General features: G+C 38.3%; 1 protein-coding gene across 1 annotated transcript; it reads right to left on the reverse strand.

Annotated features, from left to right (window-relative positions):
• Positions 1–3,896: 3,896 nt before the first annotated feature.
• Positions 3,897–106,618, reverse strand: LOC136866810 (uncharacterized). Its single transcript, XM_067143916.1, has 5 exons — positions 106,583–106,618; positions 86,531–86,604; positions 86,307–86,425; positions 53,134–53,301; positions 3,897–4,095 (listed from the first exon to the last, which is right to left on the reverse strand). The coding sequence occupies exons 3-5, from the start codon at positions 86,399–86,401 to the stop codon at positions 3,897–3,899; spliced, it is 462 nt and encodes a 153-aa protein (XP_067000017.1). The 5' UTR covers positions 86,402–86,425; positions 86,531–86,604; positions 106,583–106,618.
• Between the last annotated feature and the right edge of the window lie 37,561 nt (positions 106,619–144,179).

Below are 144,179 nucleotides of genomic sequence, written 5' to 3' on the forward strand. Positions count from 1 at the left end.
TTGTGATGATGATGATGCTTGCTGTTTAAAGGGCCTAATATCTAGGTCATCGGCCCACAGATCTCTTCATATGGTTATGAGGGTATTTAGGGGTTGTAGTAACGATGTAAAGGATAAGGCATGTAATTCTCTGGTAAAACCCCAGCTAAAGTATGGTTCCAGTGTATGGGGCCCAAACCAGGATTACTTCATAAGAGAAATCAAAAAGATAAAAAGGAAAACAGCATGATTTGATCTGGGTGATTTCAAACAAAACAGTAGTGTTACAAAAACTTTGCAAACTTTGGGATGGGAAGACTTGAGACAACTAAGGTTGAAAGAAGAATCCCACCTTTCCAATATTTAATGTTTTTATAGCTAGTTCATGAAAATACAAACATAATTCACCTTAAAGTCTAAATACTTAACTAAAAGGTTAGTACATGTTTTGTTCCTAAAGTATGGAACATCTTCAGCTAAAAATGCAAACATGAAAATTATCACTTATAAGTAAAAACATTGATGGTAAGAATGAGGTCGGAAATGTTTATACGTTATGCTAAAACACATACAATATGTTGATGTTCATGTCCATGAGAAAATCTATGTCCAAAAGTAAGACATGTTTGTACGAAGTGATCTTCTTTCTTCAAAACGTAAGCTGGAACTACACTGACTGACAGAGCAAATGCAACACCAAGAAGGAGTGGTCAGAACTTTATGCCAATTGCAGGGTAGACTAACGTCACTGAGGTATGCTCATGATGTGAAATGCGCCGCTGTGCTGCGCACGTAGCAAACGATAAATGGGACATGGCGTTGGCGAATGACCCAATTCGTACCGTGATTTCTCAGCCGACAGTCATTGTAGAATGTGTTGTCATGTGCCACAGGACACGTGTATAGCTAAGAATGCCAGGCCGCCGTCAACGGAGGCATTTCCAGCAGACAGACGACTTTACGAGGGGTATGGTGATCGGGCTGAGAAGGGCAGGTTGGTCGCTTCGTCAAATTGCAGCCGATACCCATAGGGATGTGTCCACGGTGCAGCGCCTGTGGCGAAGATGGTTGGCACAGGGACATGTGGCACGTGCGAGGGGTCCAGGCGCAGGCCGAGTGACGTCAGCACGCGAGGATCGGCGCATCCGCCGCCAAGCGGTGGCAGCCCCGCACGCCACGTCAACCACCATTCTTCAGCATGTGCAAGACACCCTGGCTGTTCCAATATCGACCAGAACAATTTCCCGTCGATTGGTTGAAGGAGGCCTGCGCTCCCGGCGTCCGCTCAGAAGACTACCATTGACTCCACAGCATAGACGTGCACGCCTGGCATGGTGCCGGGCTAGAGCGACTTGGATGAGGGAATGGCGGAACGTCGTGTTCTCCGATGAGTCACGCTTCTGTTCTGTCAGTGATAGTCACCGCAGACGAGTGTGGCGTCGGCGTGGAGAAAGGTCAAATCCGGCAGTAACTGTGGAGCGCCCTATCGCTAGACAACGCGGCATCATGGTTTGCGGCGCTATTGCGTATGATTCCACGTCACCTCTAGTGCGTATTCAAGGCACGTTAAATGCCCACCGCTACGTGCAGCACGTGCTGCGGCCGGTGGCACTCCCGTACCTTCAGGGGCTGCCCAATGCTCTGTTTCAGCAGGATAATGCCCGCCCACACACTGCTCGCATCTCCCAACAGGCTCTACGAGGTGTACAGATGCTTCCGTGGCCAGCGTACTCTCCGGATCTCTCACCAATCGAACACGTGTGGGATCTCATTGGACGCCGTTTGCAAACTCTGACCCAGCCTCGTACGGACGACCAACTGTGGCAAATGGTTGACAGAGAATGGAGAACCATCCCTCAGGACACCATCCGCACTCTTATTGATTCTGTACCTTGACGTGTTTCTGCGTGCATCGCCGCTCGTGGTGGTCCTACATCCTACTGAGTCGATGCCGTGCGCATTGTGTAACCTGCATATCGGTTTGAAATAAACATCAATTATTCGTCCGTGCCGTCTCTGTTTTTTCCCCAACTTTCATCCCTTTCGAACCACTCCTTCCTGGTGTTGCATTTGCGTTGTCAGTCAGTGTATTACTGTTTACACTTTATATAAACTTTACATAACTTGAAAGTAACATTGGTGAACTTAAAATATGAAGAAATGTTTTTTTACGAAGACCGGGGAAACTCCTTGAGAAACCAAAGTTGAAGTTAGGTCCTATATAAACTTGTTGGAAAGGCGTGGTGAAGGAGTCCTCCCGGATGTCCCTCTATGCTTACTTTCACTTTCTTTGTGATGTCTGCTGACTGATATTTATAAGTTGTAAGACTTGAGAGTAAGGAGATAAGTTGCTTGACCAAGTGGTGTATTCTGAGCCGTCAGTGTCCAGATGGCGTGGAATGATATTAGTAGGCGAATAAGCTTGGTGGAGCCTTTAAAAGTAGGAAAGATCATAATATGAAGATAAAACTGGAATTTAAGAGGATAAATTTGGGCAAATATTCACTTATATGAAGAGGAATTAGGAACTAGAATAATTTATCAAGGGGAATGTTCAATACATTTTCAAGTTCTTTACAGACCAGCTAAACAATTGATAGCGAAACTGACACCTGGACAACAGCCCTAAATTCAGAACAATGATGGTGATGATGATGACACTTGTTGGCTCTCCATCTCCAATAATAAATGCACATGACAAAAATGATCTTGTATCTGAAAATGACGCAAGTGCGACAACAGGTATAACTTGAAAACAGTATTCTCTCACCCATGGGTAACTAATGCAAATATCGAGCTTGAATAATAATAGTTATTATTATTTTAAAATTATTATTATTATTATTACATCAGGTGTACATACGATATGATTGCGTTGTTTTTGAGGTTATGTCATGAAACCGTCACTGTATGTTAACATTTATATCAGTTCAGTTAATGTAAATACCTGTTAATTAATATTATAATTTATTCTTACCTGTATATATAAATGGTAATCCATAATTGTGAAACACACTGTAACTTCCAGAATGGTAATAGGTGACGAGAACAATTGAGAATATTCTATCTATTGTAAACTGTGTATTACGCACTCTAGAATTTTCACGAAGATATATTTAGTAATGTAACTTTCTAGAAGCCTGGCCAGGCACATATACTGTATAAGGGGACGATCTTGGCGGTAAAAGTTAGTTAGTTGTTGTTTAGTAGAATTATGGTGTAGCAAGTATATATCCCGGGCTGACATGCAATATTTGCAGTCTCCATATTGAAATATGCAGTCATTTGTTTTCAACTGTGTTTCAAAGTTGTAATCTCCATGCGCAGTGATTGGTAGTTGTTTTTAATAATGGAGACTTTGTTGATATTCTCGAAGTGAAGTGTTTTATTGTGATACTGTGATTAAGGTTATGCGTGTGTTAATTTGTGAATATATGTGAAAAAAATTAATTGTACCAACTAACAGCATCTCGTGTGGAAACGTTAAAAAGGAATAAGAAAAAAATGGATGTAATTCTTAAACTCTCAAGTGGAAAAGACACTTTGAAATATATTGCAGTTAACAGTGAAATACTTCCCAGACTTACGCATGAATGATGTTTAACCTAGAATAAGCCTAGTAAAATATAATCCAACATTATTCTTTCTCTCATCCTTAGATATGCTTGTTAAGTGATGAATTCTCTCCTTTGTACAGTGGGTGAAAACTTATGTGAATGACTTCATTTACATAAAATTAAGCAACTTCTTTGATAATAAAAAATGCAAATGTTAGTTTGAAATCCTTATTCTTTTTTTTTTTATGGAGGATGAACTATATCTTTGTATAGAACCAAAAGTGTACTCATTTTAATACAGTCATTTACTTCTGAGATGAAATATTTCCTGGCTACAGAAGATAGCAGGATCAACATTGATTAACTTCGAAGTAGAGGAAAGAAACGTGCCTTCACTCGTGCCATTATATTCTTTGTTTCGTACTGAAGCTGTAACTTCATTATACTGTGTGTGATATCATGTAATTTGCTTTGTGAACACGAATACTGTTCCATATTCTCTTTATCTTCTTCCATCAAGTTTCTGAATGTCTCTTCTTTTTGCCGAAGTTGAAGTAACCTGAAAAAGACAAACCTGTTTTAGCAATGATAATTCAGGAAGAAAGAAATACCATCATTTACTGTATATGGATTTGTTGTCTGCTTGGTTAACATGATCATTAAAGCATCAAGTCTATATGGTCTGAAACCGTGGTTAGCTGGTTTGAGCCCCATTAGTGGAAAAAAAATCACCATCAGAATGTTGGTTAGCAGGGTAGGAGAAGTGGTGGTATATAATTTCTAATCATTAGATTGCCAGCCAAAAGCCTGGATTCAGTTCCAAACCTCTCCACAGTGCTCATATGGAGTGAGGATATACGATGCTGTTGATGGTAATTCGTCTGTCACGTGAGAATATAAAGCCTTCAACAGACCTCTTGGTGCTATTCAACAGCAGTAGGCTATGTGCCAGCACCGGGTTTCACCCTCCCCTTCCTACTATCAAAATCATGTCATTTCACTTCATCTCATTAACTCCTCTGATGAAGCATCCGGTCATAAAATCTTGCTACGAAGATTCATCTCATTTCATACCCGACCCCGTAGAGAAACAGGGCAAGAGTTGGACATACATACTGTGTATGGGTTTGTCAGATGTCCTGTATTATACAAATTTCTGTTATTCAAGAAGGAGAAAATTTGTTTCTTGGAAAGTAGAATTAATAGATAACAAGTAGTTGAAATATCCCATGACCATTCTAGTACATTTGAGTTTAAGCAAGAAGTAGAAAGGAAAAGCTAGTTTAACTTCATCAGATGTGAATTTCAGATCTCTTTAAATACAACAGGATGTACAAGTTGTCATGGTCTCATATCCAGTACATAAAAATTTCATATTGTATGCAGAACCTCTGACAGTGGTTAAACATCCACAATGTGGCAAATCTGATACAGGAAACACAAAATAGAAAAACTTTCTCCCTAACAGACCCCAACCTTCTATGAAGAACCGATACCAGAAGAATTGCATTCACGATATGAAAATTAATTCATTTCTTGAGAAGTATTTTCTCACTATAGAGGTTCTCCAGGCCCTAGTCTAGTGGAGAGGTTCGATGATAATGTCTTTCTCCTATGGCACCGTGAAGCAAACCTCCCTGACTGTCCACTTCACTTGGCACTACACAATATTTAGCAGTTAAATGTACGCTAAGAAATATAGTGTAAGAGTGACCGAGCCAATCACCATTTGTTTGAAGTATCCACAACTTTCTCCATTGTTTCTGTTCATGACATCATCTGACAAAAAGAAAAAAAAGAGAAAATTGCTTATGATTACAGGCACCTGTTTTTTTCAAGGTGCAAAATCACAAAATTTTACAAATTTGGCTCAAAACCCAAAACTATTCACCTTCAAGCAAACTCATGAAATTATTGACAAAATTATGGAATCACTCTTTAATCCAAGAAGCATAATGAAAGGTAATTTAGAAAATGATTAAGTCTCTCATCTAATAAAGCAAATTCCCATTCTACAAGAACTTTCAACATCAGAATATCTTGAACCATACATAGTGTTTAGGAATCTAGCTTGTAGTTCATGTAAGAGCAGGTGAAGATATTGATGTGACTGCTATTCTCCTCCTTTGAAATCAGAATATGGACACTTTGTGGGAGCTGCAGTGAAGGCTTTATGAATCCCAGTCAGTAATGTTGGTGGTGAGAGTTCATTTTCAACATAGTACAATATAAAATCTGATAGGAGAATAGCTCTGACTCCCAACAATGAGGAACTCATGGTATCCCTGTCCTTTACAGACTGATGTGTAATTACATATGTAGGCTATGCCCAACTTGTAGAAATGGCAGGATGAAATTTTTCCAAACATCCATACTTTGATATATGTAATATGCATTTTCAACAGAACTACTACTAAATTATTTTTATTCCTCCTCTGAAGGGGGAGGCCAGACTCTTAGATGGTGCCACGATCTCTCAGGCCAGAGAAGCAGAACTCTCATTTTTCTTACAATGAAAATCCTCGGTCTGTTTCCAGTCATTCAACTGAGTCAGGAATGGAATGAATACTAAGAATACTGATGGCACCCCAGGTACCCCACATCCAAACTGTAATTCACTTGAGTAATCATAGATTTTTGTTTTCAACCTTTTCTTGATAATGTACACATACACATGGGGATGGAAGCACTTCCGTGTATGTGGGGCTTGCGCTTTCTCCATCTACCATCCCCTAAATTGTACATGTACAAGATGTACAATTTAAGGATATTATTCATTCATATCATTTTTGCCATTATGGACAGTGTTTCAACTTGAATATCTCATGATGTCACAATTTTCACTTCTTTCTCTTCTTCTTCTTCTCTTCCCAAAATCTCTTCATCCTTTGGCTGTGCTCCTGTTTCCTTTGTTCTGTCCACAATGTTCCTTCTTCTTCTTCTCATTTACTATAAATTTTGTATTCCTAATTTTGTTTCTGAATTCTTTTCTGTCTCCTATCATTTGCCTGTTGATCCCCACCTGCCTTAAGTCTTCCTCTATTTCATGATACCAATTTGTTTTCTTGCTTGAACTGTTTACTACATCAAAGATTTTCTTTGTAAGTCTGTTGCTGTCCATTCTCTGTATGTGCCCATAAAAAGTTAGTCTGCGTTTCCTGATCATGTCTGTGAGTCTGTCAGTGTGCTGGTACAGCTCTTCAGTAGGTCGTTTCATCCATATGCCATCTCTGTGTATTGCTCCAAATATTTTTCTGAAAATTTTACATTCTATTTTTTTCTGTCTCTATAATGCCTGATGCTCCAATTGTGGTCGTTTCTGACGCATACAATGCTTCTGGTAATACGACCGTTTTGTAGTGTCTAAGTTTGGCCTGTCTTGATATGCTTTTCATATTATAATATGACCATGTGAGTATGTATGCTTTCTGGAGTTTTTCCGTTTGTTCTATGTTAGACGCCTTGTTTGATCCTCCTATTTGCATGTATTCCCCTAAATATTTAAATTTTTCTACTCTTTTTATGGATCCATATACAGTATGCATGGTGTGCACATTGTTGTTCTGTCGTTCCATGTATTGGGTCTTCTCGTAAGATATCTGTAGACCTGTTTTGGCAGCTATTTCATGCAAGCATTCCAGTGCTTCCTTTGCCTCCTGTGTATTATTGCTAAGTATGGCTATGTCATCTGCAAATGCCAGACATTTTATGATTGTTTTTGTTTCACGTGTTCTTCCCAGCTGTATTTCTTTAACTTGTTCCTCCCACTGCTTGATAATTTTGTCCAACACCATGTTAAAAAAGATTGGTGAGAGCCCGTCTCCTTGTCGGACACCTGTGTGTATCTGGAAGGGTTCCGAAATTTCTCCCATGAACTTGATCTTGGAGGTGGCGTCTGTAAGTGTCTGTCTGTCTATGGAGTCGTACGCTTTTTTAAAGTCCACAAAGGTAACTACAGTGTTTCTTGTTTGTCTGACTTTCAAAAGTGTTCTCAAGTTCCAGATCTGTTTGATGCATTATCTCCCTTTTCTGAAGCCTGCCTGGTATTCACCTATTTGTGGATCTGCTTGTGGTTCTAGCCTGTTTAATAGCACCTTAGAGAAAATTTTGTACGCAACTGGTACTAGCGAAATACCTCTGTAATTATTTGGATCTGACTTATCACCCTTTTTATGTAATGGATGGATTAATGCACATTTCCATTCCTCTGGCACTTTCTCTGTGACCCAAATATCTGTGATAATCTTATGGATATTTTTGGTGATGTTTTCATCTTGGAGCTTCCAGATCTTGGCGATAATACCATCCTCTCCTGCTGCTCTGTTATTTTTCATTTGTTTTATGATTTCCCCTATCTCTTCTATTGTGGGTGGATTAGAATCGGGGTTGGATGTAGTTTTTTGGAATGTTAGTTTTTCTGTGGGTTTCTTGCAATTACGAAGTTGATCAAAGTAATGCTTGAGAATTTTACAGTTTTCTTTCGTGTTTGTTTCCAGGGATCCTGTTCTACGGAAGCAGAGGCTAGGAGGTTGATAGCCTTTAATATTTTCTTTGAAAGTTCTGTAAAAATTTCTTGTGTTATTTCTCTTGAAATATTCTTCAATTTCTTTTAGCCTGTTATTGTCGTATGCTCGTTTTTCTCTTCTGATTTCCTTCGATGATTGTTTCTGAACTAAGTGAAATGCCTTCCATGTTTCTGATGTTCTGTTACTGCTGAACTTCTCCCATGCTAGTTTTCTTCTCTCAATGGCTTGATCACAACTTACATTCCACCATCTATGTTTTCGTTTTCTAGGAGGTTGTCCCCAGCGCATTGCCTTCTGAACTGTCTTCGCAAGATCTGTCCAAGTGTCTGTTGAATGCCTATGAATTTCTTCAACGATTTTTTCCCTGTTTATCTTCAAGTAATCCGGATCAGGTTTGACTATTTTGTTTTGCGCTGTCTTTTTCTGTCTTGGGAGTGGCCTAATCTTAACTTGTAGCAAATAATGATCAGACCCGAAGAATCCTTTACGCGTTCTGACATTTAAAATTTCCCGCATATTTTTCTTGGAAATCGCCACATGATCAATTTGGAATTCTCCCCACACTGTGTTAGGTGCTTTCCATGTTGTAAGTTTTCGTCTTGGCTTTTGAAATTGCGTTGACATAATTTTGAGGTTAAAATTTTGACAATATTTTATGAGGTGTTCCCCATTTTTGTTTGTGTGAATGTGTGCCGAGTACGGGCCTGTTATTTGTCTGTATTTTCTCTCCTTACCTAATTGCGCATTGAAGTCGCCCATTAAAATTTTCACATGTCTTTCTGGTACGTTGTTGGTTACTTCTTCCATGTCTTCCCAGAAGTCTTCAATTTCTTGTGGGTTCTTTCTGTTATGGTCATTTGTAGGTGCATGTGCATTGATAATTGTGTTTGCTTTATTACCTGATTTGAAGGAGAGTGTGGAGATACATTCTGATATGGAATTGAAGTCTATGATGCTATCCACGACTGATCTGTGTACTGCAAATCCCGTACCAAACAATAATGGTATGCCTCTTCTGACAGCAGGTTTGCCTTTGTAAATCCTGTAATTTTCTGTGTCGAAATGGTTTTCATCTATAAAGCGCGTCTCTTGAATGGCAAGAATTTTGATGTGAAATTTTTCTAGCATGTCTGTAAGTTGTTTTAGTTTTCCAAGTTTGAAGAGAGTGTTTGCATTGAGAGTGCCAAGAGATTTTGAGAAGCTCTGACTCTTCTCCTCATGATGTTCCTGGTCCCCCAGAATCCGATGACCAGGAAAGTCCAGTTCGTTGACTGGGGCCTGGGGTAGCGGATTTCTTTCCTTTTGTTCCATCGTGATTACTTCAAGTTGAAGTTGGTTGTGGTGATCTTTAATAAAGATCACGGTAATTACAGACTTCATTGTTGAGATCAAGCCATATTTCACTGCCGCACCAACTAGGTGAACAGATGCAGACCACTAGTCGCTGGATACCAGAACAGACACCAGTGGATTTCTTGATGTCGTGTGTTTGGTCTGTGAGAGCTATTTTATTTCGCTCAAGTCCGCCGGCAAAGCGGTGAGGATCCCCTATCCGCCACCTGGGATGTGCCACGTCGGAGTATCACCTCTCCGCCTGCTACGACACCATAGTAGGTTCGTGGTTATGGATATTATTATTATTATTATTATTATTATTATTATTATTATTATTATGTCCGACTCGTTGGCTGAATGGTCAGCATACTGGCCTTCGGTTCAGAGGGTACCGGGTTCGATTCCCGGCCGGGTCGGGGATTTTAACCTTCATTGGTTAATTCCAATGGCTTGGGGGCTGGGGGTTTGTGCTGTCCCCAACATCTCTGCAACTCATACACCACACATAACACTATCCTCCACTACAGTAACACGCAGTTACCTACAAATGGCAGATGCCGCCCACCCTCATCGGAGGGTCTGCCTTACAAGGGCTGCACCCGGCTAGAAATAGCCACACGGAATTTAAAATATTCTTCTTATTCTTCTTGTTTCGTATAGGCCAGCTAAGGACCACGACATTCAACTATTGCATTTTGGAATGGGCTTTGATGTTTGCCCAGTAGTTGTGCATCCTCAGGCTGTGTTGCTCCTTCCTCTCCTTTGTCCAGAGGGCGCCAGTCTTCTTTGTTGGTAATCTGTCCTGGAACTTCTTATGTTTAAGCATCTTCCTGAGTGCTGTACGATCCTTTAAGATTCCTTCTGTTATTCCCAGTTCCTGTAGATCTTTATTCACTTCCATCAACCATGGTGACTTGGTCTTCCTATTTTGCCAGTAGCTGAGAATCCGGTTGGTCAACCTGGTAGGATGCATCCTGTAGACGTGCCCATAGAATACTAGGCGTCTCTTCCTTGCTACATTCGTTATTCTTTCACAGTACTTGTAGAGCTCTTGGTTAGGCCGTCTTTTATAACTGTCCCCTTCCTTGACTGGCCCCAGTATCTTCCTCATTATTATTATTATTATTATTATTATTATTATTATTATTATTATTATTATTTGCATATGGACCCTGTTGGATCACGCATTACATTTATGATTCGCGTTTCTAACAGACCATATTGCTTTCATTCTTTCACTGTGTGCCTGTTTTCTTTCCTCTGACCACTTAGTCCCCGATCTTTTAGGGACTTCATTCTCTGGCTTTACTACCCATTTATTTATCTTGTGACGGTAAATGTTTCTGTCCAGTATTTCTGATGTTTCTATCTGGGCCTTTTCCAGATCATTTTTAACATTTTGTATCCATGGTACATTCTTCAGTTTTTCAGTATATGTCAAAATCTTGTGGGTTAGCCTGTGTCTGTGAACGTGTCCATAGAATTTCAGTCTTCGTTTCCTGATGTCTGTGGCGAGGTTGGACAGTCTTTCCATAGCTTGTGTGATTTGAGCCTATACCCTTCTTCTTTTTTTCTCTGGGCACAGAATTTTCCTCAAGATCTTCCTTTCCTCCTTCAAGATGTTTCCCAGATCATCTTTATTATTAAGTACCAAGATTTCACTTGCATACAGCATTTCAGGTTTAATCACCGTATTATAATGTTTGATTTTTGTATGTATGGACATGTATTTCTTGTTGTAGATTTCACGGGTTCTCCAATATGCTCTTTTGAGTTTTTGTAATCAAACTTTCTGTGTTTCCTTTTCCAACCCTGTTGGTTCTAGGATCTCACCGAGATTTTTAAAGTATGGAACTCGTTTGATCTGCCCATATTTTGTTTGTAATTCCTGAATGTGCAAATAAACCTGGTCTTCTCGAATGAGATTTGTAGTCCAGTTTTCTCAGCGCAGTCCTTGAGGACTTCAATCTGTTTGACCGCTGAAATATCACTGTCTTTAAGTATCGCTAGGTCGTCTGCGAAAGCAAACAACTGACCTTTATGTTATCGTTCTTTCGACCAAGTTGAATGGGTTTCCAGTGCTTCTGAACTTTCGATTCCTTCTCCCATTCTCGAATGACTTTGTCTAGAACAAGGTTGAAAAGCAGTGGTGACAATCCATCACCCTGTCACATGCCGATCTTAATGGCAAAGGGCTCTGATACTTCACCCATGAATTCCACTTTTGACTTCATGTCCATGAGTGTTTCCTTGATGAGTCTTAGCCCTTGTTCTTCTAAGATATTAAAGAGAGACTGTCAACTGACCGAATCGTACGCTTTCTTGAAGTCGACGAAACTACAAATAATCGGAGAGCTTTGGGTTGCTCTATATCTCAATATCATCTTCAAGTTAAAAATTTGTTCAACACAGGACCGCGCAGGTTGGAAACCGGCTTGATATTCTCCAATTTTGTGTTCAAGCTGTTCTTGTACTCTTTGAAGAAGACACGCGGAGAGAATCTTGTAGGTGACTTGAACAAGAGAAATCCCTCTGCAGTTATTTACATTAGTTTTGTCACCTTTCTGGTGTACCGGATGGATAAGTGCACATTTCCATTCTTCAGGTAGCTTTTCTTTTTTTTTTTTCCAGATGTCCATGATTATTAGTGTGAGCTTCTCAAGTGTACTTGGGCCTATGTTCTTTAAGAGTTCTGCAACTATGCCATCTTCTCCAGACGCCCTGTTATTTTTGAGTCTGAATATGTGTCTCTGGATTTCTTCTTTGGTAGGTGGTGGAGATTCAGGGTTTACATGTTCAGGAGTTTCTTTGGGCCATCGTAATGTTGGCTCCTGGCAATTAATAAATTCAGAGAAATATCGAGCCAACTCCTTACATTTATCCTGGTTAGGCAGCGCGAGTTTTCCATCTTGTTTTTAGAAGCATAAATTCTGTGGGCTGTATCCTTGGATTCTTCCTGCGAAAGTCCTGTAGAAGTCTCACACATTGTGATCTCGGAAATCTTATTCTATAGATTCCAGTTGGTCCTTCATGTATCTCCATTTTGTTTGTCTGATTACTTTTGACACTTCCTTTCTTGTCTGAAGATAGTGTTGTTGAGTCTCGAGTGACTTCTTGCAGTTATATTTCTGAAAATCTCTTTTCTGCTTTACCAGTGCTACTACACATGCAGAGTCCCACCAAGGGTGTTTCGTATACTTCTTCAATGGAAATGTCTCTTTAGCTCTTGATAATAATAATAATAATAATAATAATAATAATAATAATAATAATAATAATAATAATAATAATAATAATAATGACCGAGCTCGATAGCTGCAGTCGCTTAAGTGCGGCCAGTATCCAGTATTCGGGAGATAGTAGGTTCGAACCCCACTGTCGGCAGCCCTGAAAATGGTTTTCCGTGGTTTCCCATTTTCACACCAGGCAAATGCTGGGGCTGTACCTTAATTAAGGCCATGGCCGCTTCCTTCCCATTCCTAACCCTTCCTTGTCCCATCATTGCCATAAGACATATCTGTGTCGGTGCGACGTAAAGCAACTAGCAAAAAAAAAAAAAAAAAAAAAAGATAATAATAATAATAATAATAATAAATGAGAGCCAGAAAACATCTTGAGGCAACCTCTAAGGCTCAATACCTTACGGTAGTTTTAACATTGAGGTTGGTCACAATCAATCTCCCCAATACCTTCAACCTATTAGCATGATGTCATTTATCAACGATGCACCTACCCCAGGCACTAGCAGACATACTAGTTTTTCTCGGTCATCGGACTCTGGGGGACTGACATCATGTGGAAATGTATCGGAGCTTCTCAAATCTCTTCGCCCAAAATGTAAGACTTTCATTGGTAGTCTAAACATCAACACACTTCAGAAAACTGGGAAGTTAACGCAATTAACAGACATGTTAGATAACTTAAACATCCAAATTTTAGCACTTCAGGAAACCAGATACACGGATGAAAATCATTTTGACTTAGGAAATTATAGAATTTACAAAGGCAAGCCAGCAATCTCCCATTATAAGAAGCACTGGATTAGCTGTAAGAAGAAACATTATTAACTCAATACTTAACTTTTCTTCACCTTCTGAAAGAATTTCAACATTATCCATTAAATCAGGAAACAAAGCTTATACATTGATTATGCACATGCTTCCACCAATAACTACAATCGAAAAGATCCACAAATGATGGAAGACTTCTGGGAATTGCTAGAAGAAAATACAGCCACAATTTCAAAACATCACATAAAAATTATATTGGGAGATTTTAATCCCCAAATTGGTAGAGAAAAGAAATTCAGGACCATTGTAGGACTATACCCAGTGCACAATAGGACTAGTAAAAATGGAGAAAGATTAATTGATATTTGCAAACATTTTCATCTCAGATTAATGTCAACACATTTCCGGGTGCTTCCACACAAGGAAAAAAAATTGGAGATCCCCAAATTTTCACTTGGGAGAATTTCAAATAGATAATGTGGCTATTTCCAAGAACAATCAAAAAGAAATTATGAATTTTAAAGTTAAAAAAGGAATCATTGATTCTGACCACTATCTATCCTTAATCAAGATAAAATTTCAACCAAACAGGTCCAGACCAAGAATAACAAAAACCCTACGCATCGATCCAGAATTTCTTAAACAGAACATCAGTACTTTCATTGAAAGTATCCCTATTCACAATTCTTTGAACTGGGTAGAACTCAAAGACATACTTTTGAAGGCTTCTCAAAATGTTGGCGCACCACCCAGGAAACACAAACATAAGTGGTGGAATGAAACCTGCGACAAGGCTATAAACTTTAGACCCTGGCAGAAATGGAATTCTCATGAAACTGAACTAACCTGGCGGGAATTCACCAAAATACAGAAACAAACAGAAAAAATCATCAGGTCTGAGAAAAGCAAATATGATCACTACAGATTAGCAGAAATTGAACAAGGTTTCACAAAAAACAATACACGTAACTTCTACAAAACTTTCCGAGAAGAATGATCAAATTATCAGGCACCTGGTCTTTGCTTCAAATGCCCGGATGGAACATTAGAAACAAATAATCAAGAAAATTGCAAACTTTTAGCAGTGTATTTCAAGGAACTTTTAAACTGTGAATCCCCTAAAGAACAACTCACCTTTGAAACAGCCTCATCTAATCAAGATTGCAAACTTCTAGCAGTGTATTTCAAGTATCTTTTAAACTGTGAATCCCCTAAATAACAACTCACCTTTGAAACACCCTCATCTATTCAAGATTCAGAACCCCCAACATTGAAAGAATTCAAAGAAATAATCCATGGTCTCAAAAATAACAAAGCCCCAAGGGAAGATGGCATAATTGCCAAAATGCTGAAGATAGGAGATGAGAGTGTAGCCTGGAAAATCCACTTGATTCGTGAAAACATCTGGATCACTGAAGAAATCCCTGAAGATTGGAAATGTGCACTAATCCATCCACTACACAAGAAAGGGGATAAAACTAACATCAGTAATTATAGAAGAATTAGCTTGATACCAGTTGCTTACAAAATTGTTTCCAAAGCCCTGCTCACTAGACTTGAGAAACAAACAGACCATCTAATTGGTGAATACCAGGCAGGTTTCCAAAAAGGAAGATCTTGTACAGAATAAATACTTAATCTTAAAACTATGCTACAAATACGCAAAACCAGACAAACTGCCATTACTTCTCTAGATTTCAAAAAAGCATATGACTCTATAGACCGTCGAACACTTTTCAGTACTCTAGAAGAATTTCAAGTGGATAAAAAAACAAGGGCATTAATCAGACAAATATTAACTGGCACTACTTCAAAAGTTAAATTCCTAGGCAAAATATCTGAGCCTTTTACTATTAACACCAGGGTCTGTCAAGGAGATGGATTATCTCCGTTACTGTTCAATCTCGTACTTGAGAAAGTAATCACGACCTGGAAAAAGGAAATTAAAGGAATAACCCTTAGCAAACTACTAAAGATAGAATTCACTTGCACTGTCTGGCCTTTGTGGATGACATAGCAATCCTTTCCAATAACAGGCAAGAAGCAATTCATTCCATTGAAAAATTACAGGAAATTGCCATCAAAACGGGACTTCAAATCTTGTATGAGAAAACTCAATACATGGGAGGAGCTTCACGATATTTAGATGGACAAACTATGATACCTAAATTCTGCAAAATCTTTCAGGTGAACCAATTCAGATATTTAGGAAAAATTATTCAAGAATAAATAAAGAATTGCCAAGTTACAGAAAGCTTACAGGATCACTTGGAACAGGTACAACAAAAAAATCAATATCTCAGAAAGCAAAACTTAGACATTATAATACAGTAATCAAATCTGAAGCGTTATATGCTCCACAATCTAAAAGAAATTATGAATGTTAAAGTTAAAAAGGAATCATTGATTCTGACCACTATCTATCCTTAATCAAGATAAAATTTGGACTAAACAGGTCCAAACCAAGAATAACAAAAACCCTGCGCGTTGATCCGGAATTTCTTAAACAGAACACCAGTACTTTCATTGAAAGTATCCCATGGTGGCGGATCTCTAACCAAAGACATAGAGAAACAGGAAACGAAAATATTAAGAAAAATGTTTGGGCCAGTTTGTATAGAGCGAATATGGAGTAAAAAATCATCGAAGGAAATATACTGTGATTCTGAAAAAATATATCACACTTTTCGGACAAGACGACTAAAATTTTGTGAACACATTATCAGAATGAACAGTAACAGACTAACTAAAAGAATTCTTAACCTGGCCTTTTCATCTAAAATGAAGAACAGCAGGTTTTGTGAAATTGAAACAGATCTCCATGAAACCAACACCTCGGAAGACATTATACAAGACAGATGTAAATTCAGAACCAAAATCGACAATCACCAGTTTGAAGACAAACCCAACACCAGAGCCACTATAACTTGGACAGAAGAACGAAGGAAGAAGCTCAGTGAGAGGATGACAGGATTTTGGGAGGAGAAGAAGGCCAACACATCAGCTAAGGTGGTTCAATCAAGCTCCTAATTAGGGCATAACGATGTAACGATGTAAAAAGAATTATAATAATAATAATAATATGAAGAAGAATTTTAGATGCATAGGGGACTAGACTTATTGTTCTATTACCTCACTCCTCATCTTGCCTAGTAGGCCTCATTTTGACACCACCATTGGTTTTTACGGTTTTCCTATAACCGCATAACCTTTGGTGATGCTATTTGGGGATTCATCCAGATTCATTCAGATTCAGGTGACCAAATTGCTTCCTGGAAAATTGTCTGCGTGAGTTCCTACAATTTATTTATGAGATCCTGACTTGCTGAATGGAATAGTTCAACAGGCATATTATCAGTTCCAGGGGATTCATGGCGAGACAGAGATTGCAATGCAAATTCATATTCCTGTCTAGTCACTATGAGTAGATCCTCTTGTCTCTGGTGGTGGTACTGAATTTTGTAATATGAGGAAGTACAACTAGATAATCACTCCCCTCATGACAAAGTAAGTGGAAAAAAACATGAAAATAAAATAAAACTATTCATTCAATGGAAGAATTTGAAAATTAATAAAAAAATAAAACAAAAATTATTTTAGTAAGCCGAAAAGGATACAAATGCATCAAAAGGGAATGTACACTAAGTTCCCTAAGTAACAGAAATTTACACCGCCTCACAAAAATTTAATAATAATAATAATAACAATAATAATAACAATAATAATAATGCTATTTGCTTTACGTCCCACTAACTACTTTTTCGGTCTTCAAGGACGCCGAGGTGCCGGAATTTAGTCCCGCAGGAGTTCTTTTACGTGCCTGTAAATCTACCGACACGAGGTTGACGTATTTGAGCACCTTCAAATACCACCAGACTGAGCCAGGATCGAACCTGCCAAGTTGGGGTCAGAAGGCCAGCGCCTCAACCATCTGAGCCACTCAGCCCAGCCACAAAAATTTGAAGCACCCAGAAGAAATGGTTGGATGGCATCGTAACTGCGTACACATACAAACCTTCGTGGGTAGAGTTGCAATTCTCTGTGACAAGTAGAATGGCCACCAGAGTGCATTAATGTTCATGTTTAGAGTTGTTACCAGGTGTTGTTTTCCTAGCCTTTTCTTAAATGATCGCAAAGAAATTGAAAAATTATTGAACATTTCCCTACCGAGCTCGATAGCTGCAGTCGCTTAAGTGCGGCCAGTATCCAGTATTCGGGAGATAGTAGGTTCGAATCCCACTGTCGGCAGCCCTGAATATTGTTTTCCGTGGTTTCCCATTTTCACACCAGGCAAATGCTGGGGCTGTACTGTACCGGTTACGACCTGCACATGCTGTATTTTTTGATAATTAATTGTATTCAATCATCATGCAAGATATTCAGAGCGAACTTGGTTTGTTTACGTTTGGAGGAACGAGCAGGCGAGCCGGGGACAGCTGTGTGTGTGACGTAGCTGCAGGGGCAGGATAGACTACCCGCCTGACGTGCCACGCGTAGCCTGCCTGACCTGGTATATTCTGGATATGAACGTCACACCTTCGCGAACATTCGACTGAAAAAAATTCAAAACTTCTCTAATAGTAATCGCAGCGACTTGAGCGTTACGTCATTTTGAAGAGGATAACATAAACGTCTCAATTTGTGAATCTCAAGTAAATCCGTCAAGGGATTCACGAGATAATCAGCCTCAAGAGATTACGTTATATGATGACGTAGGAGCCCCAAACTGAATATAAGGAGAGCTCACTTTACCCAGATCAGACAATCATAGCTGAGTGTTCAGCCTGACTCTCCACGTTGCCGTGTTTGTCGAAGTGTTCAGAGGCTATCTTCGAATATTTAAAGTCTTCATGTGGGACTTAAACTCTGACAGTCGTGTTGAACTTATCAATTGTGCGCGTGTGAACTCTAATGTATAACAAAGTCTTTATAATGGACATTGAGTCTATCAGTCAAGTTGAACTTGTAATTTTTGCGAGTGATGAAGAACAAATTATTCAAAGTCTTTATTTGAACTTATGAATTTTGTGTGTGTTGGAACTCTGATTATGACAAGTCATGTATTGGACTTAAGTGACAACAGTTCAGTTGAACTTATGTTCTGTGCGCTTGTAGAAACTTCTCGATATAACTTACTTTCGTTCCTGTAGAACTGAGTTTATTACCATGTTGCCTGTGTGAAACTTAATCTCCGAACCAATATTAATTTAAATGTGACACTACTGCAATATTCTAGGAACTATGATATTTCTCTTTAAATCTCAGTCAGCAGAGCTCAATCTCTGAACACATCATTAATTTCAGTGTGACACTATTACGTTATACTATTAACTGTGGCATTTTTTCTTTACATCTCGGTCAGCATAATTTCCTTAATAGACACGAGTATTTATGAAAGTGTTCGAACTTTCCCATGAATGTTACCGCAAATGATTACCATGATGAAAGTATAATCGGGTGCTGCGACACAAGTGTTTCACTGTGAATTCAAACGGTGTTTTTTTATCCAGTTCATAGAGAACTGTGTATTATTCTTCTGAACAGTGTGGAAATTATCTGTGTGTGACTGACAGCAGTATCTTTGATAAACTCTTGAACAGTCACCTATTTTATTCAATGTCAAGTGCGCCTAACAAAGAACTGTGCTTTTCATTTCAACCTTATTTCTTCATCAAAGTGTTTAGTATTATTGCATGACTGACAGCAGTGTCTTTGATAAACTCTAGAGCAGTCATACAATTCTTTCAATGTCAAGTGCTAATTTATTTAGTGGAAAATCACCACGAACTGTGCCAAGTGCATGAACAATTTTCAGTTTCATTATTTCTATTCATGAACTGTGCTTTATTTTCTTCCAATTTCGATGCTACTCGCATCTACATCTTTAGTGAACTTTTAAATTCTATCTACAAGATTAAGAGTGAATTCGACGGCATATCCCAACCATATTAAATGAAACAGTGCTGTTAAACCAAAGTGTCGGGGGACTGTGTAATTCTGGACACTCGTATAAGTTATGTGATTACCCCACAACATCGTCGGAGATCATCGGAGAACGTCGTAGAACGTCGGAGATCATCCAGAACGTCGAAAGTTCGAGACTCAAACCCATATCAAACCGACTTGGGTGTTCCGGCCTTATCTCAACGAAGTAGTGGCAACTTCCAGAACGTGTTCTAGCCCCGTTCAGCCTGGTGAACTGGGAGCACGGATCATCAAAAGGCGATGTTGAAGACGGCAACTATCAACAGTAAGGTGATGTGCACTTTGAAATGCATTTCCTGAATAAAAAACTATTATTCAATCTAATTAAAATTTTTCTTGTAGATAGGACCCTGCCTCCTGTACCAAGCCCTAGCTAGTAACCACCCAGTATTGCCCTGAGGACTACTTCATGCTAATTTTAAAGTTAAATCATAAAGTCAGGCTCTTTTACTGGTACAGTACCTTAATTAAGGCCACGGCTGCTTCCTTCCCTCTCCTAGCCCTTCCCTGTCCCATCGTCGCCATAAGACCTATCTGTGTCGATGCAACGTAAAGCAAGTAGAAAAAAAAAAAAACATTTCCCTTGGTAAGTTATTCCAATCCCTAACTCCCCTTCCTATAAACGAATATTTGCCTCAATTTGTCCTCTTGAATTCCAACTTTATCTTCATATTGTGATCTTTCCTACTTTTAAAGACACCACTCGAACTTATTCGTCTACTGATGTCCTTCCACGCCATCTCTCCACTGACAGCTCGGAACATACCACTTAATCGACCAGCTCGTCTCCTTTCTCCCAAGTCTTCCCGGCCCAAATTTTGAAACATTTTTGCAACCCTACTCTTTTGTCGGAAATCACTCTAATACCATACGCTTATATCTAATACATCTGTTGTAATAATTGCACTACGAACATCAAATACCAATTATCATTACACCAATTAACCACTTTTCTTATCAATTCATTGTTCATGATGAAACGGGAATGCCCTGCGAGCATTCGTGTTCATGTATTTCTTGAGGAGAACTTGCTAACACCCGGCTGTATGGATTCAAAACGAGCACCGAGCGCGCAGGCATTGTAAGGGACAGCATGCAAGCAAGCGCTGCTACGGCGTGCCAGCCACGGCCAAGTGACATCGCACCGAAAGTTCTTTTCGATTCTATGGCATTTCATCATGAACAAAAGGTTAAACCATAATTTCAAAAATGTCGTCTTGTAGGCCTGGACAATAAATGCTACTACCCAAAATTTCATTAAAATCGGTGGAAGGATGGCCGAGATAGGAATTTTTTAAGATGCTCACATTTACAGTCTTGCCGTCCGACCTTGGGCAATAAAAGGAGTTCGCCAGCCTTGAGTGTGTCAGTGTGTCACTGGATGTGTCAGTGTGTGTGCGAGCGAGCGCATCGTCATGAACCAGTCGCCTCGCTATGTAATACGGTTTGTTACTCTGTCCGGCTTAGAACCGGGGTTCGAAAGTACATAATACTAGTGTTGAAGCCTTCTCTGTGGACTCTAACTTCGCGTGTAAGCGAAAGCTTATTCTTATTAATTTCAGTCTGTCGAGCTGTGTAATATCATTTCGTTTTGTGAACTGTGTAATTGAAGAGACTGTACATTTTGAAACTGTGCTTAAAGGACTTAGGGCATAAAGACTGTGCTTTAGTTGTTCCCTCTACAAGAGACTGTGTTAGGCTATTTCGTAAAAACTGTGCCCTAGTGACAGAACAATTCTTTTATGGACAGTGTCACTTTGTTTCGTAAAAGACAGTGCCTACTTTTCTTTCAAAGACTGTGTCAATCACTCCCTTAGAAAAACAGTGTCGACATTTTCTTTTCATAAAACTGTGCCATTCTTCATTTTTAAAAGACTGTGTCGATCCATTTCACAGAACTGTGCTAATATTTACTTTCATAAAACTGTGCCGATATTTCCTTTCAAGGACAGTGCTGATTCATGGAATACGATACCTTTATTTCTTTTCGAGAGACTATGTCAATTCCCCTCATAAAGACTATGTCTAAATTTGCATGTAATATTGTGCCTCAGTGAAAATTTTTTACCTCTGGGAAGTCACGTGAGTTTTGTTAAGACTGATTCGTAACAGAACTTGGTTCCCTTTCACAAGACTGTCATAAATTGTTTCTTTCTGTCTTCACAGAGACTTTAATTTATTTCTACGAGTGTGTGTGCTAGGACATTGCATGTACTCATTGCAAACAGTGCAGAGACTGTGTCCGAAGGACTCAATTTATTTTCTTTCGAGATTGAGTGAAGTGGTAAACCATCGTATCTCTGAAAGTTCCAGATTATTTTCATTGCTTATCACTTCAAGTTCGATAGTGACTATTGCATTATTCTCACAGAACTGTGACTTTGAACTCATCTCTTTTTTTCTCAAATGTGCGTCCAACACCATTTACAGTGGAACCTATTCGACCAGCCTTAATTTGCAGTGCAGTGCGGTGCGGTAGAGAAGTGTCGTATCAGATTCCATTGACATTCTATGCGAAAGTTCTACATTTCTCTGCTCCTTTGATAGGACTTTGTGGAATACAAAACTCAACAACTATTCCACGCTGCACCATCATCAGACGACCGCCCCAGGTTCGAGTGTCCGTCAACACCAAGGGCTGACAACAGCCGTGGGTCAACATCAACAACGTGGGACGTGGGACAACTTGGACGACGCCGGCACCGACGACGGGAGACGCCGCCGACGATGCAGAACGATGCCCCCTCCACATCTTCAAGGGCATTCAAACTATTCGTCTGTGAAAGGTGATATAACTTCTATGCATTTCTTTTGAATAAACTTCAAGTTCCACTTTAAATATTAACTTATTTCACTACCCTTCTCTCGTACTCTCTAAAGCATGAACCATACACACCTTGGCGTTATCCATGCTCTCCGCAAAACTGAAGTACGGGCGTTCCTATTTCAATACTAAATACAGTTCGTATACAAATAACATAAGATTGCCATACTTCACTCCTAAACCCAATAAACAACACACTAATTACTTTTCCACCGAGCTGGATATCTGCAGGCGCTTAAGTGCGGCCAGTATACAGTAATCGGGAGATAGTGGGTTCGTATCCCACTGTCGGCAGCCCTGAAGATGGTTTTCCATGGTTTCCCATTTTCACATCAGGCAAATGCCGGGGCTGTACCTTAATTAAGGCCACAGCCGTTTCTTCCAATTCCTAGGCCTTTACTATCCCATTGTCACCATAAGACATATCTGTGTCGGTGCGATGTAAAGCAAATAGCAAACTTTTCCAGATCTCCTTCACACTTTCAAACTCTCTAATATCATACCTCACCTTTCGCCTGTTATTCATACATCATACCAAACACAGATTCACATACAATTAACATCAACTATCATTACACCAATTCACCATTTTTCCAGCCTTATCCCACCGTAAACAAACCTCGAAACGTATAACACTAACAAATAACCCACTAATTGCTTTTCCAAATTACACACAAAATACTCACTTCTCTCAACCTTATACCGCCACATTCATCAATTCACTATTCATACCAAACACAGTTCACATACAAATACCATAAAATTACCATACTTCACTCCTAAATCCAATAAACAACTCACAAATAACATAAAATTGCCATGCTTCACTCCTAAATCCAATAAACAACTCACTAATTACTTTTCCAAATCTCCTTCCACTTTCCAACTCTCTGATCTCATACCTCCCATTCACCTCTTATTCGTACCTCATACCAAACACAGATTCACTTACAATTAACATCAACTATCATTACACCAATTAATCACTTTTTCCGGCCTTATACCACCATAAACAAACCTCCAAACAAATAGCTTTGTCAAATAACCCATTAATTACTTCATCCATTCACTGTTCTTACCAAATGCAGTTCACATACAAATAGCATAAAATTACCATACTTCACTCCTAAATCCAATTAACAACTCACTAATTACTTTTCCAAATTTCCTGTAACAATTTTCTTACTTTTTGCTAGCTTTGTTAGTGTTTTTACTTCTTGTAACAATACCCTTCTCATTTCCACCTATTCCCCACATGTCTCTTAAGCTTCTATACCTTCCTTCATCTATTCTTCCTTCGTCCCTTGAACTTCTGCTCCACTCTATTCTCTTCCGGGTTGCCTCCGAACGTTCCCTTTTTCTCTGTGCCGCCATATCTTCATTGTTTCCGCTCTGCTGACTTCGTTTGCCTCTAGCTGTGACTGTGTCTGTGTCCCTAGGCCTACCTACTCTCGTCTCATTATCCACTTCTCCTTCCTTATTGGTGTTTATGATCGCACTTTCACTTGGCACCTCTCCCTGTTTCTCTTCACACAGCACACTGATACTTTCAGTATTTACATTACTACCAACCCTATCTTCTCCAATATCACTATCTTTCACTTGCCTATCTTCCCCACTAATCGCTCCACTTCTCTCTATTTCTTTGTCTTGTTTTATCTTCATTGCTAGGCCCTTCAATCTATTCACAGACCAGATTCTATTCCAGCTGCTGCTTGACACCACTAGCTCCTGTCCTCTGATGATTGCCCTCAGCCCCTGATGTCTAGCTCATATAATACGTTTTCTAAGAATTTTTTCGTTCCTAATCACTTCAATTCCCACATCCCTCTTGATCCATATTTTTTTCCCTCTGCATGTTACCCGCATTGCCAACCACAATATCAGCCATCAACGTAGAAAACAGCTGTACTTTGATAGGCCTGTTGCCTCTAATTCTTCCCACTCTCTGCACATCGTCTATGTCCGCTTCACTAATAATTGATTTTCATTTCGCCCTGAATTAGGTCCACAACTTTATAAAGTGTAAGCACTTTGTCCTCTCTCTTCTCCTCAGGCACGCCATATAAAATAGGCATTTCTTCCTACGATTTAGAGTGTTGGCTTCCACTTCTGCTTTCAGTTTCAGCGTCTCCTCTTCTAATCATCCTATTTTCTCCCTCAATACTGCAACTTCTTCAGCATTTTTCCTCACTTGCGATGTTGTGTCTTCTGCCCTTTCTCGGAACCATCCCTTCATTTTTTCAAGCTCCCTCGTTTGCTCTTGAATCATATTTTTGAGTTACTTAAAGGGGCAGACTTCTACAACCACCTCTTTTACAACTCTTCTCATTGCTTCCATGTCTTCCCAGCTCATATTTCCACTGGAAGTTGGACCTGGGTTCAGCTCTACCCCCCCCCCCCCCCCCATCCCCAATCCATAGCATTATCATAATCACTGCCGCTGATATCATTAATTCTCCTTTCGTTTCCATTTCTATTTTACACCCTCCTGTCTTCACTTCTTCTTTCTTCTTTCTTCCCTGCCATCCTCTGCTAACACCATTAAACAAAATTCAATACATCCTGAAGTTCATAGAAAAGCTGCCTACAATAGCATGTTAGGAAGAGCTTTAAAAATCCTGCTCTCAAAGAAAAATTTGAAAAAAGAAATCAGGACCATCCACAAAATAGCTCTGAACAACGGATTTAGCACAAAATTTATAAATAAGCTAGTCAATAAATATACTAACAAGCCCACAACTACCGGTACTTTAACGAAAGAATCAAAAACTAAAGAAAAATATGCCACATTCATATTTAGCAACAATAATATACATATAATCACCAATGTCCTAAGAAAACAGAACCTAAAAATTGCTTTCACAACTGCAAACTGCAAAGTTCTTTGTAAATTTGACTTGATCACTGAAATAACATCACATGCCCTCTCTACACATGAAAGTTTCATGTAATTTCCTCCTCCCCTTCTAGGTGCTTCAATATTCAGGCAGTGTATATGCTCTTGAATAATCAACTCTCACACATAAAGTGAATGAGAAAATCAGCAGTATTATCGTCATCAAGTATCAAGTTCAAGTATCTCCTGCAGGCCAAGGTTCTGTCTTAGGGCAGAGAGATCCATGCACTCTGTGAGGACCTGGACCACGGTGAATTTGGCACCACAAGAACACACTGGGGGTTCTTCCCTCTTTATGAGGTATGAGTGCATAGATCTTCCATGACTTAATTTTCAACCTACACAAAACTATGGCCTCTTTCTGTGAAGGCCGGAAAGGGGACCGCCAAACAGCAGTTGTCTTCCTTCGTAATTGCTCTCAGCTTGTTGGGCATTCGAATATCTAGCCACTCCAACTTCCAGGACACCAAGAGTGTGTGATGTAGCTGAGAACAAGTATCCCTAGGAAGTACATTCATAGGTCTAGGTGGTAAAAGTACCTCACCCCCCAGCTTGATCCGCAAGTTAATTTCCTTCTCTAGATTGGTGACTGCATGAGAATTCTTTTCGATGTAAGGTTTTGATGTACTTTGCCCAGAATTCCTTGATCATTTAATCTTCAAGAATCATGACATCGTCATTGATGTATAAAGCTGTTGTTTGATCACATTGAAGAGTGTAACATGTTCTTTTAGCTCTATTAAGTGGAAAGCCATCCTTATACTTTGATTGAAGTTCTTCAACATCATTACATTGTTTAGAGAGCCAAAGTTCTTTTGCAGCTTTACATTAACTGTCTATTTCGTTCTGTAAACACTTATATGTTTTTAAAGCTTTCTCATTTTTAATAAAATTCTAGCACCTACTTCCTCCAATTTTCAACAGTATAGCATCCATGGTAATTTTGCACAGGTTGTTCTTCACAATATTTCATTTGCAGCATTGATAATGGTATTCTTCATATACAATCATTGTTTGTTTACATTTGGAAGAGAAGTGCTTCCTTCTTTACGGTCTTCCATTTTATTGGCTATTGTTTCCTTTAACTCATTTCATTTGACTCCATCATCTAAAGCACAAATGTTCCAAGATGATCTCCTGTTAGTTCTTCAACATCATTACATTGTTTAGAGAGCCACAGTTCTTGATCACATTGAGGAATGTAACATGTTCTTTTAGCTCTATTTAGTGGAAAGCCATCCTTATACTTCCATCTTAACCACATTGCCATTTTTTCCATGATGTGGTCAGCGTTCACATCTGGGCCATAGACTTATTTGTTTGATTTCTTTATCATTATTTTACCACAGTCAAGTCTATCTGGTTGCAGTAACAATCACCAGGACTTATCCATGTACAGGAGTGATGTTTAGGAGCTTCAAATAAGGTGTTAGTAAAAACGTAATCATTTTGTTCGCAATACTCTATTAAACTTTGCTCTCTGTCATTTTGTTGAACTAGGCCAAAATGAACAACACAGGAGTTTAGCATTCTCTCCTACAATCACGTTCCAGTCACCCATGATAATCACATTGTCCCTAAGTCACGTGTTAAGTGGGAGAAGGTGGGAGAAGGTGGGAGAAGGGGGTGAACACTATTTAACAGATACTGAGAAAGCAAACCTATTTAGTAGGGAATTTAGAGATTCAGTAGATGATTGTCAAGAGTTGGAAACCGAAACAGAAGATAGAGAGGGAGAGAGACAGAGGGAAACAAGAAGCTTCTCATTCACAAACGAAGATATTTTCAGAGAAATCCAACTGCTTCAGCAAGGAAAAGCAGCAGGAAGTGATCAAACTACTGGGGAGGTATTAAAGACAATGGGGTGGTACATAGTGCCTTATTTAAAATTTCTCTTTGACTATGTCATAAATAATAGTGTAATACCAAAGGAATGGAAGGAATCTATAATAATACCAATTTATAAAGGAAAGGGTGATAAAAGGAAACCAGAGAACTACAGACCAATCAGCCTGACCAGTATAGTTTGTAAAATTCTGGAGAGTTTAATATCAAAGTACATCAGAGGGATATGTGATGATAAAAATTGGTTCATGAGGAGCCAGTATGGATTTAGAAAGAAATTTTCTTGTGAGGCACAACTGGTGGGATTTCAGCAGGACATAGCAGATCAGTTGGATTCAGGAGGTCAGTTAGATTGCATAGCCATAGATCTTTCCAAAGCCTTTGATAGAGTGGAACATGGAATATTATTAAAGAAATTGGAGGGAATAGGATTGGACGTAAGGGTTACACGTTGGATAAAAGCATTTCTAAATTCAAGGGTTCAGAAAGTCAAAGTAGGAAATAATGTATCTCAGGAAGAGAAAGTTTGGAAGGGAATTGCACAGGGTAGTATAATCGGTCCGTTACTTTTCTTAATATACGCAAATGATTTAGGGAACAATATAACATCAAAAATAAGATTGTATGCAGATGACATAATTGTTTATAGAGAAATAAACAACATTGAGGATTGTTCAGAATTACAAAGGGACCTTGAAAGTATCCAAGAATGGGTTGAAGAAAATAATATGAAGGTTAATGGAGGCAAATCAACTGTTACAACTTTTACAAACAGGAGCTTTAAAACTGAATTTGAATATACTTTGGATGAGGTAGTTATCCCAAAAGATGGCAAGTGCAAATACTTAGGTGTGAGATTTGAAAGTAATTTGCACTGGAAGGGTCATATTGATGACATTGTTGGGAAAGCATACAGATCATTACATGTCATAATGAGGCTACTTAAAGGATGCAACAAAGAATTAAAAGAAAAAAGTTACTTGAGTATGGTTCGTCCATTATTGGAATATGCAAACAGTGTTTGGGATCCTCACCAAGAATACCTAATAAAAGAAATAGATAGTGTGCAGAGGAAAGCAGCAAGATTTGTAACAGGGGATTTCAGGAGAAAGAGTAGTGTATCAGAAATGTTAAAGGAACTTGGGTGGGAAACTTTAAGTAAGAGAAGGGAGAAAACTAGACTTACAGGATTATATAGAGCCTATACAGGAGAAGAAGCATGGGGAGATATCCGTGAGAGGCTTCAGTTGGAAAATAATTATATCGGCAGGACTGACCACAAATATAAAATTAGAAGGAATTTTAGCAGAAGCGATTGGGGTAAATTTTCATTCATTGGGAAGGGTGTGAAGGAGTGGAACAGTTTACCAGGGGTAGTGTTTGATCCTTTTCCAAAATCTGTACAGATATTCAAGAAGAGAATAAACAGCAACAGAGAAAATAAATGAAGTGTTAGAGGGCATTCGACCAGTGCAGGTTATTGTAAATAAAAAAATGTGTGTGAATAAATTAATTCCATCCCCTGGTCTAAGGAGTTTGGACAGCCAAAGTAGGGGACTGCCTGTAGGGGTGAAGTACAGTGGGGACTTCGAGGGCCCTGGGACCGCTACGGTAGCTGTGAAGGCCCTTCAGGAACTCTGAAAAGTGGTGGCAAAAGGGGCTCTGGTTAAGACGCAGCAGGTCGTTATGCTACTTAGGATCCAGAACGGGTAAAAAAAAAAAAAAAAAAAAAAAAAAGTAAATAAATAAATGCAATGTAAATATTAATGTTATACCAGTTGCATAGTATCATTTGAAGTAATTCCACATACTGTATATCAGTTGATTATATTTGTAAGTAGTACAGGAGATATTATAAGTAAACAATATAAATTTATTAAGGATGAGCTGTGTGTTTAATAGAAAACATTGTTAGCGTAAATTGTATAATATTGTATTATAGGAAAAATTTTCTTCTCTTGTTAATTTAATATTTAGTGCTTGACAATAATGTATTTTAGTGTACCATTTGCCACCGAGGTAGACACCTCATTTGCAAATAAAGAGAATTTGAATTTGAAGTTCAAGAAAGGATTCCAATTCTTTGTATATTTCTTTCACTCAGTGGCGGCACACAAGTTTATGATATACTAACAATTTGTTGGTTATTTTGATCCACCTTTTCAATACAAATTACAGTTTGTGTTGCTAAGTTGTAATGTTACAACACTAATTTACCGGGACATGTTTCGCTTTTATTCATAAGCATAATCAGCCTATACTATTGCCTCAAGGTTTGTCATTTTTGGGTTGTTGTTACAAATTTCATTACATTGAATGTAAATCTGATTTCAGTGATAACAATATTTAAAACAAGAATAATATACACATTAAAAATTATGACAATATGATTTGAAATGTTGAAATGGATTAACTCTTAATTCTAAAACACATTGACGTCCAAAACACAGTTTTTAATTTGGCTAAAAATTGTTTGCAATGTTAAAATAAAAATGATTCAACTATAATTTGGCATTAAAATTTGAGTCATAAATATAAATATAAATATAAATATTGGATGTTAATATATAGGAGCCATAGTTTCTGAAGTGCGTTGGTTTCTAGATTACAGTAACATTTCAGTATTGAGAATTATAGTTAAGAATTGTGCTCTCTAAATAATGTTATTTAAAAAGACTGTAATTTTGCATTATGCGTGATTAGTCATGATGATAATCTAGAATTGAAGTCTTGAGTTCGTTGGAAAATGGCTTCTAGATTTGATGAGGCTTGCTGCTGCAGTTTGGCTATTTGATCAGAGGAAGTATTGACAATTTAATTCTTGTTTGTAGTGACCAGACTCTCCGCTGGAAGTTGATTGTTTTGATGTAAGTTATGGTTAAAAGGGGCTTCAATCCAAATTTTGAGTACTGGTATCTGATTATGTTTCTTTCGATTTATGGAATGGAAGAAGCTTCCCTTTGTCTGCTGCTACAGAATCTTGTGGGCCTTATTGTGTTACTGTGACTATTGCCTGTTGTGGCTCTACTCCTTGTGTTGTATGTATGAAAGAGCAGTCATATTGTCATAATTTTTTTTTTGCTAGGGGCTTTACGTCGCACCGACACAGATAGGTCTTATGGCGACGATGGGATAGGAAAGGCCTAGGAGTTGGAAGGAAGCGGCCGTGGCCTTAATTAAGGTACAGCCCCAGCATTTGCCTGGTGGGAAAATGGGAAACCACGGAAAACCATCTTCAGGGCTGCCGATAGTGGGATTCGAACCTACTATCTCCCGGATGCAAGCTCACAGCCGCGCGCCTCTACGCGCACGGCCAACTCGCCCGGTGTCATAATTTTTAATGTGTATATTATTCTTGTTTTAAATATTGTTATCACTGAAATCAGATTTACATTCAATGTAATGAAATTTGTAACAACAACCCAAAAATGACAAACCTTGAGGCAATAGTATAGGCTGATGATGCTTATGAATAAAAGCGAAACATGTCCCGGTAAATTAGTGTTGTAACATTACAACTTAGCAACACAAACTGTAATGTGTATTGAAAAGGTGGATCAAAATAACCAACAAATTGTTAGTATATCATAGCATAGTTCAATACGGGTCTAATGAGATTAGTTACATGTAACACAAGTTTATGGAAACATGGATAAAAACAACTGATGGGTATTAAAGCTTAAATAGAAACGTGCATTTTTAAACTTACACAAATCAATCCTCTCTGTACATCTGCATATATTACGTCTCGTAACACAGCTCTAGCCGGCGATTTTTGGCAGGGAAATGTCTATAACAGAATCATGGAAACCCGGATTGTTCGTACAGCTTTTCAGCAGGTTCTTCTCAAGTGAAATTAATGACAATTTTGATAATTTTTCTTATGTTTGCGTACTTCTTAAATGATTTTTATCTGTTTCGTTGCCGAGAAAGATCGTTTGACAGAGGCACTAGAGCAGGAATAGTCAAAATTAAAGAACAGAGTATGGTTTCTTCAGGTAATTCACATTTAATCCTGAACATTTTATATATTTATAAAGTTCTAGTATGAAGGACTTCTTAAATACTATTGATGCATAGATGGCCGACAACTCGATTTTGAGTACCAGTACGTTGAAGTATGATTTTAGCTGAGACTCGTATGGCTGAGCAGGGAAAGAGTCAATGTATGTTTCACACAAGTCAAAATTCAAAAGAAAAAGAACATACATACATACATTATCATTATACACTGTTATGCCTTTCAGCGTTCAGTCTGCAAGCCTCTGTGAATTTACTAAATGTCGCCACTATCCTTGATTTGCAACTATTGTTGTGGCCTCATTTAGTTCTATACCTCTTATCTTTAAATCGTTAGAAACCGAGTCTAACCATCGTCGTTTTGGTCTATCTCTACTTCTCTTACCCTCCATAGCAGAGTCCATTATTCTCCTAGGTAACCTATCCTCCTCCATTCACCTCACATGACCCCACCACTGAAGCTGGTTTATGCGTACAGCTTCATCCATCGAGTTCATTCCTAACTTAGTCTTTATCTCCTCGTTCCGAGTACCATCCTGCCATTGTTCCCACCTGTTTGTACCAGCAATCATTCTTGCTACTTTCATGTCTGTTACTTCTAACTTATGAATAAGATATCCTGAGTCCACCCAGCTTTCGCTCCCGTAAAGCAAAGTTGGTCTGAAAACAGACCGATGTAAAGATAGTTTCATCTGGGAGCTGACTTCCCTCTTACAGAATAATGTTGATCACAACTGCGAGCTCACTGCATTAGCTTTACGACACCTTGATTCAATTTCACTTACTATATTACCATCCTGGGAGAACACACAACCTAAATACTTGAAATTATCGACCTGTTCTAGTTTTGTATCACCAATCTGACATTCAATTCTGTTCAATTTCTTACCTACTGACATCAATGTAGTCTTCGAGAGACTAATTTTCATACCATTTTCATTGCACCTATTTTCAAGTTCCAAGATATTACACTGCAGGCTTTTGGCACAATCTGCCATTAAGACCAAGTCGTCAGCATAGGCCAGACTGCTTATTATATTTCCACCTAACTGAATCCCTCCCTGCCATTTTATACCTTTCAGCAGATGATCCATGTAAACTACGAACAGCAAAGGTGAAATATTACAGCCTTGTCTAACCCCTGTACGTACCCTGAACCAAGAACTCATTCTACCATCAATTCTCACTGAAGCCCAATTGTCAACATAAATACCTTTGATTGATTTTAATAATCTACCTTTAATTCCATAGTCCCCCAGTATGGCGAACATCTTTTCCTTCGGTACCCTGTCATATGCTTTCTCTAGATCTATGAAACATAAACACAACTGCTTATTCCTCTCGTAGCATTTTTCAATTACCTGGCGCATACTGAATATCTGATCCTGACAGCCTCTCTGTTGTCTGAAACCACACTGGGTATCATCCAACTTCCTCTCAACGACTGATCGCACCCTCCCTTCCAAGATGCCAGTGAATACTTTGCCTGGTATACTAATCAATGAGATACCTCGATAGTTGTTGCAATCCTTCCTGTTCCCCTGCTTATAGATAGGTGCAATTACCGCTTCCGTCCAATCTGAAGGTACGTTACCAACACTTCCTGCTAATTTTACTACTCTATGAAGCCATTTCATCCCTGCCTTCCCACTATACTTCACCATTTCAGGTCTAATTTCATCTATTCCTGCTGCTTTATGACAATGGAGTTTATTTACCATCCTTTCCACTTTCTCAAGCATAATTTCACCAACATCATTTTCCTCCTCCCCATGAACTTGGCTGTTCGCAACACCACCAGGATGATTTCTACATTGAGAAGATGTTCAAAATATTCCCTCCACCTCTCCAGTGATTCCCTGGGATCTATTATGAGTTCACCTGAATTACTCAAAACACTGTTCATTTCCTTTTTCCCTCCCTTCCTAAGATTGTTTATTACTGTCCAGAAAGGTTTCCCTGCTGCTTGACCTAGCCTTTCCAGGTTGTTACCAAAATCTTCCCATGACTTCTTTTTGGATTCAACAACTATTTGTTTCACTCTGTTTCTTTCATCTATCTACAAATCCCTGTCTGCCCTGGCCCTTGTTTAGAGCCATTTCTGATAAGCCTTCTTTTTACGTTTACAAGCTGCTCTCACTTCATCATTTCACCATGATGTTCGCCTTTTCCTATCTTTACACACAGTTGTTCCTAGGCATTCCCTTGCTGTTTCTACTACAGCATCCCTGTATGCCACCCATTCACTTTCTATATCCTGAACCTGCTTACTGTCTACTGTTTGAAACTTCTCACTAATCATATCCATGTACTTCTGTCTAATTTCCTCGTCCTGGAGATTTTCTACCCTTATTCGTTTGCAGACAGATTTCACTTTCTCTACCCTAGGCCTAGAGATACTTAGTTCACTACGGATCAGATAGTGGTCTGTATCATCGAAAAATCCGTGGAAAACTCATACATTCCTTACAGATTTCCTGAATTTGAAGTCTGTTAAGATATAGTCTATTATGGATCTGGTACCCCTAGCCTCCCATGTGTAGCTTATGCTTATGCTTGAAGAATGTATTCGTAACGGCTAAACCCAAACTGGCACAGAAGTCCAGCAAATGCTTCCCATTCCCATTAGCTTCCATATCTTCCCCACATTTACCAATCACCCTTTCGTATCCTTCAGTTCTATTCCCAACTCTCGCATTGAAATCGCCCATTAACACTATTCTATCCTTGCTGTTGACCCTGACCACGATATCACTCAATGCTTCATAAAACTTGTCAACTTCATCCTCATTTTCACCCTCACATGGTGAATACACGGACACAATTCTAGTCCTAATTCCTCCAACTGACAAATCTACCCACATCATTCGCTCATTTACGTGCCTAACAGAAACTATGTTGCGTGCAATAGTATTCCTGATAAAGAGCCCTACCCCAGACTCTGCCCTTCCCTTTCTAACACCCGTCAAGTACACTTTATAATCTCCCATCTCTTCCTCGTTTTCTCCCCTTATCCGAATATCACTTACTCCTAGTACATCCAAATGCATCCTCTTTGCTGACTCAGCCAGTTCTACTTTCTTTCTTCCATAAGCCCCATTAATATTGATAGCTCCCCATCGAATTCCATTTCGTTCGCCAAGTTGTTTCCGAGGAGTCCCTCGCCTGTCAAATGGGAGTGGGACTCCGTTACTCCCATAGGTCCGAGGGTTGCTTAAAATGTTCTGAGCTCGGTAAATTCATGAAGCAGGATGCTACCCTACTTGCATATAGTCCAAGTGAGGATCTCTCCTCTAACGGGTTATGGACCACCAGTGAATTGTATAGTCCTAGCCGCCTGAGCACAAGGAGGGCCATGACTCAGAATATGTCCGAGATGCCCACTCCCATTCCATAGCAACTGGTATCCCGACTCTCAGGACCACTTACTAGGCCACTCAGCCGTTGCCCATGGTTCACAAACTAGGACGTGATTACAGTAACCCACAAACATGAACATGAACAAACATGTAGTAGAAAAAGAAATTCCAGCTTATTCAGTTCAGAAAACACGGGAGGTTATATGTCGAACCATTGTATCAAGTACTTCACAATACAGTCTGCAGTCTATTTGTTTGTCAACTTCCACACCACCAGCTCACTGCATTTAAACTTTAACTTAATTTTCATTAGATGAAACTTGCGATGGTTGTAAAAATATTTATCTGACTTTGGAAAATTGGACTGTGAGAAGAAAAGTACAGTACAGTATGTTATCTTTATATTTTCATATGTTTATTTGTTGGACTTCAAAAATTGACTGTGTGTAATATTTTAAAAAGAAATTGTTTTTTCATGTGTGTTTTAAATGAAAAATGTTTTTTGTATGTACATTTTAAGGGAATAATTTTAATAATTTTAGGGTACTGGTTTTTGGCGATTTTATTATGTGTAAATCATGTTTTCCATAAAAATAGGGTCTTTATATAACTTTTTAGACACGGTGTAGTTCCACGTGCCAGGTCTGGTAGGATGCTTCGAGGATTTCGGTTGCATCAGAATGGAAATTTCTCGAAGCTACGCTTGGTATTTTGTCAGCAGTTTTATCCGGGCCCTTATTGGCCAGAATAAGGACATTTCTTATTGGCGAATGTGGGAAAAGCGGGTGCGCTCATTGGTTGTTTCGCGATTTCACCACTTCTGGCTCTGGCCACTTGACCATAACCAAGCTAGTTCTCTCTGTCTTGTAGTTTTGACCAGCAATGGGAGAAGTTTGTCTTCCTCACCTGATGGGTCTCAGACTCTCCAAGGTAAACACTATCTCCTTCTTATTTCAAATCTTTAACTTTCAAATGTAGTTTATAATTAACTAGCAAGATACCCGTGCTTCGCTACGGTTTTATACTGAAATTTATAATTGAATGCTTATTGTTTTAGATATATAATCCGCCGAAATTCGCGGTCTGACTCGTTTTCTGCGAGAACCCACCAAAATTCCCGATCTGACTCGTTTTCTATTAGATTACGGCACGTTTCCTCCCATTTTTCAATCTTCTTTTCCAGCAATCGATTTCGTACTTCCCGGGCTAGGCTCAGGTATTCCTCCCGGTCAGTTGGGTCCGTAAATCTTTGCCATCTTTTCCTATAATCATTTTTAATATGGATAAAATCCTTCCGGAGATCCGGCGTGGTGTCATATTGGGTGCCTAGAAGGCACTGAACCCGCGGCCAGGCTGCATTCTTAGTCATTACCCGTCCAGGAGCCGTTTCCAGCGCGGTCCGCACATTTGACGACGGTCCGGAACATTATTATTATTATTATTATTATTATTATGTGTTGCTGGAATGGATGATGACAGGAAAAGCGGAGTATCCGGAGAAAAACCTGTCCCGCCTCCGTTTTGTCCAGCACGAATGTCACATGGAGTGAACGGGATTTGAACCACGGAACCCAGCTGTGAGAGGCCGGCGCGCTGCCGAGGATCCTTATAAGTACATTAAGAACAGTAAAATCAATTGGTCTCACCTCCTTCTTCACCCCACCGCCGTTCAGTTTCTTTACCGGCACCCCCCCCCCCCAAAAAAAAAATTTAAAGAAGGCTTGTTTCTTATGTTTAAAGAAGATTTCAAACACCAATGTTCACGTCTATTACCTTCAGTTTTGAGATATAAGTAACCCCATAAAAATAATTTACTTTTCTCACTTCATTTCACACTACTCCCCCCCCCCCCCCTAGGTGAATTTTCCCGCAAAAAATACTTGTTTCTTTAATAGTAAAGGATCTTCTAAATACCAATTATCACGACTCTAACTTCTTCAGTTTTTGATTTATGTTTCCTCATTAAAGGAATTCAACTCCTTTACACTCCCGCCCTCCAAGATGGTTTCCCCCCAAAACGCCTTTTTCTTTGTTTTTAAAGGAGATCCAAATACGAATTTTCACATCTGTAACAACTTTAGTTTTTATTAGATGTATGTATTCTCATTCAATTTATTCAATTAATTTTTCAATTCTTTCACCCCCCCCCCCTTCATTGGATTTTCCGAGAATATGTGTTTCTTTATTTTTAAAGCAGATTGCAAATATCAAATTTCACGTCTGAAACATCTTCATTTTTGAGATATCAGTAGCCTAATTAAAAGAATTCAACGCCATTTTCAGTCACTTTTACCCCCCCCCTCCACCCAAGTGGTATTTCCGAAAGCTAAACATACACGTTTCTTTATGTTTAATAGAGATAAAAAATACCATTTTTCACTTTTTTGAGATAAACTGTAAAAATTCTCATTTTAAAATTTCACCCCTTTTGAGTTCCCCTTAAGTGGAGTTTCCAAACACAAATCACCTATGTTCCTTTAGATTTACAGGAGATTACAAACACCCACTTTTTACGTCTGTAACATTTTACGTTTCCAAGATATTCTGTAGATATAGTCTTTCAAAAATTCACCCAATTTGTCACTCCTGTTTAACCGCCATTAATTGGATTTTCCAAAACTAAAAAATACGTGTTTCTTTATTTTTAAAGGAGATCCCATATACAAATTTTCAGTTCTGTACTATCTTTCGTTTCTGAGATATATGTACCCTCATTTAAGGCATTCAAACCATTTTTCACCCTTTTACACCCCTCCTATTGGGATTTACAGGAAACAAAAAATACGTTTTCCTTTATTTTTAGAGGAGATTCTAACTAACAATTTTTACATCTGTAAATTTTAAAGTTTTAAGATGTATACACACTAATTTTTAAAAAATTACCCTCCCCCTTTTTTACCCCCAATATTTGGATTTTCCAAAAACGAAAAAACACGTGTGTTTATTTGTTTTTAAAGGAGATTCTAAATACCAATTTTCACATATATAACCTTTAAAAATTTTGAGATAGATACACTCATTTTAAAATATTACCCCTTTTCACCCCCCCCTAAATTGGATTTTCCAGAAACAAAAAAATACGTGTTTATTTTTAACGGAGATCCCAAACACCAATTTTCAGGTCTGTAATATCTTCAGTTTCTGATATATAAGTAGCCTCATTAAAGGCATTCAACCACTTTTTAGCCCCTTTTCACTCCTCCTATTGCGATTTTCCGAAAACAAAAAAATACGTGTTCCTTTATTTTTAATGAAGGCTCTAAATACCAATTTTTACATCTGCAAACTTTAAAAGTTTGGAGATATAGATTCACTCATTTTTAAAATTCACCCCCTTTTCACCCTCCCATTAATTGGATTTTCCAAAAACAAAAAAATACGTGTTTCTTCATTTTTAAAAGAGATCAAAAGTACCAATTTTCAGGTCTGTAATATCTTCAGTTTCTGAGATATAGGTACCGGTATCCTGATTAAAGGCATTCAACCCATTTTTCCCCATTTTCACCCTTTTTCACCCCTGCTATTGGGATTTTCTGAAAACAAAAAAATACGTGTTTCCTTATTTTTAAAGAAGATTCTAAATACCAATTTTTACATCTGTAAACTTTTAAAGTTTTGAGATATAGAGCAACTCATTTTAAAATTTCACCCCCGTTTTCACCCCCTTAGCGAAGGAATTTCCAAAACTCCTCTCTTAGCAAGCACCTACGTCTTAATATGAATATATCCCCAAAATTTCATCTCTTTATGTCCAGTAGTTTTGGCTCGGCGATGATGAATCAGTCAGTCAGTCAGTCAGTCAGTCAGTCAGTCAGTCAGGACAAGTTATTTTATATATATAGATTTTCTTTACCTCCGGAGTTTACCCGGGATTTCTCCCATTCGCCAAAATTTAATTTTGCATGACTTAGCCCGCGCGGCTAGTCATATTCATTTTGTTTTAGAGGCACTTCCCTTTTCTTTTGGTCTCGTAAATGGAGTTTTATATGTAAAATTTAATTTCCCTTTTCTTTGATTGTAATTGTATGTGTGCATAAATTTTTAACTTCTCCCAGGGATCTGCCTCTCGTAGTTTTGTTTCCTCTTAACATATTCTTGTTCAGGACGAGCTCCTTGTTCTGAAGCGTTTTAGGAAAGGCTGCTCCTGAACGGGTTCTGTGTTAAGATGTTAATTATCTTCACCTTTTCCTTCTTTCGTCATGTCTTAACATGTAGGCGTCATTTGTGAAAATGTGTTACTTTTCTTAATTATATTAAACTATTCCTAATTTTGGTATGTTTCTTAAACTCTCAGCCATGGAAGCGTGCTGGGCCCATAAACCAGAAGTCCGTGGAGACATAATAGACCCCCATAACTCAGATGTCCGTGGAGATGGACCTCTGGGTTATGGGCCCAGCACATTTCCATTTCCTCAACGTTGCAGTATACAACACATCACGTCTATGTAATAATGTTGATGTCCCTTTAAACCAATCTTAATAACAAACTGACCAGTAAATACAGGCTGACTCAAATCATTTGAAGATTGTGATGATTACAAGTATTATGCATACAACAGAGTATAAACCCCCAATGATCCATCCCTTAATAATGGCGTAGATCTCAATTAACGAAAACACAATGGAAAAATACCGCAAGTTTAACCTTTTAACTTTTACTATTTTCGTATGAATATTGAAACTTCAATAAATATACTAACAGTGTTTGGAAAAATCAAGAATCAAACGAGAATTAGCCAAAACTTCCAATTTAATTGGCATATTTACTATGACTTGGACTATTACGATCGCCGAATCTACTCTACATATTCCTACCTTGTTTACTGCTGCTCGCTTCTACTTCCTTCTCGCCGCACCATGCACCTCACTCACCTGTCGTCTCCTTGACTCAATACGTCATCTTCGCTGCACTTCGCTGTGCCTGTGCGCTGTGTAACCACGTGACATTATGTTTCTAGAACTCACTGGCTTGTAGCCTGCGTTCTTTTTCTGGAATCTTCTTTTCTACTATATATTGCTCTCTCCGCCTTTCCACCGTTGAGTCGGGCTTCGTGGCAGAGTGGTGGACCACACACTAATACTGTGCTTATTGTAATCATGTCAATTTCATCTGGACTCTATCTACAGCGACTCGGTGAGCAAGACTTATAACATTTATCTGCATTTTGGACTCAAAACTTTCATTCGGGCTATTGCCTGCTGTAATACTTTCTTCTGTCGAGTGGTTATGCTTCCCTTTAAAAACTCGTAACTTAGACTGCTTTTATTCACGCACTGCGCTACGGACGATTGTAAATAATTTTCAGATGTCATCCTAGATCTATGCTATTACTAAACTTCAGCAATACCCGGTGAAGAAAATCCTTTCCCCGTCCTAATACTCATCCTACTTCCCTTCCCCCTCCCTTTCATGCTTTTTCTCTTTCAGAGTTCTGTTTCGATGTATATTGTACACTTCCAATTTATTCAACAGGCTTTCCTTTTATGTACCATTGGATAATTATTTGTAAATGTGGCACACCTTTTGGATTTTTCTTCTACTTGCAATTATTTATCTTGTTGTTAAATTATGGTTGTTAAATATATATTCTATTTCGCATTGTTATTGGCCTAGCTTCTTCCTTACTGTGCGATTTTCCTTGATTTATACTACTCCTCATCATCATTTATTATTATTATTATTATTATTATTATTATTATTATTATTATTATTATTATTATTACTCTACTACGCTGAGCTCTCTACTGTATCGCCATATATCTTTGCATATTCCTCTGCGTTCTTCTGATTATTTATCGTTACTTGTACTTTTGTCTAAACACGCTACCACCCCGACTGTTATGGTAGCGCTATATTATAGTATGATAGCTGAGGTCTCTCCCACACTACATATTATGGTAGCAGACTAACTCAGGTTCGATTCCCGTCTCTTCTTTTCTACACTCTTTGGCCTTTTGCTTGTTTTCTTATTATGGCTTACTTTTCCGACAATTTTTCTCCTTATCAACCCGACACTTCTTCTACTTCTTCTTCCACTCCCCTTAATGTTTCCGCTCCAAACCCTTTTCTTACTTATAATTTACTTTCTGCTAGTTCCTCTTCTTCTTCTACAGATTCTACGCCGTCTTCTGACTTATCTTTTGAACATTCTGCACCACCGAAAGCACCCTCTCTTGACTATACGGCTTTTTTTCTGCCTGCTAAACTTTCGTTATGTCAATCGCCCCCTCTCCCTCCCCCTCCCCAACCTTTCTCTCATGCTTCCCCACCTCAGCCTACACCACCGCCTACTCCGTCTCCACAATTTTTGTATGAATCTCCTACTCCTTTTTCTACCTCCTCTCATTCAGACTCTATTAATTTCCATCTTATTAAGAAATCTTTAGATTTAGTCCCCCAACTCACTTCCACGCATCCACGAGTACTCACACTCTGGTTGTTTGCTGCTCGGAAATTTTTAAAATTGAACTTGGCCCCATTTTCTAAACTACTTTCACTTCTGTATTCTACAACTACTGGTCATTTTAGCAATTTTTTGTTACAACATATGTCTGATTGCCATGATTGGATTCAATTTCATTCTATTGTGCACAATTATTTTCTTCCCTATGAAATTCGCCAACAGTTAAGTTTTGTTTTCTTACGTCGTCATCAACACCCTGACGAAACCACTTATGACTTTTTGGATTCTCTCATCAATTTTGCTGATGTTCTTGCTATCTCTGAACATCCTCAAGAAATCATTTCACTCGTTCGTTTTTATGTTGCCCCTCCATTTCGGCTATTAATTAACCCCTTTTCTCCACCCACTTCTATTTCTCATCTTTATCATCTTGCTCAAATGGATACCATCAATTCTTACAGTAATGCTTCAGATTATGCTTCTGTTCCCCCTCCTCCCCCTACCTTTCCTACTCCACCTCCCTCTTCTTCTCCTCCCCCTCCACCCGCTTCTACTCTCTCTTGTTTTCGCTGTCATGGCCGAGGTCACATCGCTCGCAATTGTTCGACTCCACTTTTGGGAAACGCTCCCTCCCGCCGTATGTAGGCAGCATTCGGTCTTTTGGGCAAAATCTGCCACCTGCTGTTGCGTGCTCAACTCCATCTGCTTACATTCTTGCCCTACTTCAGAATGTTCCTTCTCTCGCCTTGTTAGATTCTGGGGCTTCTATTTCACTTGTCAGTTCTTCTTTTTTCCAACAGCTACTGCAATTACATCCCCATCTTCAATTACGTTTTTCGGATTTATTATGTACTTCTATCTCACGTCACCCCTTAAATATTCTTGGTCAGCTTATTCTTACAGTAAAGATTTCTAAATTTTCTTGGTCTTTTCCCTTTTATGTCGCTCAGGATCTCCCTCCTCCCCTTATACTTAGTTATGATTTTTTTTCACATACTGGTCTCATTCTCCACACTCACACTTCTTCCATTTCTTTTCATTTTGATTCTGTGACTACTATTCCTTTGATCAATCCTTCTGATTACCCTACTTCATTTCGTCTCTCTAACTCGCATATTTACGTTACCCAGTCTCAGCAGGACATCTTAACCACACTTCTTGATACATTTTCTGACGTCGTTACGGAACAGCTTGGTACTGTCCGCAATTATGAGGCTCATATCGATCTTTTGGACCACTCTCCCGTCAGATCATCCCCTTATCATCTTAGTCCACCTCGTATGCAACTTTTGGAGCAGCACATATCTCAAATGCTAGCTGATGGCACCATTATCCCTTCTACTTCAAATTATGCTTCCCCTGCCTTTCTGGTCAATAAGCCTGATAATTCTACGCGTTTTGTCATTGATTACCGTCATCTCAACAGTAAGATTCAATATGATGCTTATCCTCTCCCTAAGTTGCAAAACACCTTTCAGTTTTTTGCTAATGCCAAATATTTTTCTATCTTTGATTGTAACTCTGCCTTTCACCAAATTCCCTTAGATGCAGCTAGTTCCAAACTTACTGCCTTTATTACACCTAATGGCCTCTATCAATTTACTAAGCTGCCTTTCGGTCTTAGTGTTGGATCCCAAGTCATGCAACGCCTTGTTGACTCTCTTTTTTCGGACATTAAATATAAATATCTTTATCCGTATGTCGACGATTTGTTGATCTTTTCTCCTGATTTTGATTCCCATATCCTTCATCTTACTGAAGTACTCTCTCGTCTTCGTACCGCTGGTCTCACTATTAACCCTTCCAAGCTCTCTCTCGTCCAAACTTCTGTAAAATTTTTAGGTCATATCATTTCCTCTCGAGGCGTTTCTGTTGATCCTGATCGTATTGCTGCTATTACTCGACTTTCTCCTCCTAAAAACATCAAACAACTACGTACTTTTCTTGGCATGGTTTCTTTTTATAATCGTTTTATTCCCAACTTCTCTCATATTGCCGAACCATTGCACTATCTCAAACGTAAGGCTGTTAAATTTCTTTGGACTCCTACTCAACAACATGCTTTTTCTACCCTTAAATCTCTTCTTGTTAAAGCTCCCATTCTGCAGTTCCCCGATTTTTTTTTATTTTTTTTTTTACCCTTCGAGGTTCACACTGATGCCTCTGATCATGCTATTTCTGGTGTTCTTAATCAAATTGTTCAGGGTACCCCTCTGCCTATTGCTTATTTTAGTAAATTGCTTTCGCCTACCGAACGCAATTACTCTATATATGAGCGAGAAGCATTGGCTTTAGTCACTACACTTGAACATCTTTCCGACTACCTTGATCATAAGGAATTTCTTGTCAAAACCAATAACCAAGCCCTTTCATGGCTTCTCTCTAATGCCCCTAAAATCGGCAAAACTGGCCATTGGTTGCTTCGTCTTTCCTGTTTTAAATTTTTTCTCTTAAATTTGTCTCTAGTACCCAGAATTGCGTTGCAGATGCTCTATCTCGTCTTTTCGATCCTTCCCCCTCTGACGCTTCTCTTTCTTTTCCTACTTCTCAGTCTCTTCCCACCTCTGACTCACCGCCTTTGGATACTTTAATTTGTTCATTGGTTGATTTTCCATTATCCTTTTCCTCATGTTAATCTCATCAACTTCAGGATGACTTTTGTGTTAGAACGAAGGCTTTGCTTTCTGACCCTTCCTATCGTGGTCCCTTTGTTTTCTCCCAAGGTTTACTTCTTTTCAAACCAACCCCTAAATCTTCTCACAGAATTGTTGTCCCTTCTACTCTACAGCCCATGATACTTTCCTATTATCATTCTTCCCCTGTAGGCGGGCATTTTGGATTTGCTAAAACTTACGCTCGCACTGCCTCTCTTTATTTCTGGCCTAATTTGCGTAAAAGTGTTCGTCACTATGTTTCCACTTGCCAACCTTGTCAGTTAGCTAAACCTCTTAATTCTAGATCTGCTGGTCTTCATTCTGCTCTTCCCCCCACCTACCCAGCTCAAACTTTTTTCATTGACCTGGTCGGACCTCTTGTTCGTTCATCACACGGTAACACCTATATTTTTACTTTACTGGACGGTTTTTCTAAGTATTTGGTACTCCACCCTTTACGCAAAATTTCCTCTTCCATTGTTATCAATCTTCTTTCCAATGTTATATTTCCTCTTATTGGTTTGCCTTCAAATTTAGTTTCTGGCAATGCCTCCATCTTTACTTCCAAAGCTTTTTTTCAAATGTGTTTCCAACTGGGAATTAAGAAGATCAATACCTCTCCTTATTATCCTCAGGCTAACAACGTTGTGCCATTTCACCGTTCTATAGTTGCAGTATTTGGAACAAAAATGGCGTTCCGGCTATTAACGGATCAGTATAAAGCAATTAGCAGCGGTACGAGCCGAAAGGACAATAAATTCAACCGGCAATCACGGAAAGAACCACTTTTAGAAGGCGGTGCGAAAGAATGACGAGAGCGGATTATTTAAACCGATTATTGAAAAAAAAGTCTTCCATTAGAACAAATCTCAATCCAGCACTGCATCGAAGAAAAGACGGAATCGAGTAAAGAAACCAGTATTTATCAGATTCTTTAATCAATTGTTGGAGAAAAGATCAAATCTGCGATAACCCGCTTAACATCAGCTGTGGTTGACACATATACGTGAGATTATAGACCAGCTGTTAGGAAACGTCAAGTTGGATCTGTACTACGTCACGGTTGGGCTCGGAACATTGTATTTGCCCGATACTGCACAACGTCAAGAGAGCTGGATTAAACGGAAAATAGAGTGCAATTCTAAAAGCACGTAAAATTCACACCATTTCGGCAAGCAAGGCAGTTGAAATAAGGACGATATTTAGAGCTCTTATAAGCAAATTAGACGGACCAAATTACATATATATTTTTCGCATTAGCACTACTAAGCAGATTACAGCATGTATAAATCAACTAATGCCTTGTGTTATTCTGTCCTTGACGCAATGAAGACCACTATGATGTTCTAAGAAGCTGAGGCAGAGACTACTCCGACTATGGTGACGCTTCACGAGATTGATGACCCAGGAGGGCGGTAATCAGCTGTGAGGACGAGATGGACCCGATTACCTAAGCCGAACCATGGAGCGAGGCCTACCATCCCATGACGATTAACAGCGAGATGGAAGTCAATACCCAATAAGCAAAGTTAAGTCCCCATTTGAGTCGTGTCGTAAGTAGAAACCTTTATCCTTTTGGTTAATATATAATGTGCATTATGACATTGTGTGTGCGTACTTAATATACGAGTGTACTTACAAGGAAATAGGTATTCATCTGAAGTTACCGTAAATCCCAGACATAGGTGTAAAATACCAGTGAATGCCGTTCGTAAGTTTGTCAATATGGTAGTGGAGAAGTGATTGATATTTTTCTTAATTCGTTGTCAGTGAAGTGTTAGAGTATTAAGAGGAAGCTAATATTTATATGCGTGATGGCTTTAACAAAATAACATGCGTAAAGATCGTATTTAGGGAATGTTACAATAAAATATAGTGGCACAGTTTTAAGGTTACGATGTGCTGTTCTTTGATACTATGACAGTAATGATAATGATTTATATATGTGTAGGTTATGGCACATATGTTGCGCATTTTGATGAAACGAGTGCTTTGATTATGAATGCTACGCGATAATTGAAATGTTAAATGGTGAATGTAATAAGCATATGAGTTGATAGTATATTTTGATGGTGATAGTTATTGTTATTTAGGAAGTTGGTCATAGTGTTCTTCGAGAGATGGTAGTATGTGTAGGTTGCACATGCTAAGGTATAGGTATTGAAACATACTGTTTTCAATTGCTATTTTATTCCCTAATATATATATAATACAGATTAGGATACGATCTCAATGCCATCAGTATAGAATTAATTGAGTGAGTAGGATCATCAGAAGAGCCGAGAGGCCACCTACGTCAATATTTAGGCCTTCGCTGACATACCTATGATTGTTTTCATGTATTCTCACATACGGCAATTTAACTTATGATTTTATGAGAGCAGTTTAACACATCACTGGTAACTTAGTCTTTCATATGTGGATTTTAGATGAAGATAGAGTCTTCATATGTGTCAATTTTTCCACCTATGGTATTATTCGTTGGAAGGTTAATTAGATACACTTGGTAATGCTATATTAAGTCATATACGCACTTCAATTGAATTTCAACCATGAATTAAAATAATAATTGAATGATTTAGTCACATAAACCTTACAATGAAATTAATTTGAGATTGCTTACGACTTAAAGTGGACTTAGATTTGCTTATATGGAGGTCAGTTGAAATGAAATATGAGACATATAAAAATTTGAAACCTCAACTAGAGAAAATCCCTAATGGACAGACATTAATTTTCTCACACGATTTGTCTACTGTGCATGGACATTGATGTGAAGTGTTCAGCCGAGAGATATGTATTTCTTTTATTGCATGCGAATTTAGGTTCAGACGATTGAATTTTGGTAATTTTCAGGAGTAATCCAGTTTAATATGGAAAGATTCCAGATCTTAATTAATTAATTAATTGATTGATTAATTATTGGCCACCTTCTTTGCGTTTTCACATTTTCAATTGAAACCCAACTTGAACATTGTATATAGTAGGGAGTATAGCTTGTTTACTTAACTCATTTGGATGCATCCAATTTTTACAATTATGTTGAATAATTTTACTTGATTACATAATTTTTTTTTTCTTTTCATTTAATTTTCTTGGATACTACTTAATTATGATACAATTCTTCGACAGGCCAGGATTAGGACATAGATAAATGAGGCCTGATTTCATTTCTTTTTTATGTTAGAGGTTTTTCTAAACCTGTTTTCTCCAATGCAATATAATTACGGCACTTAGAGATGCTGATTGCGTAGGAAACCAGCCACAGTGTATAAAGAATTTTTCAAGATATTCTACCTTTATCTCAAATCATACTTAGACCAATTTATTAATAAAGGCTGAGTAGTGAAAACATTAAAATTCTTTCAATGTCTATTTAGAATAAGTATTAGATATAAGCTTATAATGACTAATTCTGATTGCGATTATGATGATGACATGTATGGAATTCTTGACAAGCCATGATAATCTGATTTTTACGATAAATTTCGGCATCATACAAGTACGGTAACCGACTGATAGCGTGTTGAAGACGTTCATCTACGTAGGTTGGGATTTACCGTAGGCCATCGGTGTACTTTCTCACGCGGAACTCACAACCCAGCAATATTTGGCAGATGGAATTGTTATTAGGAGCTAGTCTGGAACTCGTGTATCCCCACCTGGACGCGGGAGTGGTGCAACGTTGAACACTATCACCGAAACCTTAAAATTACTCTTTCTATTTTTCATGGCTCCTATCATAAGGAATGGGATCGCAATCTTTCTGCTTTAGTTCTTGCTTTCAATTCCAGTATAAATTCTTCTACCCGATTCACTCCTGCTAAATTGTTTTTGGGCCGCGATCTTCACACCCCCTTGTCACTTACTTGGGATCTTCACCCCCTTTTAGATTCAGATGATTCTCAATCTCTTCCATCTCTTTGGACCGAAGTTCTTTCTCATCTTCGAGCTGCTCAACTCCTCTCCAAGAAAACTCATGATTCCCGTCATCGACCCTCCACCTTTAAACTTGGTGACTTGGTTCTTTTACGCAATCACCCCCAAAGTTCTGCTAGTGATCAGTTTTCTGCTAAATTAGCTTCCCGGTGGATAGGGCCATTTCGCATTATTTCTCTGCCTACCCCTGCTAATGCACTTTTACAGTCTACTTCTGATCCTGTTGATGTCAAACGTGTCCATATTTCTCAGCTCAAAAGATTCTATGCTTCCACTTCTGATAAATAATATATTTTTTTCCTTTTTTTCTTTTGCCCTCCTTTCCCCTTTCCTTTTTTTGGGAAACGATTTTCTTCCCAGACTGGTTGTTTCCTTTCTATTACCCCTCTGTTGGAGCTTCTTTCATCCTAGCGCTGTTCGGTTATTTAATGTTTTAATTGCCTTTTCTTTTTGGGTCCTTCGATTTTTGACCTTTTTTTTAGTGTTCTTATTCTTGCTCATCAGATGCTGGGGTCCATCACTCCGTTTCGTCCCGAACTCCCCATGCGAGGCTAAATAAACTTTTTTTTCTTTCACTTTGCCCTCATGGAATTCTTTTGTCTACTCATGTATTTTCAATTATATTTTATATTCCTTTCTTTTGTGCCACATACATATTTTTCTCTATCTTTTATATTGTACTACTTCTGTAACATGTGTATTTATATCTATTTTTGCTTTAACTTCTGAACCCCTTTTCTTACTTTTATTCCCTCATTTTCTTCTTGGACCGGTCCATCTTCCTCGCCATCCTCACGTCCATCTTCCTCCCCATCCTCATGTCCATCCTCCTTCCATCCTCACGTCCACCTTCCTTGCCATCTTCATCTACATCCTCATCTCTATCCTCATTTTCGCTCTCATCTCCTTTGTCATTCCCAGCTCTTTCCTTTGCCCCTTTTCTTCATTTGGGTACACTGTCTTTCGCCGTCCGCTTTCTACTTCTAGCGTACGAACTTCGCTCTTCCGAGTTGGTGCCACTCGAGAAGACCGCCACGCTATCGCTGCTACATCACCTGGATGCTCCGCTATCCTCGCTACTTCCCCTGCACGCTACTACATCATCTGGACGCTTCGCTTTCGCCGGCACGTGGGGAATATATTACGATCGCCGAATCTACTCTACATATTCCTACCTTCTTTACTGCTGCTCGCTTCTACTTCCTTCTCACCGCACCATGCACCTCACTCACCTGTCGTCTACTTGACTGATTACGTCATCTTCGCTGCACTTCGCTGTGCCTGTGCGCTGTGTAACCACGTGACATTATGTTTCTAGAACTCACTGGCTTATAGCCTGCGTTCTTTTTCTGGAATCTTCTTTTCTACTATATATTGCTCTCTCCGCCTTTCCACCGTTGAGTCGGGCTTCGTGGCAGAGTGGTGGACCACACACTAATACTGTGCTTATTGTAATCATGTCAATTTCATCTGGACTCTATCTATCTACAGCGACTCGGTGAGCAAGACTTATAATATTTATCTGCATTTTGGACTCAAAACTTTCAATCGGGCTATTGCCGGCTGTAATACTTTCTTCTGTCGAGTGGTTATGCTTCCCTTTAAAAACTCATAACTTAGACTGCTTTTATTCAAGCACTGCGCTACGGACGATTGTAAATTATTTTCAGATGTCATCCTAGATCTATGCTATTGCTAAACTTCAGCAATACCCGGTGAAAAAAATCCTTTCCCCGTCCTAATACTCATCCTACTTCCCTTCCCCCTCCCGTTCATGCTTTTTCTCTTTCAGGGTTCTGTTTTGATGTATATTGCACACTTCCAATTTATTCAACAGGCTTTCCTTTTATGTACCATTGGATAATTATTTGTAAATGTGGCACACCTTTTGGATTTTTCTTCTACTTGCAATTATTTATCTTGTTGTTAAATTATGGTTGTTAAATATATATTCTATTTCACATTGTTATTGGCCTAGCTTCTTCCTTACTGCGCGATTTTCCTTGATTTATACTACTCCTCATCATCATTTATTATTATTATTATTATTATTATTATTATTATTATTATTATTATTATTATTATTATTATTATTATTATTACTCTACTACACTGAGCTCTCTACTGTATCGCCATATATCTTTGCATATTCCTCTGCGTACTTTTGATTATTTATCTTTACTTGTAATTTTGTCTAAACACGCTACCACCCCGACTGTTATGGTAGTGCTATATTATAGTATGATAGCTGAGGTCCTCCCTCATTACAGGACATCAATACTATATTGTTAACGTCTAGTCCATTAATGATACATTTTAATTGTCAAATTCTCTTGTTTACTTTTTAAGTAGTGATGCCATTTTATCAATATTATGTAATTAACATCTAGTCCATTAATGATACATTTTAATTGTCAATTTTTCTTCTTTACTTTTTAAGTATGATGACATTTTATTGTGTAAAACATTTTTAATGTGCAAATTTATTGTAAATAAGACTTAATGAATGACTTAACCTTGAGACAATTGCATAAAAGATGGCTGAAGATGCTCAATATAGCGAGCGAAACATGTCCCAATTAACGTTTGTATTGTAATGTCCCTTTAGAACAATAACCATTTAATGTATTGAATTGTGTGGATAATACATACAAGAATTGTAAATACTAGTAGTAAGTTCATTACTGGTAAAGACATGAAATTGGTTTTATGCCACACATAGACCCACCGCGCCTGCTTCCATTACTGCAGTCTTTATGTCAAAAAGTAAGGCAACCCCTCCTTGGCCGCTCAGACAGCTAGAATGTACAACACAAAATTCATCACTCTGAAATTCACCTTGATTCAACCATCTTGTTTCGCAAAGTACAAGTACACTGATATGGAACATTCTTACTTCAGTTTTCACATTTTCTATTTTACCAGGTCTTAACAAAGTGCAAAAATTCCATGTAGTTATATTTGTGCAAGGTTTTCATTTGATAATGACCTGGGAAGCCTCACTGCCTGGCTTGACCTTCTGTTCTTACAGATCATCACAGTTTCCAGCTATTTCAACTTACAATAGTGCATTTTATAGAATTTTCAAGGAAAAATAGTGAGGTAGTTTCCCCCTTTCTTTCCTCACCAACAATACCATCTAATAGGGCTTTTTAGCACTGACCGTTGTCTTATTTTCATCTAAGATCTTCTGCCCACTGCAGCTGAAACTATCAGCCTTGACTAATGTTCTTCTGTCTGGCAATTCTTAAAATAGATATTGCTGCCCCATCTGCTGGATGATTTACATTGGTATTTTCCCCACTGAGGGACTGCTACCCTCCTACGGCAACTCATCTGCCCACAGACGTTGGGTCCCTTTAGGGAGTAAAGTTATTTCGCTGCCTGACACTCAGCATTGAGCTGCTGGCTGTATGATCTACTCCATTACCATAATAAAATAAATCTTGCCAGATGTTACTTTAGGAATGCAAAACCTGGATCCTATACCACCGTGACATGAAGAAACTAGAGCATTTTCCTCAACAGAAACTTCATTCCATCTTAAATATCAAATAGGAGAACCGTGTCTCCAATCTTCCAATTCTTGAGAAACTGTGCATGAACAGTGTAGCAGCCTCTGTCATTGGCCATTGGCTACAGTGGATTGGGCATGTCTGCCATATGAGTGACAACAGGCTTCTCTGTTAATTTCTATAAGGTGAATTTTCCTCAGGCACAAGACCCCATAGTACACCTTTGAAGCATTATATAGACCTAAAAACCATCTTAAACAAACCACGAACATTACAAACATCAGCCCTTAAACGTGGGATACACTTGCAAAGGGTTGCTTGCTTTGGTGCCATACCACCTCAACTGTTTTTGAACTGTTTGAGCAAGAAGGCTGCAAGCATGAAGAGTCTAAATGACAGATATGCATACTCCGTCAGATGCAGCCTCGTCCTTCCCCATCCATCGACTGCAATCTGTGTGGACGCATGTTTCTTGCTAGAATTGGCTTCTACAGTAATCAGAAGTACAAACAGCATTGACTGCGAGTGGATCGTAAGCAGGAGATATTGTATACTCAGAAACAAGTAACAGCCGACGACAAGTCAGTGAAAGTAAGTTTCATTAGAAGATGTTAGGCACACGGAACATCACTACTATAACAGATGTTAGCACTCATCACCACCACCACCACCACCATCATCATCATCATCATCATCATCATCATATTATTATTATTATTATTATTATTATTATTATTATTATTATTATTATTATTATTATTATTATTATTATTATTATTATTATTATTATTATTATTATTATTATTCCTTTCTGGCCTTTTTATCAATATCTATGGTCAACACTAAAGAACACAATATGAAGATAAAGTTGGAATTCAAAAGGACAAATTGGGGCAAATATTCCTTTATAGGAAGGGGAGTTAGGGATTGGAATAACTTACCAAGGGAGATGTTCAGTAAATTTCTGATTTCTTTGAAATCATTTAAGAAAAAGCTAGGAAAACAACAGATGGGAATCTGCCACCTGGGCGACTGCCCTAAATGCAGATCAGTATTGATTGATTGATTGATTGATTGATTGATTGATTGATTGATTGACTGAAAACGTGGATTACACCCAGTTTTACAGCCAGATGTCTACTTAACACCAACCCTCTGTGGAGGAACGTAACCACTACTGTGTGTTTCTGTGGTAGTTGAAAGTATGATGTGTTGTATGTAAATGAAGATGTGTATTACAACAATTACAACAATCACAAACTCCCAGACCCCAAGCTAAAGGAATTAACTAACTGTGGCTAAAATCCCAGACCCAGCTGACATATCTGTACCGAAGGCAACTACACTGAACATTCAGCCAAGGAGGTGGATACATGTTAATACACATCTATATAAATAAAATGACAATGTTATTAGTACACTTCATATCTTTGACCCATACTTCATTTTTATCATGGAATAGATTCCGATCAATTTTGGTCCGTCCGTCTGTTTGTTACAATATCATGAGAAAACAGCTTAGCAGAATTTACCAAAACTTGGTATTTAAGCTGAGGGATAGCCAGATTGTACACTAGGCTAAACATTATTTGATTAGTATAGAGTGGCATGGCAATATTATGGCAGCCAAACAGGAAATACTGTATCAAATGTTACTGTTAATATTAGCTGTATTGAAAAACTGTAGGCCTACACAATAAAATTTCCAAAGTTCTAATTCCTTGCATTTGCATCATACAAGGAATAATAAGGGAGATAATCCAAATTTATTACATTTTTCACAAATGTCCAGTTATCTCCACAAATATCAGTTATCTGTAAATAACAAAAGTTGTAGAAAATGCTATTCAAAATATTCTTGGTACAAATTTTTACAATATACTGTAAGCTATGATAACATAAATATTACGGAACTTAGATTATTACTGTTAAGTCCATCAGAGGAGACCATTGTTGACATTCAGATATTCAGTAGCCCATAAGCAATGGATAGTACGGTTAGTTATGAAGTAAAAATAATAATGTGTGCATGTTATTATTGATCAAAGTTATGTGAGTGTAAATGTAAGGGGAACTTCTTCATAAATTAAGTCAGTACTGGCATGGTCATGACCAAGCAGAGGCAGCACTCAGCTACAAATGAGGATCAAAACTAACTCCCTGTAGTAAGAGGATATTCGGTGGGCCTATATATAATTTGTTACTAGAGTTTCTTTAGTCTTTCAGAGACTTAAAATTCTTGTTTTGATTAGAATCGAAAGTCAAGGACATAATGTACCTACCCTTCCTCAATGTTCTTGATCCATTTCTCATTATGTGCAGCAATACCTTTTGCATACTGATACATTTTACACATTTTCTCGTCCAATTCTTCAGATTTCTTCACACTTGTCTGAATGGCATTGATCATTTTAGCAATGTCCTGTAGATTTCCATTAATTTTGTGTTTTCTGAAAATAAAACATATTTTCAAATTAAAATTTACAAATAAACGATAAGTACAAATATATTTAAACTCAATAAAGTGGTGCTAAATTGAATTATTATTTGACGTGATTTTGAACATTAAACCATATCATACGGCGGTCCTAGAATGATTTCATAGCACATATATGTGTGAAGGATACTCGCCGGGTTTTTAACCGCAAGGAAAAAGCAAGGCCTCAATTATGTAAACGGAGCACACAAAGGAAAGTTAGAAGGACGCCATGTGTAAGAGAGAAAGTGCCAGTCAGAGAAGGAAACAGGGAGAATGGATCTTATTTCGGGAACTCCCATCTAGCAATAGAGACCAAGAAAATATGAGCAAGTGCAGGGCGGAATCATCTGCGAAAAGGCACTGATTTCCATTTCCTGGACCAATTATCATGAATCCAAAACAGGGATAAATTAAGATGGAATTTATCCTGTACATAGGACCCATAATCTGTAATAGTTATGCAGATATTCAAGTAACGACGCATTTTTGAATGTCCACTGGAAAGAAGTAGGTCACCGCACAAAGGGATCCCAATGTTTGTGGGGGGGGGGCACTAAGCCCAATGGAAGGGGAGAACCTTTAAATAAGAGAGTGCTGAAGCATCAGTATCTGATTTTTGAATGTTACAAGTTTTGGTGTACATGTCACTGCGAGCAGAGTAGAGTTGACAAAGGAACAGCTAGGCAATGTATCTGAGTAAGATAGACAGTTTAATAATTTAATTTCGTGTGGCTATTTCTAGCCGAGTGCAGCCCTTGTAAGGCACACCCTCCGATGAGGGTGGGCGACATCTGCCATGTGTAGGTAACTGCGTGTTATTGTGGTGGAGGATAGTGTTATGTGTGGTGTGTGAGTTGCAGGGATGTTGGGGACAGCACAAACACCCAGCCCCCGGGCCATTGGAATTAACCAATGAAGGTTAAAATCCCCGACCCGGCCGGGAATCGAACCTGGGACCCTCTGAACCGAAGGCCAGTACGCTGACCATTCAGCCAACGAGTCGGACAGTAAGATAGACAGTGAAGCGAAGTGATTTCAGCAGTAATCACAGTTACCTGTGTAATTCTAGGGAAAGGAACTAATCTTCCTGAGTCAATTAAAATAATTGTGATAACAGCGGGAGTGACTGCATTAGTTCTAAACCATAACGGTCTGTACAGAAATGCCACATTGCTGACCTCAAAAAGGCAGCATCACGAGATGGCCAGCACTACCCACATGGAACCCAGGACTTGTTCTGTCATCGTCGCTAGCCTCATGGTAGTCTAAATCCTTATGGGCAGTCCAGAGGGGCTGAATTGCCGCACGGGGTGTAAGGCAGATGAATGAAAATCTACAGCCTGTTTTCCAGTCATTTGACCGGGTCAGGGATGGAATGAATGAAGCCCCCATCTTGCAGCGAGGATAGGAATCTTGCCGGCTGCCGAGGCCTGTCGCACTTCTCTGGGCCAATGATTAATGAATGACAGAAGAAATGAAATGATATTGGAGAGTGTTGCTGGAATGAATGATGGCACGAAAAAACGGAGTACCCGGAGAAAAACCTGTCCTGCCTCCACTTTGTCCAGCACAAATCTCACATGGAGTGACCGGGATTTGAACCACGGAGCCCAGCAGTGAGAGGCCGACGCGCTGCCGCCTGAGCCATGGAGGCTCCGGTGTAAGACAGATAAGTGGATCAATGATAATATGATTAAATAGCAGTTGTTGTAAATGGTGTGAAGATAAAATGTAGTAACGCCACATCGGGCGAGCCATTTAGAGTGTATTTAATTAAATATGGTTGGGACCAGGGTGGATGTTGCTTGTGTATAGCTTTTTATTTTATTTGTTGAATGCCTTGCAGGGAAATAATTAGTTAGGATTGTATTTTCTGCGACAGATTACTTGGTTTACTTGTCTCAGTTTTAGAAACAGTTATTTGAAAGGATAGAAGGGGGCAGAAACACCTTTGTAGAGCTTTGAACCGGGGAGTTAGGTTTCAGAAGGCATCTATTTAAAGTTAAATCAGGAGTGTGGATGAAAGTGTTACCTTACATAGTCCATGATATTTCAGCTGGAGCAAGGTGAGGATGAGAGGTATATTCTCCAGGATTGCATAGTAAGGTTTCTGAGAAAAGTGGCAGCTGATTGGTTCACTGGTATACTCAAGAATTGAACTTGGGCCTATAGAATAAAAGTGCTGAGAATTGCATAGGATATGTAAATGGCCTGACTGAAAGAATGATGAACGTCCCATTACAGAAATAATAACATCTGAGTGAATGAATCACGGATTTAAATACTGAGTAATGATTTATGATTGCAAGTGAAAGCAGAAGATATTTCCAGCCCAAGCAGTCTTGGGCTAGTTAAATGAAAACATTTCCAAGGGTAGACTCAAGGAACAAATGAGAAAGAAAGGAAATCTCAGCTGTATAGCAGATAAAGCAAGCCTGTAAGGAAACAGTCCCGTTGCCCATTCATAATGAGAGAATTTAACTTGTGAGCCAGTCAGATGTATTGCGTGATTAAGAATTGTAATAAGCCAGCTGGAATGACCTTCCTGCCAAGAGGAATGCCAATATTTACCCAGGCATTCCCAGGTCAGCCTGATGATGCTGCCTACTGCCCAAGGACCCAAGGACTTATGAGTTTGAGTCCCATGCTTGATACATGAGGGCAAGTGTTTTTCTATGGGTGTGTTGTTTTCCTTTTGGGAACATGCCTTCTTACTTTGTTGTGTGTTGATATTTGGTGGTCTATTGTAATTTCTGCTTGATGTTTGTGTTTAGTGGGACTGTGTCTGTTGCTTAAGGAGAACTAGTGCTGAGCGCTAATTAAAGGTTGTGAGGTTCTACCTGCATCTGTGCTGCCCAAGTTGTGACCTAGGGTTTAGAGCCAGCGTTATTTTGGGGGTTGTAAGGCATGATCTCATACCAAGTGATATATCTTTATATGAATTTGCGTGCCGTATATTTGTTGGGATTTATTTAATTGATAATAATGAAGGCAAAATGTTATGCAATTTTCTACCATATTGACAGATACCTAGTTACAGGAACATGGTCCAAAAAAGCTCTTGAATAGTTCTCATTCATTAATGTAAAGAAATAAATGCCACTATATATATTTATTTAATGAAGCCAAGCTTTCAGCCAAATTGCATTGGCATTCATCAGGGCATGTTAAGTTCTGCCTCCGACAGTGAGCAAAGAAATTCGAAGGAATGTGGAAGTCATGACCGTACTATCCACGGCCTACCCCACTAATTGGACTCAAGGATTGTCGTGCTGTGATTCAGCGCCCTCTGTCGACAGTTTCGTGAGTGCGTCCCGCTGTTCCATGGTGGCGTTATGCATGTATTTCTGTAGTACATGTCTCCATGTATTTGATAACTTGAAGCCGTCTTCCCTGTTGATGTTATTTGGGCACAGCTCTATCTCTATGGCTTCCGTTACCAGTCGAGCATAGAAGTCTTTTACAGGCATGATGACCTTCGCCTTGTCAAAGAGGATTTTATGGTCTGTACTGTAGAAATGTTCTGCTATGGCAGACTGGCTTATGGCATTCTCCATGGAGGATGAAATAATGACATTCTTTACTGACCTGATGTGTTTTTCACCCTGGTGCTGACAAGCCTTTTCATCATGCAAATATATGAGCAATCACAACCACATGGAACGTCAAACATGCCCAGTGTTTCAAGATGTGGTTTTTCTTTGAATGGTCGAAACAGGGATTTGAGCTTCCGGTCTGTAGTGAAAACTGGAATTATATTGTAGTTCCTAAGAATGCACCCTATTCTGTCAGTTATACCTGCCACGTAAGGAAGGAATACTTTCTTCTTTTTACTGTACTATCCCTGTTAGGCTCCTTGATCTTCACAGCTCTTGCTATGTCTCCTGACGTATAATGTCGTCAGTTCTCTTAATGCACTTGAGCGGTTATCACTGTCTGCAACATTATTCACCCTAGTAAATTACGTTCGAAGGAGAGCTGCTTTTTGGCAGGGGTGGTGATGTGAGGACTTATGAAGGTATCATTCAGAATGTGTAGGTTTCTTGTATATTGCATGGCCTAATGTACCATCATTCTTCTTGTATACAACCACATCAAAAAAAGGTAATTTACCTTCATTTTCTACTTCCATTGTGAACTTGATCTTACTGTTAATGGAATTTAGGTGCTCAAAAAATTCCTTTAATGTTTCCCTTCCATGTAGTCAGACCGAAAATGTGTCATCCACGTAACGACAGAAGCCCTTAGGTTTCAATGGCGCTGTAGTTAACGCAGCAGACCAGTGGCTAGAGATGGCAAACGAATATCGATATATCAGAAATATCGATATTTTGAGAGGTTCAATATATTGCCGATATCAATATTTTGTGCCTAATATATTGATATTTCTGTCTAATGTAATACTTTTGGCTACGATTTGATTCTTTTTCAGGCCCTTTCAATAATTGCATGCTAGAGTTATAAAATTTGAATTTTTATTTCTCAATTCACTTCGGTAAATACAGTGATAATATCACAACTCGTTCATCGTGCATACTTTGTAAGTCAATAAAGCCGCCAGCCAACACAAGCTACCCACAGCACGCCCAGTCATTAACTACACTGTCATTGTTGTCAGTGAGGTATGGGAAAATTGTGGAATATTGTTGGCGGCTAGTGCTGTTCATACTTCATAGTGTTGCTTTAAGTGATTCATACTTTTACATATTTTAGTGATATACGAGGAGCTAATTTTCAAAACTCAAATCTCCAAAAATTTCAAAATCCTGTTTTATGTCGGTTTATGCTTGGTTTCTAGAGCTGCACAGAACCTTACTACTATTTTGTACCGGAACTCAATATTTTCCATCATTATGTCTGGAATATGATATTTTTAATCAAAACTTGATATTTCCATGCGCACGTTTGTTGCCATCAACACTTCATAAATCCGTTATTTTTCAGACGGCTCGAAACATTTTTATTTCAAACATTAATGTATTTTACCAGTCTTGCAAGGCTTCCCCAAAATTGTTTGGAGCTTATTGTTACAATCCCAACCAAAATACTGTTACCAAAATCTGCTTCAGGAACATCATGGGAATGGCTAGGGAAAAGACTCCAATTGGTTTTGGTACCGCCAGCTAATCAAGGTTTCTGTTGGGAAAGAGGACTTTAATGTTGAGGATGAACAGTCAGAACTGTGCATCTGGCTTGAATTTGAGAAAGCTGTACACATTTAACCAGCGAGTTCCTTTGTGCTTTGTGTTTCGCTAACAAATCAGTCAATGCAAATTCAGCAAAACACTATGAAAATATAATAAAGTCAGAAATCCAAAACAGTGTTTCATAAATTGTGAAAGTGGTTTTTGAGACAAAAATAATTTGTTTTATATAGGATGTATTATTTTCTTAAGAAATTATATTGTCTTCTCCTTGAATACATAATATTTTGTGACAAAACTTCACATCTCCCTACCCTCGTATTTCAAAACTTAATATATCCACATTTTAGTTTCAAAGTTAATAAATCCAGATGATTTCTGTAAATACCATTGGAATAAAAGCTAACAATTTCCTGGTATTTACATATATGAATATACCGATCAGATACTATAATTTGGGTTTTTGATCAAAGTCTAAGTTATCAAGGTAGAAGTTCAAATGCTGCACGTTTTTTCATTCTCCTGTAAAAAATATAAAAGTCGAGATATTAAGTTTTGAAAGTTAGCTCCACATATAGTTTTCAACAAGTAGTTTCATAAATGGCTCCAAATAAAAGTGATGTGTGGAGATATTTCACAGAAATCAATAAAACTGAAGTTAAGTGTAATACGTATGCCAAAATTTCTAAAAGTTCTGGCAATACCACAAATATGAAGGCTCATTTGAAGATACATACATTAAAACATGAAATACTATATGCGTTGCCTGTTAAAGGAACTTCAAGCACGAAAGGAATGCTTAATTCAGTGGCAGGGAGCAGTATATCGCTCTTTAAATCTGGTGAGGCTGAAGCCCCTCCTACAACATCCTTAGCAGCGTCTGCATCTGTATCATCACCGGGAAATGTTAGTGGGAAGTTTACTCGTAGTGACCAACGCTGAGTTGTCATCACCGAGTACGTCTACAGCTGTCCAGCCATCTATCCGGCAATCATTACGAGATATTAAGAAATTTTCAGGTCAGTTTTATTAAACATTTCGGCCCTTTATTGTAGCTATGCAGCCAGAATTTCATTTTTAACCATTTATGAGATTACCGTGTTTTATAAATAGTTAATGGATTTTTAGACCTATTAGGCAGAAAGCAGGCCTGTTTTTTAAAGAGCTGTTACTTGCCTATTTTAAGTTCACCCTTCTGTTCTCTGTAGCAATACTTTTCTGGTTTTGTTATAGAGGGTGGTTCACAGCACTGCAACATCACTGAAGGACTTTTATACTTTATTTGAAAAGATGGCATGTCTTTGAAGGAGAAGGATTCCAGCACTCCTCTCTATAAAGTGCCCACCAGAAACACTGAGAAAAGCCTGATTAACAAAAAATAAGATTTGCTAAGCTCTAAATTTTTTTTTTGCTAGTTGTTTTACGTCGCACCGACACAGATAGGTCTTACGGCGACGATGGGACAGGAAAGGGCTAGGAGTGGGAAGGAAGCAGCCGTGGCCTTAATTAAGGTACAGTCCCAGCATTTGCCTGGTGTGAAAATGGGAAACCACGGAAAACCATTTTCAGGGCTGCCGACAGTGGGGTTCGAACCTACTATCTCCCAAATACTGGATACTGGCCGCACTTAAGCGACTGCAGCTATCCAGCTCAGTAAGCTCTAATTTTAAGAAGATGACCAAACATGTGGAACACTTTACAATTATGATGGTTGTTTGGTCTGGGATAATGACAACCACCAGCTTTTTTGAATTAACCGTTCATTTCATTGAAGAGTCTTCAGTCGAATCAATTGCACCAGGTGTGTTTCAGTTACAGCAAACCCATACTGCAATTTACTTGAGCAGCCAAATTTTGTCTGCATTAAATGAGTGGGATATCCCCACAGATAAGGTGTTGTGTTGTTACAGACAATGAATCAGCAATGGCAAAGACAGTGGGTGATCTATTTGGGAAAAATAAGGACATGAGATGTTTGGCTCATTCCATAAATCAATCAATCAATCAATCAATCAATCAATCAATCAATCAATCAATCAATCAATCACTCACTACTGATCTGCATTTAGGGCAGTCGCCCAGGTGGCAGATTCCCTATCTGTTGTTTTCATAGCCTTTTCTTAAATGATTGCAAAGAAATTGGAAATTTATTGAACATCTCCCTTGGTAAGTTATTCCAATCCCTAACTCCCCTTCCTATAAATGAATATTTGCCCCAATTTGTCCTCTTGAATTCCAACTTTATCTTCATATTGTGATCTTTCCTACTTTTAAAGACACCATCGAAACTTATTCATCTACTGATGTCCTCCCATGCCATCTCTCCACTGACAGCTCGGAACATACCACTTAGTCGAGCAGCTCGTCTCCTTTCTACCAAGTCTTCCCAGCCCAAACTTTGCAACGTTTTTGTAACGCTACTCTTTTGTCGGAAATCGCCCAGAACAAATCGAGCTGCTTTTCTTTGGATTTTTTCCAGTTCCTGAATCAAGTAATCCTGGTAAGGGTCCCATACACTGGAACTATACTCTAGTTGGGGTCTCACCAGAGACAAATATGCTCTCTCCTTTACATCCTCACTACAACCTCTAAATACTCTCATAACCATGTGCAGAGATCTGTACCCTTTATTTACAATCATATTTATGTGATTACCCCAATGAAGATCTTTCCTTATATTTATACCTAGGTATTTACAATGATCCCCAAAGGGAACTTTCACCCCATCAACGCAGTAATTAAAACTAAGAGGACTTTTCCTATTTGTGAAACTCACAACCTGACTTTTATCCCCATTTATCATCATACCATTGCCTACTGTCCATCTCCCAACATTATCGAGGTCATTTTGCAGTTGCTCACAATCTTGTAACTTATTTATTACTCTGTACAGAATAACATCATCTGCGAAAAGCCTTATCTCTGATTCCACTTCTTTACACATATCATTGATATATATAAGAAAACATAAAGGTCCAATAATACTGCCTTGAGGAATTCCCCTCTTAATTTTTAGAGGGACAGATAAAGCTTCACCTACTCTAATTCTCTGAGTTCTATTTTCTAGAAACAGAGCCACCCATTCAGTCACTCTTTTGTCAAGTCCAATTGCACTCATTTTTGCCAGTAGTTTCCCATGATCTACCCTATCAAATGCCTTAGATAAGTCAATTGCAATACAGTCCAATTGACCTCCTGAGACCTCCTGAATCCAAGATATCTGCTATATCTTGCTGAAATCCTACAAGTTGGGCTTCAGTGGAATAACCTTTCCTAAACCCAAACTGCCTTCTGTCAAACCAATTATTAATTTTGCAAACATGTCTTATATAATCAGAAAGAATGTTTTCCCAAAGCTTACATACAATGCATGTCAAACTGACTGGCCTGTCATTTTCAGCTTTATGCCTATCACCCTTTCCTTTATATACAGGGGCTACTATAGCAACTCTCCATTCATTTGGTAAAGTTCCTTCATGCAAACAAAAATCAAACAAGTACTTCATATATGGTACTATATCCCAACCCATTGTCTTTAGTATATCTCCCGAAACCTTATCAATTCCAGCAGCTTTTCTAGTTTTCAACTTTTGTATCTTACTGTAAATGTCATTGCTGTCATAGGTAAATTTTAATACTTCTTTAGTATTAGTCACCTCCTCTATCTGGACATTATCCTTGTAACCAACAATCTTTACATACTGCTGACTGAATACTTCTGCCTTTTGAAGATCCTCGCATACACACTCCCCTTGTTCATTAATTATTCCTGGAATGTCCTTCTTGGAACCTGTTTCTGCCTTAAAGTACCTATACATACTCTTACATTTTTCACTAAAATTAGTGTGGCCACCAATTATGCTTGCCATCATGTTATCCTTAGCTGACTTCTTTGCTAGATTCAATTTCCTAGTAAGTTCCTTCAATTTCTCCTTACTTCCACAGTCATTTCTAACTCTATTTCTTTCCAACCTGCACCTCCTTCTTAGTGTCTTTACTTCCCTGTTATAACATAGTGGATCTTTACCATTCCTTACCACCTCAGCAGAATCTGCTATCCAGAACACTGAGAGGCTATATGATATAATACAAGAGATAAGAGAAATCATTAAATACATCAAGCGGTCAGTAAATGTTAGCAATCAATTCCGAGAAGAGCAAAAAGTGAGAGGAATTTCTGAAGGAGAAGTGCTTAAATTAGTTCTTGACATTAGGACATGCTGGAATTCTACGTACTACATGATTGAACAATTTCTACTTCTGTCCAACATTGTAAGCAGCGTTCTAGTAAGTCGACCAAATTCTCCACCAATGCTGTCTGCATTAGAATTAGAAAATGCCAGAGAAGTAAAATTCATGTTGTCTTACTTGGAACATTTAACAATGGAAATTTCAGGAGAGACCTACCCAGTATGGCTATTCCACTGTTAAATTGCTCGTTCCAGTCAATCTCCTCTTCGTCATCGAAACAACTCATTGGAAACAGCTTAAAAACTAGCATTCTCAAAGTATATGATACCTACGTTTTTGGACCCTGGATTTAAAAATATCCACTTCTTGGAGCCAACGGCAACCTCAAGAGCCCTAAATCATTAAGAAAATTTTTGTTATTTTGTCAGAAGAAGCACCGCGACCATCTTCTTCAGAATCCGAGGCTGAGATGGAATCAGATGTAGATGTGATAAATATATGGGCCCACCATAAATCTTTAGCGCTTAAATCAACAAGAAAAATGGCAACACCAGAATCCTCACTGGAGTTACAGTCAGAGATAAGTAAATCGCAGGGCGAATCTGTTCGAGTTGTGGGAAGACCTGAAACCAGTTTTTCCTTTTTTTTTTTGCTAGGGGCTTTACGTCGCACCGACACAGATAGGTCTTATGGCGACGATGGGATAGGAAAGGCCTAGGAGTTGGAAGGAAGCGGCCATGGCCTTAATTAAGGTACAGCCCAGCATTTGCCTGGTGTGAAAATGGGAAACCTCAGAAAACCATCCTCAGGGCTGCCGATAGTGGGATTCGAACCTACTATCTCCCGGATGCAAGCTCACAGCCACGCGCCTCTACGCGCACGGCCAACTCGCCCGGTCCAGTTTGTCCTAAGCTTTACACGTTAGCTAGGCAATACTAGAGCATTGTAGCGACCTCTGTCCCAACAGAGAGACTGTTTTCAAAGGCCAGTAACACCATCATGGAAAAGAGAAACCGATTGAGTGGCAAACTGTTATCCAAGATGCTTTTTCTAAATGGCTTACCTAAGAGGTACTGGAAATAGACTTAAGATCATCATCATGGGTTTTTTAATGAACAAATGGAATTGCAGTGCTGAGAAAGAAGTTGGGAAGAAAATGTTTTACTATTTTATAGAGCTCTGATTATTAGATGTACTTCGTATACAAATTATACATTTGTAGATTTTTCATATGATTTTACAATGTAAGGTATTAGCTCATTTCTAGAAACCTTGCATATACTGTTTTTCTATGTATCATAACATCTGTTGGTTGTAAATGTTTTTATAATGTGTCATTGTAGTGAATAAGTCATGTTACTTGGTCATTGTTTTCTGATGTGTGTGTCAAGATTTATTAAACCTAATGAATCCTTTAATCATTGTGTTAAATGTAAAACTAGACTTACAATAATAGATATATCGGTGATATAATCCTTTAATCATTGTGTTAAATGTAAAACTAGACTTACAATAATGGATATATCAGCGATATATCGCTATTTTGAAGACCAATATATCAATGACATCAATATTTTAAAACCGATATATCGAAACACCGATGTATCTATATTCTGAAAAGTTTTGCCATCACTACCAGTGGCTGCTAATATTTTTATGGAACACTTTGAGTCCGCTGCATTAACTACTGTGCCATTGAAACCTAAGTGCTTCTATCGCTACGTTGTGCTGTTTTCACATGAAGCCTATCAGTAATAACCACGATTTGAGCGGCGAGAGTGCTTGTGCATGGAATCGAGCCCGACAGGATACGTCCAACATGGCGCCGGAATAACTTGATACGGCAATGTATATATTACCTACATTACAAATGGAAAATCTTGAGAACGAGAAATGGACTTTTATAGTATTTTAAGAAGTTAGTTATGTGTAGAGCCCGGATTTCCATGCACTATCAAATCTCAAAATATGCATGCGTTCATGCACTATCATATGGCAAAACATGCACAATAAACTGGAAAATATGCACTATCAAAATTCAGTTCCTTTTGAAACATGAACAAAAACTACCCTAATTTCTCCAAATTGTCTTGATTTAAGCTCATCCGTTTATCATTCAGCACATACTTAAGCACAGAAAATTATCTTTTTACATCACAAGAAGTGATAGCTGCATAATTCAATGAAGACATTTGGACAAAGTGAGGTATTTTGCGTTTTCACCACAATACATCTTTTATAAGCTTGACGAATTCAAAATCAGGATTTGAACGAATTAGTTTGTTCAACTTATCTCTATCTGCGGCAGCTGCTTCTCCATGCGAAGATTGCAGACACATTTGCATGTCCTCAATAAGTGGTAACGATTGCTTGCTGCGATAACACAGACGTGTGACGATTGAGAGTTCCGGGTAGGACATTCCAGGATAACAACGGTAGAGGGTTCAATGAAAAAGCAGAATTTATAAGCTGCTATCCCAGTAACATGGCACAACAGAAGTGCGATACAAGGTTTCGTTTGTTTGTCTAACAGACGAAAAATGAGCCGTGATGATTAATGCACAATTTACGGTTCAATTTATAGCAATGTACAACTCTAAAACAGGGACACCTTATTCCTAAGAATTAGATTTCGACGTGCGGCCTTCCGACTTATGTCACTGTTTACTCAAGCAACAGATAAGAAAGTGTTTGGTTAATTGCTTTATACTGTAGGACCTGTACCGTATGTAGGCTACTAACTATGGTTGTCACATAGGATGCCAGGAATACATTCTCTCCGTCTCTCAGTAATAGACATACTGTAGCCTACAACGTGAAAAATTGTCCCAAATTCTGCAAACTAACATTCAGAAAATGCACTATGATGCAAGTTAACAATATATATGCGTCAAAGTCAGAATAAAAGTCATATTATGCAATATAAAACGTCCAAATATGCGCTATTAAATCCAAAATCTTCCAAATATGCATTATGCATGAATTTTCTCCAAAAAATGCCAAAACATGCAAACATGCACGGAAGAAGAATGGTTATTTGGAATTGTTAAGCCGTAAAACGAATATTTGCAAAGTTTGAGAAGTGTAGCTAGCTTATTTAAAAACATGCATTTGCATGGAAATACGGGCTCTAGTTATGTGTAATGTTAGTTATTTAGCATTAATTCATAAGTTATATGGGTTGTAATTAGGTAATTTAATTAGTCGAAGCCAAAGAAGATATGTAAATGAACAATACATAACGGTAAAGTATAGAAGTTACAAAAATATGATGGTGGCGGAGTTAATACCGTGATTATCAAAGCTGTACTCTTTGAACATGTAGCAGTAAACACACTGAATCGAAGATTCCTTTCTACTTTTCCACGTACATCAAACTATTAAAAGATATCACATGCCGTTCGTGGGAAGCAGACCCTACTACAGCAAAGTTCGTTTATCGTGCTACAATATGTAAGTTGCATTCAATACAGCAATTTGTTCCATGCAGTGCAAGGTTCACTGGGGTTCCGATTGAACTGAGACTACTTCTGTTTAACACAGCAAGCTTTTCATTCCACCATAGAACATGTCCAACTTTGTCAACTTTTAATCTTATGCTGGTCTCATCAGACAACTCTTCCCTCTACGCTAAAGTGGAACTCACATCTAGAACTTTCTAGAAGCATATAATTAGTTATATATTTTAATTGTGCAACACAGGAGTAACTGTCAACCAAAGACTATCTCATTAAGAGTTTTTACGTGACTTCACAAAGATTTTACTTGTCAATGTGAACACTTCTGTTACTCTTATCATAATTCGCATATACGGTTTTACACTTTTGTCTGTCATTCCAGCACCATCCCATCCTTCTAGATCCTCTCTCATTTCTCCACATTATTTTACTTTATTTTATCACTATGTCTTTTACTGTTGTAATTTGGCTAGGCTGATGATGGTCCACAGTGGACCGAAACTAGTACCTATTAATATCATTGTAATGTTTTTGTAAAACATCAAATGATTTTTTAGTATTGAGAAGGTGGAATATTAAAATTTTGTATTTACTTTAAGCATAGTCTTAACTCAATACGGAACCTAACAATGAAGTTTATTACTTTGGACTACAATATGTGCTTGTTTAGATTATTTTGCCCACATCATTGACATTGCTACCCCCTTTGCACTTAACTCCCTAAATACAATCTAACATCAAGCGTTCCGTATTTGTTTTGGTGCCTTGCCAACTACCCAGATGAATGCTCTACAAGTTGAAACGGGAGAACCTCCCCTGCAGATATGCAGACAATATCTTACTTCGAAGTACCTTCTTAAACGACTTCTAACAGTATCCAATAATCTTGTCCCCATACTTCAGCTTCTAACTGCCTGGTTCCACTCCCCTTCCATGCAAAATAAATGAATCCCAGCCTTAATTTGGGCATATGAGCATGTCTCGCCATTTAAATCTAATATCATAAGGAGCCAAGTCCTACCACATTATTCTGTGTCATATGATGTCATACAATATTCCCCCAATACTATCATATCTAAACCTTCTTATTTTGATACACTCCCTTATTGAGTTACCAATTTTCCATCATATTCTAAAAAATGTCGCATCTTATACTCCAATGTTAGTCATAGTTTTTATACGGATGGTTCTAAGAATGCTTGTGGTGTCGATGCTGCTTTCTATTATGAACAAACACAGCACGTTGAGTTATATCATCTAGTTTAACACTTTTCCATCTTCTCCACTGAATTGCTTGCAATCCGACAAACACTACTGTTTATTAAAAATTCATCTCTACCTTCTGCCAATATCTTTACAGATTCATTATCCATCCTACAATCCTTAAAATCCATAAACTTTACTCTAAATTGGTACGTTTATAATGTTAAACACCTCTTATATGACTTAAATCAATCAGGTGTGTATATAATGCTAATACGGATCCCAGCTCACAAGAACATTCCTGGAAATGAGAAAGCAGATAGATTAGCCAAAGAGGCTTTCCTCTCCTCTACCCCACCCTTAACTTTTGTGGCCCCAGCATCTGACTTTTTCCCTGAATTAAGAAGACAACAAACAAACTCGTGGCAACACTTCTGGACTGAATCTGCCCTCCCGAAAGGAAATTTCTACCATACAATTCAGCCCTTATTACCTACTACACATTGGTAAGCTAAAACATCATACACCTGTCGAAACATAATGTTAGTGGAGGCTGAATAAATATCCCCTGCGGCTAACAACCATAGTTGTAAATCGGAGCTTGCTTCACTTAAGGTTGATAACCTTTGATAGTCAGATATGGAAAAGTTTTTATTAAAAGAATTTCACTGTCCAACCCCTTAAGGAAGAAGAAGACTACATCGGATTCAGTGGGTAGTCGCCTAAAAGACAAGAATGAATATGAACACTCAAAAATACATACATATAACCAAACATACAAACACAGAATCAAATATAAGCATATTAACTACACTGCGACACACAATATAAACTCCTTACTGAAAACCAGAAAACCGGGCGAGTTGGCCGTGCGCGTAGAGGCGCGCGGCTGTGAGCTTGCATCCGGGAGATAGTAGGTTCGAATCCCACTATCGGCAGCCCTGAAAATGGTTTTCCGTGGTTTCCCATTTTCACACCAGGCAAATGCTGGGGCTGTACCTTAATTAAGGCCACGGCCGCTTCCTTCCAACTCCTAGGCCTTTCCTATCCCATCGTCGCCATAAGACCTATCTGTGTCGGTGCGACGTAAAGCCCCTAGCAAAAAAAAAGAAAACCAGAAAGCTCAAGAACTTCACAGATGAATTAGATAGGCAAAATATTCTTGTGGTAGGGCTCCAAGAAATGAGAAATTTAACAGAAGATCCGTTTGAATCTCAAGGTTATAGAGTGTACAATGTGAAGCTAAGTCAAAGGGTTATGAAACATTGCCCCCAATTTGGTACAGGATTTATAGTAAATTTGAAAATAATAGATTCCATAATTGATTTTAAAGCCATCTCACTGAGAATTGCAATTCTAACTTTACAAACCACAAACAAACTTTACACCACCATAAATGCTCACGCCCCTACCAATGAAAAAAAAATCCTAACAAAAACTCTGCAAGAAGTCGATAATTTCTGGGACCTCCTTGATCAGACAATGAATAAAATAAATAAGAATAACTTCAAGATCCTTATAGGGGACTTTAACGCTCAACTGGATAAGGAAAAGAAGTATCGAGACATAGTAGAAAAGTGGGTTCCTCATAAATATACTAACAGAAATGGCCAAAGACTCATAGAAATTTGCAGAACCCATGGAATAATCTCCAAATCTATGTATTTTAAAAGAAAACCACACAAACTTAAAACTTGTAAACATCCTGATTGGACAAAAGGAGAATGGCAGCTAGACCCTGTGTGTATGGACAAATTCTTTCATAAGGAAATCCACAATGTCAAAGTTCTAAGGGGAATGGATACTGGTTCAGATCATTACTTAATTAAAATTAAGATTAAATTTACTCCATTAAGAAGAAAAAGACAAAACAGAGTTGGACCCTCATCACTTAATCCAGAATGCCCAGTATCAGCAATGAACAGGAATTACAAGACTAACAGACAATTTAGATGACCTAATACAAATTCTTAAACAGAATGCAGAAGATCTAGCTCCATTAAATCCAAGGAAAAGACATGCCTGGTGGACCTCTGATTGTGATAGAATGTATGAAAAAAGACATCAAGCTTGGTTGAAATTTCAAGCACACAAAACAGAAGAAAATGCCATGAACCTCAAGAATGTCAGAAAGAATTCACCCTAACTATTAGAATTAAGAGAAAATATCAAAAAGATTTCATATACTCTATTGAGGAAAATTATTACAAAACCAATTCTAGAGATTATTACAAAGCCTTTGGTAAACAATTGCAAAAGTACAACCCCCTACACTATTGTTGAAAAATAAAGATGGAAAAATGGCGCATAACAATAAGGAAAATGCTAAAATCATGGCGGAAGCATTTAACAAGTTCTTGAACAGCGATGAACCTGAAAAGCTCTTATTAACTGTTACACATACCATGATAAAATCAAAACCAGAAAATATAAACCCATTTACAGCAAAAGAAGTTGAAACAGTGCTTAAAGAAATGAAGAACTATAAAGCGTGTGGAGAAGAGCAGGTTTTTGCAGAGATGTGGAAATATGCCGGCAGTGCAACTCAGACATCCCTCCATATGATATTACACGAGATTTGGATATCAGAAAAATTCCAGGAACAATAGACAACAGCTATAATTAATCCAATTCATAAGAAAGGTGAAAGAAGTAATCCAGACAACTATAGAGGTATTTCCATCCTTGACTGCAGGTATAAGTTTTTCTCTAAGATACTATATAATCGGATTAAAGAACAACTTGATCAAGGGTTAGGTGAATACCAGAGAGGCTTCAGACCTTGGAGAAGCTGCTCTGAACAAATAATAACTTTGAAGCTAGTCATGGCATATTAGAGAAAACAAAACAAGCCCATTTCAATAACATTTATAGATTTCAAGAAAGCTTATGACTCCATCCACAGACCATCATTATTCAAAATTTTAAGACATTTCAGACTTCACCCAAAGCTAATCAAATTGATTGAACTTACTCTAATACAATTTCTAAAATTAAGTTCAGAGGAGAACTTTCTGAACCATTCTTGGTAACAACTGGTTTAAGACAGGGTGATGGATTGTCACCTCTTCTTTTTTAACTGTGCACTAGAGTACGTTATGAGGGAACGGTACAAGAACAACTCAAAAAATATAAAAATTGGAACCCAGAAGGATAACATACATTTGAACTGTCTAGGATTTGCTGATGATCTAGCTCTTCTGGCCAATAATATTCAGGAAACAAAACAACAAATAAAATCTTTACAAGAAATAGCTCAAAATTTTGGTTTGAAAAGTTCATTTGAAAAAAATAGAAATTACGCTAACTCAACTTCCGCTTGCAAACGAAATTAAGCTGGGTGACCAAGAAATAAAAATTGTAGAAAAATTAAAATATTTAGGTGAAATAATCACATATTACCTGAACGAGTAACCAGCATGGCAAAATAGAATAGATAAACAGGTTACAGCACAGCATGTTATCAAGAATACATATAATAAAAAGTGTCTCTCAATAGCAACCAAATTGAAACACTACAAAACAGTCACCCAGCCACAAATTACATATGCAAGTGAAACATTATTCAAAACAACAAACACAGTTGCAATAGATAGAGTACTCAAGTTAGAAAGGAGAATAGTGAGGACCTATTTAAATAAAAATGATCAAGTAAACGGAGTCTGGAAACTAGCTTCCAATGAGACAGTTTATAAAGAAATAGAACCTGTGGCTAGCACATTGAAAAAGAAATGAATATCATTCTTAAGCCCTCTAACACGGTCACCAGAAAATAGAATCAGCAGAAAAATAACAGAAAATTTATGGAAGAGTAAGAGTAAGAATAATATTAGGTGGATCACAGAACTTAAAGAAGACATGAGAGAGTTGCATATTACAATAGAAGATTTAAAATACAAAACCAATACACTCAAAATATTTAAAGATAAACACACTAGACTACAGACAAAAATCAACAAGCAGAGAATAGGAAGAGTGATTCCAGAAGCAGAAAGAAAATTACATTCAGAAAGGATGAAACAGTATTGGGCTGACAAAAAGAAGAAAAACCTCCATAAATCTAAGTAGTCCTATGTTGGCTAAAAATATTAAAATACACTGACTGACAGAGCAAATGCAACACCAAGAAGGAGTGGTTCGAAAGGGATGAAAGTTGGGGTAAAAACAGAGACGGCACGGACGAATAATTGATGTTTATTTCAAACCGATATGCAGGTTACATAATGCGCATGGCATCGACTCAGTAGGATGTAGGACCACCGCGAGCGGCGATGCACGCAGAAACACGTCGAGGTACAGAGTCAATAAGAGTGCGGATGGTGTCCTGAGGGATGGTTCTCCATTCTCTGTCAACCATTTGCCACAGTTGGTCGTCCGTACGAGGCTGGGTCAGAGTTTGCAAACGGCGTCCAATGAGATCCCACACGTGTTCGATTGGTGAGAGATCCGGAGAGTACGCTGGCCACGGAAGCATCTGTACACCTCGTAGAGCCTGTTGGGAGATGCGAGCAGTGTGTGGGCGGGCATTATCCTGCTGAAACAGAGCATTGGGCAGCCCCTGAAGGTACGGGAGTGCCACCGGCCGCAGCACATGCTGCACGTAGCGGTGGGCATTTAACGTGCCTTGAATACGCACTAGAGGTGACGTGGAATCATACGCAATAGCGCCCCAAACCATGGTGCCGCGTTGTCTAGCGGTAGGGCGCTCCACAGTTACTGCCGGATTTGACCCTTCTCCACGCCGACGCCACACTCGTCTGCGGTGACTATCACTGACAGAACAGAAGCGTAACTCATCGGAGAACACGACGTTCCGCCATTCCCTCATCCAAGTCGCTCTAGCCCGGCACCATGCCAGGCGTGCACGTCTATGCTGTGGAGTCAATGGTAGTCTTCTGAGCGGACGCCGGGAGTGCAGGCCTCCTTCAACCAATTGACGGGAAATTGTTCTGGTCGATATTGGAACACCCAGGGTGTCTTGCACATGCTGAAGAATGGCGGTTGACGTGGCGTGCGGGGCTGCCACCGCTTGGCGGCGGATGCGCCGATCCTCGCGTGCTGACGTCACTCGGGCTGCGCCTGGACCCCTCGCACGTGCCACATGTCCCTGCACCAACCATCTTCGCCACAGGTGCTGCACCGTGGACACATCCCTATGGGTATCAGCTGCGATTTGACGAAGCGACCAACCTGCCCTTCTCAGCCCGATCACCATACCCCTCGTAAAGTTGTCTGTCTGCTGGAAATGCCTCCGTTGATGGCGGCCTGGCATTCTTAACTATACACGTGTCCTGTGGCACACGACAACATGTTCTACAATGACTGTCGGCTGAGAAATCACGGTACGAAGTGGGCCATTCGCCAACGCCGTGTCCCATTTATCGTTCGCTGCGTGCGCAGCACAGCAGCGCATTTCACATCATGAGCATACCTCAGTGACGTCAGTCTACCCTGCAATTGGCATAAAGTTCTGACCACTCCTTCTTGGTGTTGCATTTGCTCTGTCAGTCAGTGTAAATAAATAAATAAATAAATAAATAAATAATACGACTACGATTCAATCATGCCCTAACACCTCTATAAATTTTGGTTTCAGTTCATCGACCATTCACTCTGTGAATGTGGTTCCACTGATGCTGACACTAATCATCTCATTTTCCAATGTCCTCTGTACAACTCCTTCCGATGCCACTTCTATTCAAGTTTACTTATTTTCAAACTCCTCTTCCAACATGCGTTGCGTGTATTGTTTATAACCCCTATCCAGAGTTACTGGACATATTAAACCGGTTTCTCGATTATGCTAATATACATCTATAAGCTCTTTTTCGATACAATTCTCACATAATATAATTGTCTTCTACATTCTCGACTACACAGTAGGTATACCTCATGTTTCACGCATTGTTTCTGACTTGTTTTTCTTAACTACTGATTCAACTTCCCCTTTTTAGCATTGCTACTGTCTTTTGTCATTTTATCCCAAAACGTTTTGGTGCGTACTTCTACTGTTTTACATTCCATTCATTTCAGTGTTTTTGGGTTAGGTTTTCATCCACACGATCTTACCAAACTATTTAGGTACCTACAGCCATTACCTCAGTCAGACCTTCCTGTTTTTCCATATCTATATTATTCTCCCATCCCTTCATGTATCCCTCACACATCGTTATATGTCAATTAATCCTCTACACCAGGGCCTCTCAGGGTGCATGCGCCCATGCACTGCACGGTGCAAGGTGCAGGAGACGACTTCACTAGGTTGACCAGAGTGCAAAACCCCACTCAAATTTTCCTACACCTGTCTCACCCATTCGGCCTGTCTTCACCTTCTCCACCTTACCCGCTGATTCTCCCCTCACTGCGAAATGTTTATGTGCGGTGAGCGATGATACTGTTGTATGGGACAATGTTACCGATGTCTGATCGGGGATGGGAGGGAGAGGAAGAGAGGTCAGTAGGGGAGAAGGATAGGGCATTGTGGTAGTAGTAATAGGAGCGATGAGAGGGAGATGTGCAGAAGTAGTTGTGGTAATTGTGGTGGTAGGGACAGGTACGGTAAGTGAAACATTGGGAGAGGTGGGAGCAGAGATAGTGGTGGTGGTGGTGATGGTATTAGTTGTGAAACAGGAAGATGAAGGATTGGGAGGTGAGGCGTTCTGATGGCAGGCAAAGCAGGCTCTTGAGCTCTGATGTATGGTGGGGTAGATGACACTCGATGAAGTCTGCAATGAATAACCACTCCGGTAGCTTGGACGGAGGTGCAGGCACTGGCAGAGTGGAAATGAAGAAGTACCTCTGGTGCTGGATCAGAGCCGCAATAAAGACGGGTGACACTAAAGACACTGAGTGGGCGAATTTCAGTAGAAATGTCCTTGATCGAGAGAGCTGGGTCAACATCACTGACGAGACAAGAATACATGGCTAGGGAAGGTCGGCCTCCAACTTGGTGCCAGCCAATATGCTTTATTAGGTTCAGCGAGGGACGGAATTATAGGTGTGGCGTCATCCCAGCCGATCAAAAATAAAGGATAAGTTGAAATAGAGATGTGCGTGTTGTGTGACTGCAAGGACGTCGTCGTCGAAACGTTTTCATTCGCCACCCTGAAGGGGTGGGGCGGGCCACCTAGAGGGTAATTCCCTCTCTCTGGCCAGGAGAGGTGACGGGGATAAGGAGAAGCAAAGGAAGATGGTTAAAGAGATGTGGAGACAGGAGATGCGAAGAAGAAAAGAATCAACCTCTTGGCTAAGTAAAGCGAATGGCGGAATGCTTCATTCAGAGTGACAGTACATCAGTACATATAACGGTGATGTTAAGATGAGAGGGTCTAAACCAAGTGAGAGGGGAATAGGTGAACGGCTGGGATATGATAAAAAGAGGAGAAGCTTACCAAGGAAGTGAGGAGAAGGCGAAGGAGGTCAAAGGAAGGTGGGGGTGTGAAGTAACTAGGGAAGGGACGATAAGGACAAAAAGAGGGGCGAAGTGGTGAGGGAGGTGGGGCAGGCCGGGGACGGCTACGAGGTGTCGAAGGACGTGGTGAAGTGCGAGAAGGTGAGCGAGAGGGTTCTATCCTATGGTGGCGGCCATTGAGGTGGATTCCAGTGGCAATGAGGTGTTCGGTGTCTTCAACAGTTGGGAGGTGAAGCCTGACAAGATAGGTGGGACCATCCACATTGAAGATACGGAAGGCTCGGCGCACAGGGAGCCCTGCCCGGCGGAGTTCCTGGATGAGGAAAGCTGATGAGATGCTGGGCTCCACACCGCAGACGACACAGCTATAGGTGGTAGTGCTGGTAGAAAGTGGTGTGTCCAATGATGAAGGCACCATGTTGCCAAGAGGAACAGAAGATGATTGTCCCTCAGGAGGCGGCTGAAGTGATGCATTCAGCGGGGGGGTGTGAGATGAGAGAAGGGAGGGAAAGGGAGAGTAGATGTCATGAGAGAGGAAGGATGAGACATAATAGTAGTAGAGTGAGGCATGGAGGAGGAGGTGGGAGTGGAAGCAGTAATGGTAGTGGTAGTATTGGTGGTTGTAGTGACAGAAGTAATGGGAGTGCAGGACACAGGGTGTGGGGGGTAGGGGTAGGGAAGGGATGCGCTCGCTGCGGGGGGGGGGCAGTGGTTGCAGGCAGAGGTGGGTCATTGTCCATGAGCTGGGCTAAAATATACTCCGGTGTTGGTTCAACGACATAAATGTGATGACGAATGCAGGCGCTAGTCTTGAGAATAGCAGAAACATCTTCGGAATTGTGGAGTAGAGCAGGACCTCATCAGCCGGTTGGGCCCTGTTGTAGAGCCGACTAGCACAATGGGCGCCGGTCGGATGGAGGTCAGTGAGGATGGTATCTTCTGAGAGATCGAGAGGGACGAAACGTACGACACAGAGCATTGTGGAAAGGCTGACCTCCAACTTGGTGCCAGCCAATATGCTTTGATATCTCAGCAAGGTGATGAATTAAAGGTGAGCAGTCATCCGGCCGAAGAAAAAAGGATGCGTCGCATTGAAACACAAGAGTGCAAAGACGGAGATGGCGAAAAAAGCCGCTGCGAGGATATTTGATCTTTTATTTGATTATAACCTAATCGTAGTTATTACTGAAGTATGTTATAGTTTGTTTCGTGAATTAGATGTTATGAGATTCATTTATTTTATTTCTTGAGTATGTTTTTGTTTTCTTGTTATTATTTCATGTCATTCATTTGTCATATCATTCATTAATTCGTCGATAAGGTAGATCCTCGGAGTTATGTGTGCACTTTAGGCCTATTATGTGTTTGATCTTTCATGCGTGCGAATGTCTTCAGGGCAGTTTTCATTTAATGTAGGCTAGTTTAGGTTCATTTTATTTGATTTTCATATTGCAGAAGAACGTTATTAAATAGGACCATGTACTGAAAGCAAATTTGAATAGCAAACTTTCATGTAATTTAATGAGTGCGATATAATACAACACAATACTCAATGAGTATTAAGAAGTTTATGTTGTGTAATACAATAATCACATCCGGATTTATGAACATTAATTAAGATGGTACATCGCATTAATGGTAATTAAAAGACAAGAATAATATATTTATCAATTGTGAACCAGTGTTCATATAAATAGAACAATTGAAATTCAATGCCATGAAAACCGATAGTCACTGCATTACATTGGGATAGGTTCAAATTAATAATTGAGTTCAATTTTATAATTTCATGTTCGGATATTTTAACTTAATTTCAACTCTTTGGTTTTGTCTAGGCATAGTTAGGAATTTTATTTGAATAAATACGTTACTATCCAAAATAACTCAGCTGTTGTTCAATGTAATTTAAATATGCTGAACCATCCATGATAGCGTGTAATGATATTGTGTCAATCAACATATATAAGATGACGTTAATATTTTGAGCCTAAATAATCTGGAAACGATGACTATAATTACATGTGATCATGTGGTATATCAAATTCAAAATCTGGTAAGCTGATCGCCCAATAGGATTCCTGAATCAATTTGATTTTATCATCATTTACAGATGTCAACTGATACGATGATATATGTAACAGCATTTAACTGGCATTCAGACACCCCAGCTAGCTGAGGCATACAATTATCCCAATAAATTCTTGTAGTAAGAAGAACCTGTGCAAGACCCTCCAGAGCTCTATGACACCGACTGTATGGGTGCAACGAGGGTGACATATTTTCGGTTTGGCCACATGGAAACATTAAATGAATTTTTTGAGCACCTCATTTCCATTAACAGAAAGATCAAGTTCATAATGGAAATAGAAAATGAAGGTAATGTAATGGTTATGGCGTCCGCCATGCCAATTCGCTACGCGCCGGGGGCGTCATCGTGTCGTCCCCATCCCCTTACGCTCCAGCGCGCCAATCACGAGCAACACTTGGTGCTAGGCCGGCCCTCTCGCCTCCGTCCGCGGTCTCACAGCAGAGGACGACGGAAATTACTCGACTATTAATCTGGAGTCTTCTATCTCGTGAGGTTCCTAGATACATCTAGCATCCAGACTGTTCTGGAAGGCCCAGAGCAGGTATATAAGGAGAGGAGTAAATTGGAGTCAGTCAGTCAGTGAGAGTCAGTTAGTAAGTGAGTGAGAGCGAGATTGAGTTCGCTGGAGCGCAGTCAGTGATAGCCTGGGTTGAGATGTCAGCCTGATAGAGTATCTGCCTGTTGGAGCCGAGGACTCGTTCCTGTTTCCGTGATGTCGTGTGTGTGTGTATGTCCCTTGAGGCGGGCTGCTGGAGGAGAACCTGGAGTTTTCTGGAGCAGTGCAAAGGGAACACTGGGAGCCGACATGTGCGGACTGCGAACGCTTTTCGACGGATTGAGTGAACAGCGGATACTATCCCGATCTGCGAGACTGACGCATAGGCTGTGGACCGTGACAGCGCTAACGAGTGTGACTGAGTGGCTGAGTGAGTGTAGTGTACATAATCGATGACTTTGTGTGTGTGTGTGTGTGTGTGTGTGTCATTGTAGATGGAACATAAGAGAAACTAAGAGAGAGAGAGCGCGCGAACAGTGTAAGTGTGTGACCGCGTACGTGTGTAAGTTGTAATCTTGGCTATCATCTGTGTGAGTGTAAATCTGTAATTGTAGTGCTAAGTTAATACATCTTATAAATAGGTTGCTACCAGGTTCTGTACTCATTTGATTATTTATTTACCCCGCCAACACATTACAGTAAATTACCTTTTCTTGATGTGTTAGTATACACAGTGGCTACCAAGGCTATCGGTGAAGCCCAAACCTCAATTAAGAATGATAGAAGTCTAAAGCACATTATAATGGAAGCATCTGACACATTGTTCTAATTACAAAACTTGAAAAGAGTGAGAAAAAACATCGGACGTATATCTGAGGGCAAGGCATTGGAGACTGATATCGCAGCCCAGACTCTTGTCCTTCTCCCTTCTACTCGCCCCGCGCGGCTTGCTGTTGTATATCGGATAGGAGCGGGCACCAGAGAGGATAGGTGTGCTAGGCTTCATTCTGTAAGATTGCCACTGCTGACTACTATCAACCATGCGTTACTCATCGTATATACTTCCTCACCTCATACTTCTGACTTAATCATATAGATAACAGAGTGCTGGTATTTCACTTCTGTTAACTTCTACATCCTTGGAGGAAGATGCTACAGGGCTGCTGTTATAGGAGTATTATAGGTTTCTTTTATATGTAGATCTGTTGTAATGAAATGCAGTCTTTCAGGTTCTCTTTTGTTGGTTGGAATCGAACCTGTGGTCATGGGTCGGTCACCACCACTGATCTCCTGAGGAAGCTTATTAACCAGTGAACCATGGGTATGACCGCTGTAAAATTCAAAATTTGTACTTAATAATAATAATAATCTATACTAATATTATAAAGAGGAAAAATTTGTGTATTTGTTTGTAACGGATAGACTCAAAAACTACTGAACCAATTTTAAAAATTACTTCACCTATATAAAGCTGCATAGAAAGCTACATTGCCAGTGAGGAACATGTGCTGTATTTTATTTTCAAAACAATTCGAGGGGAGGGGGGGCCGACAGGGAGAGATAAAAATAATAGGCTAATATAGGAAAAATCAAATTTGTCGTACAAGGACGTGACAAAGCTCATTTTAAGCCCCTTGATGCAAAGAACAAAACTCGGTAAGCCCTATGGCCCCAAAAACCATGTTTTAAGGCCCTAAAACCAACCGTTACGGAGATATTGGCACCACACTACCCCTGCTCTAGGAATTGGATAAACAAAGGAACTGCCATAACCATGGCAACATCAGTTCCAAGATTCTACAGCAGCGAGATTATCTACAATATATCATAAAAACTTAACATGATACAGACATGAAAACTGGTATCTAGAATCTCCTTTAAAAATAAAAGAACACAAATTTTTGTTTTCAGAAAATCCACTAACGGGTTGTTGGTGGGTGGGGGGAGGGGAAGGCGAAAAGAAGTGAGGAAAGATTTGAATTTTTTATTTTTTATATGAGGATATATATATATATCTCAGAAACTGAAGATGTTACAAACGTTAAAATTGGTACTTGGAATCTCCTTTAAAAATATATGAACACACTTTTTTGGAAAATCCACTTAAGGGGTGAAATAAAAAAAAAAGCGGGTGAATTTTTGAAATGGGTATCTTCTTCTAACGCTTTTCCCACAGATGTGGGATCAGGGGTGCGAACTGTGTCGCAAATGTGATTTGACCCTGTTTTACGGCTGGATGACCTTTCTGGCGCCAACCCTATGTCGAGGGATGTAATTACTATTGCGTGTTCTTGTTGTGGTTGGCAAAGCAGTGTTTTGAGTAAATATGAATGTGAGAGTATTGGGACAAACACAAACAACCTGTCCCCCAGCGAGAAGAATTAATCACATGCAATTTAATTCCCCGACTCAGCCCGAAATCAAACGTGGAACCCTGTGAACCGAAGGCCTCAATGCTGACCACTCAGCCAAGGAGTGGGGCAGTTTTTTAAAATGAGTATATCTACAGTATATCTCATAAACTTAACATGTTACAGACGTGAAAATTGGTATTTGTAACTTCCTTTAAAAATAAAGAAACACATACGTACTTTTTGTTTTCGGAAAATCAACTTAAGCTAGAGATCGAAAATAAGTGAAGAAGGGGTTGATTTCTCTTTATGAGGACACTTTTATCTCAAAAACTAAAATGTTACAGACGTGAAAATGGGTATTTGGAATCTGCTTTAGAAATAAAGAAACCCTTTCTTTTTTTCGACTTAAAAGAGGAATGTTTTTCATATGTAGAGTTCCATGTCACATGTTCAAGATTTAGCTCTGCCAGTAGCTTGGTTATCTTAGCCCCGAAAGGCAATGCCACAAACAAGGTTTAAAAAGAGGTTCTGGGGTAAATAAAATGCAATTTTTTGGCGAGTTTTTATATTTTAGGGATTTTCAGATAATGTCTTAGTGCAGTACCGAGGAAAAATTAATTTTTATCAACTTACAACATCATCACGAGCGAAGCCGTGGCTAACAGCTAATAATATATAGAGAGGTAAACTTTGTTTGTATGTAATGGCTAATCTCAGGAATTACTGGACCGATTATAAAAATTATTTTAATAACGTAAATAAGCATTATCCCTGAGGGACATGGGCTGTATTTTATTTTAAAAACAATTCTAGGGGGGAGTGGGGGCAATTGGCGGGAGATTTAAAAATAATAGGAAAGAGGTAAACTTTGTTTGTATGTAATGGCTAATCTCAGGAACTGCTGGACTGATTATAAAAAATATTTTACTAAGTAAATATACATTATCCCTGAGGGATGTGGGCTGTATTTTATTTTCGAAACAATTCTTGGGGGTTAAGGCGACGGGGGAGAGATTTAAAATAATAGGCTAATATATTTAAAGTTAAAAACTTCATCACTTATTTATAATAATAAATAAATAAATAAATAAATAAATAAATCACTGATCCGTATTGAACTGATAATTACAATGCCAAAAAGATAGAGATGTTCCACCTATTCAATACAATAATAAATTGTTGCACAAATTAATGTTGCAACATGTTTAATATGGTTTGGGACCGGTTTCGACACATATCCATGTTATCATCAGCCGATACAGAAAATGGCAAGAAGTCAACACACAAAAACCATTAAAGGGTAATTGTAACACTTATGACACTTTCTTGAAGAATTAATAATTGAAGTTCGTGTAGCACTTTTCAGTGAAGATAATTTTTGTAGATATCTTAGGTTCTTGATCACTCTTGCTGTAGATCTTGAGGTTAAAAAAGGATGCAGCATAATTCACAATTGTTGTTAGGCAAGGAATAAACTTGTTGCTAGGTAACAAATAATATGATTTTGTTTTTGGTACTTCTAAAGGTGGGTAGTGGTATATATAAAAACTCCTAGAATATATTGTAGGATATGACCCTATCAGTACTGATATGGATTTTATGAGATTTAAAGAAAACGAAAATAAATTAAAAATAAGAAATAAAAAACAGTGAAAAAATGGTAAGATAAGTAATACTAGGAGGCTCAAATTTATTTAGCCTTGCCATGAAGTATAAGAGGAAATAAGAACAGAAACTGAACATAGGTAGGGGATAGGAGGGGGTTAGGGAGTAAGGGGAGTAGTTTAAGGTGGATCAGGGGGATGTTGTGGTAAGGGCAAGTAGCGCGAGAAGGTGTTGTGTATAACATGGAAGATCGATCGCAGCTTACTCTACCTTCACTTTCAATGAAAACATCTACTGCACTGCCAATATCTTCAAAAAACATAATTCCAAAATTTCCTTTCGAACTAACAATAGAAACATGGAAGTGATTTATAACTTCAAATCTTTAAACAGACTAATATATTTTCAAGATCTGGCGTATACAGTTTTAAATGCAATACCTGTGATTCTTCTTACATTGGACAAACAGGACACAGCTTCAAAATGAGATATTCAGAACACGTTAACGCAATAAAATACAATAAATTTTCAGCAATAGGGCAACACATGCAAGACGTAAAACATCATTTCACTACGTTAGACCAAGACATTGAAATTATCAGTACCCTAAACAAAGGCCCTCTTCTTGATATCACTGAAAATTGTTTAATACACCTTGATCAATATTTTAATCTTAACCAAAACCTTAATGATTTGTCTGAAAAAACCGAACATCCTTTTTGACTTCTTTATCTTAGTATTCAAAAGCTTCAAGTTGACAAGTAGGCAATCGATCTTCCATGTTATACACAACACCTTCTTGCGCTACTTGCCTTTACCACAACACCCCCCTGATCCACCTTAAACTACTCCCCTTACTCCCTAACCCCCTCCTATCCCCTACCTATGTTCAGTTTCTGTTCTTATTTCCTCTTGTACTTCATGGCAAGGCTAAATAAATGTGAGCCTCCTAGTATTACTTATCTTACCATTTTTTCACTGTTTTTTATTTCTTATTTTTAATTTATTTTTCAAGAAAGTGTCATAAGTGTTACAATTACCCTTTAATATTTTGTGTGTGTTGACTTCTTGCCATTTTTTGTATTGGCTGATGATGACATGGATATGTGTCAAAACCAGTCCCAAACCATATTAAACAGGTTCATATCCTACAATATATTCTAGGAGTTTTTATATATACCACTACCCACCTTTAGAAGTACCAAAAACAAAATCATATTATTTGTTACCTAGCAACAAGTTTATTCCTTGCCTAACAACAATTGTAAATTATGCTGTATCCTTTTGTAAGCTCAAGAACCTAAGATATCTACAAAAATTATCTTCACTGAAAAGTGCTACATGAACTTCAATTATTAATTCTTCAAGAAAGTGTCATAAGTGTTACAATTACCCTTTAATATTTTGTGTGTGTTAACTTCTTGCCATTTTTTGTATTGGCTGATGATGACATGGATATGTGTCAAAACCAGTCCCAAACCATATTAAACATGTTCCGACATTAATTTGTGCAACAATTTATTATTGTATTGAATAGGTGGAACATCTCTCCCTTTTTGGCATGTAGGCTAATATCGGTGAAATATCAAATTTGTCGTACAAGGAGGAGACAAAGATCATTTTCACCCCCTTGATGCAAAGAACAAAATGCAGTAAGCCCTATGGGCCCAAAAAACCATGTTTTAAGGCCCTTAAACCAACCGTTATGGAGATATTGGCACCACACTAACCCTACTCTAGGAATCGGATAAAGAAATTATCTGCCGTAACCATGGCAACGTCAGCTCCAGGATTCTGCAGCAGCGAGATTATGCATGTACGTTTGGGCATAGCTGTCAACCAAAATTGGTACACATATGACTTACTATCTGGAAAAACTATAGGTACTGTTATGTAAGACACTTGCAGGACTCCTTTGGGTAGGGATGGAAACGGGGTGAAGTATAAACATAATCTTATATTAAATAACATGTACTGACTGACTGGCTGACTGACTGACTGACTGACTGACTGACTGACTGACTGATTTTCACTGCCGAGCCAAAACTACTGGACATACAGAAATGAAATTTTGGGGATACACTTATATTAAAGTGTAGGTGATCATTAAGGAAGGATTTATGGATATTCCATCATTAATATACTCCAATTTTAATATGAGTACATCTGTATCTCAACAGTTTAAAGATGTAAAAATTGGTATTTGAGATCTCCGTTACAAATAAGCACATATTTTTTATCTTCGGAAAATCCACTTATGCGGGTAAAAATAAGTGAAAAGGGGGTTGAATCCTTTTTATGATGATATCTTAATCTCAAAAACTGAAGAAGTTACAGACGTGAAAATAGGTATTTGGAATCACTTTTAAAAACAAAGAAGCACATATTTTTTAAAACAATCCATGCCGGGCTGAGTGGCTCAGACGGTTAAGGCGCTGGCCTTCTAACCCCAACTTGGCAGGTTCGATCCTGGCTCAGTCCGGCGGTATTTGAAGGTGCTCAAATACGACAGCCCCGTGTCGGTAGATTTACTGGCACGTAAAAGAACTCCTGCGGGACTAAATTCCGGCACCTCGGCGTCTCCGAAGACCATAAAAGAAGTTAGTGGGACGTAAAGCAAATAACATTATTATTATTATTAAAACAATCCATTGATATGGCGTATGTCTTTTAGTGCCGGGAGTGTCCGAGGACAGGAAAATCTATTTAAAGAGGGTGAAAAGAAGTGAAAAATTGGTTGAATTTTTAAAATGAGTATATATCTACAGCATATATAAAAAAAATGTAACATGTTCCACATATGGAAATTAGTATTTGGAATCTACTTTAAAAATAAAGAAAGACTAAATTTGTAGCAAAATATCTGTACTCCAATAAATAAATCTGAGATATATTAGTTCAATAACATATTTTTCATATTGAAAGTGACTTAGCTATAAAGTTTTATGTCTTTACAGACTAGTATGTCAGTCTTGCACTGCAATATGATAAACAGAAGTATGCATTTAAGGTTGGATGTTCAACAGAGGCAAATTTATTTGCCTGACTGGGAGATGATAAAAGTTTACCCAGAGTTGTAAAGTCGACAGCTAAGAGATAACAGTTCTGTACGCTTTCTAAATATGAAAACCTTTACAATTATTAAAGCAATGTAAGCATTATGATGGTGATTGTTTTCACAGGGCAAAATAACATGGCTACCAGCTCCACAGTGTTAAAATTTCTATATTTGAAGTGGTTTCCACAATATTTTTAGATGAACTGAATTAAATAGCAATTCTTCTTCAAAAAAAAAAAAAAAAAAAAAAAAAAGGAATTTTTCATTTGTGATATGAAAACTAACCTTTCCAACACTTTTTTTTTTTTTTTTTTTTGCTAGTTGCTTTACGTTGCACCGACACAGATAGGTCTTATGGCGACGATGGGACGGGAAAGGGCTAGGAGTGGTTAGGAAGCGGCCGTGGCCTTAATTAAGGTACAGCCCCAGCATTTGCCTGGTATGAAAATGGGAAACCACGGAAAACCATTTTCAGGGCTGCCGACAGTGGGGTTCGAACCTACTATCTCCCGAATACTGGATACTGGCCGCACTTAAGCGACTGCAGCTATCGAGCTCGGTCTTTCCAAAAGCGATGTCAGTAGGTAAGAAACCTGTGAGAATTGAATGTCAGGATGGGAACAGAAAACTGGAACAGGTAGATCATTTCAAGTATTTAGGATGTGTATGTTTTTTATTTTTATAATTTGCTTTATGTTGCACTGACATAAATAGGACTTATGGCAATGATGGAATAGGAAAGGGCTAGGAGTAGGAAGGAAGCAGCTGTGGCCTTAATTAAGGTACAGCCCCAGCATTTTCTTGATGTGAAAACAGGAAACCACAGAAGTCAATTTTCAGGCTTGCTGAAAGTGGGGCTTGAACCCACTATCTCCCGAATGCAAGGTCACAGCTGCATGACCCTAACCGCAAGGTCAACTCTCTTGGATAGGATGTGTATTCTTCCAGGTTGGTAGTAGCGTAAGGGAGATTGAATCGAGGTGCAGCGAAGCAATCTACAGTATTCTGTAAAAAGAAAGTCAGATCCCATATAAAACTAACTTTAAATCGGTCTGTTTTCAGACCAATTTTGCTTGATGGGAGTGAAAGCTGAAAGACACGAAAGTAGTAAGAATGATCGCTAGTACAAATAGGTGGAAACAATGGCAGAAGGGTACTCGGAATGGGGAACATAAAGGCTACATTAGGAATGAACTCGATTGATGAAGCTGTACGCATAAACTGGATTAGGTGGTGGGGTCTTGTGAGGAGGATACATTACCAAGGAGAATAATTGATTCGATCATGGAGGGTAAGAGTAGTAGAGGAAGACCAAGATGATGATGGTTAGACTCAGTTTCTAATGATTAAAAGATAAGAGATGTAGACCAAAATGAGGCCACGGAACTAGTTACAAATGGAGGATTATGGCAGCATTTAGTAAATTCACAGAGGCTTGCAGACTGAATATTGAAAGGCATAACAATATATAATGAAGAGAGTAGTAGTAGTAGTAGTAGTAGTAGTAGTAGTAGTAGTAGTAGTAGTAGTAGTAGTAGTCCAAAGGAACAGGCTAAAGTGTAGCTTTTACTGATGTCCAAGTCTCATGTGTGGTTGTGACTATATAGAAGTTTCTGTGGTATAAGAGTTGCTGAGCAATGGAATTTGTAACACAGCCAGTGCCCCTCAATGTTGTGAAAGATGTTACACATTCAGTGGATAAGCAACAGCATATTCTGTATCAGAGGGAAAACAATAATGAACTATTTCACTCCTCACTTTCCCAATTATGTTTCATTTCAAACTGCAGGATTTTGAGGTTTTTCAACAACTACGCAATCCTAAGGTAGTGTTTTATTTGGGACTGAATCTGTCTTGATGCCACTGACTCAACGAACAACAATTGGTAAATTTCTCTTGTTGTTGCATGTCTAATACTACAGTCATGCTTGAAAATTTCGTTTAGTGTTAGCGAAAATCTAGAGTACCTCATATTCTGGTCTTCTATGCAGCAATTTTTGAAGTCCAAAACCGTTGCTTCCAGAGCTTTTTGTGAGAATGTCTGTAGACAATTCAATTTCATCTTCAATCCCTCACTAAGTATTGCCTGAAAAGTCATATGAAATTGGGGCACATTCATTATAATCATACTATTTTAAAGAAGAGACCAAAATTATCGTATTTAACATAATGTTAGCCAGTGAAATCATACCTGCAGAGGAAGTAAACTGGACCTGGGCTGACTACCTTCAGCGAAGTGAGGAGGTTTTTCGCTAGACACAGCTGCTACAATAATAATAACAATAATATAGTTCCAAAGCCATTTGAACATATAAAATTAAGATAAATATTCACAACTTGAAAAGGTAATTGCGGCAATTCAAATGCAAACTGTTAACCTATTATGAAATGGAATCTCAGTGTACCAAGGTTATGACTATTACCAAAACATGGGATGACTTTGCTTCTAGGGTGGATACTTTGCACTATGTCCCATAATGTTTTAGAGCCAACTGGAGGCAAGAATATCGTAAGTTCATTAATCTGTCTTAGGGTTAGTAGTTTTCAAATTATGGCTCAACTTGAAACTCATGGACATTAATACAGTAGACTCTTTATAATTTGAACTTGGGGGAAATCAGAAAAATGTTGAACTGTCCAAAATTTGAATTAACTAAGAATGACTATTTTAATGAAAAAATAGTACAGTACTGTATAAATACATACCCCCCATGGCGCAACTGCCCCGAAGGGCCATGACCTACCAAGTAACCACCGCTCAGCCTAAAGGCCTGCAGATTGCTGGTGTCGTGTGGTAAGCATCACGAATCCTCTCAGCCATTATTCTTGGCTTTTTAAACTGGGGTATAAATACATAACATTTAAAAAAATTCATTGTAATGAATAATTATTACAGTACTGTGCATTCTATTGTACCTTAACAGTTGCCATGTTGTCCTGTACTATAGAAGAAAGTTTACACATGAAAATATACTGTATGAACACAAGAAAAACAACAGCATTTACAATATTAACACACAATTCAGCACATGTAACAATACACTAATTTTTCCATGTTTTGGTTTGTTTAGATTTAGATTTAGATTTAGATGATAGACAAAATCTTCAATTTTGTTTAAAGCTTGAAACATGTCATCATAAACATTTGACTGAGCTTCAACAAATCTTCTTGCACTTCCTACTATTTTGAAAGTTTCAGACATGGTCGGTGTAGGTTCTTCTATGACATCATGACTGCTCTCCTCTTCATCATTGGATGGATTGGAATTTTGTAGCACTTCTTAGAGAATCTTGTCTCCTGTCAGATCTCCTCATACTGCAACTTCAGTATCAACAGCTGAATACACGTCATAACTGACATCGGTCACTACTTCTTGCCACCGCTCAGGTTCCACGTGAATTTCTAGTTCTTCTGGAACAATTTCTGCACTGGTTTCTTTATTTTTGAAACCTGCTTTACGGAAACAGTTTGCAATTGTTTGCTGATATTCCAAGGGTGATGACTTTGGGATGATGGGGGAAGGTGGTGGTGGTGGTGATTTTTGTTTAAAGAAGAAGTACAACTAGGTAATCATCCTCTCTGAACAAATTAGTGGAAAATAAATTTAAAATAAAACAAAATTATTTATTCAATGAAAGAATTTGGAAACGCAGTACGAAATAAAACAAAACCATTGAATTAGGCCGAAAAATTACTAAATTACTAACGAACCAAAAGGGAACATGCGTTCCCTGAGTAACAGTATACTTGTAATTTAAATATCCTTGATTAATCCACTGTCGCACATAAAGCAGATGATATCAGCAGTAGTCGCGTCATCAGCTAGTATGCGTTCCAGTGTTTCCTGCACGCCGAGGCTCCATATTAGGCCAGAGAGATCGGCGCACTCTGTGAGGACGTGGGCCATGGTGAAGACGGCACCAAAAGAACACACTGTGGGGGGGTCTTACCTCCAGGAGATAAGAGTGTGTAGTTCGTCCATGACCTGTCCTCAACCTACACAATTTAAAAAAAAATTATATTTGTTCAGGGCGTCAACCCATGTGGATCTTTTGCCCTTACTGGCACCATATTGTACGAACCTGTGTGTAATTGGAATGGTGGTAGTGTGGAATGTTGTGTGTGAGGATAGAAAGATTAAGGACATCATAAACACCCAGACCCCAGGCCAGGAATATTAATCATTACAATTAAAACACCCTGACCCATCCGGGAATCGAACCCGGGTCTGCCGGGTGACAGGCGGACGCATTGCCTCATACACTACGGGGCCGGACAGCCTATACAATACTATGGCCTCTCTCCATGAAGGCCAGAAAGACGACCGCCACACGGTAGTTGTCTTCTTAATTGGTCTCAACTTGATGGGAGTTTGGATAGCTAGCCACTCCGATTCCCAAGATGCAAAGATGGTTTGATGTAGCTGAGAACAAAAATCTTTAGCAGGTACATTAATAGGTCTTGGAGGTTAAAGTACCGCTTCCTTTGTAGCTTTATCTGCAAATTCGTTTCCCGCACTCTCAACAAGGCTTGGAAGCCACTGACGCAAGTGTAATAGACTAAGATAACTTGAAAACAATATTCTTTAACCCATGGGTAAATAATACCAATATCGAGCTCAAATGATGATGATGATTATTATTATTATTACTTGTGAGATATGGCTATGAAGTGTTTACATCCATTTAGTATTAGTATTATTTACATAGTTATGTCATATGTACAGACAATCATATTATTTGTGAGGTTATGTCATGAAACATGTGCTATTTTTTATTTCCTGTATATATGATGTATAATCCAAAGTAACATTGTGCAACACAACATAATATCCAGAAAAACGCTATGTACGACAAGAACTATGTAGAACCTTCCTTGCATTGTAATTATGCTATTAGGCACTCTAGAATTTATGAGAAGACATGTTGTGACATATCCTTCCAGAAGCCTAGCCAGGCAACTTATATAAAGAGACAGTCTCGATGGCGGAGTTGAGTTATTGTTTAACAGGAGTTGTTTTGATGTGACTTGTGTAGAAGTTGTGCTAGCGAGTGTTTGAAGTATGTGAATTTGTTATGTTGAATTGGTAGCTGACATGCCTCTAGTGCAGTCTTCTTCTTATGCTTCACAATAGGCAGTTGTACAAAATGGTGGTTTATTGATGTCTGTTTAATGTGAAAATAAATTGTAAATAAAGTAGTGTATGCAAGTGACAGCGCTTTGTGTGTGTCTTTGTGGAACACCACTGGCGATCATGATGAGGACATAAGAATAATTTTTGAGTGAATACGAGTGTAAGTGCAAAATAGAACAAAATGCAAGCGATACTAGAAAATATGTCTGTACAACAACTCAAAGACGAACTTGCCAAGAGAAATCTTCCGACAAACAGCAAGAAGAAATCACTGCAGACACAGTTACAAGAAGATCTCTTCAAAAAAGGTGAAGATCCCGAAAAGTTTTTCATCAAGGTCGATGAAAATCCGAAGTCATCATCAGAAGAAGAGTTAAATATAACAAAAATATGTTCTAACTTAATGACCATGATGCAGGCACTCCAGGACGAAATTTCAGACATTGATTCACGAGTTAATTCCACCTTAACAAAAGTAAATGACAAAATTTTGGACGTCAATTGTGGCCTAACAGAACAGATTGTAGACCAAATTTCGAAAGTAAATGACAAAATTTCAGATGAAATTTCTCAAGCTAATACAGTTTTAACCGGACAAATATCACAAGTGCACATGCAGGTTTACAAAGTAGAACAGGGCCTAGAATCAAAAATTTCAATCATTGATGACAAAATTTCATCTCAAATTTGCGACGTCCCAATTGATTAATGCAGCAGACATCGGACATCAGGTCAAAACTGGGACAGGTTGAACAGATCGATAGTAGGGTAAGCCAGCTGGAAGAGGATATATCGAACCTCAAGGAGGAGGTGCAAATCCAGGTTTCTGGCATAAAGCAACACGTTGACGGGAGAATTTCTACCGCTGATGGAAATTTTGAAAGCCGTATTTCTGCCATTGAGGGAAATTTTGGGAGCCGTATTTCTGCTGTTGAAGGAAGGTTAGAAAACCGGTTTTCGATCATCAAGGGAGATGTGCAGAATATAAGAGAAAGCATCCTTCATGCGGTAGAAGATAGATTAAATCGAACAGGCTCTAGCACCACACCTTCAATCTCCTCAAACCTAACCCCCAACACAGGGCACCTAGACCCGAAGGTAATCATAGAGAGCCTTCCGGAATTCCACGGACGATTGGAAGAGAACCCGACTAGCTTCACTGAGGGATCGGTCAGTCTACTAGGAAGGACTAATCTACCGGAGGATATCTTCGTTCAACCTATCACACTGCGGATTAAGGGGTGAGCCACTACTTGGTGGAATAACTTGAAGGGCTTAAATTTAAACTGGATGGACTTCAAGAGGGAATTCCTTGCTAGGTTTAATTCCGAAGGGGTGAAGAGCTCCGTGAAAAGGAAGCTACTGACTGAGGCACAATCCACTGATATGAGAGCTAGCGCCTTCATCCTACAGAAGTACCAACTCTTCAAATGTTTGCACCCGGAAGGAAGCGAGAATGAGATCTTACCAGACATCACAGAGCTACTCCACGATAAGATTCGACCCCTAGTGAAAGTATCACAACTGTGATCGTTTGATGATCTACATAGAATCATTTTCCAGTTGGAAGAAGATCACAAGAGCAAAGACACGGAAGAGATCAGCCCAGTTACGAAATGCTACCAGTGCGGAAGAACAGGACACCTAAAGAGCAAGTGCCCAACCTTGGCATCAGAGAAACTAGGTCCGGCCCATTGTCGATTAAGGGGAGATGGGACTGGGAAAAGGAAGGTGCCTCAAGACTCGACAGACAAGCAGCCCTGGACAAGCAGGAGAGGGATTGGTCAGATTGCAAGGAGAACAGACCAATCTCTCCCAGTGATCATCTTGAGGATAGGCAACGAGAACTTTTCAGCCATACTCGACAGCCAAGCAAGTCACTCGTTCGTAAATGGGACTGTTGCCAGATTACTACCACCCATGAAGTCTCACCATCTCGGAAGGGTAGTGGGAGCAGCGGACGGGGTAACCTTTCCATTCAAGGACAGACTAATCTAACCGCTAAAGGCATGGACCTGCCGATTGTAGCTAACGGCTTAGTGATTCACAATCTAATACCTGACATATTACGTCGTGACTTTCTGGTAGAATACAAGGTGATCCTAGACTATGCAGCTTATGAAGTCTTTATGGCATGATAGACATCTCTGTACTCGCAAGGATGCGGAAGTTGACATAGACCCGAGCGATATCCAGTTAATGCAGGTTCAAGGCAAGGCATCTTCTAGGCACCCGGCAATGGAGCCTGAAGCTAAGAGCACCATTGTCAAGAGGGAGCTCCCACGAAAACACCAGAGTGAGCCCAAGGAAGCTGTCCTTATGACCATCAAGAAGGAACTTAATCTGGAACTAATTAAACAATGGCAAGAACAAGGCGAGCCCTGTAGGACCATGATGCTGTGGATTAGTAGACAGAACACCGATAGTTGACTTGTCCCGAGGGAATTCAAGATGTGCTACAAGAACGTCCGGGTTGACAGAGGACTCTTAATGTACAAATCACACCTCTCCGACATGCCTGCAGTAGTGGTGATCCCTAGACAGCACACGACGGACATCCTCGAGAAGTTCCATGACAGCACAGAAGCTGGACATCCAGGAAGTGAGAAGACATATCAGTCTATCCGACGAAGATTTTTCTGGGTCAACATGCGGAAAAACATCCTGGACTATGTAAAGGGGTACTAGATTTGCTCCTGCACCAAGGCGAGCAACAGGAAAGCAAATTCCAGTCAGCGAGGAAGATGGCCGCAACGCCCATGAGAGGTCATAGCTCTGGACTTGATGGGTCTTTACCCTAAAACACCACGGCGTAAAACAGGATTCCTAGTTATCATCAACCTCTTCACAAGATGGATTGAGGCCTTCCCAATACCAGAAGCCACGACAGGACGCATGACCAGTCTTCTACAAGATGAGATATTCAGCCGCTACGGTTATCCACAGTGCATTCTGTCAGACAACGGGAGTCAGTTCACGTCAAGGAAGTGGCAGCAAATGATGACAGAATGGGGTGTGGAGCACTGGACCACCCCTATTTACAACCCAAGGGCCAATCCAACAGAACGACGGAACCAGGAGCTAAAAAGGATGCTACGGGTCCACCTAAAAGACAAAGAACATCAACTGTGGGACCGTCAGATTCGTCCTCCACCCACTTCTGGTCAAAATGAGGCAGCTGTTTCCCTAGCAGAGTGGCAGCATAAGCAGCAGCAGGACATCAAGGGGAAGCAAGTTTTGGCCAAGAAAAGATCCCTTACCCAGGCCAAGGCTCAAGATGTCGGAGAGACACAGATCTTCCTACCAGACCAACAAGTACTGCGACGTAACCACCCAGTCAGTAATAAGATTGGAGGGTTCCACGCAGGTATCGCACCTAAGTGGGTTGGTCCCGTCAAGGTGGATAAGCAGCTGGGCCATGGAGTCTACTTACTGAAGACCAGCCCTCCTGTCACGGTCCACGCATCGGAGTTGCAGCGAGTCACCCAATCGCTGTGCATACAAACTAAATCTGGTACTGCCATGGGTCCACCTGGAGGAGAGGCTACTAATGACAGAGCACAACCTGGTCACCATGAGGAGAACACAACGACTATCATTGAGGAAGAGGCTGGCAGCAAGGCAACACCGACCCCGACACGGCACAATCCGGTCAAGAGGAGGAGAGCACATTCAGCGACGTCAAGGAAGAGAGAAGATACAATCTGCGACCAAGGCAAAGTTGGCGAGTGTGACAGGCTGTTGAAATTGTGTCAAGTTATAGGGGGGATATTGACACAAGTGTAATAGACTAAGATAACTTGAAAACAACATTCTTTAACCTGTGGGTAAATAATGCCAATATCGAGCTCAAATGATTATTATTATTATTATTATTATTATTGCCGGCCCTGTGGTGTAGGGGTAGCGTGCCTGCCTCTTACCCGGAGGCTCCGGGTTCGATTCCCGGCCAGGTCAGGGATTTTTACCTGGACCTGAGGGCTGGTTCGAGGTCCACTCAGCCTACGTGATTAGAATTGAGGAGCTATCTGACGGTGAGATAGCGGCCCCGGTCCCAAAAGCCAAGAATAACGGGCGAGAGGATTCGTCGTGCTGACCACACGGCACCTCGTAATCTGCAGGCCTTCGGGCTGAGCAGAGGTCGCTTGGTAGGCCAAGGCCCTTCAAGGGCTGTAGTGCCATGGGGTTTGGTTTTATTATTATTATTATTATGACTTGTGAGGTATGGCTATGACGTGTTTATATCCATTTAGTATTAGTATTATTATTATTTACGTAGTTATGTCATATGTATGGACAATCATATAATTTGTGAGGTTATGTCATGAAACATGTGCTGTATATATATTAATATGAGTTTAGTTAATGTAAAAACCCATAATTAATAGTATATAATTTATTATCACCTGTATATATGATGTATAATCCAAAGTAACATTGTGCAACACACCATAATATCCAGAAAAACGCTATGTATGACGAAAACTATGTAGGACCTTCCGTGCATTGTAACTATGTTATTAGGCACTCTAGAATTTACAAGAGGACATGTCGAGACATATCCTTCTAGAAACCTGGCCAGACAACCTATATAAAGAGACAGTCTCGATGGTGGAGTTGAGTTATTGTTTAACAGGAGTTGTTTTGATGTGATTTGTATAGAAGTCATGCTAGCGAGTGTTTGAAGTTTGTGAATTGGTTTTGTTGAGTTGGTAGTTGACATGCCTCTGGTGCAGTCTTCTTTTTATGCTTCGCGATAGGCAGTTGTTCAAAATGGTGGTTTATTGATGTATGTTTAATGTAAAAATAAATTGTAAATAAATTAGTGTTCGCAAGTGACAGCATTTTGTGTGCAACTTTTGGAACATCACCACATGATAGTGATTCTGGTGCCAGCATCACTTAACCTGGCTAGGAGGTCATGAATCTGCTGCACAAGTGGGTGTTGCGAGAAACAGGTTTCAATAGACTGCAGAGAACTTAACAAGTCGGTACACATAAGAAAATTGTTTATTTCGTCATCCAGTGCAAAGTGCAGAGCTTCTAAGATGGAGTAAAGCTTTGAAGTATGCTACATACACTAGGAAAAGAGATCTTCATGCTCATATCATCGGTGGTTGAAGAGCAACCAACATTTTCTCTGATTTTAGAACCATCCATGAAGATATGCCTCGCGGCTGGATACTGGTGAACAAAGTCCTAGAAATACCTCCGATAACAGAGGAATCCGTGTTCACTTTGGGTCCATGGAGTAGATCTAGATGTATTTCCGGTCGCAGAACTAACCATGGATGTACCTCGCTAAAAGTCTGTTCAAGACAAATACCGATATCTATATTTAATTCACGACATTGGGTGGGGAAGATTTCCGGGGGTCAAGTGTGAATGCCCGTGGACAAGCGATGGTCAAGGCCATACCGATCGTACACTCATTGACAATCAGGTCAAGTCTATTAACAATAGCAACTACCTATCCACACCTAGGAAGCTACGAGAAAATTAGAGAATTCTTAGGATTTATTTGAAGGCTTTAATTCGTGGAACCATTACAAAAGTAACTTGCAATAAAATCCTGACATCTAATTATCCAAATTTAAACTCTGAAAATTCAAATTATTCATGATTCCTTTTTTGCATTGATTAGAATAGGACTTTCAAGGGGAATAAATTTTTATTCAAATTATCCCATGTCGAATTAACCAGAGTCCACTGCATATAGTTTCCTCGACTTCTCATGTTTTTGTGTTTTAATGTTTGAGTTCTCCAGGCTGAAGAAAATCTTGTTCTGCACAGACACATGCAACCTACCAGAGGTATGTTAATTCAATTTTAAACATGACTTATCACCTTAAAAAGTGAAAAGAGCTCTAAAACAATGCTTATTTTAGACTTAGTCATTGATTTTCTCCCACAAAACTCTTTCTTTTATAGAACGGGGATACTTTACACCACAACAAAAGTGTAGCAAAGTATCCTAATTTAATAAAGAATTGTATATTATTATGAAATTGTAGTTTCTAACTATAAAAAATTATATCAAGATGTTTGAAAACACATCAGGTAGATTAATTAAAATTACCATTCCATCAATTTGCATGCGTTCTTTCTATGCAGATGCCAAGAAAATGTCAAAGGAATGGTTAACTTTCTCACACAAGTGCATCAACCATATTTTCATATTCCAAAAAGAACAATTATAAATAAGATTAAAGACTAAATATTTGACCAATATCCCATGTGAAAATATGTGGAATTTTGACTAGTCAAATCCTGGATTAGTAAGGTCATAGTCAAGTGTGATAAAAAAAATTTAAAAAAAGATCTGGAATTCTTCCAAACTTAACAGTGAATGTCATTTTGTCAGGAATCGTTCTTAATCTTCTGTAGGAAAATGGCTTAAAACATATGAAGGCAGATAAAATATAAATGAGAATTTTAATGTACTGCTGCTGTTAGTAATAATTATGAGGCAGGGCTTTGCCAGGATGTTGTTGGGAGTGTCTGGAGAAGAGTTTGTGTGTGTGTGAACGACGGTGGACAGCTGGGCTGCTTTAGTATGTCATGAGTGAGCAAGAGGTGCATAGTCTGTTGCACAACACACCATTATCAAACTTCTTGCAAAAGAGGACACCAAACCTTCCAAAATTTTGGGTAGGCTCCATGCAGAGTTTGGGGAAGAAACACTTTCGCAGACTCAAGTGTATGAGTGGGCTAAAAAATTTGTGGCAGGAAGAGAAGCTGTGGAAAATGAACCTCATGAAAGGAGGCTGCAGACAAGCATCACTGCAGATAATATTGTTGCAATTCATGACATTATTGGTGATGATCGGCGAATAAAAATTTTCCAAATTGTTTTAGCTGCAGGAATAAGTTACGGAAGTGTTCAAACCATCATCTGAGATAAACTCCATTTTAGAAAATTTTCTGCCAGGTGGGTTTCTCATCTCCTCAACCAGGAACAAAAATCTTTATGCCAGGAAGTTTGTCAGTGACTCCTGTGTCACTACAAGGAGGAAGGAGAGGATTTCTCGCGTTGTATTGTGACTTGTGATGAAATTTGTGTGCATCATTACACCCCAGAGTCAAAGCATGGAGTGGCGGCGAAGAGACGAAGCAGGTCCGCTCAAGGCCAAAACACGCCCATCTGCTGGAAAGGTGCTTGCAACCATTTTCTAGGACTCTGTGGGCATTTTGCTGGTGAATTTTCTTCACAAACAAAGGACAATTAATGCAGCCTATTACTGTCACCTTTTGGATGAAGGAAAAGCTGTGTATCACAACAAGCGATGCCGACAACCAATCCTGTAACCTCGCTAAAGGTTACACAACATAATGAAAATATTATAATAATGAATCTTAAAAATTGTAGGAAGTTTTAAGCATATACTCGAGGAGGCATGAAACACAACCAACAGGTAGACCAACGTGTGACATCTACGAAAGGAAGTAGGAAACGGCGAGGAAACTCTACGAGGCCAGTGGGAATGTATCCGTTGTGGGGGGAAGAAGAGGTTCATGATAATCACCCTCAAACTCCTAATTTAATTTAACAACTAACCAAAGAAGATAAAGGTACAAAACAAAATCTACATACAAAACAAACAAGACATGTTCTAAATGAAAATAAAATACTGACTGCGCCTGTAAATAAAATATGCTACAGGTAGCACGTAACTTACACATTTTCTAAAATATAAGAAGATTGGTATATGCTACATACCATTTGCAATTAGACTTAAAAACAAAGGAAAATAGAAAGCACAAAATGAAATACAATAAATATAAGATGAAAGTTAATGGGGCTTGCAGATCTGCGTACTACATTACCAAACTAAGAAGAAAAAAGAATAAGAAACACTTGACACAGAGGCATAAATAACTTGCTCCCATACTAAAAACACTTCTGGTATGGGGCATAGGATTAATTTGCTTAAGCCGAGGGAAGCAGATTTATGGGAGGCAATCCCGGGGGAAAATGAAATTACATGAGCATTACAGAGTATCAACAAAAGAAAAGGGAATTGCCTCCAAATACGAAATGTTAAGTCGAATGTGAATATTAAGGGTAAACTCCTACACGAAAGAAAAAAAATTATATTTAACTAAAGTCCAAAAAACAAAAGGGTAGGTATCCCATGATGGGACGGAGGCCAAAGCGTGTCTGCCCTCTTGGCTGGTTAGAAATTAAAGACGCGGAAACAAACATCGCTCTCATGAAGGAGCGAGAAACCGGAAAATGGTGCAACTACCAGGTAGCCAATCAGGCAATCAAATTTACTCCTGACATTCACATTCACTAATTAAAATTCTTGTTATTGTAACCAATGAGGTCTCTTCATTCTTGATGATAACAGGAAGCAACTAGAAAAATCCTTCTAAAAACGGCACGTGTCAGTACACTCTGTTTCACAAGTAAAATATTAAAGCTTGCATATGGCAGTTACAACAAAAATTTCACATATTAATAATAATTTTGTACAATCAAAACATTTTCAATATAAATGTTCTTTAGAGTTTCAATTATAAATATTTTTTGTTCACAAGTCCAAAACAATAAAACAATTAATCAATTTTTCGAAACAATTCATCAATTTTTCAACACAGTAAGTCCAATTCTCAAATATCCAAATAATTAGATATTTTACACAACATAATTCATTTCTTTTAGAACAAAAAATGAGTTTTCCAAAATACAATGAGAGATTTCGATGACTTCCCAGCAGCCGTCCCAACTCCAGTCACAAATCCAAAACGTCTTTCTTCTCCATGACAATGCAAGGCCACATATTGCTGCTTTAATGCGGAAAAAACTGGAGGAAATTCATTGGACATCTCTGGAACACCCTCCGTACAGTCCAGATTTATTGCCCTGTGACTACCATTTGTTTGGAAAACTCAAACAAGACCTAGGAGGACAGCGGTTTGATGATGATGCAAGTGTAGAAGAGTTCGTGCACAACTGGTTCTGCACACGTCCCTCTTCTTTCTATCAGAACAGCATCAAAAACTTACCAATCCAATGGAGAAAATGTGTATCGAAGGCAGGACACTATGTAGAAAAGTGAGTTCTGCTGTATACATGTACTCGTATGTTTTTGGTTGATGCAACAAATTTTAAAATATAGTTCCTGTTTATATTTGATCCACCCTCATAATTATATACTACTTGTAACTATTACTTCCCTGTGATCCAAATATATCTTGTTTTGAAAGAATTAGAACATTGTTTCACTTGTAATGTTCTGTCTTTCCTCCAGCTGCAGTGACATTCCAGCTGTAGCAAAGTATCCTCCTCCTATGAAGATACTTTCCACCGCTTTACTTTTTGGTCTAGTAGAGAATTGTGTCCATATTTAATGCTATGTTTACAAGGGGTTCCTTTCTTTGATGTTTCTATTATACATTTACAAAAATATATATGTTAATTTCCTTTGGCAATGTGGTTCCTATTTCAGGAAGAATATGAAAATTATTCATAGAGAAGCAAAGTGACCCCAGTTTACAGTAAGTACCTGGATATATAGTTCCACAGTTGGTGTTCACAGTACTGATTACAAAATCCTTCACCGAGGGAGATGTTCGATAAATTTCCAGCTTCTTTAAATCATTTAAGAAAAGGTGAGATAAACAAACAATAGGTAATCTGTCACCTTGGCTACAGGCCTAAATGCTGATCAGTGATGATTGGTGATTGATTGAACTGTTTCAGGTTGAATATCAAAATTATTCCTTATAGTGCAGCTAAGTGACTCCAGTTTACACTGTGTATATAATTCCACAGTTGGTTTTCACAACATTGATTATAAACTCATTTATAGATAGAGAAATTAAGGATTATAATAATTTATCAAGGGGGATGTTTGATAGATGTTATAAGTCTCTGGTAAGACCCCAACTAGAGTATGGTTCCAGTGTATGGGACCCTCACCAGGATTACTTGATTCAAGAACTGGAAAAAATCCAAAGAAAAGCAGCTCGATTTGTTCTGGGCGATTTCCGACAAAAGAGTAGGGTTACAAAAATGTTGTAAAGTTTGGGCTGGGGAGACTTAGGAGAAAGGAGACGAGTTGCTCGACTAAGTGGTGTGTTCTGAGCTGTCATTGGAGAGATGGCGTGGGAGAACATCAGTAGACGAATAAGTTTGAGTGGTGTCTTTAAAAGTAGGAAAGATCACAATATGAAGATAAAGTTGAAATTCAAGAGGACAAATTGGGGCAAATATTCTTTTATAGGAAGGGGAGTTAGGGATTGGAATAACGTACCAAGGGAGATGTTCAATAAATTTCCAATTTCTTTGCAATCATTTAAGAAAAGGCTAGGAAAACAACAGATAAGGAATCTGCACCCTGGCAACAGCCCTAAATACAGATCAGTGATTGACTGAACTGTTGATCAGTAGGCATATATATTTTAGCACCAAAAAGTTTTAACTCACCTCTGAAAGTCTCTAAATTTCTTGAAACTGATATTTAATTGAGATTTATTGGAGTTCTGATCTATATCCTGCTGCAAGTATTTGTCCATTCTGATCTGTTACACACTATTATTAATGGTATTATGTAGATATCTGGAGAGTGATACTTGTAATATAATTTTCAGCCTGTATGTACCAAACATTAGCATGGATTCTATTATATTTTCTATACCAAAGAATTTTGAGTCATCAGTCCATAGCACATGTTTCCACTGGACATTGGTCCAAACTTTATATTGCCTAGCCCACTGAAGTAGCTGAAATTTACATCTGTGTGTTAAAAAGAGGTTTTTCTGGCTGAAGCACATTCACTCAACCCAACACCTCAAAAGACTGAAAAGATTTTGTTGTCGAAATCATCTATTGTTAGGTACCGTACAATACAAACCACCTGCCTGCCTTTTTGAATGTCTCTGTTGGTTTGGACAGTTTTCCAGCACTGAATTCTCTTCAGTACTGCTTCAATTTTTGCAGGATAAGGACTCAGGTCAGGTCAGGATCATCCTGTTACCATATGTGACAGTAGGCGGTACTACCTGCAACTGTCTGGCTGAAGGTCAAGTGGTCATTACCAAACTTGACACCCAAAGGTGGCTCCAATTACTATGGGCAGAGGAGTCCTTCCTTTGGAGGCCAGGTGAAGTCTTTATGTAGGAACTGACACCTAAATTCACCTAAACATGGTCATTGGTTTAGATGGCAGAAGAGGACCCCAGTCCCAATGGCAGACAAAAGGGAAGAACTTTCTCCTGTCATCAATGTCTGTACTTCAGTGAAGCGGTTGCAAAAGGCATCTGTATTCCTAAGGAGTGGCCTAAAATTATACCTAGCAGTACGTATAAAATGCCTCTGGGAGAGGCGACCCCACCATAATAATAGCCTAAATATGAATATGATACTTTTAAATTTGCCTCAGAAGAGGTTAGGGCATACACTGCAAGTGTCCTGGAGTTCCTTGGGTGCTGGGAGAACTGTGAAAAATGGGCAACCAATAGCCAACATCATGAAGGTGAGTATAATCAACCTTATTACTCTGATAAAAAAGGCAAAAGAAGTGGTAAACAAAGTTAAATGGAAGGAGAAAGGGAAGAAGAGATTGAAGAAAGGATGTATATTATAAAGGAGCGGTGGCTGAGAGGCCGAAAAAGGAATGGGCCTGATAATTTCAAACCAGCTGGAGGAGTATTTGGATATGGTAGAGTACATCAGCGACAGAATAATGAAAATTAGACTGAAAATGAGGAACCAAGTGAATGACTTCATACAAGTGTATGCACCATAGTCAGGAAACAAAGATGAGGATATTGAGGAATTCCTGGAGAAATTAGAAAAGGAGATAACTGATTATAATAGGAGACTTAAATGCACAGGTGGGAAACGAAAGACAAGCAAAGGAAGAAATAATCGGACCATATGGATATGGGAAAAGGAATGAAGAAGGAGATAAACTAGTTGAGTTTTGTGAGAGGAATGGAATGATTGTGGACAACTTATGCTTTGAGAAGAAAAAGAGCAGGAAAATTACACGATATGGCTGGAGTGACAGAAGAACAAAATCAGTAATTGATTACCAGGGAATGGATTTATATGTAAATACATATCTCTTTAGGAAGCTAAAATTGATTATATTTTGCATTATCTTTACGAATCATGACGTGTAGAGTTGAAAAATGGAGTATTTATTTTCCATATTTTTCCATATTTTGGAGTTTAGCACATATGTTCCATATTCTTCGTCATTAAAATCAATATAGTCCATATTTCAGCTAAAAAGTATTAAATTATATTAAATTAGCAGTCCTCTCAACGATGGAGAAATAAATTAAAAATCTATATTCAAAAAATTAATATTTTAACTGGTGTGCAGGTCATTATCACGCCTGTCTACGTCTGGGCTGATAAAATAAGCTGATAATCGGTGCGAAGAAAGAGAGGTTGAGCCCGGAAGTGGTGGAGCTCAGCCAGTCAGTACCGTGACTATCTGAACCACACTTATAGCACTGATAAGCTGCACTGCATAACATTGACTGTGTCTGTGCCATAATTTCGTAACTAGGGAAATCTCATTCATCGACGATGTGCTAGTGGTTTCCGGATTAGTTCGTAATTCGAGCATTCCCTTTGATTGCTTCATAACTCCATCTAGTTCACTACCAGTCATTCACAGTTTGAATTAGCAGTGAGACGGATCATAGTGTTCTTGTACGTTCAGTGTGTGCTGGTGTATATTGATATTCACTGAAGACATTAACTTGTTACAATATGCCTAAAGTAGCTCAGTCAACCAGTTTAAAATTGAAAAGTTACGTATCAGAACTTAAAGAAAAAGGTTTATCAACTGACAGTAAGATATTTTGTCATCTGTGTCATTGTACAGTGACATCTACTCAAAGGTTCCTTGTGCAGCAGCACGTTTCAACCAGTAAACACCAGGCTAATAAACAACGAGATTCCAAGCAGAGACAGTTGTTTCTGACACAACCAGCAACTTCCAGTGTAACGTCCGAGTTCAGCACCGATCTCTGCCGTGCTCTCATCTCTGCTGACATACCTCTCTTCAAACTGAATAATCAGTGCTTCAGGGAATTCCTCGAGAAATATACTAAACGATCCATCCCAGATGAGTCGACTTTCAGAAAAACGTACTATTCAGCCATAATTAGAATTAAGGAAGGTTCAACCTTTTCAATACAAAATGTGTTGTACAGGGTGTTCACAACATATTATTTATTATCTTATTAGTACTGGTTTCGACGCTTATTGCGTCATCATCAGCTAAAAAATCACAAGTGGGCACAGTACATATCACAAAAGTTGTATAAATAATTCTTGCATGGCAAACTACAAATGATAGACTGCTTTTCTCCTTAATGGATAAAAGAAAAATCACATCATCATCACCACATCATCATATTTTACACATTCCATTGCCGCCTAAGCTGATTCTAACTAGGTGGGGTACGTGGCTGCAAGCAATTGAATATTACGTTGAATATATAGACTGTATTAAGAACATTCTGCTTGCCATGGACTCTGAAGAAGCAGCCTCAATTGATGCTGTGAAAACAGTTGTCTGTGATACAAGTGTGAGAAATGACTTATGTTACATTCAGCATAATTTTTCATGCATCACAAAAACACTGAAAAGGCTCCAAAACTCGCATCTCAGTTGGCCGTGTGCGTAGAGGCGCGTGGCTGTGAGCTTACATCCGGGAGATAGCAGGTTCGAATCCCACTATCGGCAGCCCTGAAAATGGTTTTCCGTGGTTTCCCATTTTCACACCAGGCAAATGCTGGGGCTGTATCTTAATTAAAGCCACGGCCGCTTCCTTCCAACTCCTAGGCCTTTCCTATCCCATCGTCGCCATAAGACCTATCTGTGTCGGCGCGACGTAAAGCAACTAGCAAAAAAAAAAAATAATAATAATAATTAAAAAAAAAAAAAAACTTGCATCTCTCACTTTCTGAAAGTTGTGAAATTGTGAATAAAACTGTGGAACAACTAAACTGTGGTACAGATAAAGTTGCAGATGTACCAAACATGAAGATGGCCACTGTACTTTCAAAGAACCCTGGATATGAAGAAATGACAAAGGTTGCTGCAATGCTGTGTGGAGATTTAATTGTAAAATTAACATTGGATTTAACCCCAGCAGATATTGTGAAGTTGAATTATGCCCCCATTACCTCTTCCGATGCTGAATGCAGTTTCAGTCAATATAGTAGGAGAAGATTCACTTTCCAGCACTTAAAGAATCCATTGTTTTGGTAATAGAGAATAAAAGATTGTGTGTTCTTCAAATATATTAAAATGAGAAGTGCAACATTATGTTGCATGTAGATCTACTTTGTTTAGCTTCTTTGAACTTTGATATTAAATAGAAATTAATGTTATATGTGTAATTTTAAGTCCATATATAATTCCATATTTCAATAATTATTAGTACAAATAAATCTGTTCCCTGTTGATTACTTTCTGGTGGAAAGAACAAATCGCAGATAGCTGATGGATCTAACAGCTTTACCAGGAAAAGTATTCGATGGAGATCATAGAGTTGTGATAGAAAAATGAGTGTGGGGAAAATGAAAAAGTTAAAGGAGATAGTAAAATGCAAGTGTGGAAATTAAAAGATAAGAATGTACAGGAAGAAATTCTGGAAAGACTGAAACAACAACCTTCAGCATGACACAATTAATGCAAAAAAATTGGGAATATGGAAAGGATCTGTTCAATACATTCATGGATCTAACAAAAGCCAGGGAGAAGGTCTGGGAAACCATGGTCAAAAAAGTACTGGGTACACAAACTGTGGAAAAGGTGCAGGAAATTTACAAACAACTGGGTCAGCAGCATACAGACTCCAGTTAGAAAGATGGAATGGTTTAGAAATGAAACTGGACTAAAACAGGGGAGTGTGCTGTCACCTCTTTTGTTTCTAATGGTTATGGACAAAATTTTAAAGGAGACAAAGGAAGCACACAGGAATAGGGATATGAAGTTATTACTATTTGCAGACAATATTGTGGTCTGGGGAATGAACAGCAAAGAAGTACAAGAACAACTTGATGTACTGAACGAGAAAATTGAAAATTATGGTATGAAAATCAGCACAGAGAAGAGAAAGACCATGGTGATTTCAAGAGGAGAAAGACAAGGGAAAGGCATTGTGAAAATAGGTGGTCAAAGCCTTGAAATTGTTGACACTTTCAAATACCTAGGGAGTGAATTAATGCAGAATATAAGGCTGGGCATGTAGATTAGCAATAGCGTGCAACAGGCCAATGCATGCTACCAGAGTGTAAGAAACTTTGTCTGGAATAAGGAAGTACGGTACCAAGGAAGTGAAAAGTGAAAAGAGATAGTGTACAAAATGCATTATGAACCCATATTGACTTGTACCACAGAAGTGAAAAGAGATAGTGTAGAAACTGTATTATGAATCCATATTGACTTATGCAGATGAGACCTGGACAATGACAAGTAGGGAAGAAAGTAGAATTAAAGGAAGCAAAATGAAAAACCTAAGGAGTATGACAGGAAAGACAGATTGAGAAACTTTTTTTAAGGAGGTGGGAAAGGAAAACCTAAATGAGAGAACTGATACAAATAAACTAAGATGGTTTGGACATGTAAAAATGATGGAGGAGTAAAGAATACAAAAACAGATGATGGAGATGAAGTTTGAGGGAAAGAGAGCAAGAGAGAGACATAGAACAAGATCGATCAATTCAACAAAGAGGAATGCAAGAGGAAGAAGAAGAAGAATCCTGGACTATGACAAAATGATGGAAGAGGAGTGGGAGAGAGGAAGGTGGGGAAGTGCCATAAATGCCCCACATCAACAGGAGCTGGATAAGGGGACAGGGGGAGGAGGAGGAAAGACTCACTGCAGAAATGCAGAAAGAAAAAAGCTATCATAAGTGAAGAAAAGCATTCTATGGCAGGTGCCTACAAAATAGTTGGTAGGTCAAACTGGCAGATTGCTACAATTTTGTGAATTTCTGAATTTGGTGTTCACTCTGCTTTGAAGCAAACACAAGAAACAGGTACTCACACAAAGATCAAGTGTGTGGTAGATGTCCTAGAAAAACATCTGCTGCTGAAGATAAAAACATTGTGATCTTAAGCAAGCATAACAGAAGGCTGATATCTGTAGACATCTGCACTGAAATCAAAAGAACTAGAGAAGAACCAGTGTCAGCGCCGACTGTGAAATATCGCTTACGTGATGGTAGGGTGGGTGGATGTGCATCAGCCAAAACGCCTCTTTATTTTTTTTTAATACACAGACATAAATCTCGGGGAATTCAAAGTGGAAATATGTGCTATGGACTGATGAGTCAAAATTTGAGAAGTCTGGGTCAAATCATCGACGATATGTCCACCATCGTCCGAAAGAAAGAATGCTAGAAGGTTGCCTAACACCAACTGTGAAGCATGGGGGTGGTTTGGGGTTGTTTCGGTAATGAAGTGGTGAGGGACTTGGTGAGAGTGGAAGGTATCTTGAATACTTATCTCTTTCCTGTGTGGTTTTTCAAGTTATCAAAATATCATCACATTCTACTGAGCAATGCAGTACCATCTGGAACTCAACTTACAGAAAAAGGGTTTGTTCTGTAGCAGGACACTGACCCAAAACTCACGTAAAAGCTTGCAAGAAATATGTATTAAAAAGAATCATCTGGGGCTCTACAAGTAATGACTTGGCCTCCTTGATCACCCAATTTATCATCCTTTGATTTGCTGCAAGATTAACTAGACCGTAAGGCAAAACAATCTTCTGTCAACATTGTGAAGATCTCTGGTAATGCCTTTATCAAGCATTTTCAACTATAACCACAGAGATGTTGGAAAAACTAACCAGGAGAATGCCAAGTAATTGTTCAGCAGTTACTTGAAAGGGATAAGACATTGTTTAACATTATTTGAAACAAAAATTGCTTTATAGTGTGTCAGTTTGTGTATAATTGATGCCTGTGTTTCTATTTTCATTTTAAATATACTGTATGTCATTTGAAATATCACTTATCTGCTGCCTAACAAGTAACAAGAACTGGAGTTTTCTTAAGGCAAGTTTAAACTTTTTGACGCTAGTGTACATATTTATGTATGAATAATCTGAATGAATAATACCTTGATTAAAGGGCAATGTCTTGTGTATACTCCTCCTTGCAGAATTTAACTGAAGTCTTGATGATGATGAGCATTTTCTCTTTTCACCTTGCTTCCTCATAGTCTTGAATGAAGATGAATTATACTTCTTTAGTGGTTTCTTTAAGGATTTTCTCTCCTCATTATTCTCATAATCAGAAAACAAACTATTAAAGCTATCAGTGGAACTATATAGAATTTCTGCAGATATTTTTCTACGCTTACAGACATCTTTCTCCATATTCTTTAAATCCTTCTTTATTTTAGCAGGTTCTGACCAAACAAGTTTTCTCTTGCATTTATCTCTCTTCTTCTGAAATTGACTTAGGGTATTTTCTCTGGAATCACAGTCTACAACATCTTTGTTATTACCTGGAGTGGTTAATGAAATTCCAGAATTAGTTTCCACATTACTAATTACAAACTGTTTATCAGTAGACTTAAAAATGTTTTCAGGCCCATCCTTATCTGATGTAAGAGTGTGAGAAATTTTAGATGAATCTGATTCATGTGTCTGTTTATCAGAGGACATGTTAAGAGTCAGCTGTGACTTTTCCCTGTTAAATTTGCTTTCATTCCAGTTCATTCCAAATTTTGTTGTAACATTTAGAGAAAATCTCTCTGGACACCTCAAGTTGTTTTCAACATTATAAGTTGCCAAACCATGATCATGTTTCTTTGATTTTACACGGTCTACAAACTCTACAGCATGCATATTTCCATTGTTAAGATTTCTATGGGTTTTAATGTTTTGGGAAGGACAGGATGGATCAACCATACTACCTACTGATCCTTCATCACTGTTAATACATTCTTCTCCTGCTGTTTCTGCACTATGTTTGTCCTTTGTAAAATTATTTACATTCTTCTTCTTTAGGCACTTATCTATACTAACACTATTTTTGTGGTATGTAGAAGTGGAGAGAACAGAGCTTCTCTCTCTTGATTTTCCCTTTCCATTTTGAGAGAACATAATTTTTCTGGAATTATTTACTGAACTTCCAAGCTGTTCTCTACTACAGGGTATTATATCTGTATTATCATCTGTAAAATCCATTTCATTGTCATTGTTTTTGTAAATTTCATCTGTCAACTCTTCTGAAAGCTGTGATCTGTTATTACATTTTTGTTTGGTTTGTTCATTTCTCTCACCTAAGATGTGGTTTATCTTGTTTTCATTATTACCTACTGCCTTGGGAACTAATTTATCTTGAGTGTCCAGAGGTATATTTTCAATGACCTTAAGATTTCTACTTTCTTTATGACTTGATTTCAATGGAGCAACTACCGAACAAGTTTGTACATTATCTTCAAATTCCTGTTCAGTAAAATATTTATCTACATTGTCATCCATATGGCAGCCTTCCTCTTTCATTTCAGATTTATAATTTTTGGATGGATCAGTATATTTGGAGGTCTTCTTAGCAGTAATATGTTGTTTAGTTTTTAAAGCCAGATTCTCAAACGCTTCATTACATTTCTCATTTTTGTTGGTTTCACTAGTAATATACCTTGATGAACGATTCTGTAAGTCAGTTTCCTTGTCTTCCCGATCAAAAAGGTCTTTTCCAATGTGTTTCTTCTTGTTTTGAACTTTCTGATTCTTCTGAAGTTTGTTGGCTGATTCTGAATCTAAGTTCTTATCTTTTAATAATTCTCTGAAAATTTCTTCTGACCCACCATCTGGAACATGATTCATCTCGGTTATGCAACCAGTTATTCTGTCACCCATTTCTGTAATGATATTATCTTCTAGCTGAATTTTATTCTTGTTTTTCACTTCAGATAGTTCTTTCTTTCCTCCTTCAGCGTTTTTCTTCTTTAGTCTCTTTTCTGTGCTTGTATCAGTATCTTTGTGATTAATTTCAATAATACTTTCTCCTTCTAGATCATAATGCTCAGTGATTTTCTCCTTATCCAAACCATAGAAGATGTTTTCTTTATTTTTTAAAACTTCTTGGCTACTACCTTTCATTTTATGATGTTTATCTGAATTTAATTCCAAGCCATTGTCCTTTACTTTCATCCTGCCTGATTTTTGGATTTCTGGGTTTGAAACAGCATTTTTAATAGTAGCATCATGAACTTTTGGGTGATCATTTACAGACAGTTTAGAAGAATAAGAGGTTGTTTCTGTAATTTCAAACTTGTTACCGCTAGAATTGACACATTTTTCTTTTGCAGTGTGATCCAAAGGATCATTATGGAGTTCTGAAACACTTTCTTTTCTGTCTAGAAGTTGGTTTACTTCCTTTCCCTTTTCTAGGCTGGTATTATCACTGTTGTTTCTGTTCAAATTTCTTCCTGGAACAGATTTTTCTATTTCTGCTTGGTTGTTACATGGATAAGAATTAATAGGTAAATTAGTATCGCCTATACCATTCTCTTTTGATAATATTCTGACTAAATTTTCTTCAATCTTCCTTTGAAGATTACTTTCGTCTTTTTCATTTATGATAACTGGTGAATCAAATTGCTGCAGAGCACTTGCACTTACTGTTGCATGGGAAATACTGATATTGTTCAGATTGCTTTCCATTTTTTTGGTCATCTGGATGTCAGCCTCAGCTGAACCCTTATTTCCTAGAATTTCTGTTACAGTATGTCCTAATTTATTGTTTACCATAATACTGTTACCTGTAGGAGGGAAATTTTGTGCATGAGAATTTTTTGTGATGGAAGGTTCAATGTTGCTCTCCGACTGTTTATGTTTTGCTTTGTAAGCAGTATTATTGCATGTATCTTTTGATAAACCAATGATTCCTTTATCACCTGTTTCATACCCTGACCATTCTTTTGAAAAATCACTATCTAAGGTACTTGAAAGAACAGCCTGATTTTTACCTCTCTTATCATCCTCATACTCCACAATAAGAGGAGGAAAACTTTCATTTTTACTGTTGTCATTTGTCTTTGGTAAATAAATTTCATTTGCAGATCTCACAAGATTTTCACCATTCTCATTTCTATCAGCCATTTCTGTTCCACACCTTAAAATATCAGGTCTTTCTTCTTTATTTCCCCAAAAGGAAACAAAAGACTTCTTCTCAGCCTGCGTTCCCTTTGATCCATTTCCTTTCTTCAGAGATCCACTACCTTTCCCTTGTTGCTTTCTTTCAGTCTTTATTTGTGATACTGTAGATTGTAAACGAACACATTCAAATTCTGATTCGCTGTTCATTTCATAAATATCCTTCTTGGTTGAAGATTCAAATTCTCTGTCTGTGTGATCATGTATTCCATGATCTACATCTGAATCGAAATCAGAATAAACAGATTTTTCATTAGCTGTTATCTTTGTACTCCGGTGCAACTTGCTTCGAGATTTTGCTATTCTCTGTTGAAACTTTATTTCCCATCGACTAATTTTCTGAGTAGTATTTTTACTGGTACTATATTGAGCATGGGGCCTCACAGTTTCTTTGTGATGTTCCAGGTTTTGCACCAGTGCAGGACGATTGCACATTGAATTATAATTAAAAGGATTTTGCACAGAAGTTAATTTTTTTTCTCTTTCAATATCTAATGTAAGCAATGAATTTTCTGTATCTTTTGGTCCTGTAGCAGGAGGCGCTTCTAAAAGATTTACTCCAGTACTTAAAGAAAACAACTTTCTTTTCGTAGCACTTTTATCACAATTAGGTACAGGAAGATCTTCATCACATGCCACAGATAAATTTAAACGGTTAATGGTACTTTTTCGTCTTCCCCCTTTTTCTTTCATGATAGGACCATACATACTTTCATTGCTTTTCATATTCAGTCTAGAACTTTTCTGCTTGGATCTTAACAACATGCCATGCTCAGTTTTTAAAGGAGATGGCTTAGAGTTTATGATGTTCTGTTTTATAGCATCTGCCTTTTTAGAATTTCTTCCTCTTGTAGATCCTTTATTTGGTTTGGCTTTGGAACTTTGGAGTGACTTTTCTGGAGGATTTCTTGAGGCTTTCTTGACACCTCTCTTGCTCTTAGTATTTTTTACATTAGTAGAGGTCTCATTTTTCTCCCTTTCTCCATTAGTGTTCATAAATGGAAGTGAATTCATTTGATGAATAGTAGTAGCTTTACTGACATCAGTGCTTGGTTTTGGGCTCCTGGTAACTGCAGCATTGGAATGTTTAATTCTCTTATTTTGATTCTTCATTTCAGTGAGTCCATTCTGACCATTAGGCTGTCTCATACCTCCACAAACATCTTTCCTGTGCTCTGGTGAAGAGTTCACATTTTCATTATTAGTTTTTTTGTTTGCTTTAGAATGGCTTAAATTATTCTTAGTTGTTTCTATTTTATCAAAATCTGTATTTGTACTTCTCATGTTTTCTAGTGACTCAGCATTTATAACCACTGACGGTGTCAGTTTTTGGTGAGCTAGAGAAGAACATTTTGTGTTTTCATTCAACAGAAAAGGACTTATTGGAGTAGTTAAGTTATTTTCAGCAGAATTCAATGAAGGCTTAAAAAGTTTCACTTTCTTACAAAGGCCAACTACATTATCTGCTGTCTTCAGTTGACCTAATTCCACCCTTTGATCATGTTCAGAGATGACATTCATTTTTCCCCTAATATGCACAGGATTATCCATCATTGTATGTTGTACAGGCTGCAGAGCACTCCCATTTGGCAACTGGTCATGAAGTGGTTGGTCAATGCTTTTTGTTGCATTGTTTAAAGGACCTGGACTCTGAGTCTGCACAGCTTTCTGAAAAATGCAAAACAAAATTTTGGAAGTCAAATTTAATTTCATACCCATTCAAGTAATTTTCTAAATTTATGGTATTGGAATTGAGAAGAAGATGTGATAGCTTATCCTTAAAAGAAATAAGAAAACACCTAATTTTGTTTCTCATATTTATATGAGGAAACAAATTAGCCCAGAAATGGCTGCACAGAGTCATAGTGATCGAACATTATTATTTTGTTTTCCTTTCCCCTCCCCACAACCAATCACGTCTGGTGATGCTCCTTTCTTGTAGCTTACTAACTTCCTCCCCAACCCCTACAGGCATGGTTACCTCTCAGTTACCAATCAGCAATAGTTGAGAACACAAAACTCTTGTGTCATTGTGACCTCGAGTGACCATTAATGCTGATTTGGATTTCCTATGTAAAACAAACCAAGTCACGGTACTTTTAACAATAGCTAAACAAAGAGAAGACAGGATTTGTTCTCTACTTAAAGAAAAGTTGTCCGATGATCTGGATGATGATTTTGAAAGTGATGTAGGTAATGACACTGACCCAGAGGAAGAGACATATCATGATCATAAGACTGACTCCAAACAAAGTGACATTAGTGAAAATGAATGTCAAAGAGAGCATTCATCAGATGATTATGACATCTCTAGGTAATGATGGTACAAAGTGGAAATTTACCGAACTAACTCAGTCTGTAGGCACACAGCAGAACAACATTATCACACACTTTCCAGGCTGCAAATGTGAAGCAGGACACGTTGACACACCACTGAAAGTTTGGGAACTATTTTTTACAGATGACATTCTGATAAAAATAGTTACTCTGAAATTCATATCGAATGTTATACAGACATGAACATGAAAAGGAGCACATACTGTAATAGCATGAAGACATTGACAGATCAGTGTGGGAAGAGAGAGCAACTGAAAGAGAAGACAAGGACAAACATCTTTATACACTGCCATCTCTCTCCTCATCAATCCCTGTTCTTCTACATTCATCTCTCTCAGTTGCTGACGAGCTCATTTCTGCTTCCCAGCTTCTTTAACACTCACTGATTGGCCATCTAGGCAGATCTGAAATCTTGTTTTTCCCTAGTAACCTTTTCTAATGCACCCCCTTCCTCAAATGACCAGTCACTAATGCATTTTTTTTGTTTTCTTTGGGTTTTTTCCCCACATGTTTTAATATTGCATTGGCTCAGTTCATATGTCTTTTGGCAACAATGGGATGGGAAAGAAGCAGGATTAGGGAGGAATCACATGTGGCCTTAATTAAGATACAGCCCCAGTATTTCAGCATTTGCCTAATGTAAAAATGGGAAGCCATGGAAAACCATCTTCAGGGCTGTCAACAGTGGGGTTAAAACCCACCATTTTCCAGGTTCAAGCTCACAGCTACATGGCCCAAACTGTTAAATCAACTCGTTCAGTTTATGTGGCTCCTTTTCATTTTCCTATCTCTCTTGTTTGAGTCATCGGTCCATAGACTGGTTTGATGCAGATCTCCATGCCAACCTATCCTGTGCTAACCTTTCCATTTCTATATAACTACTACATCTTACATCTGCTCTAATCTGTTCATCATATTCATACCTTGGTCAACTTCTACCATTCTTATTGCTTACACTTCCCTCAAAAACCAACTGAACAAGTCCTGGGTATGTTAAGATATGTTCTACCACTCTATACCTTCTTCTCGTCAAATTTAGCCAAATCAATCTCCTCCCACTAACTTGATTCAGTCTCTTTATTTGTGATTTGATCTACCCATTTCACATTCAGCATTCTTCTGCAACACCAGATTTCAAAAGCTTCTATTCTGTTTCTTTCTGAGCGAGTTATCGTCCACGTTTCTCTTCCGTACAAAACCACACTCCAGATGAAAGTCTTCAAAAAACATCTTTCTAATTCCTATATCAATGTTCGAAGTGAGCAAATTTATTTTCTTACGACAGGCCTTCCTTGCTTGTGCTAGTCTGCATTTTATATCCTCCTTACTTCTGCCATTGTTAGTTATTTTAATACCCAAGTAACAATATTCATCTACATCCTTTAAGACTTCATTTCCTAATCTAATATTTCCTGCATCACCAAAATTCATTTGACTGCACTCCTTTACTTCTGTTTTGGAATTAATTATTTTCATCTTGTACTCCTTCTCCGAGACTCTGTCCATACCATTCCACAGTTTCTTCAGATCTTCTGCAGACTCAGATAAAATAACAATTTCATCGGCAAATCTCAGGGTTTTGATTTCCTCTCCTTGGATTGTGATTCCCTTTCCAAATTCCTCTTTGATTTTCTTTGTTGCCTATTCTATAAAAGCATTGAAAAGGAGGGGGAACAAACTGCACCCTTAGCTCACTCCTTTCTGGATTACTTCTTCTTTTTCAAAGTCCTTGATTCTTATAACTGTAGACTGATTTTTATACAGGTTGTAGATAATTCTTCTTTCTTGGTACCTGATCCCGATCACCTTTAGAATCTCAAATAGCTTGGTCCAATCAACATTATCGAATGCCTTTTCTAGACCTACAAACGCTACATACATGGGCTTGTCCTAAATATTTGGTCCTCTATGAACAGACGTAAAGTCAGGATAGCTTCACATATTCCTGCATTTCTTCTGAAGCCAAATTCATCTTCTCCCAACTCAGTTTCAATGTGTCTTTCCATTCTTCTGTAAATAATGTGTGTTAATGCAGAAGTTAGATACTGAGCTAATATTTTGGTAGTGTTCACAATTGTCAGCACAGCAGCTTTCTTGGGAAATTCTGCCAAAAATCAAATGGCACTTCTCCTGTATAATACATCATACACACTAAACAGAATAACCTCGCCATGCTGGTTTCTCCTATGGCAGTCAGCAATTCTGAGGGTATGTCATCAGTTCCAGGTGCCTTGCTCCTATTTAGCTCTCTCAAAGCTCAGATTAATTCTGACCTCAAAATTGGATCACCCATTTCATCAGCATCAACAGCCTTTTCTTGTTCCAGAACCATATCATCTACTTCCTTACCTTGATACAACTGTTGGATATGTTCCTGCGATCTTTCTGTCTTGTCTTCTTTCCAGAGAAGTGGTTTTATATCTGAACAACATCTACCTTTCCTAGGACCATACAACTTTCAACTTCCTTGCACTTCCCTTTCAGCCATTCTTCCTTAGCCGTCTTGCACTTTCTGTCTACTTCATTCTTTAATCACCTGTATTATTTTCTGCCTTCCTCAGTTTTTCACTCTTGCACTTCTGTCGTTTGTCAGTCAGGTCTAGTATCTCTTGAGTTATCCATCGAATCTTAATTGATCTTTCCTTTCTTCCTAACCTTTATTCATCAGCCCTACTGACCTCATTCTTCATGACTGTTCATACTTCCTACATTGTGTTTCCTTCAGCCTTTTCATTTACTCCTTGTGCAACATGTTCCTTGAAACAATCCCTCTCACTCTTTTCATTTAATTTGACTAGATCCCATCTCCTTGCATTCCTTTCTTCAATTCCATCAACTTCAGATGGCATATCATGACCAACAAGTTGTGGTCAGAGTCCACATCTGCTTCTGGAAAAGTCTGTCTAATCATAATGATGTCTATTTGATACCTTCCAGTGTCTCCAGGTCTTGTCCACATATACAACCGATGTTTGTGGTGTGTGAATCAAGTACTGTATTAGCAAGGACTAAACTATAATCAGCCAACTTCCTCTTTCATTCCTTTGTCCTAACCTGTATTCCTCACTGTATTACCTTCTCGTCCTTGGCCTACCACTGCATTCCAGTCTCCCGTTACAATTAGATTCTTGTCACCTTTTACATGTTGAATTAAATCTTCTATCTATTCGTATATTCTTATGATTTATTTTCTTTTCTTTTCTATTTTTTTTTTTTTTTGCCATTTTCTTTACGTTAAAATTGAATAATTGAAAAAGAGGTTCAACCTATTCAATACATAAGAGAAAGAAATGTAGTGATTACATTCTTATTTAATAGTAATTAGAATTGGGACCGGTTTCGACCATAGTCCAGGTCATCGTCAGCCGATCGAAACATAAAAAGCATGAAAAACAATGCATATGAAAAAGAAAAAGATTAAGTGAACTCTGGATCGGTATAAGAGGCAATATAAAATGATGATGGGGGTAGAAACTGTGAGTCACTTAAAAGAAAACAGTACATAATTTTATGAATGGTGGTACGGCACACGCAATGATAGGTAAAGTCTCACAATGTTTATGAAGAGCGGAGAACGGTCAAATGGGTCAGTTTTTACACACCGTCAGGCACAAAGTCACAACACTATCGAACAACATATGAAGATCTATCAATATGTTGAAGTCGAAGACGAATAGATTTATAGAAGCAAACTGCCAGTTCCCGGTGATCAGCGCGGCACACTCAAGGTCATGCGCTGTAGTCTCGAATGCCAAAGTAGAATGGAGAATATCCTGAAGATCCAGTATTTGTCTCGGTTGTGGGAAATTAAGTACGTATATACAGATACATACAACGCAATTCAGTATAATTGAATGAGTAATTGTGTTACTGCTGAATTCTTGGAAAACAGTTGACTTGAAAAAACAATTGTAAAGAGAAAAAAATATAGTAAAGAGCGCAATATCGGAAAAACAAATGAAAATATATATGCACAGTGCGCTATTTTTAAAATGAAAAAATTCAGGTCATGATTGAAGTAGTTGAAGTCGGCGCAAGACAAGAGTTAAAATTTGAATGAGGAGAACCAAAATGAAGGTGTTTTTTTTTAGTTTTTTTTTAGAAAAGGTAGAATAAATTAATAGAGGAAGAGGGATAGTGAAATAAGAGAAGAATAAAAGAGATTGAAGTTAAATGGTGTTGAGGAAGGATAAGATAGGGAAATGAAGGAGGGGTAGTTTAGGGTGGGTTAGGAGGGTGGGTTATTGGAGGTAGAAAATGAGGTAGGAACTTTGTAAGGCATGGAAAATAGAACTGGGGTTTTGGAATTTGGAATTTTTGAGAAGAAGAATTAGGAAGTCGAAAAGGATGTTGGGTTTTTCAGAAATGTCGTTTAGATTGAAATTAGGGTTGAAGTACTGGTCAAGGTGGATAAAGCAATTTTCAGTAATATTTAAGAGGGGGGCCTTTGTTAATGATTTTAAGTATTTTCATGTCATTGTCAATATTGGTGAAACTATGCTTGGAGTCTTGTATGTGTTGTCCTATGGTGGAGAATCTGTTGTATTTAATGGCGTTGATATGTTCGGAGTATCTGATATTGAAGTTGCGGCCGGTTTGTCCGATGTAGGAGGAATTGCAGTTGTTGCATTTGAATCTGTATACACCAGATTTAGAAAAAGCATTAGACTTATTTAGAGATTTAGAGTTGTGTAAAATATCAAGATTTCTATTGTTAGTTCTAAAAGAAATTTTCATGTTATGTTTTTAAAAAATATTAGTTATTTTATAAGCATCCTGAGTGAAAGCGAAGGTGGAAAGAGCAGTTCGTTTTATTGTGTCTTTAGATAAAGTGGTTTTTGGACGGTGTTTGAATTTGTTGATGATGCGGTTTATGAAGGAGTTGTTAAAGCCATTGAATTTAGCGATGTTACGGATGGTGTTTAATTCATTATTTAGATCTTTTTTAGACATAGGGGTACTGAAGGCACGAAAAATTAAGTTGTTATAAGTAGCACGTTTATGAGCTTGAGGGTGTGAAGAATCTTGTCGTATTGTGGTTGCTGTTTGGGTTAAAAATAGCGCACTGTGCATCTATGTTTTCATTTGTTTTTCCAATATTGTGCTCTTTACTATATTTTTTTCTCTTTACAATTGATTTTTCAAGTCAACTGTTTTCCAAGAATTCAGCAGTAACACAATTACTCATTCAATTATACTGAATTGCGTTGTATGTATCTATATATACGTACTTAATTTCCCGCAACCGAGACAAATACTGGATCTTCAGGATATTCTCCATTCTGCTTTGGCGTTCGAGACTACAGCGCATGACCTTGGGTGTCTCGCGCTGATCACCGGGAACTGGCAGTTTGCTTCTATAAATCTATTCGTCTTCGACTTCAACATATTGATAGATCTTCATATGTTGTTCGATAGTGTTGTGACTTTGTGCCTGACGGTGTGTAAAAACTGACCCTTTGACCGTTCTCCACTCTTCATAAACATTGTGAGACTTTACCTATCATTGCGTGTGCCGTACCACCATTCATAAAATTACGCACTGTTTTCTTTTAAGTGACTCACAGTTTCTACCCCCATCATCATTTTATATTGCCTCTTATACCGATCCAGAGTTCACTTAAACTTTTTCTTTTTCATATGCATTGTTTTTCGTGTTTTTTATGTTTTGATCGGCTGACGATGACCTGGACTATGGTCGAAACCGGTCCCAATTCTAATTACAATTTTATAAGAATGTAATCACTACATTTCTTTCTCTTATGTATTGAATAGGTTGAACCTCTTTTTCAATTATTCAATTTTAACGTTAATACTTTCAATATGGAACAATGAAATTTTTATCTTTAAATTTGCTTTACATCGCACTGACACAGATATGTCTTTTAAAGATAAAAATTTCATTGTTCCGTATTGAAAAGTATCACAGTTAAATTGAAATAATAAATATGGTAGTTCAACCTATTCAATACAAGTAAATAAGAGATGTAGAGATTACATTCTTATTTAATTAAAAGTGGAAATGGTACCGGTTTCGACCCCAGTCTGGGTCATCATCAGCCGATTATAACTCGAAAAACAATGCATAAGTAAGAAAGAAGTTAATGGTCAAGTCCACACAATATCAGTTGAAGAGGTGATATAAAAATGACGTGGATAGGCACTGTAAAATTCAGATGAAGTGGAATGTAAGTCAATTAAAAGAAGTAATGCGTAATCTTCTGAGCATCAGCATGGCACACACAATATTTGGCACTGTCTCACAATGTTCACGAAAAGCAGAGAACAGTTAAATGAGCCAGACTGCATACACCATCAGGCACAAAGTCACAACACAATCCAAATATGAAGATCTAAAGTCATGAAGAAGCCGAAGACGAGCAGCTCAACCAAAGTAAATTTGCAAGCTCCGGAAGATCGGCGCGGTGTTTAAAACGTCAAGTGCTGTAGTTTCATACGCTGACGGAGATTGAAGGATAGATTAATGATCAAGTATTTGCTTAGTTCATGACTGCAGCTATCGAGCTCGGTCTTATGATTTCATCATCATTTGCTGAACTAGTAGGCACTATTGTGGTGGGCACTGGCTTGGTGTCTGCCTTGACAACAATAATCCTTTCACTATTCTGGTCGTACTACCTAGCTTACCCGCTGCCCTATTATCTTATTCATGATAAAACCATCTCCTGCATTTCTCCTGTTTGATTTTGTGAACTAAGCAAATACTTGATCATTAATCTATCCTTCAATCTCCGTTAGCGTATGAAACTACAGCACTTGACGTTTTAAACACCGCGCCGATCTTCCGGAGCTTGCAAATTTACCTCGGTTGAGCTGCTTGTCTTCAGCTTCTTCATGACTTTAGATCTTCATATTTGGATTGTGTTGTGACTTTGTGCCTGACGGTGTATGCAGTCTGGCTCATTTAACTGTTCTCTGCTTTTCATGATCATTGTGAGACAGTGCCAAACATTGCGTGTGCCGTGCTGATGCTCGGAAGATTACGCATTACTTCTTTTAATTGACTTACATTCCACTTCATCTGAATTTTACAGTGCCTATCCCCGTCATTTTTATATCGCCTCTTCAACTGATATTGTGTGGACTTGACCATTAACTTCTTTCTTACTTATGCATTGTTTTTCGAGTTATAATCGGCTGATGATGACCCAGACTGGGGTCGAAACCAGTATCATTTCCACTTTTAATTAAATAAGAATGTAATCTCTACATCTCTTATTTACTTGTATTGAATAGGTTGAACTACCATATTTATTATTTCAATTTAACAGATATGTCTTACGGCGACGATTGGATAGGAAAGGCCAGGGAATTGGAAGGAAGCGGCCGTGGCCTTAATTAAGGTACAGCCCCGGCATTTGCCTGGTGTGAAAATGGGAAATCACGGAAAACCATCTTCAGGGCTGCCGACAGTGGGGCTTGAACCCACTATCTCCCGATTACTGGATACTGGCCGCAATTAAGCGACTGCAGCTATCGAGCTCAGTCTTATGATTTCATCATCATTTGCTGAACTAGTAGGCACTATTGTGGTGGGCATTGGCTTGGTGTCTGTCTTGAGAACAATAATCCTTTCACTATTCTGGTCATAGTACCTAGCTTACCCACTGCCCTATTGTCTTATTCATGATAAAACCATCTCCTGCATTTCTCCTGTTTGATTTTGTGTTGAAAATTCTGTAGCCGCCTGACCAAAAATCCTGCTCTTCCTGCCAACGTACTTCACTTATATCAACTACATATAACTTTAGTCTATCCATTTCTCTTTTCAGATTCTTCAACCTACCACGATTCAAACTTCTAACATTCCACACTCCGACTAGTAGAATATCGGTATCAATCTTCATGATGATTGCTCCCTTAGTCCCTAGCTAGAGATCCGAATGGGGGACTATTTTATCTCCGGAATATTTTACCTGAGAGGGAGACATCATCGGTACATGATTCACAGAGAGAGCTGCATGTCCTTGGGAGATAGTTACGGCAGCAGTTTCCCGTTGCTTTCACCTGGGTAGCAGTATCAATACAGCTAAGCCATGTTAAGTATTATTACAAGGCCATATCAGTCAATGATCTAGACTCCCACCCTTTTGATGAACCATTCATTAGTCTGGTGGACAGATACCCATCTGATATGTCTATCTGCTTCATTGGGACGCACAAGCCTCCCCACCATGGCAAAGTGATATGGTTGGCATGATTTGCATTGACACTTGCTTGTAACTTCCCAATACATATAAAATTCATATTGTTATGATGAAAGAAAAATATGGGCTTGAAAGAGATGTAAAACACACCAATTTAATAGAAATTAGAGTGCTGATAGGCATATTGTACTACTCTGACATGCTAAGATTGTCTCACACACAAGTGAGTTGTAAAGGACTGCTGGTTACACATTAGCTCCAGTGTGAGAAATGTTCGAGGATTTGGTTCAAAACTTTCAAAAACATAATTGAGGAGCTGCATACTCTACAAATTTATGAAATGCTTTGGAAATTTCCACAACATAGTCCATTTACACAGTACAGTACATTAGTAGTAAGCCTGCCAAATATGTCATCACAGTATTTTCATTTGGTAGATTCTAAATCCTTCATATTCTCAACATGGAAAAATTGTGTTGGAAGACAACCTATCCATCCATCAGAGATGCTCCAAACTCGGTCTGAAGTTGTGATAAGCCTATTTCTTCACATATCCAGTAAGTGAAATAATATAACCCATGATAACTGGTTTACAAGCATCCCATTATCTGCAGAATTCTTACATCACAATCCTACTAAAGTAGCTATAGGGAGCTACCAGTCCCCTTCAAAACCAGCAAAGCTCACAGCTGCATGCCTCTAACCACATGGACAACTAGCCTGGTGGGAGTGACAAGTTCCAAGAATATGGACTAAACATCAAACAAAAACTGTTGAAATATCAACAGGAAAGCACAGATTCAAACATTTTTGTGGAGGAAACTCGGTAACAATCTGTTTCTAACTTCAGACACCTTGGAAGTATCATTTCAAAAGATAACAAAAAAACAAAACAAGAAATACTTAATAAGATGATGCAAAAACTTCTCAATTTTATTTTAAAGTGAAAAAATCTACAGTGGGAAGATAAAATATGCCAGAAAGCAATATTGACCATGTTTCATTCCTACGTCATTCCAATTCTGACCTATGGACTTGAAACATGTATCCTACACAACAAGGCTAATAGTAATATCCGATCAACAGAAATGAAATTCGTCAGAACAATGAGCCAAAAGACCAGGAAATAAGATTAGAAATGAAGCAAACAGGAAGGAGGCTGGTATCAAAATATGAGTATGTGTTGCTGAGCCTTTAGGAAGGTGCAGGCTACAAAGATTTGGACATGTAATGAAGAAGAACAGAAGAAGAACAACAAGAAATTACTTTCGCAGAGAAGTAAGAGGGAAGAGACCAACAGGGAGGCCGAGGAATCAATGGATAGACATAGTAAAACTGGAAATCAGCAAGAGGAATGTCAAGTGGGAGGACATAGAGGAACATCTTATAAGAACACCTGACACCAGAATTAGCAGAAGAATAATTAAAAAATTATGGAATAGCAAGACCAAGATTAAATGGATCACGGAAATTAAGATCTTGGAAAAGATCTTGTATGTCCAGTCCAAGATAGACAATCCTCTACAATTATCTGGATTACTCTCATCTCCTTTTACCCTTGTGTAGGAAATGACACATAAATTCATCAGCTGCTGCCTTGCAGTGAGGTAGGGGACTGCCAAAGGCTAAGGGAGAATACCCCTGACAGAAAATCCCCAGCAGTGTTAGGCTTAGCAAGTCAACTGAAGGGTTATATCGATTGCTTTCAACTACAAAACGAGCCTCGGAACGCAAAGAAAATACCGGATAGACACGTCTTCTCAAACATCTGCAACGTATGATGACCGTAAGGCTGATGTTCAAGTACGATGTTCTGAGAAGAAGCCCAAAAGAAAGAGTCCTAAACACAGAATTGGAACATTAAATATCCTGACCCTGACTGGCAGAAGCGAGCAGCTGATAGATATGATGGAAAGGAGGAACCTCTGTGTTCTTGGCCTGAGTGAGGCAAAGTGGAAGGGAAGAGGAACAAAAGATTAAAAGAAAAGGATACAAACTACATTGGAATGGAAATAAAACAGAAGCCAAAAATGGTGTAGGTTTTATATTAAGAGAGGACATTGATGTCATCAGTGAGGTAATATATGTTAATGAAAGAATTACTAAGTTGAACATCTCTCTTAACAAGAGTGTGCTGACAGTAGTCCAGGTGTATGCCCCACAGACTGGCTGTAACGAAGAGGAAAAAGAACAATTCCGAACTGATTTAGAAGAAGCTATAGAAAGAGAGGAAAATATCATAATAATGGGAGATCTAAATGCTCAAGTCGGATCAGACAGGCGTGGATATGAAAATGTACTAGGTCCACATGGTTATGGAGACAGGAACCCAGAAGGAGAAAGTCTTCTAGATCTATGTGTAAGGAATGGCTTGAGAATAAACAACAGTTGGTTTCAGAAGCAGCTAAGTCATAAACTAACAAGATACAGTTGGAATGGAGATACTAAAACTCTGATAGATTATTTTATATCTGACAATGAAGCAGGAAAGACCATATGTGATGTCAGAGTTATACCAAGTGAAAGCCTGGACAGTGACCACAGACTTCTCCTCGCAACAATAAAGCACATTGAGATTTATAGACCTCAGAAATACAGGAAACCAAAAATTAAGACATGGGAGCTAAAGAAGACAGAGAAACAAGTTGAATACACAAAAAAAGTGACCAATAAATTACCATCAGATGCATTACAAGAAGGCAACATCGAGTGGACTAGATTCAAAGAAAGCATTGTCGGAGCTGCATTAGAAGTTTGTGGTAAAACTAATAGCAAAATGAGGGGAAAAGAAACTCCTTGGTGGAACGATCGGGTGAAGATTGCTGTGAAAGTGAAAAATGAAACCAGGAAAGCCAGAGACAAAGAAATGCAAAAAGGAAGTCAAAGGAACGAATCTAGAGTAAACGAACTGCAGCAGAAATACAGAGATCAGAAGTTACAAGTAAAGAAAATTGTGGCCGAAGAAAAACAGAAAGCTTGGACTGATTTCACAGATAAACTAGAGCAAGACAGCAAAGCTAATTCTAAACTACTTTACCGAACAATACGAAATATAAGAAGAGACAATGAATACATAACAGCAATAGAGGAACCAGATGGTAACATAGTTAGGGAGGAGACAGAAATAAGGAAGATCATGAAATCCTATTTTGATAATTTATACAACAGTACTGGGAAAGACTCCAATGATGTAACCACGCAGGTCAGTTTAAGCTGCAATGATGAGCCTGACCAAGAGAGCCCGCCAACATGGAAGAAAGTAGAGACGGCCCTGAGGTTTTAGGACTAATAAAACCAGGTGTCAAAACTGAAGACGTCCTTTCAAGTTGTGATCCTGTGTTAGAGAAGGACAATTATGTGGTAATTGTGAGTGGTACAAATGACATTGCTGCAAATGAAGGTGAGGAACTAATTATGACTCTCAGAGGTAAGCTTTCCAAACTACCTGACTCAAAAGTAATTGTAGTTAATGTGCCACCTAGGTATGACCTTTTAGAGGACTCATGTGTGAACAAAGCTGTACATGATGTAAATATAAAAATCAAGAGATTATGTAAGAGTTTTAGAAATGTCTATGTAGTAGATACTTTAGGTCTTGGCAGGCAAATGTTTACTAGGCATGGGTTACATCTGAATGGTAATGGAAAAGCAAATCTCTGTAGACAAATTGCTACAATTATCAACAGAGATTTGCAAACTAATCTGTACTTAAGAAAACCCATACCACTAAACTGGCACATACAGGGAAACTTGCCAGAAAACGCAGACCCTTAAATCAAGATCTATGTACAAGGATCTGGGTTCCAGGGACGTTCTCAACTCATGAGTCAAACGTTACCCAATTGCAACAGTCAAGTTTTAGGGAGGAAGGAGGTCTGAGATTGCTCTTGGTAAACTGTCAGAGTGTAGTAAATAAACAATTAAAATTCGGTACATTGATGGAATCTTATGAGACTGATGTGGTGATAGGAGTAGAATCATGGTTGAGAGAAGGGGTGGGTAATAGAGAAGTATTTCCAGAAGGGTACACAGTCTATCGTAGAGACCGAGGAGATAAAAAGGAAGGGGGGTGTTTATTCTGGTGAAGGAAACTTATTGTTCACATGAATGGTTTACCGATGAAAGGGATGAAATATTAGGGATAAAATTAGTTTGTCATAATATGAAGGAGGTGGGAATTATAGGAACATACAGGCCTGGAAGAGAGGAAAGAGACATGGAAATATTTGTGAAAATAATAGATTATACTCATAAAAACAATAATAATGATATGGTAATAATTGGGGGAGATCTAAACTTGCCTGAAGTTGAATGGAATGGAGCTGCAAGTGAAGCCCATGAACAGAAACTGGCAAATAAGTTAATTTGGGAGGGAGGATTTACACAAGTAGTACAAGAACCAACTCGTCTCAATAACTTACTAGATGTATTCTTGGTTAAACCATGGGAAATTGTTGATAAAACTGAGGTAATTGAAGGAATAGGTGACCATAAGGCTGTAATAATGGATGTAGGACTGGTACCAAAAAGGCTTAATAAGAGGGTCACACAAGACAAGAAATTATACAGAAAAACTAAAGTTGATGAATTTGGGACTTACCTTAAATTACAATTCAGTTGTTGGATAAGTGAAGGGAGTAATGTGGATACACTTTGGGCTAAATTTAAAGGAATCATTTGGGAAGGAGAGAAGAGATTTGTACCTGTTAAGAAGAGTAAAATGACCTCAGACCCTGTTTATTATACAAGGGAAATAAGAAAATTAAAAAGAAAATGTAGAATAGTAAACAGGAAAATCAAAGAGGGTAGGGAGAATAGAGAAACTAGAAAACAGCTAATGAGGGAACTGAATAGAGTGAAAAAGGAAGCAAAAGAGAATTATATGAATGGCATTCTTCAAGAGGGCAATGACCACAAAGGGAAATGGAAAAAGCTGTATTCATATATTAGGAATCAAAAAGGAAAAGGAATCCAAATTCCTACAATGGTGGGAGAAGGGGGTGAACACTATTTAACAGATACTGAGAAAGCAAACCTCTTCAGTAGGGAATTCAGAGATTCAGTAGAAGATTGTCAGGACTTGGAAACCATAACAGAAGATAGAGAGGGAGAGACACATAGGGAAACAAGAAGCTTCTCATTCACAAATGAAGATATTTTCGGAGAAATCCAACTGCTTCAGCAAGGAAAAGCAGCAGGAAGTGATCAAATTACTGGCAAGGTATTAAAGACGATGGGGTGGTATATAGTGCCTTATTTAAAATTTCTCTTTGACTATGTCATAAATAATAGTGTAATACCAAAGGAATGGAAGGAATCTATAATAATACCAATTTATAAAGGAAAGGGTGATAAAAGGAAACCAGAGAACTACAGACCAATCAGCCTGACCAGTATAGTTTGTAAAATACTGGAGAGTTTAATAGCAAAGTACATCAGAGGGATATGTGATGATAAAAATTGGTTCATGAGGAGCCAGTATGGATTTAGAAAGAAATTTTCTTGTGAGGCACAACTGGTGGGATTTCAGCAGGACATATCAGATCAGTTGGATTCAGGAGGCCAGTTAGATTGCATAGCCATAGATCTTTCCAAAGCCTTTGATAGAGTGGAACATGGAATATTATTAAAGAAATTGGAGGGAATAGGACTGGACGTAAGGGTTATACGTTGGATAAGAACATTTCTAAATTCAAGGGTTCAGAAAGTCAAAGTAGGAAATTATATATCACAGGAAGAGAAAGTTTGGAAGGGAATTGCGCAGGGTAGTATAATCGGTCCGTTACTTTTCTTAATATACGCAAATGATTTAGGGAACAATATAACATCGAAAACAAGATTGTATGCAGATGACATAATTGTTTATAGGGAAATAAATAACATTGAGGATTGCTCAGAATTACAAAGGGACATTGAGAGTATCCAAGAATGGGTTGAAGAAAATAATATGAAGGTTAATGGAGGCAAATCAACTGTTACAACATTTACAAACAGGAACTTTAAAACTGAATTTGAATATATTTTGGATGAGGTAGTTATCCCAAAAGATGGCGTGTGAGATTTGAAAGTAATTTGCACTGGAAGGGTCATGTTGATGACATTGTTGGGAAAGCATACAGATCGTTACATGTCATAATGAGGCTACTTAAAGGATGCAACAAAGAATTAAAAGAAAAAAGTTACTTAAGTATGGTTCGTCCATTATTGGAATATGCAAACAGTGTTTGGGATCCTCACCAAGAATACCTAATAAAAGAACTAGATGGTGTGCAGAGGAAAGCAGCAAGGTTTGTAACAGGGGATTTCAGGAGAAAGAGTAGTGTATCAGAAATGTTAAAGGAACTTGGTTGGGAACCTTTAAGTAAGAGAAGAGAGAAAACTAGACTTATAGGATTATATAGAGCCTATACAGGAGAAGAAGCATGGAGAGATATCCGTGAGAGGCTTCAGTTGGAAAATAATTATATTGGTAGAACTGACCACAAGTACAAAATTAGAAGGAATTTTAGCAGAAGTGATTGGGGTAAATTTTCATTCATTGGGAAGGGCGTGAAGGAGTGGAACAGTTTACCAGGAGTAGTGTTTGATCCTTTTCCAAAATCTGTACAGATATTCAAGAAGAGAATAAACAACAACAGAGAAAATAAATGAAATGTTAGAGGGCATTCGACCAGTGCAGGATATTGTAAATAAAAAAATGTGTGTGATTAAATTAATTCCATCCTCTGGTCTATGGAGTTTGGACAGCCCAAGTAGGGTACTGCCTGTAGGGGTGAAGTACAGTGGGGACTTCGAGGGCCCTGGGACCGCTACGGTAGCTGTGAAGGCCCTTCAGGAACTCTGAAAAGTGGTAGCAAAAGGGGCTCTGGTTAAGACGCAGCAGGTCGTTATGCTACTTATGTTCCAAAATGGGTAAAATATAAATATGTAAATAAATTCAATGTTAATTTTAATCTTATACCAGTTGTATATTATTATTAGAAGTAATTTCACATACTGTATATGAGTTGACTATGTTTGTAAGATATTATAAGTAGAATTTTGTAAACAATATAAATTTATTAAGGATGATGTTTGTGTTTAATAGAACAAATTATTAGCGTAAATTGTATAATATTGTATTCTAGGAAAATTTTCTTTGTTTCTTGTTAATTTAAAATTTAGTGCTTGACAATAATGTATTTTAGTGTACCATTTGCCACCGAGGTAGACACCTCATTTGCAAATAAAGAGATTTTGATATTTGATTTTGATTTTTTAATAGTATGCCCAAAGAAAGATCTACAGGATTTGATGAAGTCAGTGCAGATATGATCAAAGCAACTGGTGCAATAGGAATACAGTGGCTTCATAGAGTAATTAATGCAATATGGAAGGATAGGAAAGTCCCAGATGATTGGAAAAAGGGAATAATAATACCTCTCTTCAAAAAAGGAAGCCGGAAGAAATGTATCAATTATAGAGGGATCACTTTATTGTCTCATGGTTTGAAAATATTTGAGAAAATACTTGAAAAAAGGCTAAGGAAAATAATAGAACCACAACTACAGGAAGAACAATATGGATTCAGAGAACACCGATCAACTACCGATCTCATATTTGCACTTAGAATACTGTTAGAAAAGCATTGGGAGAAGGGCAAAGACTTAACACTAGTGTTTTTGGATCTCGAAAAAGCATTTGATAGTGTTCCAAGGAAGACTATATGGGAATGTTTAAGAAAGAAGAATGTACCCAAAGGGCTTATCCAGAAAGTTAAAATGCTTTACGAAGACTGCTGCAGTTGCGTACAGATAGGAAACGGTAATTCTGATTGGTTCCAAACCACTAAAGGAGTGCAACAAGGCAGTACCCTTTCACCATTACTTTTTATCACTGTCATGGATGAAGTAATGAAAGAAATTAAGCAGAAAAACAATATGTACATCAATGCATTTGCATTTGCAGATGATGTAGTAATTTGGGGAAATACAGAGAAGGAAGTCCAAGAGAGGCTGAACACCTGGAATGAACATTTGAAAGCACACGGATTAACAATAAATAAATCGAAAACTGTTACTATGTCTGTCAACAGGCAGAAGAAGAAAGGAAAAATAATGCTGGAAGGTACACAATTGGAAACAGTAGACCAATATAAATATCTTGGGTGCATCATTTCAAGTGATAACAGAATACAGCATGAGATTAACAACCGCATTCAAAAATCAGCTCCGTTTTACCATCAAGTTCGGAACCTCCTCTGAAACGAACAAGTTCCCTTAAGATCAAAGCAGATTCTATTCCAATCATACTTCACCCCCAAAATAACATATGGCCTAGAAACCTGCACAACAACCCAACAAGTGGACAGCAAACTACAAGCCGCAGAAATGAAGTTCCTACGAACTATGGTACAGAAGACAAAAAGGGACAGGGTAAGGAATGAAAGAATAAGGGAGCAAGCTGGTGTGTACCCATCCCTGAATGAAAAAGTGACAAGGGCCCGTTTGAAATGGTTTGGCCATGTCAAACGAATGGACGATGGAAGGACAGCAAAACAATGGCTACACACAGTCATGGCCGGAAAACGACCGGTAGGAAGACCTAGGAAGAGGTGGCTGGACCAAGTGAAAGAGGACATAGGAACAAGAGGAATCAGCTGGGATGTCGTCTTGAGAGAAGAGTGGTACATGGACAGACAGAAGTGGAGAGTGCTCGTAAACCACACCCGGGCAACTGGAGTGGAAAACTGATGATGATGATGACTCTCATCTCCTTTTATATGAAGAGGGTGTATTAAGGCTGTTGTCCGATGTTCTGGAACTGTTCAGTGATCCAAATTTTTGTTAAAGCCATGTGTAAAGAAATCCGAACTGTATTACTCGAATATTTCCACATCTCTACAAAAACCTGGTCTTCTCTGCATGCCTTATAATTTTTAAGTTCTTTTAGTGCTTTTTCTAATTTGTGAAATGTTGGAGGGGTCGTGTTATTAAATTTGGTTTCTACTGGAGTATTTGTATTAATTTGTAATAGTTCCTTAGGTTCTTCGCAGTTCAAAAGTTTGCTGAATGCTTTTGCCATAATCTCAGGAAATAATAATAAAAATAGCATATTCACCATCCAGAGACATGAAACTTTCATACTCATGCTGGTTTTTGAGGGGAAGGCAATAAAACTCGCCAATAATATAATCCTCATAATTATCCCAGTCAGCAACAATTTTTGCAACAGTATGCAAATGCAGCTAACGATGATGTTCTTAATTTCGGTATAATGATGTTCTTCGATTTGGTATAAACAGTTTGAAGCTGATGTAAATAAGCAATTTCCATCACCCAGTATAGGTACAATCCTTCAGGTTTTCATGACGTTAATTAGGTGAAAATTTTTGTGACGGATTAGTGAGAGGGAAAAGACCAGCAGGAAGTCTAAAATGTGAAATGGGAAGATGTAGAGGAACAGAAACTCTACTCTGACAGAAAGAAATAGCAAGCACTTGTACACCACACCCAGAAAACTGGAGCTGGAAGAAAATGATGACGAATGTTAGTATAGCCAATGTTGAATACTCTTGACAAACTATGAGTCCACAACTGACCACTCAGTTACGTAGACCACAGTGAGGATACATCATAGTAGACAGTGCATGTGTGTGTGCCCTTTAGAATTCCCGTCATGCACATGGTCGGCAGTGAACCAGTACGTGGCCTTGAAGTAGTGGCAAGTGCTCTTGACTATCAAAATGCTACATTTTTCTTTAATAATTTAAAAATTTACAGCAAGAAATTTTTATGCTTTTAAAGACACTGTCCAAATCAACCGGCCAAGAGCTTTCATCAGAATGCTTTACGGAGTCAATCGCTTCAATTGTTCTCTAACTCGCTTAACAAAAAATCAGTCTAGTGTTTTAAATATATAGAAATAGGTAATAATTGCAAGTATACAAAAAATATCATGTTATTATGATGTAGTTTTCGAAGCTAAGTTTTTGGTAACAAATTATGCAGTAATCTGAAAATTCAGTACTGCTAACAGAATCTGTTAGATTGACCTGAGGTAAGTATTTGGGGTCCCAAAAATAATGCCACTGGCCCTGATATGTAGGTTTAGAAGTCACCATACAAAATCAAAGGTTTTCACGTACAGAACCCCCTACTTTACGCAGCTGTAAAATTTTTAAAAAAAGGTTCTAAAAAGCCTTACATCTAATATGTTTAAGGGTTCTAATATGCGAGTAAATACAGTACTTGTTAGGAGTGTCCTGAAAGTGCTTACAATTCAGAACAGAACTACAGTATGGTACTTTGCATTAGACCGTGATGTAAACAGCATTATTTTTACCTTTTATTATTATATTTTTATACATATATTTAAATAAAAATGTGTGTTCATTGTTATCTTTGTGTATCATGTGTATTGTAACATAACTTTTCCATTCAACATCATCATCATAATCATCTTGAACCAGCTCCAGTTTCCCGGGTGCGGTGAATGAGTGCTCATTATTTACTTCTGTCCATATAGGTGTCTTCTTCCATAACTTGTTGCAAATACAATGTAATTATTAAATTAATGTAGTAATGGTCCACCTTTCAATACTATAATATGTAATATTCTAAATTACATTAATTAGGGACTAGTTTCGGCCGGGGCTGGCCATCTTCAGCCTTAATGTAAAACACCTAATAACTAAACAAATGTACATGCACACAATTGACATAAAACAAATGAAAACAAATATATACAAAGTGACATTAAAAACTGGGATGGAATTATGAATAAATTTGAAAATGAGCTACGTTCTAACATCTTGAGTATGTTCATCATTGAGAATAATTTCAAGTATTAATTTATATACACAGAACTGTTAGTTCTAATACTGCTGGGAACTGGTAAATGTTAATCCTGTAGTTTGTCATCAAATCTATTTGTGTGGTGTTAGCTATATGTAATCCATTGGACACTGCTGTAAATAACCACTAGCTGACGGGGAACTGTTAGATGTTGTTTCACCCTCAATCAAAATAATAAATGAGATGCTCTCATGGTGCTTGTTAAATCTTGCTGAAAATGTTGTTGGACATTGTCAGGACAGCACATGAAGATGTGGTTAACACAGATACATTGTGTCTGGTATAAAAGGTTTGCGATTCATTGTGGTGCTCATGAAGTTAACCTGATAAAGTAGATAAGATTAAATTAATGAATTGAATGAGAGAATGTGTTAGTTAGATGGCATAGGTTATATGAGACTCACCTCTCAATACAGCATCAGGTGTGTGGTCTATTGTTATGTGTGCTTCAGACTAACTGTTGTGAGATTCAAATGAAAAGGAAGGAGAGGGGAGGGGAAGGTGAGGGGGTTGGGGAAGGGGGTGGGGGTGGCAAGGGGGGGATTAAGGTGGGGCTAAAGGATGTGGGAAAAAGGATGGCTGTTGAGGAAATGTGTACTGTGAATACTATGAAAAACTGAATTATGACTTGTTGGTTTGACATTGCTGAAAATGGGAATTAGAAGGTCAAAAAGGATATTAGGTTTTTCTGAAATTTCATTAAGATTATGATTTGGGTTGAAATATTGATCTAAATGTATGAAGCAGTTTTCAGTAATGTTAAGGAGGGGTCCTTTATTGATGATTTTGAGAATTTCCATATCTTGTTTTATGTCTGTGAATTTGTGCTTATAGTCATGCATATGCTGTCCTGCAGCCGAAAATGTACTGTATTTCAGGGCACTGACGTGTTCTGAGTACCTTATCTTAAAATTTCTCCCGGTCTGTCCAACGTAAGAAGAATTACAACTGTTGCAAGTGATCCTGTATGCTCCTGATTTTGAATAACTATTGAACTTGTTTATGGATGTGGCATTATGTAAGATTTGTGCATTCCTATTCTTTGTTTTGAAAGCTACTTTTACATCGTGCTTTTTAAAGATGTTGGTTACTTGGTAGATTTGTTCGTTGAAGGTAAAGATAGAAAGAGAGGAGTTGTTTTTCTTATCTTTTTTCAAGGTGGTAGAAGGGCGGTATTTATATTTATTGATTATTTTTTCTATAAAGAATCTGCTGTATCCATTGGATTTAGCTATATGGCGAATAGTGTTCAACTCATTTTTGAGGTCTCTTTTAGACATTGGAACATTGAAGGCTCAGTATACCATGCTGTTGTATGCTGCTCGTTTGTGAATTTGGGGGTGTGAAGAATCTTGACGGATTGTGGTGACTGTTTGGGTGGGTTTTCTGAAAATCTTATACCTTAAGTAACTTGGGTGTTTGGTAATAGTTAGGTCTAGAAAATTTATTTTCTGTTCAATTTCGGATTCAAGTGTGAATTTTATATGTGGGTCAATGTTATTTAGATTAATGAGAGTGGTAGCTGCATTTGTAATGCTCTCATCCATAATTACTATGGTGTCATCTACGAATCTTGCCCAGAAAAGGATGTTGTTAAAGTTAGATAGATTTGATGACAAACTACAGGATCAACATTTACCAGTTCCCAGCAGTATTAGAACTAACAGTTCTGTGTATATAAATTAATACTTGAAATTATTCTCAATGATGAACATACTCAAGATGTTAGAACCTAGTTCATTTTCAAATTTATTCATAATTCCATCCCAGTTTTTAATGTCACTTTGTATATATTTGTTTTCATTTGTTTTATGTCAATTGTGTGCATGTACATTTGTTTAGTTATTAGGTGTTTTACATTAAGGCTGAAGATGGCCAGCCCCGGCCAAAACTAGTCCCTAATTAATGTAATTTAGAATATTACATATTATAGTATTGAAAGGTGGACCATTACTACATTAATTTAATAATTACATTGTACTTGCAATTCAATACGGATAAGAACCATGAAGTTTATAACCTATGATTGTTGCAAATCCAGACGTCATCCATCTAGATCATTGCTAATCTGATCGATCCAGCTCTTTCTCGGCCGACCTGTTGATTTTTTGCCTTCGAGTTCCTTCTCAAACCACACTCTAGCTGTTCTTTGTGGATCCATTCTTTTGAGATGACCAAACCATTTCAGTCTGACTTTAACACAGATTTCACTAAGGAGTTGTTTAACTTGGACAAGATGGCATACCTCATTGTTTCTTATTTTGCCCTGTAGGTCAGTAATGTCTTTGATAGCTTTTAAGAACTTCATTTCCACTGCTTGTAGTTTGCTGATATTTCTGTTGGTTTGGATGCAGGTTTCTACACTGTATGTGGAAAATGGTACAAATGTACTTGTTTCAACTTTGATCTATCTAGAGTGATGTTAGTACATATGTTCAATCAATTACTAGGCAATGCTGCTGTTTTGAACTTGTTCTTAATCTCTGTTCTATGAATTATTCTATTAGTTAGAGTCCATGAGATAGAAGAGTGATGCCCCTGTAGTTGCTGGATTTCCATCTGTTTCCTTTCTTAAATAGAAGGATGATGACTACTTTAGTCCAGTCTTCGGGTGGTTTTTCTTATTTGCAAAGAATGTTTAGGACTCTAAACAAATGTTGCAATCCTTGCACTCCAGTAGCTTTGATCATGTCAGCACTTACCTCATCTATGTCTGTTGCCTTGGCTTTACTCATATTCTTTAGGGCATATTTCCACTTCCATCCATGTTATAGGAGGCTCCACATTTTGAATATTTTCTTGTTGTCTGATATTTAAATTTTCACCATTATATAATTATTCAAAATCCTGTCCCATCTCATCTCTTTGTCATTCCAGGAGATGTTTCCATCTTCCTTCTCAAGGGCCTTTATTCCTTCATAGCTGTTTTCCTTGCTTCTCGCCACTTGATATAACATTTTCTTGCTGTTCTTGCTGTCCTCTTCTAGTTTATGTGTGAATTCATCCAGGTTTTTTCTTTCTCATTATAAGTTATTCTTTGCACTTTAAGCTTCAGGTCTTTTCCATCACAGGTTAAAAATGACAGATTTTACATATCAAGCATATGTTATAGAATAGTGTTGGTATATATACCAAAAGCATAAACATTTGGAAGGAAATGAAAGAAGAGTTTACCGGTACGTCTTATCAAGGAAGTATGTTTTGGACATAGCTTTTGCATAATTACATTAAGTAAATTTATAATATGTACAGTATTTAATATATTTTTTATGTTATTGATGTTACATACCACTAACTACTTTTACAGCTTTTGGAGATGTCAAAGTGCCAGAATTTTGTCCCCCAGGAGTTCTTTAACCCTTCAAGCCATTATTAAAAGTTGGTCAAGTTTTACCCTACAGAGGCAATAAATTTTAGAAAAATATCACAACTTCACATGCTGTCATAAATTGCTATAACTTATAAACGAATTATCTGATTTTGTTTAAAATAAGTGGATATGCAGTTCACATCATGGAGATGTTGTATCTACATACAAAAAGGCAGCATGCAAAGAAACAAAATGCCTAATTACCTTCTTGTTGGAATAAAATCAGAATCAACAGATGTCCATGACCAGTCGAGTGAGAATTCACTTATATTACTATAATTATGTACATCACACGTAATTTCCTACTGTGAATAATCATCATCACTAACACTTTCATTATCACTCGGATTATTCTCATCACTACTTTCACCTAATATGCATTCAAGAACTGTATTAGATAAATACAGACCATGCGAGGATGCCGCCATGTTGTTTACAACAATCGACGTTGATGAAACAAATCTTTTTACGGCAACACAATGCCACATTACAGTAGAAGATACTCCTCTGCATAGAATGATACCCTGTGCTGCAAGCCATGCTAAAAGTTTATGCTGACAACCGACAGATGGCAGGCATATGTACATCTACAACATCGCTAGCCTAGTCCGTACAGGTACACGTCAAACTGCTCCTGGCTTACGTATTGTAGGTCTGTACACGTACACGTACACATCGAACCGGCTTGAGCGGTTAATGTGTCAGAAAATTTACTGACATATCTGAGCACCTTCAAATACCACTGGACTGAGCCAGGACTGACCCTGCCAAGTTGGGCTAAGAAATATGTACTGTATTTAATAAATGTTCTGGAATGAACTGTTTTTTCTAAACAAAACATTTTAAAATGAAAGTAAAGGTGGGATTAAAATACAAAACAAAACAGTCAGGGTAACCCGCAAGACAGCCTTTCTCTTTTGGTACATTTTTCTGTCAGTCTCTTCCTGCAACTAATCCTATCTTTTCTTTGCCTCCCTCTTAGCCTTTTCATTCTACCACCATCCTTCCTTCCGGCATCTTATCTTTTCACAGGTCTCATCAAATTATTTTTCAAAACCTGAGATATTTTCAAAGGTTTATAGCAGCCCATAGGATGGTAACAACATCTTTGGTTAAGCCACCAATAAAACCTGTCAAAAACAATGACAGTGAGAAAAACATGTTTAAGCACCTCTTTCCATAGGAGGTCAATTATGCAAAATTTTAATTTGATAGACTGAACAGTTCCACAGATAAGGGACTCTGACTGGCAAACAAGTGTCATTGTAAGGATCCTTTGTAGGAGAACTCTTAAAATAAGAAAGAAAAGGGAAAAATATAGCTACATTTTACTAACAGCTATATAAAAACAGGCCACAAAGATTGCCGTTCCCAACAAATGTTAACAATAATGAACAAGATAATTGTGCAGTACTCTTACATTTCCATCTGCATTAGAAGTTGATTTCTTTTCCATCGAGTCGCAAGAATTCACTGGCATGGTTTTTGAAGAATTTTCTTCCACTAAAAGAAAAGAACATACATAATTAATTTTCAAATATATAATGCATTATGAAGTTTGTAACTGTTGTATATGCAGTATATAATAATAAACTGACTAATAATAAATTTATATAGAATTAGTAAAATAATGTAAAATTATCACACGTAGTATATATAGATACAATCTACGAGATGGAAGAACAGACAATATCTAACTGGCAACAGGACGGCAAGAACATCAGTATCCAAGTGACGTGCTACTTATTTCCTAGTTCATCATGTGGTATGCATTTATTAATTTTTTAAATTTTGTATCTTTATTTTTTTTTGCTATTTCTTCAGGGCGTCGACCCATGTGGATCTTTTGCCCCTACTGGCACTATATTGTATGAATCTGCATTTAATTGGAATGGCATTAGTGTGGAATGTTGTGTGTGAGGAAAGGGAGATTAAGGATGTCACAAACACCCAGTCCCCAAGCTAAGGATATTAATCATTGCAATTAAAAACCCTTGACCCGGCCGGGAATCGAACCCGGGGCTGCCGGGTGACAGGCGGACGCGTTGCCCCCTACACCGCGGGGCCGGACATGTGGTATGGAAGTCTGTCATCTGTAAGAGGTGTTAATTAATTTAATTAATTAATATTTATATAAAGTGATATACAACATACTTACACAAGTTTCTTATACAATACTAGCAAGATACCCATGCTTCGCCACGGTATTATATTGAAATTAATAATTGAATGCTTAACGTTTTATACATAATCTGCCGAAATTCGCGATCTGACTTGTTTTCTGACAGATTCCGCCAAAATTCGTGATCTGACTCGTTTTCTGAGAGATTACGGCATAGTTCCTCCCATTTTTCAATCTTTCTTTCCAGCAATCGATTTCATACTTCCCGGGCTAGGTCCAGGTATACCACCCGCTCAGTTGGGTCCCTAAATCTTTGCCATCTTTTCCTATAAGCATTTTTAATATGGATGAAATGAAATCCTTGAGGAGATCCGGCGTGGTGTCGTCTTGGGTGCCTTGGCGGTACTGAACTCACGGCCGGACTGCATTCGTAGTCATTAAACGGCCAGGACCCAATTCCAGCGCGGTCCGTGCATTTTGACGACGGTCCAGAACATTATTATTATTATTATTATTATTATTATTATTATTATTATTATTATTATTATTATTATTATTATTATTATTACAGTGGGTTATATTACTTGAATTTAGGTTGTTATTGTTAGTGCGGAAGTGTCCGAGGACATGTTCGGCTAGCATGGAGTAGGTCTTTCGATTTGACACCCTTAGGCGACCTGCGCGTCATGATGAGGATGAAATGATGATGAAGACGGCACATACACCCAGCCCCCATGCCAGAGAAATTAACCAATGATGGTGAAAATTCCCGACCCTGCCGGGAATCGAACCCGGGACCCCTGTGACCAAAGGCCAGCACGCTAACCATTTAGCCATTATTATTATTGTTGTTATTTATGTTCTGGACCCCACAGCAAGATGCAAGATCGCTACTTGGCGGTAAATTACATCTGCTGCCATTGTCATTGCTGAAAATGTGACCAGCACCATTATCGCGCGTAGGCAAGTGCACGGGATTTCTGGCGATATGAATGATATACTTCCGTGCATTATTGACCTTATTATAGAGGTAAAAACTGCACGGTCAATATCATTCCTACAGTTTGTTTCAAATGTGTTTAAATTTTTATTTATATGCCAGGAGATTCTACTGTAATCTAACTTTAAGTTCTCCAAAGGAAAAGATTGCTCTTGAAAACGAACCCAGGAAAGATTAAAAATGATCGGTTTATGATCAGAATAAGTACATTATGAACAGTAAAGTCAATTGGTCACAAACCTTTTTCACCCCACCGCCGTTAAATTTATTTACCCACCCGCAAAAAAAAAGAAGGCATGTTCCTTTATGTTTAAAAGAAATTCCAAATATCAGTGTTTATGTCTATCACCTTCAGTTTTGAGATATAAGTATCCCCATAAAAGGAACTCAATTTTTCACTTCCTTTCACCCCCCATCCCCCGGAAAAGTACTTGTTTCCTTATTAGTAAAGGATCTTCTAAATATCAATTACCACGACTGTAACCTCCTTAGTTTTTGAGATATGTGTCCTCATAAAAGGAATTCAGCCCCTTTTCACTCCCGCACAGCTCCCCCCAAAGATGACTTTCCCCCAAAAATGCATTTTTCTTTGTTTTTAAAGGAGATCCAAATATCAATGTTCACGTCTGTTACCTTCAGTTTTGAGATATTAGTTACCCCATAAAAAGAATTCACTTTTTTCACTTCCTTTCACCCCCACCTCCCACCTTCATTGGATTTTCCGAGAATTTGTGTTTCTTTAGTCTTAAAGCAGATTCCAAATACCAATTTTCACGTCTGCAAAATCTTTCGTTTTTGAGATAATAGTATCTTCAAACAAATAATTCAACTTTTTCAATCCTCCCTCACTTTAAGCGGATTTCCAAAAACAAAAAATACATATTCCTTTATTTTTAAAGGAGATTCCAAATACCAAATTTCACGTCTGTAACATCTTCACTTTCTGAGATGTCAGTGTCTAATTAAAAGAATTCAACCCCATTTTCAGTCAATTTTACACCCTCCCCACCCAAGTGGTTTTTCCGAAAACAAAAAATACAGGTTTCTTTATTTTTAATAGAGATAAAAATACCATTTTTCACTTGTATAAGATGTTAAGTTTTTGAGATATACTGTAAAATGCTCATTTTAAAATTTCACCCCGTTTTTATTTCCCCTTATGTGGAGTTTCCAAAAACAAATCACCTATGTTTCTTTACTTTTACAGGAGATTCCAAATACCAATGTTTACGTCTATAACATTTTACGTTTCTGAGATATACTGTAGATATAGTCTTTCTAAAAATTCACAATTTGTCACTCCTGTTTAACCCCCATTATCTGGATTTTCCAAAAAGAAAGGAAATCCCAAATACCATTCTTCAGGTCTGTAATATCTTCAGTTTCTGTGATATAGGTATCCTCCTCTGCGAACCATGTGACCTTGCCGCGGTGGGGAGGCTTGCGTGTCCCAAAGATGCAGATAACCGAGCCGCAGGTGCAACCATATCAGATGGGTATCTGTTGAGAGACCAGACTAACGAATGGTTCATCGAAAGGGGGGTAGCAGCCTTTCGGTAGTTGCAAGGGCGGCAGTCTAGAGGATTGACTGATACGGCCTTGTAATAATACTCAACATGGCTTAGCTGTGTTGATACTGCTACACGGCTGAAAGCAACGGGAAACTACAGCCGCAACTACCTCCCGAGGACATGCAGCTCTCTCTGTATGAATGATGTACTGATGATGGCTTCCTCCCGGGTAAAATATTCTGGAGGTAAACTAGTTCCCCATTCGGATCTCCGGGTGGGGACTACACGAGAGGGGGCGATCATCAGGAAGATGGATACTGACATTCTGTGAGTCGGAGCGTGGAATGTCAGAAGTTTGAATCGTTGTGGTAGGTTAGAGAATCTGAAAAGGGAGATGGATAGGCTAAAGTTAGATGTAGTTGGTATAAGTGAAGTACGTTGGCAGGAAGAACAAGATTTTTGGTCAGGCAACTACCGAATTATCAACACAAAATCAAACAGGGGAAATGCAGGAGTTGGTTTAATAATGAATAAGAAAATAGGGCAGCGGGTAAGCTACTACGACCAGCATAGTGAAAGAATTATTGTCATCAAGATAGACACCAAACCAATGCCCACCACAATAGTGCAGGTCTATATGCCTACTAGTTCAGCGGATGATGAAGAAATCGAAAGAATATATGAGGAGATAGAAGATTTAATACAATATGTAAAAGGTGACGAGAATCTAATTGTGATGGGAGACTGGAATGCAGTAGTAGGCCAAGGAAGAGAAGGTAGTACAGTAGGAGAATTTGGATTGCGACAAAGGAAAGAAAGAGGAAGTCGACTGGTTGAATTCTGCACTGACCATAATTTAGTCCTTGCCAATACTTGGTTCAAACACCACAAATGACTGCTGTATACGTGGACGAGACCTGGACACACTGGAAGGTATCAAATAGACTTCATTATGATTAGGCAGAGATTCAGAAACCAGGTGTTGGATTGCAAAACTTTCCCAGGAGCAGACGTGGACTCTGACCACAACTTGTTGGTCATGAAATGCCATCTGAAGTTGAAGAAATTGAAGAAAGGAAAGAATGCAAAAAGATGGGATCTAGACAAGTTGAAAGAAAAGAGTGTGAGGAATTGTTTCAAGGAACATGTTGCACAAGGGCTAAATGAAAAGGCTGAAGGAAACACAATAGAGGAAGAGTGGAGAGTCATGAAAAATGAAGTCAGTAGGGCTGCTGAAGAAATGTTAGGAAGGAAGAAAAGATCAACTAAGAATCAGTGGATAACTCAGGAAATACTAGACCTGATTGATGAACGACGAAAATACAAGAATGCTAGAAATGAAGAGGGCAGAAAAGAATACAGGCGATTAAAGAATCGAGTGGATAGAAAGTGCAAGGTAGCTAAGGAAGAATGGCTGAAGGAGAAGTGCAAGGATGTCGAAGGCTGTATGGTCCTGGGAAAGGTAGATGGTGCATACAGGAAAATCAAGGAAACCTTTGGAGAAAAGAAATCTAGGTGTATGAAAGAGCTCAGATGGAAAGCCACTTCTAGGGAAAGAAGACAAAGCAGAAAGATGGCAAGAACATATCCAACAGTTGTATCAAGGTAAAGATGTAGATAATTTGGTTCTGGAACATGAAGAGGCTGTTGATGCTGATGAAATGGGAGACCCAATTTTGAGGTCAGAGTTTGACAGAGCTGTGAGTGACCTAAATAGGAACGAGGCACCTGGAATTGATGACATTCCCTCTGAATTACAGACTGCCTTAGGATAAACCACCATGGCAAGGTTATTTCATTTCGTGTGCAAGATGTATGAGTCAGGTGAAGTCCCATCCGATTTTCGGCAGAATGTTGTTATACCTATTCCCAAGAAAGCCGGTGCTGACAGGTGTGAAAACTACCGCACCATTAGTTTAATATCTCATGCCTGCAAAATTTTAACACGTATTATTTACAGAAGAATGGAAAAACAAGTTGAAGCTGAGTTGGGAGAAGATCAATTTGGCTTCAGAAGAAATGTAGGAACACATGAAGCAATCCTGACTTTACGTCTGATCTTAGAGGATCGAATCAAGAAGGACAAGCCCACGTACATGGAATTCGTAGATCTAGAAAAGGCATTCGATAATGTTGATTGGACCAAGCTATTTATGATTCTGAAGATGATAGGGATCAGATACCGAGAACGAAGAATCATCTACAATCTGTATAAAAATCAGTCTGCAGTGATAAGAATCGAGGGCTTTGAAAAAGAAGCAGCAATCCAGAAAGGAGTGAGGCAAGGCTGCAGTTTGTCCCCTCTCCCTTTCAATGTTTATATAGAACAGGCAGTAAAGGAAATCAAAGAGAAATTTGGAAAGGGAATCACAGTCCAAGGAGAGGAAATCAAAACCTTGAGATTTGCCGATGATATTGTTATTTTATCTGAGACTGCAGAAGATCTCGAGAAGTTGCTGAATGGTATGGATGAAGTCTTGGGTAAGGAGTACAAGATGAAAAATAAGTAAGTCCAAAACAAAAGTAATGGAGTGCAGTCGAACGAAGGCAGGTGATGTAGGAAATATTAGATTAGGAAATGAAGTCTTAAAGGAAGTAGATGAATATTGTTACTTGGGTAGTAAAATAACTAACGATGGCAGAAGTAAGGAGGACATAAAATGCAGACTAGCACAAGCAAGGAAGAGCTTTCTTAAGAAAAGAAATTTGCTCACTTCAAACATTGATGTAGGAATTAGAAAGATGTTTTTGAAGACTTTCGTGTGGAGCGTGGCATTGTATGGAAGTGAAACATGGGGGATAACTAGTTCAGAAAGAAAGAGAATAGAAGCTTTTGAAATGTGGTGTTACAGAAGAGTGCTGAAGGTGAGATGGATAGATCGAATCACAAATGAAGAGATACTGAATCGAATTGGTGAGAGGAGATCGATTTGGCTAAATTTGACGAGAAGAAGAGATTGAATGATAGGACACATCTTGAGACACCCAGGACTTGTTCAGTTGGTTTTTGAAGGAAGTGTAAGTGGTAAGAACGGTAGGGGTAGACCAAGGTATGAATATGACAAGCAGATTAGAGCAGATGTAGGCTGCAATAGTTACGTCGAAATGAAAAGGTTAGCGCAGGATAGGGCGGCATGGAGGGCTGCATCAAACCAGTCTATGGACTGATGACTTAAACAACAACAGGTATGCTCATTAAAGGCATTCAACCAAATTTTCACCCTGTTTCATCCCTCCTATTGGGATTTTCCAAAAACAAAAAATACATGTTTCTTCATTTTTAAAAGAGATTCTAAATAACAATTTTTACATCTGTAAACTTTTAAATTTTGAGATATAGACACACTCATTTTTAAAATTCACCCCCTGTTTTCACCCCTTAGCAATGGGGTATCCAAAAATCCTCCCTTAGCGAGCACCAACATTGTAATATAAATGTATCCTCAAAATTTCATTTATTTATATCCAGTAGTTTTGGCTCGGCGATGATGAATCAGTCAGTCAGTCAGTCAGTCAGTCAGTCAGTCAGTCAGTCAGTCAGTCAGGACATGTTCTTTTATATATATAGATGTACATTATGCAATTAGCAGTATGTAAATTACCCCTGTCTTAAAAAAACACACACACAATGAATGCAATAATTTTGCCCAGAAAAGGGTTCCCTTAAAATATTTTCTCATATTTAATCATTCTCCAACTTGCTTTTATGTTGGCATTGTCTTTATTTAACCACTAGCTGAAGTATCCATTGTTGACAGGATAATTTTCTACTTGGCATGTGCATGATTATATTTTTTGTCCATTCCTCGTGTTATTGCCCAGATTCTGAGGCTCATAAGTGGACATGCCCCTCCCAGTCAGTGGTCGTTATAATATACTCGATTCCTTGCTCTCTGTGGCCCTTTGCAGTTTAACATTGTTTTGTATTATTACTGATCTTCATTTGTTCTTTTCGCTCCGATATAAAAGAAAGCCAAGTACTGGGTTCCGATATTGTAGGCCTTGATAACTAGTTTCAGTTTGACTGTCATATTAGGACAACCAATGTAAAGGGAGTTCTTTTTCCTCCTTTCATTACGTTCCTTCATACTTTTTCTCATTTTGAGTCATCTTTACATCATTGACGGGACAATCACATAGCATGTGCAAAGTTATCAAACTCCCCAGCTACTTTCCGCCAATATTCAGGCATGCTGTTTTATTTGGGATGCAGCAGTAATCCCATCTATTGGAGATGAGTGGCAGCAGAAGAGACAAAATACATCACAACAATGGCTAGTGTAATGTTATTGTTGATCAGTTTTATAGGATTTTGATATTGTAGGCCTCCACATTTAATTTTTTCCGACTCTGTGATATTAAGACACCTAATGTAAAGGGAGTCCTTCCTTCTTTCATTACTCCCTCTAGTCTTATTCTTCAAGCAATTGTTCCTTTATGATTTTTCTCATTTTTTATAATTATCTTCACAATTTTCCTTGTTGATATGGAGTGATGACCATGCAGTTTTACATATTAACAATGCTAATTCCTCTGTAATTTTCATAGGTTTTTATGTCACCTTTTTATGAAAAGGGATAACTATTGCTTTCTGCCAACTTTCTGGTGGATTGGTTCCATTCCAAATTTGATTTAAAAAGCTGAGGAATCTTTGTTTGAAAGTTTTACTTGAATATTTGAACAGTTCAGCATGTATTGCATCCTCTCCAGGTGCTTTACCATTCCTTAGTTCCTTCAAAGTTTGGTCTAGCTCTTCTAATGTTATAGATTCCAATGTATATTGTTAGATATTGGCAAAGTTAACACTTCATTTTTTGAACTTGTCCAGTGTGTTTGAAAATAACTAAACCAGTCATTTGGTGGTATTGTTTCAAGTTTTACCTCTTCCTTAACTTCCCTGTTTAATTTATTCAGAATTTTATAAGTTTGTGGTGGTGGTCTTAAAGTCTGTTTCCAATGTAGATACAAAATTTTCCCAACTTTCTCTATGTTTTCATCTAAATTCTAGTTCAGCTACTGCTTTCTTATAATCATACTTTAGTTTATCTTCTATTTTACCAGCTGACAGAAATTTCTTGTAAGCATCTCTTTTTTCTGACATTACCATTTTTATCTCTTCATCCCAGAGTCTCAGGTCCTTTATCTCTTCCATTTTCTTTTTATTCCTAAACTTTCAAAAGCTGCCTGCTTCAAAGCTAAGCTAAT

The sequence above is a fragment of the Anabrus simplex genome, chromosome 3 (assembly GCF_040414725.1).
Source record: "Anabrus simplex isolate iqAnaSimp1 chromosome 3, ASM4041472v1, whole genome shotgun sequence".
NCBI lineage: Eukaryota > Metazoa > Arthropoda > Insecta > Orthoptera > Tettigoniidae > Anabrus > Anabrus simplex.

Coding starts and splice junctions, on each gene's coding strand:
- LOC136866810 (XM_067143916.1), bottom strand. CDS start 86,401: ATGAAATTGAATTGTCTACAGACATTCTCACAAAAAGCTCTGGAAGCA. Junction 53,302..86,306: donor ATAGAAGACCAGAATATGAG/GTACTCTAGATT, acceptor TTTTATTTTCAG/AAAACACAAAATTAATGGAA. Junction 4,096..53,133: donor ATCAAGAACATTGAGGAAGG/GTAGGTACATTA, acceptor TGTCTTTTTCAG/GTTACTTCAACTTCGGCAAA.